General features: G+C 41.0%; 4 protein-coding genes and 1 pseudogene across 15 annotated transcripts; 2 read left to right on the top strand and 3 right to left on the bottom strand.

The window, feature by feature from the left end:
* Positions 1-932: 932 nt before the first annotated feature.
* INTS13 (integrator complex subunit 13) lies at positions 933-44,491 on the bottom strand. 9 transcript variants are annotated; one of them, XM_061582204.1, is made up of 20 exons: positions 44,361-44,491; positions 43,404-43,706; positions 42,622-42,791; positions 41,535-41,766; positions 40,435-40,509; positions 38,251-38,453; positions 36,931-37,011; positions 35,770-35,860; positions 34,932-35,060; positions 34,768-34,791; positions 23,726-23,810; positions 21,471-21,560; positions 20,732-20,821; positions 12,342-12,520; positions 8,121-8,291; positions 7,505-7,659; positions 6,994-7,224; positions 6,303-6,442; positions 3,278-3,413; positions 933-1,234 (listed from the first exon to the last, which is right to left on the bottom strand). In XM_061582204.1, the coding sequence occupies exons 4-20, from the start codon at positions 41,757-41,759 to the stop codon at positions 1,195-1,197; spliced, it is 2,145 nt and encodes a 714-aa protein (XP_061438188.1). In that variant the 5' UTR covers positions 41,760-41,766; positions 42,622-42,791; positions 43,404-43,706; positions 44,361-44,491; the 3' UTR covers positions 933-1,194. The 9 variants fall into 9 exon arrangements, with proteins under 9 accessions (XP_061438188.1, XP_061438187.1, XP_061438190.1 ...); XM_061582203.1 differs by lacking the exon at positions 42,622-42,791; XM_061582206.1 differs by lacking the exons at positions 42,622-42,791; positions 43,404-43,706.
* A 71-nt stretch (positions 44,492-44,562) lies between these two features.
* Positions 44,563-74,698, top strand: FGFR1OP2 (FGFR1 oncogene partner 2). Of its 4 annotated transcripts, none has more exons than XM_061582215.1 (6): positions 44,563-44,891; positions 50,092-50,228; positions 56,446-56,563; positions 57,927-58,069; positions 60,078-60,191; positions 62,236-62,530. In XM_061582215.1, the coding sequence occupies exons 2-6, from the start codon at positions 50,094-50,096 to the stop codon at positions 62,365-62,367; spliced, it is 642 nt and encodes a 213-aa protein (XP_061438199.1). In that variant the 5' UTR covers positions 44,563-44,891; positions 50,092-50,093; the 3' UTR covers positions 62,368-62,530. The 4 variants fall into 4 exon arrangements, with proteins under 4 accessions (XP_061438199.1, XP_061438200.1, XP_061438201.1 ...); XM_061582216.1 differs by lacking the exon at positions 62,236-62,530 and adding an exon at positions 64,077-64,551 and having other exon boundaries at positions 44,564-44,891; XM_061582217.1 differs by lacking the exon at positions 62,236-62,530 and adding an exon at positions 73,393-74,698 and having other exon boundaries at positions 44,565-44,891.
* TM7SF3 (transmembrane 7 superfamily member 3) lies at positions 67,690-97,737 on the bottom strand. Its single transcript, XM_061582212.1, has 12 exons — positions 97,377-97,737; positions 82,882-83,039; positions 80,828-80,978; positions 80,095-80,215; positions 78,640-78,811; positions 77,783-77,960; positions 76,812-76,898; positions 75,431-75,511; positions 73,431-73,583; positions 72,622-72,719; positions 71,562-71,724; positions 67,690-70,767 (listed from the first exon to the last, which is right to left on the bottom strand). The coding sequence occupies exons 1-12, from the start codon at positions 97,447-97,449 to the stop codon at positions 70,505-70,507; spliced, it is 1,698 nt and encodes a 565-aa protein (XP_061438196.1). The 5' UTR covers positions 97,450-97,737; the 3' UTR covers positions 67,690-70,504.
* A 2,502-nt stretch (positions 97,738-100,239) lies between these two features.
* On the top strand, positions 100,240-107,614 carry MED21 (mediator complex subunit 21). The gene is made up of 4 exons (XM_061582220.1): positions 100,240-100,401; positions 102,145-102,259; positions 104,497-104,597; positions 105,816-107,614. The coding sequence occupies exons 1-4, from the start codon at positions 100,360-100,362 to the stop codon at positions 105,987-105,989; spliced, it is 432 nt and encodes a 143-aa protein (XP_061438204.1). The 5' UTR covers positions 100,240-100,359; the 3' UTR covers positions 105,990-107,614.
* A 1,394-nt stretch (positions 107,615-109,008) lies between these two features.
* On the bottom strand, positions 109,009-112,604 carry LOC133363367 (uncharacterized; annotated as a pseudogene).
* Positions 112,605-113,101: the final 497 nt, after the last annotated feature.

The following is a 113,101-nucleotide window of genomic DNA, read 5'->3' as shown; positions in this document are numbered from 1 at the left end:
AGAGTTTGATAAATAATTCATACACATGTCAATCTAAGCAGCTTAATATGAGATAAGAACCGAGGAAATGCGAGTAAGAGGGTTAGATTGACATTTGGTGAAAAGGTAAACATGAGGCTTTAGTGTGCTTGTGTCAGCAGTATGACGTAAAACTATGGATTCATTCTAGCAAAGTGTTTAGGAACACTTGTTCTGTTATGCTATTTAGCTACAATGTCAGGGTGTGTATGAAAAAATGAAGCAAGACAAGAGAAACTATCAACAATCAACTGGGATACATAATATCTTTCCAAGATATTATTATTCCAGCCAGAGAGGCGCCTATGGGTGTTATTTCTCATGGGAAGAAACTGAACTTTGAGTTGTGTTTCTCTAGGGTCCAGAATTCTTTGCAACATTGGTTCTGACAGAAATGTAGGTTCTTTTAAGCCACTCTTGACATCCCTAGGCAACTTTTTGGGGTCTAAAATAAATTTATTCCTAACACACTCAATTGCCCCAACTTTAATGGGATTAAGAGCCCATTCTTGCTCAAGGACATTCCCAGTGAGTTTATTTATTACAATTATACCCTGCTTTTCTTTTCATGATTGAAACCCAAGATGGCTTACATATGATGCCCAAGCGGTCTCCCATCCAGGCACTGACCAGACCTGACCCTGCTTAGCTTCAGCAGGGAGCTGGCCTTATGTGCCTTCAGACCATAGGCTGGGACCGTTTATCACGGCTCTGTTATGGAACCGAAGACTCCTATGTCCAATAGTGGATTTGTTTATATACTGGTCTCCTAAAATACAATCTTTTAACAAGTTTTAATGTATCTAAACGACAACAGTAAACCTGAAAACAAAACCCATGTAGAAAATACTGTGTTTCTCCAATAGGCAGCAAAGCCATTTTTCAATTTATTTCAGTAAAGACCTTACAAGTAGTTGGAAATAAGTCTTGCTTTATTTAATCCTAAAGTAAAAAAGGGATTTATTTATTTATTTATTTGATTTATATCCCAACCTTCCTCCCAGTAGGAGCCCAATTTGGAGCAAATTATGTTTAGATTTTTTATTTTCATAGAAAAGTGCTAAAATTAGAATAAAATAAAACCCCAAACAAAACAACTAGACTGTACAATTTGATACAAGTACAAATCAAGCATTAAATGTTTATGCAACATGACCAAATTCTTAGTTTCTGTATTCACTGCCGGCTGGCTTTCCCATTTTCTGTTGTTTCCATTCTGAAACAAAGCAAAAAAAAAGTTTGTTCATCTTAAGAGTATTCTTGCAATTAGTTCAACATTATTTAAAGAGAATAAGGCTCCCCCCCCCTAGATTTTTCTACTTACAACCAAAGTGATTAATATATTTAATAAAGATTTATACTTCATTGTCTCCTTTGTTGTCTTTATATGACTTCAAGTCGATTACGACATATGCCGACCCTATGAATCAGCTACCTCCAATAGCATCTGTTCTAAACCACCCTGTTCAGATCTTGTAAGTTCAGGACTGTGGCTTCCTTTATGGAATCAATCCATCTCTTCTTTGGCCTTCCTCTTGTTCTACTCCCTTCTGTTTTCCCAACATTATTGTCTTGTCTAGTGAATCATGTCTTCTCATTATGTGTCCAAAGTATGATAACCTCAGTTCCATCATTTTAGCTTTTAGTGACAGTTCTGGTTTAATTTGTTCTAACACCCAATTATTTGTCTTTTTCGCAGTCCATGGTATGAGCAAAGCTCTCCTCCAACACATTTCAAAGGAGCTGATTTTTGTCTTATCCACTTTTTTCACTGTCCAACTTTCACATCCATACATAGAGATCAGGAATACCATGGTCTGACTGATCCTGACTGTAGTGCTCAGTGATACATCTGTGCATTTGAGGACCTTTTCTAGTTCTCTCATTACCCTCCCAGTCCTATCCTTCTTCTGATTTCTTGACTATTGTCTCCATTTTAGTTAATGACTGTGCCAAGATAATCCTTGACAACTTCAATGTCCTATTGTCAACTTTAAAGGTATATAAATCTTCTGTTGTCATTACTTTAGTCTTCTTGACGTTCAGCTGTAGTCCTGCTTTTATGCTTTCCTCTTTAACTTTCATTTGTTTCAAATCATTACTGGTTTCTGCTAGTAATATGGTATCGTCTGCATATCTTAAATTATTGATATTTCTCCCTCCAATTTTCATACCTTCTTCATCTTGGTCCAATCCCACTTTCCGTATGATACGTTCTGAGTTTAGATTAAACAAATAGGGTAATAAAATACACCCGTCTGACACCCTTTGCGATTGGAAACCAATCGGTTTCTCCATATTCTGTCCTTTGTCCCCTAGACTTGGAGCAAAGCTGGCACACAGGATGGGTGCGATGAAGTCCCACCAATGTCTCTGAACCTTTCATCTGTTGGCTGATACTCATGAATATGATGCTTTTACTAAGCCACTGAGCTTTAGGAATGATCAGAATTCATTTAATTTGTTTCATTAATCCATAGCAGAGGTACATGTCCAGGAGATATGAGGTTTCATTTATCAGATAAGCATTGCTCTCTGTGATCCTCCTATCACTACCTGTCAGAGTCAGCTAACAATTTAAATGTAGACCTTATTTTACCTGGAATGCTCAAAGTGGTTAACAATACCCGCCTACATAATTGGTAAAGAGAAATATCCTGAACGTCTTCCTAGAATATTGACTTCAAAAAGTTGCAGTGCATATAAATGACTTCTTTACGAGACAGAGGGAGGATGCGGCCACACCCTTTCCTTCCACATATATAAGCAAGATGCTGTGTGATTAAATCTTACAAATGTTACGCAGGCTAAACAGAAAACTAATATTCTTCTTCCACATTCAGTAGTTTCTACTGTAAGGACCAACATGTCATGGCACTGTCCCCTGCCCCCAGGGACTTGCACCATCAATTGCCCCTCAGGAAGAATCATGAAGAATTACTGTATTTCAGTTTTGCTTTTATTAATGAATCTTTTTTACTTGTAAGCTGTCCTGGAAGGATATGTATTTTGAAAAGTGGGCTATAATTGATTGTAAATTTTAATAATAAAAAAGAGAGGAAATCATTTATATAAGGCCTTAATTATCATTTTGACTGCAGAAGGACAAGATGAACTGAGGGAAAATCAATTATTTCCCCCCCTTTTGTGTTACATACTAAAATTATATTTTTGATATAATTATAAACATGATATTCAGATAACCTATTGACAAATAAGAAAAACCATGTCAAGTAGCACGCTCTTTAGCAATACAAACCCATTCTCCTCTTTAAGATGTTGATACAGTTCAGCTTTGTTGTTGACAGAGTTCAAGCGACCAGCAAATTCTTGATGTTTCCTAGAATTTGCAGTGTTAATTCTGTTGCTCCATAAAGACAGCAGAGACATTGGCCCTAGAAATAAGAATTGGAAACTCAAACAACACAAGCAACATGGATTTTAAAGATATATGAACACAGCATCTCCTCTGTGTTCTTTTTCTACCCAACTCCATCTCTACACTGGATCCAGGATAAAAAGTATCTTCATTTCTAACAGATCAGGATTTTTTTAAAGCAACCCAGATTTTCATTCAGAGACAAAATCCAAAGGTAAGCTCTATCATTACATAGGACTGGGACAATGGAGCCTCCAGACTTCCAATAGTGCACTCTGCAAGCCAACTTAAGAACAAGTTTCTCAAAAAAATTACAAAACAATGATAATGCCATTTCATAGCAGAGACACATTCTTTACAATTAAAAGTGAAACAGCTCTTATATTTTGTCCAAGGAATTGTTGCCTCTTAAGTCATATTTTGTGTAAACAAGCTTGTTTATTGCAGTTCTATCAATGTAACACCACGATCAGTAACTGGTAATAGCAATGGGCCATTGAGCTGGGGAGAGGAAATGGAGGCAGGCCCTTCCTTGTGCTGGCCAGGCCATCTACCACTACCCTAGAGCAAAAATGGGCAATCTTTTTGGTCTCAAGGGCAACACTTAGTAGGGGGGTGATGAACTATATATTCAGATGTCTGTGTAAGCACACATGTGTCGGAAAGATGTAGACAAGGGAGTTATTTTTGCTTGTCCACTCGTCTGGTCCTCAGCTGGGCAAGTTAATAATAATAATAATAATAATAATAATAATAATAATAAATAATAATAATAATAATTTAATTTATGTGTCGCCTATCTGGCCAATGGCCACTCTAGGCGACGTACAAATCAGTTGCAGTAAATGCAGCACAATAAAATACACATAAAATACAATATAACAAGGAAACTATAAATAGGAATGATAACAGTTCAGAATAATAGGCAATTAGTCCTGAAAATTAACCCTCCCCGGAAGTCCCAAAGGCCTGTCTGAAAAGCCAGGTCTTCAAGGCTTTGCGGAATACATTCAGGGAAGGGGCATGCCGAAGATCGTACGGGAGGGAGTTCCAGAGAGTGGGGGCCGCCACTGAAAATGCCCTCTCTCTAGTCCCCACCAACCTAGCTGTTTTAGTTGGTGGGACTGAGAGAAGGCCCTGCGTGGCTGATCTTGTCGGGCGGCATAATTGGTGACGCTGGAGGCGCTCCATCAGGTTAAGAGAATGGGCAGAACGGGCAAAGTAGCAGAGTGCATGCTTTAATGATTGACAATTCCAGTTAAAAAGGAACTCTGGTGGTACTGCTGGGAAACACCCCTGCATGGATCTTGGAGTAGCTCTGCCACAGAGAGAAGACAGTATTGGATTTGACAGAGTAACTGGTCTTAACTCAGTATCAGGCAGCTTTATGTATGAAGAAAGGGCACATGAGTAAGCTCTCCTTGCCTTGAACCTTTCTGCCATTCTGGGTGGAAAATAATTTGGAAAGAGGAGAGTGAAGAACAGGTGGTGTAGAGATTCTATTGTTCATGCTGCATCCTGTCTTGCCAAGATAGAAATGGCTCATAAAGCCAAAAGGGGCACAGAAGACCATGTAAGCCACAGAATTCCCTCCGCCCTGCCATGCCTCAATCTCCCCCTGCCAAGCAAGAAACCTAGGAGACAGGGAACGGGTAAGCAACTAAGGGAACAGCATTTCTTAAGGAGCCAGAATGAGCCTACAGACTGCCAGTTGCCAGACTGTATTTACAATATCTTGATATGAAGCCTGAAATTATCTTTCCAGCAACATCAGTGTTATTATTTAAACTGCGGGTGTATTTTTCTGTGCTGGTAGAAAGGGTATGTAGATTTATTTTTATTTTTTTAAAAAAACACTATTAATATGCTGAGCCTTATTAAAGTGCTGGCTTTTATGTTTAAAGCCTTATACAGCTTGGGAACCCTATACCTGAAGGACAACCTTTTCCTGATATGAAGCTGCCCAGACCTTGAGATCATCACCTGAGGCCCTTTGCTTCATCCCACCTCTGATGAAAGTCTAGAGAAGGTGACAAGAGAACAGGCCTTTTCTGTAATAGCTCCCTGTCAATGGAAGGCACTCCCCAGGAAGCCCATCTGGTGCCAACTGTCACTATTTTGGTGCCAGGCAGATGTTTGTTTTCCTTGGCATTTTGCCAGGACCACTGATTGGAAGTTTGTATTCTGACTATGTTTTTAAAATGCTCATGTATTTTTATTGTTGTATTTTTACTCTTCTTGTAAATTGCTTTGGGTCTTTTTGTTGGGGGAAGCAATATACAAATTAACCCTAAAACCTAACCTTATTATGAAGCTGGTTTTGTAACAAAGAGCTGTATAATTTAAAAGCTGCAGCTGCCTCTGTATTTTTTACTCAACAAATGTGCACAATCCATTTTCTACATTTAGTCCTGTTCTTCAGAACATGAGCCAATTTTTCTGGACTTTCTTCTTACATGGAAGCATCTCATACGTACTTGCTACATTGACCTACCTATCTACAATGACATTTAAGAAGGTTTGTAAGTCACATTCTCAAAGCAGCCTGCCACATCCTACAAGTATATTTTGGGTTCTGCGGCCCCAGATGTAGGATTCTTTCATGCAATTTTATTAAGCCACATTAGCTGTTATCTAGCAGAGTTACACAGGCTTATGTCTTCAAGTCAATGTGACTTATGTAATCATACAAGACAATTTCTATTCCTCCCCCACCCAAACAAGCATGTTCCTTAGTTATTTACACCATGAAAGTCACTCTAACCTTTATACTTTATAAAGGATTCATATGCAAGAGCACTGGTTTTCTTTAAAAATACTTAAAGTTAGGCCACACATGATAATGTGCCTCAAATCAGTTTTTAGCTTTTAAAAAAAACCTATATGGCAATTATTCTAAATCTACCTTTCGTTTTTTCTATGGTTGGGATTTCATCCACTGCAACAAGAGGCTTTTTGTTGGGTGGCTCAGGAGAATCAGGTGAATCTTTTATTACTTCTGCTTCTGCCAGTTCCTCTTTTTCACGATCTAATAAACCTTTTAACCTTCAGAGATAAAAAAAAAATTACCAATGAAATTCTAACATCAACAGTTTTGTTTTGTAAGTTGTGAGACAGTGATATTACCTAGGGAATCACAGTATGGGTCAAAAATGCTGGAGACGTGCAGGAAAGCACTAATTATTTATTAAGGTATATTGGTAAGAGATTTGAATTACAACTATGGACAGTAAATTACTACAGATCCATTACTCTTGAAAATGACTAATTACTTAATATGTATCATTTTTATTAAAGCGAAGTTAACCTTTCTTTTTTAGTTTAGCCCTTCAGTTTCAAGTGCATGTAGACACACACTCACTCACTCACTCAGCTGGGGACAGAGGTTAACACATCATGCTTGCTAGGCAAACTGCAGAATAGACATTCCTCAAACATCTATTGATTCAGGGAGTTAGCATGAACCTCAGCTAAAAGGGAAGGGGAATGCAGTCTGGGTGCTCTCCTCTGCTGACAGGGGGTTCTTGAATAACAACTCATGCCATTTGTATAAATACATAACTTAAAACAAAGTTCCATCAACAGAGAAAATTCACCTTTCTGATTCCTGCCAGGATTTTTCTGGTTCATAGTCTTTTCCTGCTTTCTCTGACTTGTCCTCTTTTTCTTCTCTTTTCCTCCCTCGTTTCTTGCGTTCCTCTTCTTCAGGTGGTTTGCTTCTGCAAGCCAGAAGACACTCCAAGACTCGTTGATGTTTATCTGAGTTGGCTATGTGCGCTCTAACAAGGGTTTCCAGTTCATTCCACATGATCCTGTACTGTTCATCTCTATGAAAGAGGCAAAATGGTTTGTTTTTGATCTGCACAAGTTCCTCAATTAAAAAAAAAGTCTAAAAAGATCTCAAGTATCTAATTTATCACCACTTCTATTTTAAGACTTCTGGCTTCTTCTTAACACCTATTCTGGGTAGACAGACCTCGGCAGAAAAGTGGAATCACTATACTAATTTGGCTTCTAACAGGAAATTATTATTATTAATATAGTACCTTTGATGTATGTAGTGCAGAAATGTAATTTGAGTTGAATCTAATGAAAAATCACCTCTACCTTTTAGGACCTTTTCCTCTTGTCCCAACTGTTGATATTGGTAGTGGATCATTTTTCCTTTCCATGTCTACTAAATTGTAAATTGTTTTCTGACAATTCAGCACATCTTCATCTGTCAATGCTTCCTTCACAATAACACTGGCCAATGGCACTACCTGCAAGATGAAAAGTGAAAACAGATGTTCTTCATTTTGGAGAAAGGCACGGCTGGCTTGCTTCTTTCTATTAAGGGGTGCGGAGATATTGCAACATTTTGCAAGTACAGTAGGGCCCCGCTTTATGGTGTTCCGCTGATGCGGCGGCTTTCGTTTTCCATTTTAAAGGGGTTTTTTACCCTTTTGCGCAGTTTTCACGTCATTTTCACGCAACGCGGCCCATTAAAGTCAATGGGGTTCCACTTTACGGCGTTTTCCGCTTTACAGCGGGGGTCCGGAACGGAACCCGCCGTATAAGCGGAGCCCTACTGTACCTTTTGTACAGATTAACATCAGGCAAACATGAAATGCACTCCCAACCACACTGACTTGAAAACAAGGCTAACTGATACCAGATTTGTCTATTTCCAATAAAAACATGGCTTAGGCCTGGGATCTAAAAATAATCCATGGTCACTTACTGCTTGCATGTTGAATATGGTAGTCTGTGAGATAATCATGGGCCAGTAGCGAGTATATTTCTCTAGTTGATCTTTTGCTCGTTCCAAAGGAATCTCAAGACTTCCATCACTCTTGTATCTGGTTTCTAGAAAAGGAGCAAGTCTGTTTTCCCTCATAAATTCACCAAAATCCTAAACGACCAAATAAGATAAAATGAGAAATCTTCCGAAGTAATATACCCTTTCATGTTATAGCTCAAATACAGCATCCCTTCTGATCATCATATTGTCAATATTACATACAAATTAATCCAGAGCTTGGAAAAGTTACTTTTTTGAACTACAACTCCCATCAGCCCCAGCCAACATGGCCACTGGATTGGGCTGATGGGAGTTGTAGTTCAAAAAAGTAACTTTTCCAAGCTCTGAATTAATCTAAATAGGTCTTCATAGCGTTCCACATAATACAATTGTTACCAACAGGGAAAGTTTATTTACACAAAGTTTTGAAACATCCACACATTAAGTTTCTAAAAGACTGGCCGTTGACTTTTAAATGAAGCCATTGCAGATCCCATATGGGTTGTTCAAGATTCAAACAATGTCTATTTAGAGCTTGAATCAGATAGCACAATTAAGCTTGATTATGGATCAAATACAATTTAGAGCTGTATTTCCAAATAGTCCCCAACCAGTTTTAAAACAAAGAATGTATTGCTTGCTCAACCCCCACAAAAATCTGTTGGTGACCACATTTCAATCCACCAATGGATTAAACGAAACTAACAAGGTTGCCTTCAAAATGCAAGCTATTCTGTTAGCCACGAAGGGAAGGAATTAATCAGTTTCACTTTTCCTTCAAATTTCCTCTACATCTAGCTTCATTTTTAGTTGCCCATTTGTAATAAACTCCACTCTGTGACAATAATAAAAGGACTCTCCCAGCCTTTGTGGCTATTAAATGATAATTCACTAATAGGCAAAAAACCTTCACAGTTTAAGAACATACCTATGTGTGTGTACTGCCTTCAAGTCGATTCTGCCTTATGGCGACCCTATGAATAGGGTTTTCATGAGGCTGAGAGGCAGTGACTGGCCCAAGGTCACCCAGTGAGCTTCATGGCTATGTGGGGATTTGAACCCTGGTCTCCCAGGTCGTAGTGCAACACCTTAACTACTACACCACACTGGCTCTCAGAACATATCTATAGCTTTCAGATATTTCTATCAAACTTTAAAAAGCAGGGAAATTGGGTAGCTATAGTGAATGTACCAGGGAAACAGGAGACCTGACCTCCTCTTTGAGAAATTGTATTGTCCTACAAATTTGTCAAAATGCAAACACAATTTGGGTTGATCTTTTATAGACCAATCCACTTCGTGTATAGCTTAGAAGAATTTGGTAACATGTGCCTCATGGTGAGTGCTGGCAACACCTGCAATCAGCCCAAATAACAGAAACAAGAAATGTGCTGTGCTGATCTTGCTTTAGCAGGAAGGAAGCAACAATATTAAAAGAGTTGATATAGGTCAGATAGTCACTTTAAATATGTTTGATTTACTTTGCAATTTTAGTGAAGTTTCCTGTAAGTTATTTTCTTTTTCTTCTATTTCTGTGAATATGTGAAGTACAGTAACACTTTGCATAATTTACACTAAAAAAACCCTCCAAAACAATTGTGGAATAATGGCACTGACTGTTCTGCAGAGTAATCTCCAGTGGACATGAGAAGTATCTCAGTTTGCACAAGATAAAACAATGGGAGGTGAAATACGTTCTAGCAAATTTCTAGGTGTGCTCTTAAGTTTTTAATTGACAATGCCCACCCTTCCTTAAGCGGAGTAGTTTGAGAATAGCAGGCTGAACACAGGCATCTTGGGCAAGCCAAGCTTGTTTTTTCCAACAGCTAGAGTCATTGCTTAAGTAGCAACATATTATAATAAATCTCATTTTACATCAAAGCTGCAGTTTCAGATTCAACTGTTAATGCATCCAAAATAGAAATAGAACATAACCTCTAGTTTGAAACACAAAAAGCTGTCTTCATCATTATATGAAACTGACCATTACAGGCTTTGAAATTAATAAAGACAAGTTTGACACAGATTGATAGGATGAATAATGAATGAAATATAATGTTCTAGGTTAGTTTCTCAGTGGAAACAGTTGTAACACAAGAAAGAAGCAAAGTAAGAACACCAACAAACACACAAAAATGTAATTCTCCAGCTTTGGAGATGGCAGGTGTTGCCACCATTCACCATATGCTCAGAAGCACATGCTACCAAATTCTTCCAAGCTACAGAGGAAGTGGATTAGACTGTGAAAGTCCAACCCAAATTGTATTTGCATGTTGACAAATTTGTAGGGCAGTACAATATCTCAGAAAGGAAGTCAGGTCTCCTGCTCCCCTGGTGCATTCACTATAGCTGCCCAATTTTGCTGCTTGTTAAACTTTGATAGAAATATGTGCTGGCTATAGATACCCTCTTAAACCACAAGAGTTTTTTGCCTATTAGTGAATTTCTCTGCTTTTTAATCCAGGAGGCAAGAAATGGGATCCCGTGCAAGTTTGATCATTTACATGCTTATTGAGTTTAATGGGATTTACTCCCTTGCAATCATGCTGAGGTTAGGTGAAACTGACCACAGGGGAGGAGAAGGGAGGGGGAGGAGAAGGGAGGGGGAGGAGAAGGGAGGGGGAGGAGAAGGGAGGGGGAGGAGAAGAGGAAGGCAGGTTTGATCATTTGCATGCTTATTGAGTTCAGTGAGATTTACTTCTATGCAATCATGCTTAAGATAGGTGAAACTGACCACATGGGGAAGGGGGTGCTCAAATGGGGAGGGGAGGAGGAGGGGAGAGGGTGTGGTGAAGAGGAACGGGAGAGGAAAGAGGGGGACAGAGGGAGAAGAAAGGCAGGTTTGATCATTTGCATGCTTATTGAGTTCAACGGGATTTACTCCTGTGTAATCATGCTCAGGAAAGGTGAAACTGACCACGGGGTAGGAGGAGAAGGGGGAGAGAAGGAGTGGAGAAGGGGAAAAGGAGAAGAGGGGGAAGGAAGGGGGAGGGGCAGAAGGGAGGGGATAGGAAGGGAGGGGATAGGAAGGGAGGGCGGGTTTGATCATTTGCAGGTTTATTGAGTTCAATGGGATTTACTCCTGTACAATCATGCATAGGATAGATGAAACTGACCAAGGGGAGGGAAAGAAGTAGCGATTGGGTTGGTGGGCACTTGGCAGAGGGAAAGCCCCTTTCCTTTCCAAAAGGAAAACATTATTAACAGTATCATTATTTTTCAAGGTTTCTCCCACCTTTTTTTCTACAGCAGACACAGGTAGTCTTCCACACAAATTTAAACCAAAGCTGTCCCTGGCTACATCTACACCCAACATTTATTCCACTTTAGACAGTCATGGCTTTCCCCAAAGAATCCTAGGAAGTGTAGTTTCTATAGGGTGCTAGGAGGTACTAGGAGACACCCCATTCCCCTCACAGAGCTACAATCATCAGAATTCTCTGGGAAGAGAGGTTTAACAGTCAGTCCCTCTTCCCAGAGGACTCTAGGAATTGTAACTCTATGAGGGGAAGAGTCTCCTTACAACTCTCAGCACCCTTTACAAACTACACTTCCCAGGATTCTTTGGGGGAAGTTATGACTGTTTAAAGTGGAATAAATGTCTGGCATGGGTGTGGCCCCTTATTAGCCAAGCCAAAGAGGTGTTAGTCTGCCTTTTACTACACTGACAATTGATTCTTACTAAGCATGTCTGCACTATCATAGACTCCAAAGTTAAATTTCTTAAATTAATTAAAAATCAGTCATTTTTAAAAGTTTGACCTTCATCTTCTGAATGAATGGGGCAAGGTCACTTATAGGATTACAGGTACTCTGTGAAAATGGCTGCTTTTTAATTAATTTCAACAAATTATGAGACCACTGGTCTCAGTCTGGGTCATTTTATTCTTGTTTTACACTCTGAACTCTGGATTATCTCTGAGTGTTTTGTGTATCACCATGAAAACTTAAGAGGATTGTTAAGCAAGTGTTTCTGAGTTCAGGACTATAAGTTCGAAAGATTTTGTTTTGAAATTAGCTTATGGGAAGCAGCAGAATGGCATGGGGGTATTTTCAATTTAACATGGTGGAATGTGAAAAATCCATGATGACTATAGTATACAGCCACTCTCTTGGCTGTATAATGAAATAAAGGAAAAAAAATACATAGAAAAACATTACTGTAATCCTGTAGTCTGTGACTCTGCCACCACATCCTTCACTAATTGAAGGAGGATCTTCCAGAATGGATCGTGAACTGCTTAACACATGCAGAAAAATCTCTCCTCCATGGCTACTAAGCATATGACTAATTACTTTAGAGCCAGACTTCCGTGGTTGTTCCAACAACACAGAACGGCCTATTGAAAGAGAAATTGCTTCATTAGTTATCTAGCATAACAATTTTACATATACTTAGTCATCCATTAGCATTTTGAAACAACATAAAAATATTTGTATGAAATGACACCTTATTCTGCTTGCACTATTAACACAGAGTTTTTTTGTCTAATTTCTGAAACTGAGCCTGATTTGTATCCTCTTGCCCCAAGAGAAGCTTGTTGATGCTGGAGACAGCAGTCCAAGAATGTCATATAGAAATGAACTCTAATTTCAAACCAACCACTAGCTCCGTTACCTCTTGAGATAGAGGTAGCCATTAAATTATGCAAACACAAATTACATCTTAAAACAAACATTTCTATTAATCACTTGCTTGAAAAGTAAAGCTTTTAAAATTGTGTCTTAAGAGGAACAAACAGTATGCCTAAATTTCAAAAAGTGGTACAACGTAATGTTCTTCAGGAGTTATGTGGCACACACCTAAGCCCTTTGGATTCCAACTTCTGTCCTTAACAGTTCCTAGCCATTTCCTTGGTATTAAAGTCAAGTTTGATGGCAAGTTTCAAAGCAGTTTACTCTTTGTCTGGAAGTTGTGAAGGAACCATTTTACTCACCAGAAAGGTATTTCTCTGAGGACAGCAGACACCGCTAAGTGGGTACTGTCTTCCTCTGCTAGTGCTTGAGGCAGGAAAGAGTTAACACTCCAAAGGACCGTCAGCACAGCCCCTCCCATGGAGTGCTAGTTTGCTGTCTGGCCAGGCTTGAAAATATAATCTGGTAACACAAATAGAAAACACTAACAACATTGAATCAACTATAACTAACATGAAACATAAACCTGCACACTGCTAGGTCAGTTCCCTGACCCTTTAATCTCCACCCATTTCCCTTATGTTCTTTATTGCCATATTGCATCCCAGGGTGGGTCTTGGCAGTGTCCTGCTGCCCCCAGAGAAACACTTTTCTGGTGAGTAAAATGATTCCTTCTCCAGTTGGCATCAGGACCCCCCAAATGGGATGTTCCAAAGCTGAACTATTGTATGGGTGGGCACATAACCCTTTACTGATTCTTCAGCACCTGCTGAAGAACTTGCCTCCCAAAGGCTGCTCCTGCAGATGTGTAAAAATCTATCTTGTAATGGTTAGTGAAAGTATTCAGGTTTGCCTAGGCTGCCCAACAAACCTCTTGTAGAGGTGCATTTGTTGAATATGCTGCAGTAGCTGCTGCTGTCATTGAATGTGCCACAATACCTGATGGCAGTGGCATGTGCAGCATGCTGTACACTAAAGCAATACACCCCTTAACCCAGCCTTTCCCAACCAGTGTGCCTCCAGATGTTGTTGGACCACAACTCCCATCTTTCCTGACCATTGGCAATGCTGGCTGAGGCTGATGGGAGTTGTGGTCCAACAACATCTGGAGGCACACTGGTTGGGAAAGGCTGCCTTAATCTATCTTGCCAGAGTGGACGATGACACCTTCTTACCCAGAGTAGTTGGGTGGTGAGAAACAAATAATGGATCTGTTTTTCTTATCGATCGTGTCCTATTATTATAGACCTTAAGTGATCTCGGCACATCTAAGGAATACCAAGAATGCTCTAGAACAGTGGTTCTTAACCTGGGGTGCATGCACCCCTGGGGGTGCGAGACTTTTTCTAGGGATGTGAGGCCCAACCAAAGATTTTGGAAAACTGTCATTATCTTAGCTAAGTTAGGTTAAAACACATATTAAAATAAAATAAAATTCAACTGTATTTTTTCAGGGGGTGCAAGAGCATATTCTGGAAATCTAAAGGGTGCTGGCAGTGGAAAAGGTTAAGAACCACTGCTCTAGAGCATGCTGTGGTGATGGGCAAATGTTGGCAAAACTAATTCCTGCTGACAGTGAAAAGCTGTATTTACTTTTGGAATAAAAGCAGAATCTGTTCGAAGTATGGTTCTGTCCCTGTGGAAAATACAGAGATGTTTTGCAACTGAAAGTGCTCCCAGTTTGGACACATGTCTAGCTGATGTTACTGCCACCAGGAATAGCACCTTGAAATATATTATTCACAGAGAGGAGGTTTTCAGTGGTTCAAAAGGCAGTTTTTGGAGAGCTGACAACACTTTGTGAAGTCCCACAGAGGAAACCAATGCTGAACAGGTGCCAATGTCAGAGATGCCCCCCTTATGAACTGTTTCAGATATTGATGAGCACCCAGTGACTCAGATGAAGACTTAGAAAGCATTGTTGCCAATGTTGATGCATCTCTTCACAAGGTGTGGGGCTTCAAACTCTGCTTCAAGCCATTGTTTAAAAAAGATAACGCCACAATTCCCGCCTTTCACACTTTCACGTGGTTGTTATTGCACCATTGCAAAAATGCAGCCCAGGTATACTGGTAGTTTCTCATTGTGGAAGGTCTTCAAGATGCCAATGTGGTGGTTACTATCTCTGCTGGCAACCCTGCTCTCAGCAGCCTTCCTTGCTCAACTTCCATGCAATTAAGCTCAACAATTGCAGATTGGGGTGCTGTAGAGGCCCCTGAAGCAGTAAATTTGAACGAAGAGGCAGAGGCCATGGGGACTTCACAGATAAATTGATTAGTTCTGAGAACCATGGCCTCTTTGGCCAATGTGGTGCAACTAGAATGATATTGACCCTCTCTAGCTTCACTTTCTTCAGCACTCGGGCCAGCAAAGGGAAAGGTGGAAAGATGTAAAGTGTTCCTGTCGGCCATTGAGAATTCAATGTGTCTACACCTTCTGCCACCAACAACGGGCACCAAGCATAGCACCTTCACAGCTGATGGAGGATGTCAGAAGTAAAAAGATCCACATCTATTTTTCCAAACTTTCTGCAGAGCTGTTCAAATACCTCCTTGTTAAGTTGCCACTCTCCCGACAACACATCCTGTTTGCTTAACCAATGCGCTTGTATGTTGTCCACCCCCCTTATGTATTCTGCTGTCAGTGAACGTAGGGACCTCTCTGCCCAGGCTAGTAATCATGATGCTTCCAGATGAAGTATCTGTGATGTTGTTCCTCCTTGATGATTTGTGAATGCTTTTGCACAATTGTCTGTCCTCAAAATCATGTGCTTGAGGTGAAAATGTGGCACAAAATGCTGCAGCGCCAATTGTGCAGCCCTTAACTCCAGTAAATTGATGCTTTGTTTTGCTTTCTAAGGAGATCACACTCCTTGTAGAAGCTCCCCTCTGCAGTGAGCGCCCCAACCACGTAGACTGGCATCTGTTGTAACAACCTCCCATGTTGGGTCCTTTAGAGGGACACCTCTGCATAAGTTGCAATCCTTTATCCACCACTGTAGAGCTGCCCTAAATTGTCCTGTTAATGGAACCTGGAAATGTCTGGAATGTGCTATCTGCAATTGGTAAGGTAACAGTGCCCACTGCAGAGGCTGAACATGAAACCTGGCCCATGGCTTAACTTGGATGGCAGATACTAGCACCTCCAAAACCTTTGCTAAGACCATGAGGTCCACCGTAGTCTTCCGCAGCAATGGTTGTACAGCCAGCTGTATCTTCTTCACTTTCTTCTGAAAGAGATATTATCTCCCATTCCATATCTATCATTGCCCCCAGATGCTGATGTTGCATTGGACTCAAATTGCTCTTTATAACATTTACCAGGAATCCATGATCCTTGAGAGCCGCTAGGGTGACATGAATGTCCTGATACACTGTCTGCATTGACTGAGACCAAATCAAAATGTCATCTAAGTATGGGTACAGATGCAGCCCCTCCTGATATAGAGGAACCATTATCTTTGTGAAGACCATTGGACCCAACACAAAGCCAAAAGGCATTGCCCTGTACTGGTAGTGTTGATTGCCATAAATGAAGCAAAGGTACTTGCAGTATGGACTAGCACATGGAGATAATCCTTGGTTACATCAATGGAGGCTAAGAAGCCTCGTGGTTGAAGTGCTTCCCTTATGGAAACCAAGGTTTCCAAGCAAAATTTTTGGTACGTTATGAACCTATTCAGGAATTTTAGGTCTAATATAGCCCTCCAAGCACCCCCTTTCTTCGGCACAATAAAGAGCAGAGAACAAACACCACAGAATTTCTGGTCCTGTTGAACTGGTTCTATGGCTGCTATCTGCAACAGATGATCTATTGCCTCCTGAACTAGTCTGTGCTTCTCTGGATCCAAAGAAATTGGTGATGGGACAAATCTGCTTGGAGGTGGGGCAGGAAACTCTATTTGATACCTGTGATGCACCACATTCTTGACCCAATGTTCGGATGTTGTTGCCTCCCACTGTTGTGCAAAACTTAGTAGGCGGCCTACGGGAGTTTGAAATAAGTCAGAATTGTCTTTGTTGTCTTCCATCCGTTGGTGTTGGCTGAACCTAGAATTTGCACTCCTGGTTGCTGTTGGTTGCGTGACTGGAATCTAGGAAGATCCAAAGCACGTTTATTGGAACGGTAATCCAGCCCTCTTCCACCAAATCTAGATGAACGAAACGGCCGGTACAGCTGATAGGGTTAAAAGGAATGCCAATTATCCCTTCTTTGGTTTGTTACTGGCACTGCCTTTTTCTTTTCCTTTGTCTCTACTAACACGTCCTTCAAAACATCCTTTTGAACCCTGGGCTTCTGCTGGGGGAAAGGGCAGGATATAAATCAAATAAATAAATAAATAAATAAACAAACAAACATCCTTGCCAAACAATTCCTTGCATGAGGTTCTGTAGCCAGCACCACACTGAAAGTAGCACCTGCCTCCCAATGGTGAAGCCACAAGATGCGCCTAGCTACAACTTCGGGTGCCATAGCCCTGGCTGCAAATTGTGTCGCATCCATTGTCACATCTGCAATAAAGGCCTCTGCTTGTGAAAGCTTCAGAATGATTTTCCTGAGTCTCTCTAGATCTTGATTTGGATTGTCCAAAACATCATCTAACCACAGTAGTGCTGCCCTTGAAAACAGATGCTGCACATGAAGCACGTATGATCAATGCTGTAGACTCATGTACTTTCTTAAGTGCCATGTCTAACGTTTGTTCTGCGAGATCCTTCAACAGAGCATCTCCATCCCTTGACAGGACATTTCTGGAAACTAAGGCAGAAATTGGGGCATCAATGGCTGGAGCTCTCAGCTGCTTCATGAACTCTGGTTCTAACAAGTTTAACATATTACCATATGACACTGATTTTTTTAGACTGAATTGGTGAATCCCATTCAGATTTCACTAACTTCTTGAGAAGTGATGGCACTTTGACCACCTTGTCATTAGGCTTTGTTTCTGGAAGTACAGTGGCTCCCCTCAAAGTGGAAGGTGCCTGCTCCATAGCTGAATTCTTTAAATCTAATGCTGCCATAGCCTTGCATAGCAAAGTCATGTAGTAAGCACTATGGAACAGTCCATAGAGGATGACTGTTCATCCACTTGTGGACCATCACTCCATTCCTCTGTATACTCCTCAGACAAACAACTGAGTCATCATGCACAAACTGTTGCACATTAGCGGTTCGCCTATCAGGCCTGTGTGCTATCAACCTCCGCACTCTACCTCTGGCCACATCATGAGGATCTGGTGAGTCATTTGCACATGTTCTCTGTAGCCCAATGGTCATCATCAGGCATATTTGCTTGATTCAAATGAGAACTGCACTGCAACATATTGGATTGTAATTGACTACAGGCATACCCCGCTTAACGTCGCTTCACTTAACGTCACCTCGCTATAACGTACATGTTCCATACGTCCCCATACCGCTTAACGTTCGCACGCTTCGCAATAACGTACACTTTATTGGCATGACGCCGCTGCCATCTAGTGGTGATTGCGTGCAGTACAAGTGAAGACAATTGCTTCACTTAACGTTTATTTTCGCTTAAAGTATACTCTCCGGTCCCATTGCAAACGTTAAAGCGGGGTATGCCTGTACACATGACGTGATTGTGGAACTTGCTGTATTTGTGCAGGAACTACTTGAAAAGACTAGCAAAAAGCAGCCAGTTCTGCTGAAATATGATCCATCGAAGCTCTTCTGATGTGATTTAATTCAGCAGGGCTTAAATGAAAAGGTTGCACCTGCTGGAGTTCCTGAATGGAGCAGGAGGTGGCAGCAAAGATCACTTTAATTGTCTGTGCTCAATCCCTATGGTGTTGCCGCTGCTTATATGTATGAGCTGAATCTGTATGCTGCTGTTTGTGATTTTGACCAGAGATGGCAGTATTACACAAAGGCACAGTGCCTAAACTGCTCTGTGGGAAGTCAAGCTGCTGTGTATTATTAAATCCAGTGAATTCTTCTTCCTTCTCATCTGAATCTGAACAAAAAAGGACTAGCGGATCTGGAGCCCTTACATCTTCAGAGAGCATGTCATTATTTGCTGCCACCCACTGCTGGCTTTGCTCTCCCATGTAAGCTGCCCTTCTGTACTCTAATGATGTCGTTGGTAAGACTGCATTCTTATTACTCTCTTTATTTTTGACAGCATGTTTCCTCCCTGAATGCTCTGCTACTGCATTGCTTGCAGGGTTATTTTTATTTATGGCGGCACTCTGCTACCACATCACTTGCAGGGTTGATAGCGCTTTGCTGCTGACTACTGGCCTCTCTGCAAGAGCGAATGGGCCATATACTGACTGTGAGGCTGTTTGCTGTTGGTCAAAATGGAAGCTACCTCTGTGCATGCTGCTGCAGCTTGTATTTTTTACTGTCATCTTGTCTGAGCAGGCTGAAGGCGCTCTTGCAAGAACTGCTCCTGCCGCTTTGTGCCATGACTTTAATTTTTAGGAGTGCTCTGTAGAGACTTTGTTGTGATCCTTAGGCATTTTGCTGAACACCTCAGCTAATTAACAGGGTAATTAATTCATAGGATTAAATATTTAAAGTAATTAATTGATCAACGGACACAACACTCAACAGTCACTCAGACACACACGGAAATTCTCTAAACCGCTCCAAAAACATTCACATACAATTAATTTACAACACTGAAGATTTTGAATTTAAATAAGGATATAAGCTAGCCAGACTGAAGAGCAAGGCCAAAATCAGTACTGCTCAAGTGAGGTAGAAAATGAACTAGCACTCCGTGGGAGGGACTGTGGTGATGGTCTGTTGGAGTGTTAACTCTTTCCTGCCTCAAGCACTAGCAGAGGAAGACAGTACCCACTTGGCAGGGGGTGTCCTGGTGCCCACTGTAGAAAATATGCCTGCATCAAAAAAAATAAGGGTTCATAGAATCATAGCATTGGAAGGGGCCTATAAGGCCATCGAGTCCAACCCCCTTCTCAACTGTATCCAACTAAATAATTGTGCGCACACAACAACTTCTGTGAGGGCAATGAAACCTCCCCTCTGTGTGCCCCCATCCATCTGTCTTGGCATTCTCCCCTTCTGGAGCAGATTTGGGGGCAGTGAAGTTCTGTTGCATTGCATTCACTATATTCATTCCATGTGCGCAGTGCTTTAGTTGGATACACAAGTGCCACTAGGTGCACAGACTTAGTTGTATAGTTCTTGAGTTCTTAATTAAATGTTTTTTTATGTTCAAATCTTCAAGACAAGCATTCCAGAGGCACTCTGACAGAAGTAAATCTTATGTGGGGGGAAGCACCACAAATTTTAGGTAAGATAACATGATTTTGCAAGCAGTAGTTACACTTCATGAATCTATGCAACTATCAAAAGTTTAAACATATGGATATGGGTGATTTAATTAGCGTACTTGGATTTGCTGAACACCTTTGAAAAAAGTTAAATAACTTCAATATAAAATGTAATGTCTTTTCAATCATCCATAACTGGATGTCTAGACATAGAAAGATTGAATACAAAGGTTCCATTTAGTCAGGGCCAGGTCAGGATGATGTGTGCACGTGGATGTGCATGTATGCCTGCATTACAGACTGAGATTTTGCCAGCCCAGTGTCCTTGAGGATAGTGGCTTCAAATGGAAGCTGAAGAAAGCACTACACAGTTGAGCAGTCAAAGGCAAGAGGTCAAGCTCTCACTATTCATACCAGTCATGGGCAATCCAGAACTTCAAACTGTCTGCCAAGTACAGGGACTAATGTTGCACACCCATATTTCCTTCTGCATTTGAAATAGGTTCTTAGGCTTGAGTGCACACCATCCTAGAAAGCTCACTAGATGAGGTCCCATGCTCAGACTATGTGTCTCCTAGTTCAAGCCTGACTCTGGAACAATTAAAATACAATAATATTTTCATCTGAGTTGATAGCCAGAAAATATTTTACCATTAAGAAGAAAATTAGTGAGGCAAGAAGAAGGTCGACTATTTACATCTACAGGTGATATTCTGAATGCTCCAGTGCAATAATGCAGTTCTGAAGGGAAAAAGGGGATAGGGAAAGATATTTTAGTTTGATTACAACACAGAAAAAATACCAATTTCATAATACACACAAAAAATAAAATCCACAAATGAAAAAGATTATTAACCACTCTGCAAAACAAGCAATACCTGTATTGGTGTTAAAGTAAGCTGAATAGAAGCACACATCAACAATGATAACTGCATGCACACACAAAGATTTCATCTGTTCCATAGTCAATATAAGCCTCCAAGTGTTTATCGTTAATTTCTGAACATTCTTGAACATTAATTGGAGATGATGCACACTAATCAGATAATAAACAAAATTCTCTATTCATTCTATCTGTTTTCATGTAACACATTCTCCATTTAACCTCCAATAGCCACAATATATATTTAATAATCTTAAATGATTTTGAAGCTCTGAGGATAATTTATTTTTAATGAAGAGCTCACACACATTACAGAAGGAGCTTAAAGTCATGAAAGAAAGATTAGATTGTAATATTTGAAACAAATGCATGCTGCATAGGTCTCCTGGCTGTCCACAATGTATGTTCAACAAATACCAATAATATGGATGAAAAAGAAAAAGGAACAGCAATACTGTTAGCACTATGCAGCTCATGGACATCTTTGAGAGAAAAAGGTGCACCTACCAACACTGTTTGTTCTTGGTGTACACCATTTTAAAGTTACAGTTTCTTTAAATGTGCCCTCTTTGCTACTACCACCCATATGATTATCACCTGCAAAACAAAATTAGAGATAAACATACGTACGTAACACAAAGAGTAATAAAAATCAATATACAAATGCTTATGAATATTATAATAAATTATTTTGCCTATCACCAACAAAAATTATTACTATGTACAATTTAGGGATTAATTTTTTAAGACACTCTTCCAATCCATTAGAGTCCTACTTGGCCATCTTCAAGTCAATACTCTGCTTCTAAATGCTGAGTGGTATTCGATCTACTCAGAGTAAATCAACTGAAGTTAATACAGATGACTAACTTGGGTACATTAATTTCAATTGGTCTACTCAGAGTAGGACTTAGCTGAATATAACCCTATATCTCAACAAGATTCTTTTGCTCTCAAATATATTATTTTCAGTTAAAGTATTCACCCCACACTTTCCTCAGCATTTAAGTTACATCCTCTCTCACATTTTAAAATACCCTTCCAAATCTTCTTTATCTGTAATGATGTACGTAACAGAAATTACCTTAATTATGCTGCTGTCTTCCATTGTTATGTATCAATGCTGAATTGATACAGTTGGGACCAGAGGAGCCTCTTCTCAATGGTTTTGCCTAGGCTTTGGAAATCCCTCCCAAGGGAGGCTTACCCTACTTCCTCTTTAATAGTCTTTTGTAAGCACTTTTAATTGACTTTTTAGAAAGTCATTTTGAGGTGTACATGGCTGTTTTACTGAACTGGTTTTCACTGTCTCTGGATTTTGAATAATTTATACTGTCACTACATTGTATTATTTCCTGTTGCTGTTTGAGGGTTAAACTACTTCATGCCGTTAACCACCTTGAACCCTGAGCAAAGGTGAGATATAAACAGTTTAAATAAATAAATAAGTCTATAAAGGAAGTGTCCCACCAAGAAACATTCTGCACTGAATTGTTAGCAGTAGTCCTTCCCTTAACCCCTGCATCTCTATTTTGACATGTTAATAAAATAATTTAGAACTACTCATTGTTCAGCACAATGTCATCTAAGATATCTCTAAAATACTGTGAAAGCAAATATTCTGTGATTAAAGGAGTAGAATGAAAACAAACAGCCAGGATTTGTGCTTCTAAAGATGGGACAGTTTTGCCTATTTGTGTTTCTTGGACTGTAAATTATAGACACATAAAATGTTTTACAAGCCAGAACTGGTGCTCTCCTAACCTCTAAAAGAGTGTCAGAGTCCTTGATAGCTCTTCCCTTACACATCTGCCTGGACTTTAAGATCATTAGGGAGATGCCCTTTTCATGGTGCCACAGTTCTCCAAGATACACGTGGTGAGAACTTCATGGAGTTCTTATGTTAGGTAAAAACATGGCTATTCATCCAAGCATTTGACTGAAGTGGTGTCCCTCACTTGGCTGATGCAGTCATATTTTTCAGTATATTGTCTGTTTTTCCATTAAGCTGCATTCAAATTAAATATTGTTTTATTATATTGTTTCTCACTCTGGGATTATGTGAACAACGAAGAGCAGGTTATAAATAATTTAAGCAAGCACACACACATAATCAACTTGAATATTTAATACAGAGGAGTGCATCATGATTTCAACTTCCAAAGTTTTTTTAATATTTATTTTATTATTTTATTTATTACATTTATATCCTGCCCTTCCTCCCAGTAGGAGCCCAGGGCAGCATGGAGAAGATCCCCATAATCCACTAACAGGTTTTTAATTTACACAGCAAGAAATGTATACTCAGGCTCTCTTAATAGTTAAGCAATAACTAATCTATGTTAAGTATTCTCCAAGTTTGCGTTCGAGCATAAAACATAAGTGCCTTGCTGAATTAAGACTGAGGTCCATCTTGCTGGGATTCATGAAAAAATGCTGGACAACCAGCAAGTGCCAAGGCAGGGATCGCCAATATGATGCTTGCCCATCTACATTACCATTTACATCCTACCAAAGAAGCCACTCCCAAGAGCTGGGAACAGTCTGGGACAACATGAGATATGGTGCTTGGGGCTACAGCTGAACATAGGAAACTAGAGGATGCTTTCTGCTTGTGCAAGAAGCTCTGTGGAGCTCAGACAGTAGATTTTTTTTAAAAAAAAATTAAGCAATTCCCAAAAATGCAAACTATCTTTAAAATCCACAGTTGGAACAATGTTACATCGAAAATGCAACAGTTCTATATTATTTGCCCTACTTACCACTTTTTAAAAAGTCTACATGTGCTTCCTTATGATGAAGAAGCTCCACATCATAATTGGCAGATGTATTGGCATGCTGTTCTTCCTTTTAAAGAAAAATATAATAAAAATAAACAAATCATTTGAAAAAAATCAGAGGCTTTTTTTTAAACCCAGTACATGGATAATTTTACATTTTGCCTTTCAATACAAAATTGCAAAAGGAAAAAGAATACTCTTAGATCTGAAAACATTAACAAGCTGGAATTCTGGGGAAATCTGCTTACTGACTTCTTGAAAGATTTAGCAGCTTATAATCATATACAGTACAATCCTATGCATGCTTACTCTAAAGTAAATGGACCATTGGTCTCACCTGAAGGGTGATTTTCATAGGAGGACTGCCATCAAGCGGGTTATAGCTCCACCTATCGTCCGAACGCAAGAATGTTTTTGAAGTCAAGACTAGGGGCGTCAGGCCCCTCCCACTCTCCAGTTCAATCGCGAGTCCAAAGAGAGATATCTAAAAATGCAGGAGAAAAGGCCAACGGGCCTACCAGCAAAGACATAACACAATAGCAATAATCATAATAATATGACTCTAACGTAGCGATATAACATTAATAGCAGTCTTGACTTCACTAGTAAATCTAATATAATAACGTAACAGGAATATATGAAAAAAAACCCCAAAATATCTAGGTATCCTCTAACTGGGAGGGTCGTGATGGCAGTCCTCCTATGAAAATCACCCTTCAGGTGAGACCAATGGTCCATTTTCCATAGGAGGACTGCCATCAAGCGGGATGTACCAAAGCAGCCCATAAAAGGGAGGGACCACCCACATCCTAATCATCATTAAGAACCTGTTGCAACACTCGTCTGCCAAAAGAGGCATCGGCAGAGGCATAACGATCTATTTTGTAATGCCTTATAAACGAGTGTGGGGTAGACCAAACAGCAGCTCTGCAAATATCAGCAACAAGAGCGTTGGTAGCAAAAGCAGCCGTAGTGGCCGCTGACCTAGTGGAATGAGCTGTTATACTAGCTGGGACTGGAAGCTTAAGGGACTCATAGGCTAAGGTAATACATGCACGCAACCAGCAGGATAAGGTGGAATTAGCTACTTTATGCCCCATAGAACGTGGATGAAAGGATACAAACAAAGACTCAGTTTGTCGTATATCCTGGGTCCTAGACAGGTAGGTCTTGAGAGCCCTCCGAACATCCAATGAATGCCAAGCCTTCTCTAGAGGATGGGTAGGATTCGGACAAAATGAAGGAAGAACAATGTCCTGGTTGCAATGGAAAACTGCATTGACCTTGGGACGGAAGGAAGGATCAGTCTTCAGCACAACAAAGTCCTTGTGAAAGACACAGAGATGGTGGGCAGAAGACAATGTGCCCAGTTCCGAAACTTGTCTTGCAGAGGTGATCGCGATCAGGAACAGGACCTTGAATGACAACAGACGTAAAGGCACAGTCCTAAGGGGCTCGAACGGAGGGCGTTGTAAAGCCTGAAGGACCTTCAACAAACTCCATGAGGGAAAACGGTGGAATACAGCCGGTGAGTGTAGCGCGGTTCCCTTCAGAAAACGTTTGATGAACGGGTGCGAGGCAATAGGAGCACCAGCGGAGGACACTGAGAGAATGGACAACAAAGTGGACGCATGTCTACATAAGGTGTTGGGTCTAAGTCCCATCAAGAGGCCCCTATGAAGGAATTGCAGCACCTGTTGTATTGTGGCCTGGGAAGGATCGAGGTGCTGGGACTGACACCACCTGGAGAATGCCACCCAAGTATGTTGATATATACGGGTGGTGGATGGTCTTCTTGAGGCCAAGATAATGTCAATAACAGCGTCAGACAGGCCAGCAGACCTTAAATGTCCCCGTTCAAAAGCCACGCTGTTAGCTTGAGCCAATTGGGATCCTGATGCAATATTGGGCCCTGGAATAAGAGGTCTGGCCTGACCGGGAGTGTCCAAGGGTCCGTCACTGACATGGCAAGGGGATCCGAGAACCACGGTCGACGGGGCCAATATGGAGCTATCAGAACCAGTTTGGCCCTCTCGCGTCGCGCCTTTCTCAAGGTTCTGGCTAACAGTGGTATTGGAGGGAAGGCGTACAATAGGCCATCCGGCCACGGTAGCGACAGGGCATCCACCGCTTCCACTGTCTTGTCCAGGTATCGAGCGAAGTACCTGGGTAGCTGGCAATTGCGACTGGAGGCAAATAGATCGACTGAGAAGACGCCGAACCGACACTGGAGAAGATGGAAAATGGTCGGATGAAGTTTCCATTCTCCCGGAAAGACCTGTTGTCTGCTGAGCCAGTCTGCTGTCACATTCCAAATTCCTCTGAGATGTTCTGCTTTTAAGGATTGCAGATGTTGCTCTGCCCAGTCGAGTATGAGGGAAGCTAGGTTCTGCAGAGGACGGGACCTGGTCCCCCCTTGTCTGTTTAAGTGAGATTTGGCACACGTGTTGTCCGTTCGAATGAGAACATGGTCCAAGTGGAACAGAGACTGAAAATGGAGCAGAGCTAAGTAGACAGTGTGACGCCCTTCCCCGGCTCTCCCTGTCAGGTTCCTACCTGCTTGTGGCTACTACCTTTCACTAGGCACCACCAGGGACTCCACCAGTCCGGACTGTCCTTTTTATGGTTTCTCTCTCCGCTCTAGCACAGATCTCACTAGATCCCTCTGCTAGGCAGCACCACCAGTCACATCCTATAACCAATGTTCCCAGAGACTTTGCCTGAGCCTCTCTCTATCTGGTTACTTTTGTGACTCCGTGCTTATGCTGTTCCCAACCCCTTTGTATCTGTCCTGTCCTGTTTTATTGGATGAATTTCAGTTGGTACAGCTCGAGGATGTGGACAAGGTGCTTGGACAGGTGCGGGCGACCACTTCTGCTCTGGATCCTTGCCCCTCGTGGCTAATAAAAGCTAGCAGAAATGGAACAGCCGGCTGGGCCAAGGAGGTGATTAATGCCTCTTTACGAGAGGGAGTGGTCCCACTCTGCCTAAAGCAGGCGGTGGTGAGACCGCTCCTAAAAAAACCCTCCTTGGACCCCGACAATTTTGACAACTATAGACCGGTAGCAAATGTTCCTTTTCTGGGCAAGGTCCTAGAGCGTGTGGTCGCTCGCCAGCTCCAGGCTCTTTTGGATGAAACTGATTATCTGGATCCATTTCAATCGGGCTTTCGGCTGGGGTTTGGTACAGAAACGGCCTTGGTCGCCCTGTATGATGACCTCTGTCGGGAGAAGGACAGAGGGAGTGTAACTCTGTTGGTTCTCCTTGATCTCTCAGTGGCTTTTGATACCATCGACCATGGTATCCTTCTGGGGCGACTTGCAGATTTGGGAGTTGGAGGCACTGCTTGGCAGTGGCTGTGCTCCTACCTCAAGAACCGTCTCCAGAAGGTGGTGCTTGGGGAGCATTACTCGAGGCCCTGGGTACTCCAATATGGGGTCCCGCAGGGCTCAGTTCTGTCCCCCATGCTCTTTAATATCTATATAAAGCCGCTGGGCGAGGACATTAGGAGTTTTGGAGTGCGTTTTCAGCAATATGCTGATGATACGCAGCTCTATTTCTCCTTTTCATCTTCTTCAGGTGAGGCTGTTAATGTACTAAACCGCTGCCTGGTCGCGATAATGGTCTGGATGAGAGCTAATAAACTGAGACTCAATCCTGACAAGACTGAGATGCTGTTGGTGGGGGGGCCCTCTGCCCAGATGGTTGATGTCCGACCTACCCTAGATGGGGTTACACTCCCCCTAAAGAAGCAGGTCCGTAGTTTGGGGGTCTTATTAGATCCGCTCCTGTCTCTGGAGGCTCAGGTAGCCTCGGTGGCACGGAATGCATTCTACCAGCTTCGGCTGGTAGCCCAACTATGACCCTATCTGGACAGGGAGAACCTTGCCTCAGTTATCCATGCTCTGGTAACCTCTAGATCGGACTACTGTAATGCACTCTACATAGGGTTACCTTTGAAGACGGTTCGGAAACTTCAGCTGGTGCAGAATACTGCGGCCAGAGTTCTCACTCGGACTAAAAGATCTGATCATATAACACCTGTCCTGGCCCAACTGCACTGGCTACCAATATGTTTCCGGGCCAGATTCAAAGTGTTGGTTCTTACCTATAAAGCCCTTAACGGCACCAGACCGCAATACCTGATGGAACGCCTCTCCCACTATGAACCTACCCGTTCGCTGCGCTCGACGTCGAAGGCCCTTCTCCGGGTTCCAACTCACAAGGAGGCCCGGAGAGCAATAACGAGATCTAGGGCCTTCTCGGTGGTGGCCCCCAAATTATGGAATGCCCTCCCTGACGAGATACGCCTGGCGCCTTCTTTGATATCTTTTCGGCGCCAGGTAAAGACCTACGTCTTTGCCCAGGCATTTTAATTCAAGTTTTAATTTTATTTTATAGTTAATTAATTGTAATTTCTATTAATTTTGTCTTAATCTGTTTTTAATTGTGTTTTTATACTTATATGTTGTAATCTACATTCGCTGGCTTTTAAATGTGGTTTTATTCTGTTGTACACCGCCCTGAGAGCCTGTTGCTAAAGGGCGGTTTAAAAGTGCAATAAATAATAATAATAATAATAATATATAGATAACTCATATAACTCTGGGTTGCGCTGGATACTTGTAATGTTATTATTCTTCTCTTCACCGCTGCCACCATTCGTTACTGTTTCCCTTCAGCCTTGGTAATTACCTTGCCCTCCCTTCTGGTCTGTGAAAACCCCAGCCAAGGATCAGGCCTTCGGTAAACCAAAATAGTATTTATTAAATATCAGAAATAACAAGATTAGTTTTATAATGGTACATAAGCATATGGTTTCATCTATTCCTGTGATACTTGTCTTATTATTAACTAGAACTCCAATTCCCTCTTTCTCCACACTCTCCTAACATCCACCACCAAACACCTTCTTCCTCTCACATCCACTAACTAACACCCACCACTAACATCCACCTACTAACATCCACCCAGATTCAACTGTCATTCTTCCATTTATACTCCCAGCCATTCAAACGCTCAGCCAATCATCCAGTATTCTACTGCTCATCTACTCCCCCCTCCTCTTTCACTCCACTTACCATATATCTTCTATACAAACAGCACTTACCATATTTACATTAATACAGGAACATCACAGACAGCCTTCAGTTCCAGCCAATTGATGCTCTGAGTCTGCTCTGATGTGGTCCAAACCCCCTGAACGAACTGGGAGTTGCAGTGGACTCCCCAGCCGAGGAGACTGGCATCTGTGGTGATAACAGTCCTGCGGGGTTCTCTGAACGGAGTGCCCTGGGTGAGATGTTGGACCCTCGTCCACCAACGGAATGAAAGACGCAGTGCGGGGCTCAAGGGAATTGCTTGATGATTTGACCTGGCAATGTCCTGCTGAAACGGCAACAAAGCCCACTGGAGTTGGCGAGTATGAGCTCGAGCCCATGGCACAATATGGATGGTGGACACCAACATTCCGAGAGCCCTGGCTAGAAGCATGACGTCTGCGGTTGCGTGGTGCATCAGAGACCATGAGATGTCTGTGATAGCAGTTATGCGGTCTGGAGACAGGAACACCGTCGCCTGCAGGGTGTCCAACATCACCCCTAGATGTTGTAGGTGTTGGGTTGGTTGGAGATGGCTTTTGTCGAAATTGACTAGCCAGCCGTAGGCCTGCAAGACATGGAGTGTGAGCGTTAGATGGCGATGAGCCAGCTCCCTGGAACTCGCCCGTATTAAAAGATCGTCGAAGTAGGAGTAGATATGGATCCCTTGAAGCCGGAGGTAAGCCACTAGTATGAGTTGCACCTTGGTAAATACTCTCGGAGCAGATAAGAGGCCGAACGGCATCGCTCGATATTGAAAATGCTGGGGGCTGAAAGCAAACCGAAGGAATTTTCTGTGGGCTATGCAAATAGGCACATGGAGATACGCTTCCTTTAGGTCGATAGAAGCCAGGAAATCTCCTTCATGAAGGCTTTCTGTAATGGAGTGTCCATTTTGAACCTGCGATACTTTACGAAACGGTTGATGAACTTGAGGTCCAACACCGCCCTCCATGACAGTTCTCGTTTGGGCACAGCAAATAGGAGGGAGTACAACCCCTTCTGACCTCTCTGTTGTAGGGACTGGCTCTATCGCCGCTGTGTCCAAGAGGTGATGTATGGCTCTCTGCATGATGCAGTGCCTGGCTGGTGCCCTGGGACAAGGGGAGGGATGAAATCTGTCCGGAGGGATTGCCGAAAACTCTACTGCATAGCCATAACAAAAAAGATCTCTGATCCAGATGACCTGAGTCAGACGCAGCCAATGGTCTCCAAACAGAAGCAGTCTGCCCCCAACCGGTATCGCGTCAGTACTGTCTGTGCTGGCGAGACCCTCCCCTATATGAGGACGCTGAGGTACCTCTGAGCCCCTGGTACTGACCTCTGCCTGGGAAACGTCTGTTCCAGACTCCCCTGGAGGGACGGAAATCATAGGTTCGGAAATCGCGGCCTCGTCCCCCGGGCCGCATTCCTCGAAAGGGCTGGGTCGTGCGGTATGAGGTGAAACCTCTGAAAGGCCTGCGATCAACGTTCCTGACAGTGGCCAAGACAGGCTTTCGAGCATCCTTGGGGTCAACAAGCACTGCCTTTAGGGCTTCCTCGCCGAAGAGTAATGAGCTGGAATAAGGTGCCCTTGATAAATTAACTCTGGCTGTAGAGTCCGCTTGCCAGTGACGAAGCCAGAGGGTCCACCGAGCGACTACCTGAGCTGCCATAGCTTGTGCTTCCAGCTGATTTGTGTCGAAGGTGGCATCAGCCACAAACGCCGCTGTCTTGCGCAATTTCATCAGTGACCTCCTCAGAGAGACAGGATCAGGATTAGGATCATCTAAGAGGTCATCCAACCACATCATTGCTGCCCTGGAAAAGATGGAAGCTGATGCAGAGGCTCGCATGGAGAAAGCGGTGGCCTCATGGTTCTTGCGTAAGGCAAAGTCCAACCTCCGCTCAGTGGCGTCCTTTAAATGTGAATCTCCTTCCCTCGGCAAAAGGGATATAGAGACTAGACTGGAGATCGGCTCATCTATGCCAGGGACGGCCGGTCTGCTTGTAAAGTCCGGAGCCAAAAAGTAAAGTCTGTCCACAAGGGCGTTAAAACGGCATGTTTGTAATGGATGAGACCATTTGTCCTTGGCCAGCTTAGCAATAGGATCTGGCACAGGAAGGTAGTGCTCTGCTGGTGTGGGGGATTTCAAGACCCTGGCCCCTTTAATAGCGGGAGTGGCAGCTGCAGGTTGTGTAGATTGGAGACCAAGGGTGTTCAATACTCTGCGAGCAAGGGGCTGATAATCTAAGGCATCAAACAGGCGATAAGATGTATCCTCCTCCTGTTCCGACTGATCACTCCATTCGACTCCTTCGGCTTGAGTAGCAAATGGTGGATCCTCCCCACAAGAAGCGTCATCAACAAACCTGCCCCTGGCAATGTCAAAAGGATTCGGAGAGCAGGAGGGATCTGTCTCATTGCGCACATGGTGGTCCACACTCCGCTGAGGAACGGCGGGGGCTGGTGACTGTGGCTGTGTTTGAGTGTAGAACGCCAGCATGTCTTGTAGTTGTGATATGAACTCATGAGACAGCTGCGGCCCCAGTGTGTTAGATGGTAGTGCTTGGAGAGGCAACGGTATGTGCAGTTCAGCAGGTTGGGAAGATGAATGAGCCCTAGGTGGTAATATGGGAGGATGGTGGCTGGCTGCTGGCTGGTCAGGAAACCCTGCAAAGTCCTCCTCGGAGGATGCAGTCGGAGAATGAAAGAGATTTGTTAACTGTTCCTGGCCTGCCTCCTCAGAAACCGGAACAGAGACGTAGTGTGCCCGCTTGGTTGTGCTGTGGCTGGACAGATGTTTAGTTTTGGCAACCGCTTTGGTGTGCTTGTGCTTGGCTGGCTTAGATTGTTTAGGCTTGGTTGCCTGAGATGTCGCTGGCTGTTCCGCCATGATATATTTTCAAGGGGGTTCAGTACACGGCCACGGATGGGGCAGAATGTACAGACCCAAATATGCTCAGTACACGGCCACGGATGGGGCAGAATGCACCGGCTCAGATGACTAAGTATACGCCCACAGATGGGGGAGAATATACAGTTCCAGACAGCCTTAGTACATGGCCACGGATGGGGCAGAATGTACAATGTCAAACAGCTTTGGTACACGGCCACAGATGGGGCAGACTGTACGGTTCCAAATAGGCTGAATACACAAAACAGCTACAATATTCAGCCTCAGTCAGCAGCTTGTGGTGGAGAACCTGTAGCAGGACTATAAATTCTACCCTGCAGCACAAAACAGCTTCAATATTCAGCCTCAGTCAGCAGCTGGTGGTGAAGAACCTGTAGCAGGATTATAGATTCCACCCTGCAGCACACACACAGAAAAACTGATAGAAAAGGCCTTGAACAAAATCCCTTACTATAGAAAGGGCTAAACAGAAAGGGCGGGAAAAAAGGGGGAGGAACAAAATGGCGCTCGTAAAAAAGAGCGGGAATTTTAGCCAATCAGAAAGACGCAGGGCAATGAAGAAGCAATGGCGGTCACAAAAGAGCACCAGCAAGCTCAAAAATGGGGACCGCCGGAAAAACGGTCGCAGGGGAGCGGCCTGAAATACGCCCTATAGCCGCAGGGCTGAGAGATGTAATCACGGCTTGAAGGGCCAGCCAGTTAAATCACTGCCGAAAGCAGAACTGCGAGAGAATTCCCTGCAGCCGCTGGAACAGTCGCAGCAAGTGGGGGGGGAGCCAACGGCAAAGTGAACTGTGAAAGGAAGGAGCCGCAGCCGCAGGCTCCGTAGGCAGTCGCGGTGAGATTTAAAATGCCGCAGAACGAGCCGGGGGAGGCTGGACAGACCAACGTATAAAGGGACTCTAAAGGTAAAAAGAGCTGCAGCCGCAGGCTCTGTAGAGCTGCCGCAAAAAAACAGGCAGCGAGTTGGAACAGAATGGGGAAAAACAGTGGCACAGAGCAGGGAGCTGCAGCCGCAAGCTCCTGGATTAAGGCTGCGTCCGCTGCCTAAGGGAGGGAGAACCGCAGCCGCGGTCTCCCAGTAATCACCGTTCAGCTAGAAAACAGTATGGAAAAAAGCGGCGGCACAGAACAGGGAGCTGCAGCTGCAAGCTCCTGGATTAAGGCTGCGTCCACTGCCTGATGAAGGGAGAACAGCAGCCACAGTCTCCCAGTAAATAGGTAGGGACTGATGGAAGAAATAGGCAAAAAGACAAACAAAGAACAGTCAGTCAGTCCCACAGACTCTAAAGTAAAAGACAGAGGGAAGGGAAATAACGGGAATACACACACAAAACCTCCACACCCTGTCACACAAATACACAGAAACTTATCTAAGCTATATACTCCAACTTGCATGGACGAAGGCAAGAATGAACTGGAGAGTGGGAGGGGCCTGACGCCCCTAGTCTTGACTTCAAAAACATTCTTGCCTTCGGACGATAGGTGGAGCTATAACCCGCTTGATGGCAGTCCTCCTATGGAAAATCCCACTGTGTTCAATGGGACTTACTCCCTATAAGCATACATGCTTGCAGCCTTCAACACACTGAGATTACTTTTTCAAAAATTACAATAAATGTACAAAAGCAAACACCAAATTAAGAAGTGAATTCTTTGTTCTACTTGTTTCTATACATAAAATTAAAGGCGTTTGCAATATAAAAACAGATCCAGCACCCACTTCCATCCACAGATACTGTAAGTTATCCAATAGGGACGTTTTTTCATTCCTAAGCAACAAATAGTAATTATGATTATAACGCCACCATCAGCAACTGCAGCCATTTTTCATTTTATGGGAATTTCTTCTTTCACTTCAGGTTAACAAGAGAAACCACATATAGTCTTATCTGGCTTCCACAGCTGGACTAGCAGCTACTGTGGTTCAAACTGCATGCATAAGGGTAAAAAGCAAAAGGAAACAGCATCTTTAAATAGCAGAGGCAGACTAGCAAACACCACATATGGCAGATTAGCAAAATAATTCACTGTAGGACTTAGTTTGAATAATACAAAGGGAACCCAACATATATACTATTACTAGAAACAACAGAAGGCGAGAAGAAAGAGCATACCAGCAGCACACAGGTCAGTAAGTTGCAAACAAGGTATCTGCAAACATAAAAAGTTGTATGCAATGGTCCACTGAACTTTAATAAGAATGGCCAGAGCACATAATTAAAATGGCCAGAGCACATCATTCACAAAAAAATCAACTGCTGTTTTAGCCTACACAATCCAGGCAGTACAATTAATATTCAGCAAAAACAAAAACCACTGGCTATTAGTGTTAACATTTTTCCTTTTGTGCATTCTTTTTCTTTTTACCAATACAAATTATTAAAAATTATCTTCTTTCATAATAGTGCCCAATTACAATATATAATTGAAACTTAAGGCTAATGAGTGATTGGTTTCTCCAATGGCCATTGCAGGGACAATGAAGGCCAATAATAAATGGAAAAAACCCACTGAGGCTGCAATCCTAAACATGCTTACTAGGGAGTAAGCCCCAAAGTACAGAAGGAGATGTACTTCTGAGTAAACATGCATAGGATTACCCAAAGTATTAGAAGGGAGAGCGTCAAGCTTCTACAGGTAAAAAGCCACATTTTTTAATATCTCATCAAAATTGCTTTCCTGTTTCTACTCTTCTTCCTGAAATAGCATCAAATCAATTAGAAAAATATTTTTTTACCCACTGCTTTCTTCTACTTGTTACAAACACCTTTACGTTGGGAGGGCATGGAAATGACACGGAGGAATGAAAGGCTCACTATGCCACTAAAATGCACAAGGGGCAGAGATTTCTAACACATGTATAAAAACAAAAGAATCACAGACAAAGTAGTTTGAAGCAAAGTAGGCTACAATTACATAAAATAAAGGAAAACAAATACTACTTTCATTATTGAATGAATTGTTAAAAAGCCAATATGGCCATTTGTTCTGTGATCCTTTTTTCTCCTTCATAAAATTTACTAACCTGGTCACAGACACTGAATGTGGGCTAATAAAAAACAGAAAAAATATGATATGGAGAGAAAAAAACAAATGTAAAAATATCATTAAATAAATATTAAAACCATTAAATAAATTTAAAAGAAAAGGTGCAGTTACTTCAGCACTAAACTGTCAACACAACCTTACCTTCATAGGGATGTTAGTTATAGTGGTTGACGCCAGGTCAAAATGCTGCTGTACTAAAACATTCAGTCTGGTGGCCAGATGCCGTCCAGCCCGAACACTATGTACTTCGCTGGTTAAGACAGGAGAGAGCTTTTTAAAAAAAGACAAATACACACATACACACACAGAATACTCAGTAACAGCAATTATAGTACGGCAGCATATAAAAGAGCAAGAACATCTAGATAAGCATTTAAAGTTTTGTACCTAGCTAACAACTGATCTATTAGACGTACAATATTATCTTCCTGTATATTTTTCCGAACGTCATGCTACCCATGAATGCTTCTAAGCTTAGAGGAGAGCCAGGTCGCGATGGCAATGGTGGTGGCAGTGGGAGGGGAAGGGGGGAGCGCTGGTGACAGTAGGCGGAGTTGGCAAGCGAAGTGAGCAGGGGCGGAACTCCTAGTATTCACAAACAAATATTGGACAATATTGTCTTTTATGGAATATACTCTCTGTAACCATATCCTCTTCCAGGACTCATTCACTCAGACACACCCCATTTATTCAAGAGTTCTCAAGGTCATACAGGTGGAGGACAATTAGACACTTTAGCCCATGGAGGTTCTCTGATAGATAGCATAAAAGCATGGAATTAAATCTAATTAAGTCTGGATTATCTGGAACCCAGCTTTACATAATACTACAGCTACTGTAATTTCTCTTCTTCTACTGCAGCAACTATGCTTTCCTAACAGTAAATATTTATCTATCATGCGTCTGGGATAAATGCTGAGATAAATTTCAAAACACAAAATATGCACACATAAAGCTATACAGTATTTAACAGCCTTACCTCTTTTTTAAGATGATCTGACACTAGGCTTTCCTCACCAACAGGATAAGTGTGAATTAAAACCAACTCACATTTCTGGATCTGCATAAGACTAAAGAACCCAAACATCCTGTTACAAAGCAGTATCAATTGCAAAGCACTTAGTATCCAGGAACTTCAAGGTCAGGCTTTCTTTTGCTGTACACATAACTCCCAATTTAAATGTTAAATATTTCTAACTTACAGTTAGGTGATGGCAATGATAATGCCAAATCTAACATCTGTATGTGACATTTGTGACCCACAAGTGTTTATACTGAAATGACAAGAACTACTGAATAATTATTATGGCCTGGCCCATTTTTCTTATATGAACTTAAAAAGTGGCTCAAAACACATCCACAGAAAGGGGTGGCATGATTTCATGCAATAAACTCTGTTGTTTCTGATGTAACCTTTCCATTAAGTCAAGGGGATGTGGTTTTATGAGGTTAAGGAATTCTAACAGACGTATCCCAAGTCTGATGCAGCCTTTTAACACAGAAGGATCATTATTAAATATTAGACATCTTTGGGGCTTTGTTTGTTCAGTTACTCTCAGATATATTTATGCTACTGCTATATACAGCTGATATCTAGAGTCTCCAATTAGAAGGAATATTCCACATGTTTATACACAAACTGTCCCACTTTTCCTCACTAGGGAATACCAAAACATAGCATTTGACTATCATAGCTCACAACACATGGGGAACGTATTAGGAATAGAGTAAGGTCGCTCCCCCAAACACTTGCTAAATATAACGAAAATTAGGTTTCAATAAAAGCAAACTCCAAGTAAGCGGTTCTCATCATTCTACCATCTATGAACAAAGCAAAGCTGTCTTATACCATCAGACCACTAGATTACCTAATTCAGTATTATCTACACTGACTGATAGTGGCTCTCCAGAGCTTCAGACAGAAATCTCTCTTAGGCCTACCTGGAGATGCAAGGGATTGAACTAGGAACTTTTGCATGCAACGCATGTGCTCTACCACTGAGTCACATCCCTGCAGTTGACAAAAAAGTCTCACAAAAGTTCCAACAACATCCATTTTAAACCACAAACAGATTTCACAAAATGACGTATTCAAACAGAAGGCATAAGTAGTCACAGTGCTACTGAGCTGCACACTTACTGATCAGAATTAGCTGCTAACTTGTTATGCTCATGTATAGTTTCTTGGACAAATTCCTCAAGCATTCGTACATGGCTGTCACTGGAATGAGGGAAAAACACTTATCTTAGAAAAATGTAGTGAAAATCAACATAAAATGAGAAAACAAATAATTCCCTTATGACAACTGATATTTACAATCATTATACTGTAATATCTTTATTCTAACAACTAAAATTATATACCATAAGATTGTATCTGCTATATCCTATATTTCAAGAAATAAATGTTTTAAAAACCTCAGGTCTGTATTATAGAATCATAGAACAGTAGAGTTGGAAGGGGCCTATAACGCTATTGAGTCCAATCACTGGCTAAACACAAATCCAGCTGCCTTCTGAATGCCTCCAGTGTTGGAGAGCCCACCACCTTCCTAGGTAATTGATTCCATTGTCATACCACTTTAACAATTAGGATGTTTTTCCTGATGTTCAGTCAAAATCTGGTTTCCTTTAACTTGAGCCCGATATTCCATGTCCTGTACTCTGGAATGACCAAAAGGAGATCCTCGCTCTCCTGTGTGACAACCTTTCAAGCATTTGATGTGTCCTCTTACCAAAGTTAAATATGTCCAGTTCTTTTAGTCTCTCCTCATAGGGCTCTGTTTCCAGCCCCCTGATTATCCTTGTTGCCCGAACCCGTTCCAGTTTGCCTGCATCCTTCTTAAAGTACAATGTCCAAAACTGGATGCAGTACTTAAGATGAGGCCTAGAGTGCAGGACACAGAATAATGGGCTCAAATTACCAGAAGCCAGATATTGGTTGATCAAGAAAACCTTCCTGTCAGAGTGGTAAGACAATGGAACAAATTACCTAGGGAGGTGGTGGGCTCATCAAAACTGGAGGTATTCAAGAGGCAGCTGGACAGCCACCTATCAGGTATGTTTTAATTTGGATGTTTGTGTTGAACAGCGGGTTAGACTCAATGTCCTTATAGGCCTCTTCCAACTCTGCTATTCTATGATTCCATAAGGAACTATATATTCCACTGTAGTTTAGTTTGAAGAATGGAAGAGCATTTCCCCACTTATGAGGACAGGTATGACAGAAGCAGGCAGCATTTGCCCATTCACCCTGTTCATGCTGCTTGCCACACTTTGTAGTTGTCTCTACCCACCTCTGTAGCAATGCAAATTGCCATGGATAGACTCCGAATATGGGTTAATTTGCCAGCCGTATTTCACCAATTTACTCTATTCGTGTATATGAAGGCTTACACGCAAAACAGAATGTTTTGCCAAGTTATAACATTGGTACATTAATATCACAGGTGACACAAACCTCTTTGCATTAGTAATACAGATTATTCGTCCTCTATTTCCAACACTGTCAGCATTCTCCATTAATAAGGTTCGGGCCTCATGTTGGTATTCAGTAATTTTGCAGAGGGCTTCTACTGCTGCAACTAAGCCATGAAGTATACTGCAGCATTCAGGGTCCGCACGAGGATTGGGAGGTCCAACAGCTGCTAAAGCTGCCATTAACTAATTAATAGAAAAAGATGTTTTGTTGTTAAGTCACAATCTTAGTTCCTACAGCTAAAGAGTTATTCATACACAAAAGCATACTGGCAGGGAAAGTTAGAGGTTTTCCACTATACCATATTGCTACAAAATATTCAGGACTATAATATTCTCAAAAATAAATGCAAATTCTACTTTACAATTTTCTCACAGTACTGATATAAACGAACTCATACCAACAATAGCCCTTATATTGTAAAACTATTTCCTCTTTATATGTATACAAGCATGCTAGATCATTCCTCTTGTTACAAGAGCCATAGCTCAATGACAGAGCATCTGCTTTGCATGTAGAAAGTCCCAGGCAATTGCTGGCATCTCCAGGAAGGGCTGGGAGAGAACTCTGTTTGAAACATCTAGAGAGTCACTACCAGTCAGTGTAGACAATACTGAACTAGAGGGACCTATGATTTTTCTTGGTATCAGGCAGCTTCCAAAGTTCCCAACACTGCAATCCTAATCATGGCTACTCAGAAGTAAGTTCTATTGAATTAAATGAGGCTTACTCCTAGGTAAGCGGCATTAGGATTATAGCCTTAGCCAATAACAATGAAAAAAATAATGAAGCAAAGTCCTGACAATCTTAATACCAATAGATTCCTGTTAAAACTGTACTCAGTTAATTGCAGATAAACCATGACTGATGTATAAATAACCCTTTAAACAGCTACCTAGCTCATTTGTCTGCAGCATTAGCTTCAGTCACCTTCCTATTCGACATCTATTCCTTTTCCCATTACCAAATAAAAGGCAAAATTGATTTTCCAATGACAGATTATTCCTAGACTTTGTTGATGAAGCTTTTTTTCCAGACCTAGTAACATGTGGAGGTATGTGTGAGGAAGACTTGCTTTCAGTCCCATAGATAAGCCAAACTGGCTGCAGCCAAAGGTTCTCTTCCTCCATTAGAGGAGGACTCCTTTAATTGGAGAAAGAGAACCGTTTGACCCAAACCTTTGTTATTTTTTAATATTACAGATGCATAATTCTGAACAGGGCTGGGATGTTAGAATATTGACTGGTCAAATATTATCAAGTAAGAAGCCAATTGACTGCTTACTATTTGACCATGCTCATCTACAGTTAATATTATATGAAGTCATGAAAACTACTTTTTTTTGTTGTATCATGGTGCAATTTGATAACAAAGGCAGAAGAAAGTAACTGTCAGTATTTTCCCAGTGTGTTGACCAATTCCTTTTTTGACCAGACAATATCCAATTGTGAAGCAGCATAATGGAATAAATTCATAGTGCAGATTTATGCACCTGCTAAAAGATCAACTGGATTTACACAATCTTCCACAAAACTAGACAAAATACAGATAACTTTTTGTGCCAGATGCAACAGAGAACAAATACAAGAAAGGGCAGAGTTGGGACACAACCACTAGGGCGTAGTATGAGATTACCTCAAAATCTCTGCTCTCAAGTATAGTGTTAATTTTGTTGGGTGGGAGAGAACCTCTCTTTTTCAAATGGGTCAGCATGAACCACTAATGCAAAAAATGGCTGGCACCTGCACTGAATGCCAAATGATTATGCTGTTACTGTAGGCCACTTGCAGATTAATTAAAATTCAACCACATTATCTGCAGTAGCCTCACAGTGAGGCCTTAAAACCCCCCACCAAATACATCCTGGCTGACAAAGCTCATTCTATCTCAGTACTGGATTAAATAAAATTAACTGAAAGAGGAAGTGAGTAAGACTTGATGTTGTCTCAATATCCCCAAAAGACGCAGAATAGGGTAAAGAAAAAGTTTTCATCCGTGTAGGCACTTCCCACATTTTTAATATAATGCCTCCCCAAAATGGACTATTTGTTCACAAATGTTTGCATGAAGTATTTCACTAAAAACTATGTCAATACTGGGAAATCATATCCCTCCACTCTTAGGAAGAAAGGACAGCTTTATAAATTGTCAAGTTCTTAATTGTACCTCCTGCAAATTTTGATCTTCTTGGTTCCAAGAATTTAAGACATTTGCTCCAGAATCACTTACAATGAAGTTCACCTGAAAGTTTACAGAACATAGTAAACATCACGTTTTTATGTCTTGATACTGTAACAACTCTGATAAATATTTTCATAATGTTGCACAAAAATTTTGGCCGAAGGACCCGTGCCATTTCTTCAAGTAATATGCCAATAAGAACTACTTATATGAATGTGACTCATATCAGCAGACAGCTGAAGCTCTGAAGGCTTATGCACTGGAAAATAACAGCATGAAATCCCATCAATCACAATAGGTAATTTGAACTTGCCTGTACTAAGAGCTGTATGACTGTACGCCATAAAGAACTAATTGTCCTACTTTAAAATATTGAACTGGCAAAGCTAAAGTAATAAAATTGTTGCAAAAAATCTACAAGGAGAAATGTATTGCCTTTTTTAATACACTAAACCCTGTATTTATACAGCCAAGCACTACAGTGAAAAGAAAAGTTAGTAACTTTAGCATAGCTGTGCTAATGTTTTTATGATGGCTTTATCCTAATCTTGGTTTTAATGTACGAAATCAATGTTAGTAATCTGAACTATTTTTATTGTGTTTTATGTATTTTTTTGTCAAGCGATTTTCCGTTCGTTTTATCAACAGCTGGATATATATGTTTAAATAAGCAAATAAATAAATGGAAGAGACTTATTAAGGAGAAAGCCTCATTGACCATAGTGGGACAAGTAAACATGCTGAGGATTGTGCTATGAATTGCATGTCCATAGTTATTTAAGGTTCAAACTAATGGGATGTCTTATTAAGTGTACAGAAAAATGCAACAGCAAGTAGCAAATCTTGACTCTTACCTTTGAGGGGAAAAAATATATTCAAGTATTTTAGAGAACTGTGTTAAACAAAATACTGACATCAAATAACCAACAAATTGGGCAACTGTGTAAGGTGACCAGATTGTGGTTGCACAGAAGCACTAAACTGCAATCATAACAACTAGAAAATACGCAAGTGTAAACATATCTTATCATTGCCCTATTAGTGTAGAACATCCTAAATACAAAACATAATTAACAGTCACTTACTAGTTTTTTAAAGGGAAATATATCAAACATTATTCTACAGTATTCCATGGATGATTCCACTGAACAGGTCCAAAGTGATCTTGATATAGGTGCAAGAGGTATGATTCCTTGGGTCCGATTCTTCATTAACATATCAAACTCAACATGTTGTCTGCAGGATTCTGCCATATAAGGGCAGTGATCCACCACAAAAACTGTTTTGTGCGACTCTGAAAAAAGTTTCATTTTTATTCTACAAACAAATAATGACAGAATTAGTTAAACACTATGGAAATCCCAGCACAATCATATACATATCTATGAGAAGTAATTCCAATTGAGTTCAATGGGACTTCCATTGAAGTAAGAGGATTGCAGCCTCATGGCTACCCTATCTGTGAAAACATTTATTTTGATGTGCTTTTGAGTTGTACGCATTGGCAATCCTTTCCTGCTTCCTCTGATGTATGGCTCAGTCTCTACTTTGGAAAAAAAAGCAAAGACAGTGGTCCAGTTCACACAGCACAATAAATAATAATATCTTATTATTAAGCACTGGGTTAAGCTGCTTTACTCCTCCTCACTTACACTGGGGAGAAACAAACCACGACCAGAGTTTAGTTTTACACTTGAATCAGGGATTGTGGTTTGTTTCACTCCAACAAATCATGATCAGTAAGCCAAGAACAAACCCTGGAATATGAGGCATTCTTTCAAATGACATCCAATTAATGTTTCCAAGTCAGTAATGCTTGTTTAAAAACAAACACAAATCTCACTACTTACAAGGACTGAAAAGGTATTTAAGAAGGTTTCTGTGAGATTATGAATCTACAAACAATGCCTTACAGTAAGAACTTTATTGCATTAAAGGGCAGATACAGAACTAAGTGTTGGATTCTCAAATACTTAGCTCAGAATATTTAAATTAAGCTTTGTTCAGTACTATTGCATTTTTATTCTTGGCTTTGTTAACACTTCATAATCTTGCTTTTTCAAGTCCCAACTCTTGTCAAGTTAAATTATGGGATAAGTATACTCTTATGCATCATTAATAATTATGCACAATTATTCTTCTGGAGGTCTGATCAGCAGATTTCAAACTTACTAAAATACGCCAATCTGTGTGAAGCCAGTTTTTGAAGATGTTAAAACCAAGCCTGGCTGATAATTGTAATTCTCTCTCAATCCCCCACCAAAAAGACAAAAACTGTCTGTATAAATATGTTTGTTTGTAGCTCACACATCCATTTGCCCAAAATTATGAAAAGACCCCAGCTGAAGAGGAAAAAAAGAGATTAAGTTAAGAATTAGGACTCTTGGATCTTAAAATTCCAGACAATTCCCTTCTGCGCAGTGGTTTCTGGGACAGTCCCTCTCCCTGAATTGGGAAAGATTTCTTGTTCCTTGACATGTCTTATAGCTAGGAAATGCATGAGCTTGTGCTTTTGCAGACCTTGCAAGTACTTGACTTTCTGTCTCTTAGGCCTATATAAAAGCAATGGTGGTGGTGGTGGGATTGTTGCACTCATTTCTGTAAAATTCTGGAAAGGCTAATCAGTAGAACAAGGAGGAAAACATCACAGTGCTTGTTTTGTGGCTCAATAAAACCAACTTAAACGACAAGACTGTTTATTTCATGACCGCCTTAGTAAAAGAAATAATTCTGTCCAGTAGTCTGTAGTGAGAGTCTCTTGCTTATTATATTGGGAGGACGGGCTGTTCTATGGAACTACCTTGGGGCTACAGAGGTGTGGGTTAGATTTTCGATTCTAACGTGGCTCTATGAAACTAGAAAAAAGTATGCGGAACGGAAAGTTATAGGGGAGGAAAATTAGGGTTCTATAAGGGGGCAGTGTTTAGTTCTGTGGTACGCAGAGCGTTTCTTACTGTAGCCCGTTTCTTCTCTTAGGAAGCAGTTTCTGATATCAGTCGTACTTCCAGTACCCCAAACCTGACTGCAGTGAGAAGGAAGGTTACTGCACTGAGGTAGCAGATAAAACGGCAGGGGTATCAGCAGTCTCCATTTTCTTCAAGCGGCCCTTGAACTCGTCTCTCCACTACAGACCAAACTGAGAGCACAGGCCAACCGCTATTCTAACTCATCCGGCTCTTGCCTTTTTCACGACAGTCGGCAAGCAACTTCTTCATAATACCGCGAGAACCTGGGAACAGCTTCCAGGTCTCTGGTAGCTGTAGAGATAAAACATTAGAGTGATAATCCGATTACTGGGAACCGGAGTTTCCTGGTTCCTTTCGATGCGCCAGAGCTGCCGTAGAAAACAATGGAGAAGTGCGGGACCAACAGTAGCTATGCTTGGGCACTGGTATGTTAACACACACACGGTAACAGCAAAGAGTCAGGTTCATACCCTAATTCAGGAAAAGCCTGTCTGAGTTTAAGTATGAGTTGCCCTGCCGTTACAAATAAGTCAGTTCCTTATCCCTGTATTGCAGGTGAAGAGGGCTGTGGCTTAGAAATTTGGGCTGAGGCTGGTTTGGGTTTGCAGCTCAACATCTTCAAGCTGCAGATCAATCTCTGTCCCCTCACAGCCGATATCCAGGCGCAGTTTGAGAACTCAAAAAATTGCTAAATAAGGCCCGAATTCGAAATAGTGTCAATACCCTTGTTAACTTCAGGGGTTGGGACACACACGCACTCCTATTACATGATCATAGGGTGCGATGCTAAAATTCTGAATGTCTCCGGGTTTTTGTGTGGGCATCTATCACTTCAGCCGCAAAGGACCACAAAATCCGATTCAGTCAACTCAAACGTTCGTCTCTAAGTACATGTCTAAGTGTGTATGTGTAAAATATCTCCTCCCTTGAGAAGAATAAACTTACATTCTCGCGATATTTTGGCGCAGAACTTTATTAGTTGAAGAAATGGAAGGGAATCCCCCCTTCTCTTCCGGGAAGTCTGAAGTGGGAGGATCTAGAGGTGTAAGCCTCGTGATGTTCGACGCTGGTCACTTCCGCCCTTCTCCCCTTTCACACACACACACACACACACACACACACCCACACCCACCCACCCAGCTACTACAGGCAAGCTGAGGTAATGTTCGGGTGTTTGAAACTCGTCTCGCGATGTTCAAAGAGCAAGCAACATACGGAAGACGGAAAACTCGAAGTCTCGCGATAACACATTGTGCGACACATATCTTTTTGCCGGCTGATAGTGCGGTTTGTGCGCTCGTGACGGTCTTATTCTTACCTACCTCACAGTCCCCTCATGGGGTCGCTCGGCCGGCTGGCGTCTCCATCTCCTTTCCCTCGAGCCGTCGCCATTTAAGAAAGCGACGTAGCAGACGGAAGGCGAAGCGGGGTAACGGGGGTCTCTCCACATCCCCCCCCATTTCTGGGCGCTGACTGGTGAGGAATGAGTTGTAACCATCATTGAGTGTGTGTGTATGTATATATGAGGGGAGCGAGGGGCTGCTGCGTTGTGATTGGCTCATGGGGAGACACGAGAGGGAGCGCGCGGTGCGCAGGACGGCGAGCGAGGAGATTCCATCCCCTCCCCCCGTGGAACGCGCGTCACTGTCATTTTCTCAGCCTTCAACTTAAACGGCTCTTTTGTAGCCAGAACGTGACAGGCGTTTTTCAGCCTGCTTACTCTTCTCGTTGAGGGCGCGAGATTTCTGGAATGTGACAGTTGACGTGAAGGGAGGAGGAGAACTGACTCAGGAGAAATATGTCAGGAGGCTCCTCTTTCCTGGACTGATGGACATTCATGGTGGAACTCTTTCATCATCAACTCCAAGATCATATGTGGCCCTAACAAGGCAGTCAGCTGTTGCCACAATAGGTGGGCAGGCCACTTTTCTGCTAGATCTGATGGTACCAGAGAACTAAGAATGTTGGAGAGTGGACATGCTGATTTGGAGGCACGCAACGCCTGTGTTCACTATTGGTGCAGTTTCATACAGCAACACCAGGAAGCAGACAAAATTTGTGCTTGTATGGGGGCAAGGATTGACATGTATGTGTCAATATGTGTTACTCATTTTGTGAGTGAATGCTTGAATTATAGATGCACATCTAAAAATTTCAAAGTAATAAAAATAATACACCTAAAAATACAAACTAGCATAGTAAACTTAAAAACAACAAACCAAAACAGAAACAGCCAACTCAATTGAGCTATGCTAGTCGGGCGGTATAGAAATTCAACAAATAAATAAATAAATAAATTGATTTTACTGTTTTAACTGCTCCAAGTTAAAGAATGCTTGCATTAGCAGTTTTTTAATGCAGTCTCAAGGCAGGGCTCCTCAGGGAGGACATTCCAAATCTGAGGAGCCACCACAGAAAGTGGTTTCTCTCCAGTCACGTAACTACTGCATTTCAGACACCAGTGGCATTTAGAACAAGATCTCAGTGGCTTTGCAGATTGATATGGGATGGTCTACGGACACATTTTTTAAAAAGAAATGAGATCAAATTTGTTGCCAATGTTGAATAACCTTTTCCTTGTGTGTTAGCTTTTTGGTCTTAGGACCCATTTTTATCTAACCTTTTCTCTAAGGAGCTGAGAATGGCATACATCTGTTGCTGGGAATCTTTAGCCCTCAAGATGGGCTCCTGCTGGGAGGAAGGGCAGGATATAAATCAAATAATAAATAAGATGTTGCTGAACTGCAACCCCCATCAACCCTGACATTAGCCATGCTTACTGGGGCTGATGGGAATTGTAGTTTAGCAACATCTGGCAGGCTAAAGGTTCCCCACAAGTGCACTGCACCATGCTGGTTTCACTGGTAATACTATTTAACAGTTATTTAAAGCTGGTTATTTAAGCTGTTACTTAAATTTAACAGTGTGATGTTCCATCAGGGATGGAAGTGCTGCCCAGAGAGTTTATGTTATGCTGTGCTGGTAGTTAGTAAAAATAGTCCTCCATTACTTTGCTGTGATAAGGATTTGTAACTGGAAATTGATGGCTCTTGTTTGTATGTTGAGAAACTGAGGAAAACTGAATTGCACTCTATTTATGTTGTTGATGGAATAGTTGGGTACTCAGACACATTGCTCATGAATCTGAAGAGAAGGGTGGCTCTGGGGTTTCTGTCCATTTGGCTTTCTCTTATCTGAGTGCTGTGAGGTTTCATGTAGGATTTTTTCCTCTTTTTTAATTTATCTTTCCCCACATTTAATAATATTTATATCCTGCTCTGCTACTAAAAGTATCCAGAGTGGTACACAGCATGATCATAACATAATACCATATAATCAATAAAAAATGCAAATACAGCTAACAACCAACGACTGAAAGCAATAATTAACATAATACTGTACAACCAACACTTAATAACAAAAACCAAGACTTTACAGCATTGAGAGTAAAATATGTTTCACATTAAAACTGGCAGCAATAAAACTAGATGTTACATTTTGAATGTAACAACTTTTTCAGTGTGTGAATAATTCCACTTGTGTGGGCTGTTGTCTGTCATGTAGATCATGTTACCAAGAGATGTGTCAGAGGAAGTGTACAATTAAAAAGAGGATAATTGTGGAGTAAGTTGTTGACTTCTCATTTGTATGGCATCTTGTAGTACTATCAAGGTAGGAATGGATTGTGACTGTAACTGAATTTCTAATGTGTTTTTCCAGTGTTGGCATTGGTTGAAGGGGTGCAGTGACTGCAGTCTACATAAGGCTATTGTAAAATAGGAATTTATGTAAATAGATCTGCAGTGATATTTTTGTTAAAGATTCTGGTTCATGAAATCACCATACAGCTTTTGTTTCTTTGCACACTTACTTTAAGACCCAATTCATGTGCTTTGTTTTTATGGATACAGTAGGGCCCCACTCATATGGCGGGTTACTTTCCGGACCCCCGCTGTAAAGCAAAAACCGCTGTAAAGCGGAACCCATTGAATAGAATGGCACGCGATGCCTGAAAACTGCCGTAAAAGCGGAACAAGTGCTGTATGAGTGGGGCTTTAGTCTAATTGAGACCGCTGTATTAGCGAATCGCTGTAAAGCTAATCATTGTAAAGCGGGGCCCTACTGTAGTAGATACTATGACTTGCATAATATGAATTGGATCTTAAAACAAAAACATTGACTAGAAACATTTGTATTGCATTGTTCCACATTCTGGAGAGTGACTATTCCTCGTATTTCAGAGTTAGTGTTTGAAGGATGCTTCCTTGGAACTATTTACATACTGAACATCCAGTGTGACTCTGTGGAATAAGTGTTTTGGGAAACTTTGACTAAAATTCTAGCTTAGCAAAGGACTTGCATGAGTGGTTTTGATGTATGGATCACTTCAAATGTGAGGTAATCTCAAGTATGATGACTTTGGGAATATGAAGAGTGACTGCTATCTACAAGGAAATGCCGATTCACACATAAAGAGTCTCAACACAAGATCAACCATATTATGATTCTGGCAGTAGCCCTCCACACTCCCCCATTTATTTGACTTCCTATATGAATAACGCTTATGGTCTCAAGGTGTTTTCACAAATGAAATTTAAACTAAGGCAGTCCTATGTACAATTCCTTTAGAAGAAGTGCATTTGATCATACTTGATCATACTTCAGAGTAAATACCAGGTTGTACTGGGATGCCAATGGATGCAGAGTAGAAAAGAACTCCATTCTAAATTGAATATATGTTCTAATCAATGTAACTTTTAAAATTGGATGGGATATGTCAAAACCTATTTTTTTATATTCTGCTTGTTTCCCATATGAGCTCAGAACAGCTAACAACAATAATAAAATATAAAAATGTAAGACGTAAACACAGTAAAACAATTGATAAAATTGACAATTAAAACACAATGCAGTGGACAACAAAACTATTAGGCTCCAGTTCAGTAATGCACAACAGGTCATCATTTAATGATGTTTTATTGTTCACTAATAACATCACCAGATGAAAGGGTAGGTCACGATGGACTTGTTGGATGAGGGACGGTCTCAGATGGCAACACCTGTCTGTTGCCCCTGCTGCTTTATATGGTTTAAATTGACCCATGTATCATATCTCCCCATATCCATGACCCTGCTAATGTTAGTACCCTGAGGCTTCCACCCTCTATCTCTTAGCTACATATTCCATTAAACTGGCCAACAGCCAAAACTTAGAAATCCCAAAAGACAGCCTACAATAATATTACTTGATATAAAGTGTGAAGTACAATACAGATGAGAAAGCAATATGGTAATCATATATCATTGCTATAAAATTTACTCTTCCTGTTAAAGTGCTAAGTACAGATATAATAAACAGCACTCTTCACTATAAATATAAAGTGTGTATAAGCTGCATTTAAAGTCTAGAAGTCTCCATGACATATCAGCACATTTAAATGTGTCACTTGTGAAATCTGTTCAGTCATGGGACCCATTCTGTAAGATGGCATTAAGGATCACTCTAACAACATTATATGGAAGATCAATTAAGTCAAGATTTAGATCAGTACATAGCAAGGCTGCAGTCGTAAGCATGTTGTTGTTATGTGTCTTCAAGTCAATTACGACTTATGGCAACCCTATGAATCAGCAACCTCCAATAGCATCTGTCGTGAACCACCCTGTTCAGATCTTGTAAGTTTAGGTCTGTGGTTTCCTTTAAGGAATCAATCCATCTCTTCTTTGCCCTTCCCCTTTTTCTACTCCCTTCTGTTTTCCCCAGCATTATTGCTTCTAGTGAGTTATGTCTTCTCATTATGTGTCCAAAGTATGATAACCTCAGTTTCATCATTTTATCTTCAAGTGATAGTTCTGGTTTAATTTGTTCTAACACCCAATTATTTGTCTTTTTCACAGTCCATGGTATGCGCAAAGCTCTCCTCCAACACCACATTTCAAATGAGTTGATTTTTCTCCTATCCACTTTTTTCACTGTCCAACATTCACATCTATACATAGAGATTGGGAATACCATGGTCTGAATGATCCTGACTTTAGTGTTCAGTGATACATTTTTGCATTTGAGGACCTTTTCTAGTTCTCTCATAGCTGCCCTCCCAAGTCCTAGCCTTCTTTTGATTTCTTGACTATTGTTTCCATTTTGGTTAATGCCTGTGCCAAGGTATTGAAAATCCTTGACAAGTTCCCTAATGAAATAAATGGGATTTTATTTTATATTAAGGTGTTATTGTAAAACTGCTATATAAATTATAAAAATGGACAACAATAATATGTGGCTTTTTTAGGAGGATGAGGAATCATATGCCTTAATTCTGAACAGTTTTTACTTATCATTCTGCAAGGTGATATGTTGAAAATGCTGCATGATGATTTATAGCTAAACAGTTTGTTGCCAGCTCCCTCATTATTACTGGCTTCTAGCCTGATGGTGAACCCTACTTTCCCCCCTCTGCATATTGATTTTCCAGAAACAATGGAACTTGAGCTGTACAAGAAATACATGTATTGTATACTTAGAATTGGGGGACTCCATGCATATTAAAATGCATTCTCAGTTGAGGAAGATACTACTTTTGAATGTTTCAGAAAATAGGAACGCACACTCCATACATCTTGGGAGTAATGGAATGGTATTTGTTATATAACAAAACCTTTTCCTATTTATTTATTTAAGAAATGAGTTGCACAATTGAGAAGGCCCTAGCTGATGCAAAAGCACTAGTGGAGCAGCTGAGAGAACATGATAACGCAGCAGAAGCTCTGATTGAACAAACTACAGCTCTCAACAAACGAGTGGAAGCAATGAAGCAGGTTTGTGGTCTCCTTTTAATTGTTCTTATTCAGAAACTGACTACTAAAATGTGGTCATTTAAGGTCATTTGCAATGGACTAGGGTAGCCTTTCCCAACTAGTGGGCCACCAGATGTTGTTGGACCACAATTCCCATCTTTCCTGACCATTGGCAATGCTGGCTGAGGCTGATGGGAGTTGTGGTCCAACAACATCTGGTGGCCCACTAGTTGGGAAAGGCTGGACTAGGGAGTAAAATGCATCATACAGCCAGTTAATTGTTTAATAAGGCATATGAACTAGTAAATGCTGTCTGTATATTGCGTGTGTGTGTATAGGAGAGAGGGCTTCAGCTTTTTGCATCAAGAATCTTTAAATTTGAAACCAGTTAAAGTTGTGTAGTGCTGTATAATCTTGTAAAACCTTGTGCATTTGCACCTGGGGTTTCTTGTGCATTAATTGTTCAGCTCTGATTAGATTTTCCTTGTATTGTTTAGAAGTGAAATCCTAGCTTTCTGGTTGTCACTAGGACATTTAACTGGTTTATTTCTAAAGGAATTTCTGTACCATATGTGTTTTTAAAGCTTCAATAGTCTTTTATCTGCTGGGACTTGCATACAAACACTCTCCCTAGTGAGTGCTTTCCCTTAGTGTGCTTATTTTTTAATTTAAACAAAAATAAAAATATTTATACTCTGTCTTTCCATCCATGAAGCTCATAAACTGGCTATAACAATATTAAAACTAGAATTAAAACATACTTAAAACAGCAGTGTAAAAGTGGTATAAAAAGGAATAGCAATATACAGCACAACATGGGCATAGAAATAACCAGTAACCTCTTGTCTGCAAAGTCATCTGAAACAGTAGCATTGTAACCTGCCACCTAAACCACATTAATGAAGGAGCCCAGTGAGTCTTCTTTGGAAGGGATTGTCATGGAGAGAAACCTTTATACCTACTGTGCTCATTTTGCATACATTCAAGTTGTAATTAAATTATCACAGACTGTATCTCCTTTTGCATTGCATTTCCATCCTACACCCATGTGTATGTATATCAGCCAACTGAAAACAGCAGTTCATAAATCTAATGAAGTAGATTTTAGTCCATGAAAACTTATGCCATAATAAATGTTAGTCTTTAAGGTGCCCCAAGACTTAGTGTTGCAGCAGAACCAACAAATACAGCTATCCCTCTCATCTACCATGTATCAGATGTTGGGGGCACTTTGCATATCACTCCTCTTAATCTGGTTTTGTGGGTACCTGGAAAAGGACAATGCTACAACAGCATTTATACTTGTTCAAGCTAGTCGGTATCCTATTCATAGTTGGCACCCTGTGGTTTATAACGTTATGGCATTTTCTGAACAGCATTCAGGATGTTCCTTTGCAGTGTCATTTCACCTAACCCTCCCCTTTATCTTATGGCGGATGGGTCTATAAGAGTGTATCGTTAAATTAGTGTGTTGTATACTTGGCAGATGCATGCATGTCTGCACTCTGTTCCTTGGTACATATTTCTGAGTTATTGGTCATGGTATATTATCCTAGTGGTATAGAGAGGCTGTTCCTTTTAACATAAATAGGATTGAGCTTGGTACAGCCTTGTAAATAAATCCACAAAATACCCACACAAACTTCTCCTAATTACTTGTGGCAAGCTGACACACTAATAAAAAAGGCAAGTCTCTTCCAATATATTATTAATTAATTAATTAAATTTATATCCTGGGCCTGCTCCCTAAAGGAGTCCAGGGCTGCAAAAAGAATTACAAAAAGAATCCCTCCCTGTTTACTTGGAGGTGATTCTTACCACAGGTGACCAGGTCAGTAACTTTTTATAAGCCTGCTTAGTGTTACAGTTATCCTGCTCTGTCCTTCTTCTCCCCCATATGCTTTAACCCCATCTGATTTTTGCTAGGTTTTCTGCTAGGTTACTTGATACAGTTGTACTATCTTCATATGTTATGCTGCTACAATCTTACATGTTCTGCTACACTCCTGCAGCACCCTGATATTGTATTGATGTGACTGCCCTTGCACCCAATTCTGTTCATTGTTTAATGTGCACAGCAAACCATAGGGTTGGCCTCTCAGGCTGTAATTAGTAAGCCATTTTATTCCTTTAGACCAGTAGAACTACCTAAAGATTTAAATACTTCATTCATTTTACATTTTGGATGAGTATGATGTACAAAGGGGGTTCTGATACTCATTTTTTATAAAAATGCATTGATTTTTGAAAATAGCCTTTTGATTAAAAAAAGGAACACGAGATAACAATATTGGTTGGGATACAAATATGTACTTTGCATATATCCATATTCAGTGGGACTTCTAATTAATTTTTTTAAAACAGCAGGCCCCCATGCCAAATTTGCAATCTGCTTTTCAAATTCTTCTCAGTTTGTAAAGCTGTATTCTGGCAGTATGGTCTGCTATTTCAGAAACAAAGGACCCAAGGCTGGAGCCAGGCATGACTGGGTCCTTGGGCACTAGCCTGGCCTGGGCCCACAGTACCCATCTGCACCTACCTCTCCTGCTGCTGTAAATGCCCTAAGGGGCTGATGCCCCTGCCACCATCTTGGTTGATGGCATGCAGGATCACGGAATGGGAGCGCTACCCACCCACCTTAAGGAGGGGCCCTCAGCCAGGGCCTGACCTGCCCACCCTCTAGCTCCGGCCCTGAGAGGACCAAAGTCCTCTTGAACACATGAGATTAGTGTTGGCTTACTAGGCCGTACTACCAATGTGTTTTTTCATCAAGTCTGAAATGTTTCAAGATGTATGGGAATGGAGCTGTGTTATCAGCTATGCCTGGCCTGAGAGAGCAGACATCCAAGGCCAGACAGGTTGTCATGGTAACGGGAGATAACAGCTGGGAAAGTTGTAACAGCCTGCTGCTGGTTCCTTCTTCTGCTGTCTGTGTCTTGTCTCTGAACTGAGAGCTTCTCCATGAAGGGGGGGAGAAACTCTACTTGTATCTATTCTCTTATGCCTTTGGCCGTAATGTCTTAGTAAAGACTCTTAAAACTTTCTCAAGCCTCTGTGAAGTTTCTTGCTCAACTTAACTCCAAAGTAACGTGTTGTTTCACGCAACAACGCTCACACATCAACAGGGTTATGGGCCCAGATCCACAGCGCGTTACACAGGAGTAAGTGGCTGGTCTGAACGGCAGACGGAGATCCAGAGGGCAGCTTGATTGATTGTGCCAGACAGAGGTGAGCAGAGATGGCTGCTGTAAACATGTCTGGAGGCTTGCCGATGGAACGACTTACGGAAAAGAATTATGGCAGTTGGAAGCCAAGGATGCGTGCTTTCCTAATAAAAGAGGATTTATGGGAAGCTATTGAAGGTACACCCCCTGCACCCCTTACAGCGGCCTGGACATGGAATGATGAGAGGGCGCAGGCTTTTATTACTCTGGCTCTATCAGACTCTCAACTACTACACGTGAGAGATGTTACAAACGCCAAACAGATGTGGGACGTGTTGGAGGCCCTTCATGTGCAACAGACCGCGGGATCTAGATTGTGTTTGGCACGGAAGCTGTACCAGATGCGCTTCACAGGTGAGTGCGAAATGAGTGAGCATCTCACGGAATTCAGGCGCTTGTTTGCTGAGTTACAGGATCGTGGAGTCGAACACTCTGAACTTCAGAAGACCTATTTGATCCTGGCTTCACTCGATGGGAGTTGGAATAATTTTGTTATGGGAATTGAAGCCATGCCCGATGGGGGGCTCAATGTTGCATTTATTGAGGAAAAGCTGAGCCAGGAATGGCAGCGGAGACAAGAGGCGAAGAAAAGTGCCGTGCCGAAGGAGGCAGTCGGAAGCAAGCAGGATTACAAGCAGGAGCAGCAGCGGCTAAAGGCTTGTTATGTCTGCGGAGCTCGTGGGCATCTCCAAAGAGACTGTGCAGTCAAGCGAAACTCCAGGGACGGAGGCTGGAAGACGCATAGCGGCAGTGTGAACTTTGTTTGTAAACAGAAGTCTCAAGATTTAGGACCTGTTGACTGGATTCTTGACAGTGGTGCGAGCCATATATTAATTACAGACAGGAGTTTGTTTTATTCGTCTACAGATGAGCAGGACTTTGTTCAACTAGCGGATGGATCGCGGAAAAATGTGGAGGCTCGAGGACTGGTGAGATTTGATAAGCTTGGAATACTGTCAGATTGTTTGTTTGTACCAGAACTGTCTCATAACATGTTGTCTGTGAGAAAACTGACCAGTTGTGGGTTTTCAGTGTTGTTTGACAGAGACAAATGTTATGTAATGAGGGGAGATCAAGTGTGCTTGCAGGGAAGCCTGAATGATTCCCAGTTTGCAATAAAGAGCAGTCAAGCAGGGTGTGCTGTGTTAAACGCTGAGGCACAGACACATCAAGGCTGCGTCCATGAATGGCATCAGAGGCTGGGGCATGCAAACTTTGACACGATAAAGAAAACCCCGATGCATAGTGAAAACATGCGTTTGAAAGATTGTGGACAGTTAGTGATGGATTGTGATGCGTGCCATAAAGCAAAAATGACAATTGCACCCATAAACCGGGAGGCTGAAAGGACCACATCAGCTCCCTATGAACTCATTCATGTTGATTTATCAGGGCCAATAAACACTTCACGAGGAGGTGCTAAGTTTTTTATGGTAGTGGTAGATGATTTTTCGAGATACACTCATCTTTATTTGCTCAAGCATAAAAGTGAAGCTGAGCAGAAGCTGAAACTGTTCATTAAGAGAATCGAAACTCAACATGGCACCATGGTGGGGGCTATGCGCTCAGACCAGGGAGGGGAATTCACGAGCAAAGCATTGAGTGACTTCCTTGAGAGTAAGGGAATAAACCAGAATTTCACAGCTCCGTTTAGCCCATTTTCCAACGCAACTGCTGAGAGAAAAAACAGGGTGCTTCAGGAAGCAATGAGAGCCATGTTAATGGATTCCAGTTTAGGGAATTCTTTCTGGGGAGAGGCAATCATGTATGCGCATTACATTCACAACAGGGTGTTACACAGTGCACTTGGAATGTCACCTTATGAGAAACTCACTGGGAGAAAGCCGAAAGTGCAACACATTCAGAAATTTGGAGCTAGATGCCGGGTCCACATTCCACAGGGAAAAAGAAGGGGCAAACTTGCACCCAGAGCACAACAGGGATTTGTTCTGGGGTTTCAGAATGCATATTTCAGAGTTTGGTTACCAGAAACACAGCAATTAATTCTGAGCAGAAGCATTAAAGTCTCAGAAAAGCCTTGGGATCAAAGGCAAACAGTCATTCTCACAGGGTCAGCTGACACACAAGCACAAACACAAGCACAAACATTAAATGAACTCATTTGTGGGAAACGAAGATCAAAGAAATGCAAGGCTGAGGAAATGGAATGTCCTGCGCAGGCTGTACCAAGCACCAGCTCAAATGGGGGGGCTGGGAGAGCAGAAGCTCTAGTGCCTTTGAGACGTTCTGAGAGATCTAACATTGGAAAACCACCAGAAAGATTTATGGTGGGATTAATAACCAGTCCAGGGATGCACAAAGAGGTTGAGATGGATCCTGAGACACTGTATCTGACTTGTGTTCAACCGAAGTTTAATAAAGTTTAAGCAGTACTGAAATGTAAACTGAATCTGTATGATGCAATGTATTGTAGAAATGTACTACTGTTATTGTTATTGTTGTAATGGATTTACAGACATGATGAAAGGGGGGAATGTTGGCTTACTAGGCCGTACTACCAATGTGTTTTTCATCAAGTCTGAAATGTTTCAAGATGTATGGGAATGGAGCTGTGTTATCAGCTATGCCTGGCCTGAGAGAGCAGACATCCAAGGCCAGACAGGTTGTCATGGTAACGGGAGATAACAGCTGGGAAAGTTGTAACAGCCTGCTGCTGGTTCCTTCTTCTGCTGTCTGTGTCTTGTCTCTGAACTGAGAGCTTCTCCATGAAGGGGGGGAGAAACTCTACTTGTATCTATTCTCTTATGCCTTTGGCCGTAATGTCTTAGTAAAGACTCTTAAAACTTTCTCAAGCCTCTGTGAAGTTTCTTGCTCAACTTAACTCCAAAGTAACGTGTTGTTTCACGCAACAACGCTCACACATCAACAATTAGTTGTGAATTTCTTGGATTCTGGTTGTTGTTGCAATCAAGTTCAACTTTGCTTTTAAATAGCAGAAATCTGATACCCTGTCTGCTATTCTCTATCTTTATAACATACGTACTTACTTTCAGTACCAAGAAGAAATTCAAGAACTTAATGAAGTAGCACGACATAGGCCCCGCTCTTCACTGGCATTAGGTATTCAGCAGGAAAACAGGCAGATCAGGGAACTACAACAAGAAAATAAAGGTGAGTAAAAATTCAATCTAAAAAGAATATCATTCTGCACCATTTTCATAGTTTATAATATTGAAGATCCAGTAATTGAGTATATTCAATAATTATATTCAATAACTGAATAATAAAAATGTTTCATTAATACAGACAGTCATTATGTACTAAAATACTATTACTCCATCTCTGATGTGCAGATGCACTGTTAAGCCAGAGTGAAACATTAGGTGGATGCTGCTTCCAAAGTAAATGGGATGAGAGTCTGATTGGACTGAATGTTCTAAGGAAACGTGCCAAGATGTTTGGATAGCTAGAGACTAGTGTAAAGAGGCTTGCTACCAAGTTAAAAGTAGGCAGGAATGCGGTGGTTGGGAGAGGGGTGAGCAGGTAATGTAATATGAGACACTATGCAGAAAGGATGGGTAAAAACACTTTTTCATGTGCTTATGTTCATATGCATTAATATTAATATCTGGGTATTTCTGTTATTTATATAAGTGGTGGCAAAAAATAAATTCAATTGAACCTTTTAAAAATTGTCAAATGCAAGATAATTTTAAACTTTGAAAACGTACTAATAAAAGGATTCTTTTTTTCCCTACTTCTGGGCGACAATATTGATGTAAGTCCTATTCGATTGAATAGAAACTCCTTCCATGTATGGGTTTTAGGAACTGGGGGTGATATAGGTTGTGATGGAATGTGTTCTACTGTAGCCAAATAATTTTTATTTTAATAGAGATTTTTAAAAAAGAAAGGGAAAAACAAAAAAGGTTAAAACATTTATGTGGTTTTTATGATTCGATTAAAGAATTTGCCATTTAGAACAAAAGAGCCACTTCTGTGACTGGTGTACCAACACATGCCTGCTTATCTTTTTATTGTAGTGCTAGGCATTTTCAATTCACAGTATCAGAAAATTGGGTTCATTTCATACATCTATCCTCCAATCTATCCTCCATTCTTTAGCAACTATAGTGAAATGGATGATTTTCTTGTAGTATAACCAGTTTGAGGATTATCGTTTATGGCTTGTATCCAACATTAGGTCTACTCTGAATGTAATTTAGTTGGATACAACCCAATTTATATGTAAATAGGGTTTCCTGTGTACATCTTGAGAGCCAGTGTGGTGTAGTGGTTTGAGTGTTGGACTACGACCTGAGAGACCAGGGTTCAAATCCCCACACAGCCATGAAGCTCACTGGGTGACCTTGGGCCAGTCACTGCCTCTCAGAGGAAGGCTATGGTAAACAACCTCTGAATACCATTTACCATGAAAACACTATTCATAGGGTCGCCGTAAGTTGGGATCGACTTGAAGGCAGTTCATTTCATTTTTGTGTACGTGTTAAATGTGTTGAATTTACTTTGACAGAATTACGCACTTCTCTTGAAGAACATCAGTCTGCCTTGGAGCTAATAATGAGCAAATACAGAGAGCAGATGTTTAGATTGCTCATGGCCAGTAAAAAAGATGACCCAGGTATAATAATGAAGTTAAAGGAGCAGCATACTAAGGTAGTATACCTTTGAAAATTCTGTAAGCCTCTGTAGTATAATGTTTTATTTAATTACCTTCTGCTTTATACTACATACTGTAGTTTTACCTTCAGGTTTTACTTTTTTTACTCTAAGACTTGGAACTACATGATGGGCCAAGTTTCATTTTTAGATCCTGACCCCTCTTCTATTGCAGAGTGGCATTGGGAGAGGTCAATTTGCGAAGAAGTGGTGGGTAGCAAGAAGAGAACTTAATTCTTTCCTCACTCAGTACTTTCCCTTGTAACTCCTGATTTCCCCTAGCTATGATCTTGAGATCTGTATGTGTTTGTACTATACACAGCTAAACAAGTCTAATTACATATCATGAATATGTTTAGAGACAAAATATTGAAGACACTAAAATAACAATCCATTGTCTACTTCAGGTTAACTCCCCAAAGAGCTAAATGGAAACTTTTCAGTCCTTCTAGAAGCTGAAGCATCCTGCTTCGTTGAGTAGAAAAAATACTACTGAAAACTGTTTGCAGGCAAATCCAGTAGTCTTTTGGTTGCAAGCATAACACAGAAACCCAATGCAGAAACCTTTTTAGAAAAAATAGTATGTTTTAGCACATAACAATGTTCAAGGTGCTGAATTAACCTAAGCCTGCAAAGATGTATTAAGCTGTATTTTGTGGCATTTGTATGGTGCTTTTTCCTTTGCTGCAATATTAAAAAGCATGACATAACCACTCTGTTGTGCATTAAATGTATAACTTCATCCTCTGTGACCAAAGAACTGGATTGTTTTCCTGAGGGTTGATATCTCAAGAGGCCTAAGCAGTTGTTTACTGAAGCTAATTTAACAGATTTGTTTCTGCAGTTTGAATGCTTTGTATACAGTTCTTCCTAAATTAATATGCCATATTATTGCTAGGTAAGATGGATCAGTTCTCAAAAAACGGGTTGCAACTCCTGTGCTCACATGCATGCTATCATGAGCCACAGGCGCTGCCAGGCATGGGTTGGCAGGCTGTGGGCGGATTGGGGAGGGGAGGCTGAGACACTGGAAGAGAGGCTGGTGATGGTGGGGGAAGTCCTCTCCTTTTCCAGAACACAGCAGAGGCATTAGTTTTAACACTCTGTTCCCTTCCTGTGGGGTCTGGGGTGGGTGCCAACCCACAGGCTGAGGTGGATGAACAGGATTTGGAAGGGGAGGCAGGCTCAGCCTTGTCTCCCAGGACCAGGCAGTGCCTCCAAAGAAGGGAACAGACTTGCCCACCTAGATGTAGTGTGTGCCTGCAAGCTCAACGTTCCCACAAGGCAAGGGAATCTTGCTACTGAGTACACAATGTCTTGATTTTAAAAGGTTAGCAGGTGGGGATGGGAATTCATTGGAACAACTCTTGGCCTCTTGCAGTCTTGAACTTCTTCTTCCCCTGAGTTTGGACTCTTGAACCTTGGCTCCTGCTCCTAGCCTAAGCTAGTCCCACTATCCTATCCCATAATAAGAGTTTGGGACTGCAATAACTCTTTGCCTGCTACTGAGTCTGTACTTTGCTTCAATAAAGTTTTCTTCCTTACTTCCAGTCAAGAGCTTCTGTCGTGTTTCGGGCAGGAGCCAATACACACACTACATTGTCATTGATGCCACCATGACTGTTGTACATAGGAGAAGTATAGTATAGGATTATACCATCATGGAAAAGTCAGTTGTTGGGAATGCATGTTCTCCTGAAGGCAACTCTAAATCAACAGCACTGAATTGGAGCAGCAGCTATTGGATCTGCATTATAATATAAAGAGATCTTGTGGTTTTGAAATAGGGAAAAGACATGATTGGAAAAAACAATCTTTAGTAATATCACTGTTATTCAAAAGGTAACAATAGTTAATTATGTTGGAAAGATCTGTAGGATTTTTTATTCCATATTTTCCTGAATAATAAGCTTTTCTTATTTACCAAATACACACATAATACTTAGTTGGCATTTTAAATTTGAAAAGTTACTAGCTGTTTTTATTTTTACTCTTTTTTGTTTAGGAGCTACAAGAACATGTGGACCAAATCACAGAAATGGCAGCAGTTATGCGAAAGGCTATTGAGATGGATGAACAGCAGGGTTGCAAAGAACAGGAACGTATTTTTCAGCTTGAGGTAAATTTTAAAGTCTGTGGAAATTCAAAAAGCGAGTAAGATGCTTTTAAACAGCTAAATTCAAAGCATTAGTAAGTGAAAGAAAAAATTTAAAGCACTAATAAATGATAATAAAGCAGTTCTGCCATGTGTCATGCTAGACTTTGGAAAGCATTTTAATATCAAAAGGCTTAAGGATTCCTTTTGTATTTTGAAAGACATCAGTCGCTTAGTGGAAGGCAAATATTTTACATAAGTAATCTTAAGGTACACTCTTAATTACATTCTTAGTTGTTACACTTAATGAAGTAAATAGACTCCCTTTATTATGTAAAAATCACATTTAGCACCTTGATCCTAAGGTTTGGTTTTAGTTGCAGTGGCACAAGCAATGGTTTGTGCTGCTGTAGCTAATTTTTTTGGTCCTGTGACTGGAAGATGGGAAACCGCTGGCTGTTTCCAGTGGCATATTCTAGGAAACAACTTAATGGGCAGCCAATTCAGACCTACTGGGAAATTATAGTTCCCTGTATGTGCCTCAGGCTCATTCCTTTCCTTCTCCTTCTCATAGCTGTGTGAGGAGATCAGAAGCTCTCTCTTTTAAAGTAATCAGAGTTCCTTGTTACCAAAGTTTGGATGTAACTATGGCTTCTTTAAAATGTGCTTTGTTGGAACAAGTCAGGATCAAATAATGGTTTCATATTCTGGCGTATTCCAATAAACCACATGTTAAAGAAGCCATAGTTACCCTAGTTTGGATGTAATGAAGAATTGTAATTAATTTAAAAGCAGAAGCTTCTAATTTTTTTTTCTTGTAACTGCACTTCAACAGGGGAGAGAAAGGAGGATGCATTAGCCCAAGGCACAAGAAACTATGTTTTCTCATCTTTGAAACCTTAAAATTAAATTTCTTACTCATATTTTCCCAATGGTTCAAGCAATGAAGGAAAAGCGCTAGTTTGTCTGCTGATGCCTGCCACTGAAAATATTTTCCAAGCTTGAGTCCTTTTGAAATTTAGCCATGATCTCTGTATAGGCTCAGAGGCATTTTTTCTTTATAATTTCACAAGTTACAGAGTGGAGAGAGAAGTTCACCCATGTGGCTTCATTGGGATTGGCAAAGACAAAAGCTCTCTGGAGAGAGTTGCAGGACACAGCTGACTTCCTCTAAATGAGAGGTGCATCACCCCAAATCCTGCTGAGCTGAGGAATTAGGAATTTTTACTCCTGGACTTGCTATCAAATTATTTCAAGCAACTTGCCACTTAAACTAAATGATACAGCATTAAAAACAAAAGTTCAAGCTTTAAAGTTGGGATACCAGCCAACCTGACTATTTATTACTTGGCCATGGTCAAATACCAATTATAACAATGCCTTGTGTAAGCTTGATTTTTCTTTTTTTCACTTTTACATACTGCGTTTCTGCCAATGTACTCAAGGCAGTTTACAGTTTCAAAAATTAGATAATACCTTTCCCATCCTTTGGATCCCCAGATGTTGCTGGACTACAACTCCCATCAGCCACAGCCAGCATGTGCAATGGACAGGAATTACAGGAACTGGAGTCCAGTAACATCTAGGGACCCAAAGGTTGGAAAAGACTGTAATAGACACTAGAGAGGGAAACATAGGAAGACAAGAAAAACACAGATATCATGCCAGCTGTAGTAGGTCCTAGCTGAGCTGCTCTCTCCTTTTCTTCTAATGAAGCCAGGTGGAAAGTTCTTTTTACATGTCACTTAAACAGTGTTTATAATTGCTTTTATCTCCAGCTTGATCCAATTTACTTTTAGTTTAAGCATTGTAAGTATTTATACTCTTATAAGCTAATAAATGTAATAGAAAAATTGTTTACATCAAAGAATATTCCTGTTGAAAGTATATTCTGGAGTAGAGTTTGAGACAGCTTAGGGATGAGACTTTACCTGTGTTTGTAAAAAATACTTCCTTTTAAGTGCTTGAAATAACATATTCCCTCCATAATTTCTTTGTATTTCTTGCAAATATTATTTCATGCTTTGCCATGCTACATTTAGAAGCACTGTTTCCTTGATTACAGCAGGAAAACAAAGGACTGAGGGAGATCCTGCAAATAACTAGAGAATCATTCCTGAATCTCAGAGATGATGCATCAGAAAGTACATCTCTGTCAGCGTTAGTAACAAACAGCGACTTGAGTCTCAGGAAGAGTTGAAGATCCTGTGGAAACTTTGGCCACTGCACATAATATCATCAAATATCAGGGTACACTTGTTTTCCAAGTGCAGCCTTGACAAGTTAATGCATCCTAATTCAGATGACAATTTTATACTTTTTATACCATGTACAGTACATTAAAAGCAATTTATTTAAAATCATTATTAGTCTCCAATCTTAATTAATACCAGAAACATAATTTCTATAGGAAACTGGCTAATGTCACTGGAAGTTTTTAAATAGCACCATGCAGAACAGCTGAAAAACTAGACACAGATATTCAGAAGGTTCAAACTACTGGTCATACAGGGTGCATACAAATGTACAAAAAACCCAGAGAAGTTCCTGCCCTCTAGGGCACATTCAGATTATCAATTTGCATACATACTTATTCCCTTCATGGAATGAACTTGAGTGAAATCGGTTGGCTTGAGCAGTACTGATTGGCTAACACCTATAGTCAGTGTGGGCCCCAAGTCAAGTTACATTTTACAGATGGGTTGTATTTTTTTTTTAAAAGGTACAAAAGAAATGTTAATGCATTAACTTTTTTTAAAGGTACAATTCATGTGTAAAATATAACCTATCCGATGGGAAGAGAGGAAGTTGGGTTTGTCTTGTAGAAATCACTGGAGTAATTGTCCATATCCATAAACATTGGTCACTAATGGTTAAAAGCAGAAGGCTGGCTTTTTAGATTTAATTAAATTAGAGATAGCCAGCATCAAACCTACTTGTAAACAAGTGAGTAACGGAATGAACTTCAGGTTGTGAATCCACTATTTTGTAACTTCTATAACATGTGCATTTTTCAAAGACATGTAGGAAGTGCATAAGAATTTTTCATAGTATTTTTCTAGATCAAGAATAATTTTACTCAGCTCCTTAATGTGAAGCACGTCATTTTGTCCCACCGTAAATAAAGCACTGAAGCTTGGATCCAATTAACTGTCTACAGTGTTTGTGTGTGCTCCCACTTCCCACTGAAGCTCTATATACCTTCTGAGGAGTCTCCAAAATGGTGTACATAGGGCTGCTGTCCAGGTTGTGGAGAGAATACCTTTTATTGGTGCCTTCCAGTGGTGCATGAGAAACTTGGGATCCAAGCCTAAATATAGGAGCCACTCATCTTTTAAAATGCATTCAGGTTTCAGTAAGAGGGTTTTTTTTTAAAAAAAAACAAGGCACCTGGAACATCTATTTCTGTATTTTGGAATTGATAAATTTGCTCTGATTTGCTCAAATTCCATGACCATTTGCCACTCATCAACAAATATTAAACATTTGATAAGAAATTCCATTCTTCAAGAAGACGAGCTTCAGTTCTTCTGAAGTATGCTCTTCTAGCAACCATCTACTGGACAAATGGAAATTCTTTAATTGCAGGAATGTACATTAAAAATTGAACAGTTTAAGGTGGGATACGTCTTTGAGACAGTACAGTCTAGAACTAAATCTGATTGGATAACATAAAAACATCTAAAATAGAACAGTTAATTGTGGTAGGCGCTAAAAAGAACCTTAAAGTAACTGAAAAATGAACATCATTTATTATTACTTTAGTGCTTATGGTGTACTACACAGTGGAAAGAAACTTGTTTACAATTTATGCTTAGAAATTTTATAATCTGACTTTTCCAAACAAACTCTTGGTCAAAGAAATATTAGCCTAAGCACAAACTTTTTGTATAACTTTTTTTTCTCCAGGTGGACAAGAGTGGAATTTCTGGAAGCTTTACTTATCCTCTGTAAATTCTAAAATATTTTTGTAAATAGGAATTTAACAAACACTTATTTTCATTATATTTGGAATGTAAAGTGCTAACTACCCTCCTTGCATTTGGTATAGGGCTGTTAAAAGGCAATCTTTTCCAGAAATCTTATTTTGTAAATGTGAAAATATCCAGGCTTGTAGAATGGATGTAGCTGTTGACTCACCAGTAATTCTTTATGGAAAAAGATAATTGAGTAATGATTTGTAAAGGTAAATTAGTGTGATTGTCTAGTTCAAATCTTTGACTGTCTTGAGTATCATTCTACTTGCCCAAAGCAGCATAATTAAGACTTTGATCAACTTTCCTTCAGTGTGGCATGAGTTTTCCATTCTCATTATATTTGTAATGCATCTGCTTGGAATGACCTTGAAAGACATACTGTAGAGTAAACTTATTTTTGCCAGTAAACTGCAGATGTTTCAACCATTCAAGTTTGTCAAATGCAATGCGAAGTGCCTGTTCTGGTATGGCCGGAATGGAGAACATGTGATCCTCCAGATCTTGCTAGACTACAAATCCTATCATCCCAGACCTGTGCCTATACTGCCCCCACAGTCGTGCCCCAAAGGAATCTGAGCAGGAGCACAGTTGGAGCAGGAAGTGGGGCAAGAAGCTACCTCTGGTTCAGCCCCTGTGCTTGTGCCAGGGGTGGGGAAGAGCATGCAGAGGTTATATAATAAAACCTCAGGGTGCATCCTATTTCTTCTTCTTCACAGGCTATGCCACCCAGCCGTCCTTCTGGTATACAGTATGAGATAAACTGGTCACCTTAGGTGGGGCCATGTAGGGTTTTTTTCTCTCTCTCCTGTAACTGGTCTGCAAAGCTTTTTTGTCTATTCCATGCTGCAGTACTGTGAGGTGCAGTTAGTGGTGGGAGCCTGATAATTAGGTTGATTGGTTTAATTCAGTCAATTGGCAGGTGTCGGAGGGGAAGGGAAGAGGTACTAAAGGAGAGTACTCTGAGGTACTTTTCAGGTGAATGATTCCAGAGTCCTGCTCACACAGCTCTGGGACCCATTGGACAGGGTATGAGCCACTTTTCAGATTAACCTGTATCACTTGCTTTGAGTTGTACAGCTGAAAGGGTGTGGGAATTGGGAAGGTCTCCCTCCTCACTTGAAGGGGTGTGGCAAGGGGAAACAGCAGGAATTAAAGTCACCTTTTCACCCCTGCAGGGTAGGCCCACCCAATCAAGGCAGACTTAGGACCCTGATAGAGGGTTTAAGATTTCCTACACATTTTCCCCCCATGCAGTTGAGAAGTTCTTATAGTTGTAGTTAATAATGTGGCCCTAGTTTATCTCATATCTTGTGTCTGCCTCTTTATTTTCCTGTCTCCTGTTCTGGCTGGGGCTGATGAGGAAGTTGTTGCCTTCCAACTCCCATCCCCATGGTATAGCAGGAGCCTTAGTGACTTAACTACCAAATTCGCAGTTTGTTAAACACAGCATTGGTCTTGCAGACACAAGTGGAAGCATTTCCTGTTGGTTTTCACTTCTACAAACTGCAGTTAGAAATGAGCTTGCAAGAAAAATGTAAGGATCACTATGAAATGCAAGTGTTATAAGAGAAGTCTGATTAAGAGTTGGTGTGCTGGACAGTGTGTACATTGTGCTAGAACTACACTTCCATACCAAAAACAAAATCTGTATGAACTGTGCCTACCTGCACAAAGTTTTAGTTTGTATAATTCTACTTTTCCTAGTCAGGCTCTAGCAGTGATCTTGGGTGGTGAAGCTTTTCCCCACAGCACTGTGGTATGAGACTAGAGCAGGCATCTCTACTCATTTTAAAATTATAAACTTTTTTTTTTTTAATAAGAAACTATTCTTAGATGAATTCTGCACCCAAACTACAGGAGGGACAGGAAAAGCATACTAGTAGTGGTGTTTCTCTGTAACAGTACATACGAGTCCAACAAGCCAGAAATCCCCAAAGGGGCAGACTCATGGTGGGTAGCAATACCAGGCCCCAATAATAATTTAGTACTGGAGATATATTATTGCTTCTAAGTCCAAAATGCTCAGACTAGTCTTGAGATGGAGAATAAAATCGGGGAGACAGCTATAGGAAGAAAAGCAATAGGCAACTGTAGTTACCCTCATATATAGATAAATGTGTGTTCAAGTTATGACTAGTACAATTTCTAGGTATCTTAAATCAAGGAGGAACCTCAGACATGGGGACCCAATGTGGCCCTCCAGGCCTCTCCTCAGCCATATCCCTACGCACTTCTGGCACTGTGATAATGCGCTCACTTGCTTTGAAGAATGCAGGGGAGTTTTAGAGGGTGTAGAAACCTCTGTCTTCAGCATAGCTGGAATGTAGCCTGTTCTATAGTTACATCCAGTTTTTGCCTCCAGCCCTGCTTGCACTTCATGAAAAGTTGCCCACAAAGGAATGTGGTCCTCAGGCTGAAAAAGGTTTGCTACCCTTGCCCTAAGTAACTGTACCCTAGAACAGTTGGTTATGGCACTGACTAGAAGGAAGGCAACCCTGGATTCAATCTTAAATGGTTCCTGGGACCTGGTACAAGATGTAAGTGTTGTACCAACTGAGAACAGTGGACCACAGTGCTGCCATATCCTCTATATATGTATTAAGTGGAATGTAATTTGAGTGGTTAAAGTGCACACTAACCAGCCATAGTAGACATGCACCAGGCCTCATGGAGAATTGTGCACACAACCCTCCTACGAATGGAATTCTGCACATTTCCCAAGGCCTGTTGGGAATTATGTATATTCACTGGGAAATGTGCACATCTCAAATGAATTCTGCACATTGTCTAGTCAGTATATATAGCCTCTAAGGGAAAAAATCCTATTCTATCTCTTGTTCAAAGTGTATCATGTACAGCCCCTGGGCTGTGTCCTGTGTCCAAACGTGGATTGTACTTTGTACAAAAATCTATTTCGCCTTTTTCGTGAGCAGCTTTCACTTCTGCCACAGGGAAGATTTAAACATGGCTCCCATGGTAAACCCAGCATTTTTCCAATCCAGTCAATCCCCAAGACCTTCTAGGTGACACATGGGAAAGAAATAAAACAAAACTCCAGTTGTCCCCCCCACCCCCGCAGCCTTTAAGTGGTCCCCTAAAGACTTTTTTTTCCTGCTTGGCTGTGTATGGACTTCATATACTTGTTCAATATTTTTAACATTTTTATTGTAAAGCTGCTTTTGGAAGGATTGAGCTAGAAATAAGAGAAAGTACTAACAGTAACCATGAAAAGATGCATGATATGAAACAGATTTAGGCCCATCAGTTACTACTACAATGGCAGCAAAATTCATTTGTACTTCTGTGATCCTAATATGTAGGAGGTTTCCATACAGAGACCAATAATTGCAGTAGTAATGTTTGCTGCAGTTACATATTCATTTACTTTGCAAAAAAGAAGTGTGTTTTCCATGCCTTCATTTGGACAAACACAGATCGGCTACCCTCTCTTCTAGATAAAAGCACAACACCTGACAGAATGAACTCAAATTCATTGATCAGTCCCTAAACAGTAATAACACTCGGGGAGCTCATATAAACAGCACTTCAGTTTCAAGCACATCTTTATTGTAAAAAGGAATAGAAAATGAGTTGTTATATTTTTGCAGTGTAAATCATGGCAGTTATAAAAAAAGTAATCATGGTCAGTTGTTTTATACCAAAGTCTGACCCAAGCAGCCAATACAAAACCATTATCCTCAGTACTAAAAAGGTGGCCAGATAACCAATATGAAGCTGCTCTTGGCATTTTTACACCTTTCACTTTTCAACATTAAAATGAAATTGATCTCTGTATAGCTGCCAAGAACTATGGACTTTTCCATCTTTTATCAACTCTATTGCTTTCAATCCAATTGTTAGCCTTTGGTCCATTTGACATGTCAAAGGCTTACAGCTCTTCAAACAGCTTTACAGCTCAGGGTGAAATCCAACACTGCACAAGCAGACCTCACCTTCCCCTTCTTCCCCCTGCAACCCCCAAATCTAAAATCCCCCAGAACAGATTTTGAGGGTGTATGAGGGACTATGGGGGGGAGGGAGGAGAAGATGAAGTCCTGTTGCACAAGCAGGAGTCCATTATGTTCCTATACAGACATTGAATATAACCCACAGCTTTTGCTTAATCATTTGAGCCAGTACGGGAGCTGCTGGGATGAAACCTGGAGATCCACATTGTGGGTGGGATCCAATGCTAGTCCTACTCACTATAGACCCATTTAAGTTATTAGACATTATTAACTTAGGTTCATTAACTTATGGGACTGCTCTGAGTAGGACTTAGTTGAATACAACCCAGTATCTTTAAATTCCTTAATACACACAAGGCAACAGCAGAAGCATCTACCCTGTATCCCTTATCCAGCACATCTGGAGTCTTGTTATATTAGGCAGGGAAGAGGTGAACATCAGGGCCAAGAGAGGAATGGATTGCATTATGTCCTCTGCACTGAGGACTAAACAGTTGCAGTGGTTTCCACCACTTAGGCCTGAGATACAACTTAAGCATAATGTTTATAAAATCAGGCAAGTTCAGATGCACACCCTGTGAGCGACTCTCTCATTTAAAGGTGTCTTAACACAGCAGCTTTCCTGGTCTGAGAGCACAGTCATTGCATTTTGTGCCAACAAGCCTACTCACCCCATCATTACTACTAAAATTTACAAAATTACACACAAATGACACAAACAGCAACTCCAGAAAACATCAATATGGAACACAACAGATCCTTGTTATACATTCAGGTTGTATTTGAACAGAAAGGGGAGACAATAGGAGAAAGTAGTCTTCTGTCCTAACACCACGTGTGTGCATGAGAAAGAAAATGTAAATTATATACCTAGTGCCAGGTTCTGTAGTGATGGGCCCCCTGCACCTTGAATAGTTGTGTAAATCTGCAGGCACAGCTTTCACAACCACAGCAATAAAAGAGTGCAGTGGCACAAGTGGTTTGGACTGTCAATTACAAGGAACAGGTTTTTCAATATGGTATTTGTACTTTGCTACTAATTGCATTATTTGTATTTGCATTACTCTAAGCTAAGAGGTCATGTTGGAATGGGCCAACTCATAAGCTAAGGAGGCAACATCCAGCTGTGCAACATTTTATTAGGCTGGTACAGAACATCTCCCCTGCCCAAGCAGGGGCCAGCCTGTATATGAGCTGCCAAGCTAAGAGTAGGTGGCATGATAATATGTAAGCAGAAGAGGAACTTGAAATGTTTCTGTCCCCTCCACTCTGAACTAAGTGTCTCATATGCAGCCTTGGGAAACACCATCACTCCTGCTCTGAGCCTCTCAGTGACATATTGGCGGAGGGTGATTTGACACCCCTAAGCAGCTTGCCTGAGGAAGCTGACCACCCTGGGTTTCTATTGCGTTTTCTGAACAACAGTGCCCCAAATGCCTACAAACCAGTTTTAACTTTTTGTTTCAAAGGCAACAAGGACAGAGGGAAAACTTTTCAGTGACAATTAGTGTTGTGGCCAAGAGCAGTCCAATATAAAAAGGGACTTTAAAAAGCTGATATCAAGACTCGTCACAAGAACCAGCACCAAGGCTACTCATTATGTATTCCACCATTGTTCCTAATTAAAAGGGACCTTCAATTTCAGAATGCATTGAGAGACTATCTTTTGTTATAGCCTTAGCCACCACACTCACTAAAACCAGATTAACAGCCTGCTAGAGAACTGGGTCCTAAACTTAAAAATGTTTTTCTTCTCTTGGGCTTCAGAATCAAAATTACTAGATTTCCCCAACACAGAAAGTGAATGCAAGTTAACTGTTAAACAATTAAAAGCATTTTAGTACCGCCTGACATCTTAAAGTTATTGACTAGCAGTGATAGTGCAAGTTTAGAATAAACAGTTTTAATAGTGCCAAGGCCAGCAAAAGGCTGTTCTTCCATTGCAGCAAATCTCCAACTATTTTCTCCCATGCTTTGTGCAACTGAAACATATGCTAAAAGGGAGGCATTTCACACTGTGGTTGAAAAAATGAACTAGGCATGTGCTTGAAGTGTCCATTTCCCACCTCTCAGGGTTTTGAAGCTCTGATGTTCCACACCTGACCATTAATTCTCTCCCCCATCCTACCTATCCACCCCCATATATTCACATTTTGCACATATGTACACTCCATCCTTGAGTCTGTTGGTAGTTCATAACAAGTGCCTACATGCTACAGCGCAGAAAGCAGGTCATCAAGCAGGGCTTCTTTTAGTAGACTAGTGTTGATCTTCCTCCAGTCCATTCTTATTTCAGATGAGCAAGGTGAGGTAAGAGAGGAAGTTCTCAGTATCCCTGGGTGCTTGCTGGCTCCTGAAAATCCATGCTTGCATTTCTGAACTGCATCTCAGTTTATAAAAGCAGTGGTGTTCTTTCTCCTGCTGGCTGCTCTTTTTGGAAGAAGTCCTTGACCTGAGATAGCTTGCTATGGATCCTCTCTTTCAGGGGAGGTACATGATGGCTAGGATCTAGGATGTTAGTTATCCTGCGCTCTCTTTCAAGTCTCCATATCCGATAGGGGTGTGGGGGGAAAGGTGCTTCATGTTTTTCTCGGCGCAGCTGTACCGTGATTCCTCCAATTGCTAGCATTGCCCATACTGCCAAGAGGATGATGTCTACAAGATGAAGAAACTATTCAATTGGTAGTCCTGATCAAGTAAGATCTTTTCCTTCTTTTTCAGTAAGCCAGTAAAGACCTCATTTGCTCACTTAACCTAGCGTTCCTTCACAGTTTCTGACATCTATGGATGCATGCACACCATACATTTTAAGCACATTAGTTCCCCCAAAGAACCCTGAGAACTGTAGTTGAAGAGTGCTGGGAATTGTAGCTCTGCAAGGCATAAACAGTTCCCAGGATTCTCGAGGGGAAAATAATGCACTTTTAATGAATGGTACGTATGCAGCCTACATCTCCCATACTAACCCATCTCCTTTTTGAAATGCATCTTCACATCTAGTTTTTCCCAAAGACCTTGAAACTGCTACCCCCCACCCCACCCCCTTGATCCTTAACAGAGTAACAAGAGTGACTTGAGGTGTTCCTTAGAAGTGGCAAAAGGAGGTATGTTATGCTTCTGGTCTTGTCTGAAGAGGCAAGGTGTCGATTGTCCAATTCCAGGCAGGGCAAAACACATGCATCTCTTCCCTTTCCCTTCAGCCAAGACCCAGAACCTTGGGAAATGTCAGCAACATCATTCACCACTATTTGGAACATCCAATGCAGCTCTAAGTTAAGTGTACTTGCAATTGTATTCATAAGGCACAACTCCTTTCTGTTCCCTACTTCCATTCATCTAACTTGAGCTTGCAAACATTTTAGACAAGTTCTCTCCAAGGTTCTCAAGAGCAAGCCTCCAATCGAGGAAATATATAGCCTTTCCCATCACTCATCTGAAGACACACTCACCATTACGCTGAAAGGGCACCCCGGTGTAAGTGCTTCTGAAGTCTTCATTTAGAATCCTCCGAAGCAGGTCTATACCAATATAGGACAGACTTGTGTACAAGTAACATGCTGTAGCCAAGACTATTGTGTAAGATCCTATTATGCCACATGTCAAGATGTTCAGCTGAAGAGAGAGATCAGATCGTGAATGCCTTTGAAATTCGGCCAGCCACAATCTATACAGGCAGAGTTTTGTAAAGCACCATCTGGACAGCCACAAATTCCTTATCCCTGAATTAGTGTTTTTTTTTAAAAAGCATCAAGTGAAAACTATTTAACTTGCATTGCAACTCATGGAGGTGTACAGAATAAAATATTAATTGCTAAAAATGCATTTAAGCAGAGGCAAAAATGTAGCCAGACTTAGCCAGTGTGTTTCACCAAGGATAGTGTTATGTATATAAACTGCTCTTCTACCAGAAGTTATACAATACAGGCATACCCCACTTTAACGTTCGCAATGGGACCAGAGAGTATACTTTAAGCGAAAATAAACTTTAAGTGAAGCAATTGTCTTCACTTGTACTGCACGCAATCACCACTAGATGGCAGCGGCGTCATGCCAATAAAGTACGTTATTGCGAAGCGCGCAAACATTAAGCGGGGCGTGGGGACGTATGGAGCATGTACATTATAGCGAGGCGACGTTAAGTGAAGCGACGTTAAGTGGGGTATGCCTGTATAGGAGTGAACAATTACAATAATATGCAGTCAAACACAAAACAAAGCCGGTCTCTGGGAATTGAGAGAGTTAGAAGAAAACATAATGGAACAGGATTTCATATATTGAAAGTTTGCTGAAACAACACTGCTTGCCTCTTACAGCTAAAAAAAGGAAGTATCCTGACAGATCTCCCTGGTTATCTCATATATACATAACATATTACGAATGAGAGTGAGGAAGCAAACTTTGGTTTTTCACAACTGTAAGGTGACAAGTTCAATTGCAGCATTCTGTCTGTCCTCACTCCAAAATGTACAAGAACTGAAGGTGAAACAATTTCACTAAAATGGTACTTACAACTCTAGGGCATCCAACAAAAACTATTGGGACTATCATGGCAATGCAACAGAAGGTCACCCAGAACACAGCATCATCCTGGAAAACTTTATAGTTTCCTGTGACAATATAGGATTCATAACATGAGTTAAAGACAATTCTAATCTAGTCTCTTAACAGTGTTCAAAACCAAACAGGGAGGTTTCTTGCAGTAGACTCATTTAATGCATCTGAAGGCCAATATCCACAGCCCAATTATTCTAGAGAAGTAACTGCATTTAAAGGGACGGCTGAGGAGCAAACTAATTGTGGAGTGTTGGCTATATACTTTCTTCCAAGTGGATGCTTGATAAAGCATTTGCTGAAGTGTGTCTGCATTCTCTACATTACATAACTTACCCAAGATTTGTAGCATTTACAAAAATCATGTATAAAATGTGAGCATTCACATAAATTTGTATGCAAGTCAATTGTAAGAAATACAGAATATTTTAGAGTGCAGTTTATTTTTATATAGCAGTTCTATCTATATGATATTAGTATATAAGATCATTTTCATGTAAGCCATCTTGGGAAGATTTTGCCCTAAAAGATAACATATAAATTTTTGAAATACATAGAAATCAAATAGACAACACTCTCCATTTTAATGCTACAATACTTTTGCTCTCAACAGGGCAACTGGTAGTGCCCTTCTCTTGAGACCTATATTACTGGAAATCAAAAGACAGTAAGAGTATTCCAAACACAAAGCTTCATAAAGTAACAAAGGATATTCACATTTCTGTGCAGACTCAAGAAATCACAGGAATCACAAGTATGTGACATACCTAATGGAGTGAAGAAAATCGTAGATGTGACAAGGAAGCCCAGCACTAGCCCCACAATCAACATACAGAGGATCACAAAGCCAAATCGCCACCAGTAAGCTACCAAGAGGAGCCCTCCAATAACTCCAGCTATTGCTGCAAGACCAAGATTGACTGGGATAACCGGGGGGGGGGGAAGAGAGAGAGAGAGAGAGAGAAGGAGAAAAACAGGAAAAATTGGGTTCATTTCTCCAACATTGTCCACTCTTGTGAAATTGCACTTTAGTATTTCAATCTGGTGTTTAAAAATTCCATACCAATACATTCCCAGAAAGGTAGCCACATTAGTCTGTTGCAGCAAACAAAGATTGTTGCAGAACTTTGCAAAAACTAACACATTAATTATTGGTACAAGGCAGCTTCTTATGTTCCAAGTCAGACCATTGGTTCATCTAGCTCAGTACTGTCTACAATGACTGGCAGCAGCTCTCTGGGGTGTCAGGCAGGAGTCTCTCTCAGCCCTACCGGGAGATGCCAGGCTCTGAACCTGGGATCTTCTGCATACCACTGAGCTATGTCCCTTCCCCAAATTGTGGCATATGTTTTATGGTCTAGCTCTTTAAGGTGCTGCAAGACTTTGTTCTGCTAATCAAGATGACTTTTGCTGCAAGTTGAACTCATCCACCCTGGTTTTCTAAAAATGAAACAAAAGGATTGCTGATTAACCAATACTGGCTGGACCCCATACTGTCCAAGTAACATTCTGAATAACCAGAACAGCGCAGGACCAATTATGGGGAATCGGCACCTACAATGCATTGGAAATTATGAATGAATTGTGTTAGGGTAGCAGATACACTACTCTGGCTAGAGATTGACCATTCTTTATAATGGTAGTGTCAAAATCCTCTTTGAAATCTTTTATATCCAATTGAAAATTTCAGGTGAATCCCATCATTGTCTAGGAAAATGCATCTTCTTTTTTTTCCTGTACTAATGAGAAAACTACAAGTAGTTATGGAATAAATGAAATGAAAATGGACTGCCTTCAAGTTGATCCCGACTTATGGCTACCCTATGAATAGGGATTTCATGGTAAGCGGTATTCAGAGGGGGTTTACCATTGCCTCCCTTTGAGGCTAGTCCTCCCCACCTGGCTAGGGCCTGCTCAGCTTGCCACAGGAGCACAAGCCAGCCCCTTCCTTGTCCGCAACTGCCAGCTGGGGGGCAACTGGGCTCCTTGGAATAAATAGCTAGAACTAAATGTTACACTCTGTACCAATAAAGCAGAATTCTCCTACTAAAATATGCAAATTAAGTACAGTTGTACATTTCTGCCTAGTTTATTCTGCAGTATTTACTTTCCAGAATTTATTTTTGTTTTGCTTGTCATGACAAAGGACAGAGTTATGCAGGACAGTGAATCATCAGCAAAGCAGCCATCTAAGTAACTTTGATTTCACACATATCTTTCAGACATATCTTCGCAACAAGAAGGGTGAGAAACTTGTTATTTTTAAAGCAAGAGCCAAGATATTCAGGAAAAAAGTTCTGCACATGCCATGCTTTTTCTGTGGTGCTGTGGGGCTGAAGGGCATATGCACAGCCCCTGTTTGTGGCTCATGGACTCAGTCCTAGAATTTCAAACATTAACTGAAAGAAATGATGAGAAATCACAGGATACAATGTGAACTTTGCTTTCTTGTATCACATATGCTAGCAGCATCTTGTGCAAAAACAAAAAAGGCCATCTTTTAATGCCTCCTTAAATCTTAGCCACATTACAATTTGGACACAGAGCTCAAGCAAGGAGTCTGTTCTCGACCTTTCGGTACTACCAGAGAAGTGTTCCTTTGTCAGTGTTTCGTAATTCAGGAATGAAGCGCAAGTGTTAGTCATACCAGAAAGTTACACAGTACCAAGCTGGCCAGCTATTATTATCAAGAGCACCTATGTTCTAATACTGGTCTCCAAACAAACATTTCCAGGGTCTAAAGAAATCCATACTTGTCTCTGCTTACCATCGTAACCGAGAGTAGATGTTCTAGTAATGGTTATGAAGAAAAAGAACGCCATGAAGATGAAGCCCATAAAGAATAAATCTAAAGGGGGGAAAGTTAAAAATATTTATTACAATCAGCATTTCCTGGGGTGGGTATGTTGGGATGCAATTTCAAATAGTAAGATAATCCATTTGCTTTTGAAAAGAGCTCTGACAAGGTCACCATCCCACAACCTGGACAAGTAATCTTAACAGCAATGGCATCTATTTACTTCCATAGGGAAAATGTTAGAATTCAAGAAACTAATAAAACCCACTGCTATGTTCTTGAATGAGCCTGTGAACAGGATGCCTCTTTTCAGGGTCACATTTTGAGTCAATGAAACTAGCAGTAGCCATAATGCAACACTGATTTATTCCTGTAACTACAGGATTTCAGTGCTTTTTCCAATGCACCAATTCCCCTCAACATTGGTTTGTAACTGAACATGCAATCATTCCTGATGCAGGGACACCATAATTTAAGTATGCTTCCAGTTTTAATTTAGGGGACAAACTAAAACTGTTCATATTTTGAGGCATAGCGTTCTAAAGTTTTTTAATGGAGCTCATCAATTAAGCTAACCCATAGGATCAGAATTACACTGGTTGCCTGTACGCTTTCAAGCCAAATTCAAAGTGCTAGTTTTGACCTATAAAGGAATGCCTCTCCCGATATTCATTCATTTCATTCACTGGCAATCACTCGTGGCCAAGTAAGGTTGTCTTCCAAGATAAGGTCTTTAACAGTGGGTCCATAAGTGACTGTGGAGGCCAATTCTGGATCCACACAGCCTCCCACAGTGAGGAGATAGATTTCCAGATGGAAGATGGTTGCGATGAGGATTTGTTTGATGTGCCTTCCGCTTAGCTCGTTTGTCCCATTTGCCCTGTATTTGTGCTGTCCCGATATAAACCTACCCAGACCTTTAGATCTTTTTCTGAGGCCCTTCTCCGGGTCCCTTCTTTGAAGGAGGCTTGCAGGATGGTGACAAGGGATAGGGCCTTTTCAGTTGTGGCTCCGCATCTGTGGAATATGCTCCCCAGTGAGGTCTACCTCGCGCCTTCACTGACAGATTTTCAGTGCCAAATAAAAACATACATTTTCCCCAGGCATGGGATAGACTGAGATAACGTTGTTTGTTATTAGTATGTTGCCAAAGTCTCCTGTGGCTGTATGGGGGGTGGGTTACTGTTTTGTTTTTATAGTATGATATATTTGTTTGTGTTGTTAACATTATTGTCAGTTCCCTGGAGACCTTCGGGGTACAAGCGACTAATAAATCTAAATAATAACAGGGCAAATTCAACTGCATTGGGAACCAAGTCACTGTTAGACACACACTCTCCCTAACCCATACCTGTTTTCCAGAATCTGTGTCCAAGAAAACAGATGAAGAGGCCAAGGACAGCAAGTGCAGTGAAAAATATTTTAGTGGAGAGTCTTTCTATAGAAGGAAAGAATAGAGCATTTCAAGAAAAGCCATAAAACAGAGGTCCACAATGCAACTTTCCCCTAAGGAAGGATTTAAGAAGCAACTTCAGCCTACAATGATCTATGCATAGAACAATTTTAATAGGCTTTTCTCCATGATATGGAGGCCATGTCAAGTCATCCTTCTACCATTATCAAATTGTTTGAACAAAGTTAGAGGCCCACCACCAATGAACACTACACACCCTTCTGATCCCTGCAAATTAAAAAAACAGTATTGTAACTACATTAGCATCCTTCCTCCAGAATTCCCAGCTGCTACTTCCTAAAATAAATTTCTTTATAATAACAATAACAATAAAAACCTAATTGTTCCATTCAACATAGGCAATCAATTCCTATTTTCACTACCCACAGGTTTCCTTTCTTCTCCCTAAACTGTAGACACCTCTTGAAGGAAGAGATTTTATGACACACAGTCTAGGGTCCATTACCATATAAACTAGGCCATATTATGCCATATGCTGGATCACTGTTCAAGAAACAGTTTACATTTCTATTCCAGTCATTTCCATCTTCAGCCAATCACCCCCAGGTTAACCAATGGGCAAGTGGTTATTTACAAGCTTGAACTACGGTGTTGGACCATCCTGTATGTCCCTCCCCACTGCCAATTCTAATTTTACTGAAACAGCACAACACAGAAGCAGTAACCATGCCAATTCCGTAGTCTAAGAACCAAGCCTTTTTGGACTCCCAACTCTATGACCCAGAATCTCATTTCAGGAGGAGTTCAAAGTGGCATCACCCCTTCTCCCAATGACCTGCAAAACATAAATATCTTCTTGACCACCATGTCCCCTTATGTATATGACATTGCACATTCAGCTGACTTACTGAGAGAGGAGCAGTTATCCACCAAGGCTGAGAGGCTACATGCATATGTATGAACAGGCACATATGCAGCTGAGGTGTTCCATAGTGGATCCTCCACTATCACATTGTAGATCACTCCTTGTCCAGGGAGCGAGGCAAAGCGCAAGTCAGTTTTGTCTTGGCTTGTTAAAGTCATCATCTGTGGGAATCAAAGAAAAAGGGGTTATACGCACAACCCTCTACCTGCCTTTTTCCACACCTCAAGTTTAAAAAGTAAGTGTACTGCCTTCAAGTCAATTCTGACTTATGGAGACCCTATGAATAGGGTTTTCATGAGGCTGAGAGGCAGTGACTGGCCCAAGGTCACCCAGTGAGTTTCATGGCTGTGTGGGGATTCAAACCCTGGTCTCCCAGGTTGTAGTCCAACACCTTAACCACTACGCCACACTGGCTCTCCCTCAAGTTTTAGGTCCAAGCATTAGGTTGCCTCTCAGCACACTGAATTGTTGAAATATTCAACTGAATTATTCAGCTAAGTCCTACTCACAGTAGAGCCATTAAAATGAATGGACCTAAGTTAGTCATGTCTATTAACTTCAATGGGTCTACTCTGAGCTGGACTAGCACTCACTACCACAGAGAGTAACCCACGTTTTGACAGAAGAGTCTCCTAAGATGACTAACAAGACATACTGATGCCATACAGTAAACACAAAACTATCTAATGCAAGAAGTGTAGACTCCCACTGAAGCAAGTCACCTTGAACACAAGCTACGAAAGATTTCAAGAAATCTTCAATGGAAACTGACTGAAAGAGTTTCATACTGCAGGATGCCAAAAGCACTATTAACTCATACTTCAAAACAGTACAACTTACTTTAACGCCATGAGCTCTGATATTTTGCACCTCAGACATCTTTCTCATGTGGCTCACAAATGATGCTTCAGACAAGTCATTCTCCGGTAAGAAATACTGATAGATGTCATAAGTCAATCTCCACCTGGAGTCCCAACTAGCCACAGAATCACACAAAGGTGGGCTTGTCCCCCTGGAAGATTGCAGGGAGAATATCTGAATTACTCAGCTGGTTTTCACACTTTGCTTCAATGCAGAGTTTGTAATACCAGTTACTGTTTCCCTCCTATACACTGTAGAACTATATATCTTATTGTTGCCCACAATCACAGACATAAAGCCAAACTCAAATAAGACACAGTAAATTAATTGGGAAATAATGACTTAATAAATGTTAAATTGGGCCTTCTCTCTTCCTATCTGTTCCAAATATTTATTTATTTATTTTTAAAACTTATATACCGCCCGACTAGCAATAGCTCTCTGGGCGGTGAACATAAATACAATAAAATATAGGAAAATACAAAAGCATCACAATCTAAAATCAAATTTCACGATCTAAAAACTGCATAACTAAGATCAAATTACAAACATTACCATCATTAACAAAAAATTAAAATGCCTCGGAGAAGAGAAAGGTTTTAACTTGGCACCGAAAGGATGATAGGGTCGGCGCCAAGCGCACCTCCTCAGGGAGACTATTCTATAGTTCGGGGGCCACCACTGAGAAGGCCCTTGATCTTGTCACCACCCTCCGGGCCTCCCTATGGGTCGGGACCCGGACCCATTATTAACAATGTCTTCAACTAGTGGGTTGCTACTAAGCCTCCCCTGGATTGCAGAGCTACGACCGCTGCCATTTTTCTTTAAAAAGCCTTGACTGCTAAATACAAATTTTAATTTTGGGATGTGTGAATATTTCTACAAGCTTATTTAACAGAATTTATAAGCCACTTAATTGTCCATAGCCTTCAAGCTGTTTACATAGAATATAATAGAATATTACATAGAATATAAAATGTCATTAAAAATATTGGTAAAATTGAACCTTAAAAGCAAATTTATAAAAATCTAAGTAAAATCAACAGTAGTTAAAACTATACATAATTAAATAACATTACATGTTAAAACTGCATGTCTGAACCTTATTCAAATTGCTCCATGGTTTAAAGGCAGAAGCAGAAAAGGTTAAACATTTTTGCAAGTGTGAGGGTTAAAAGGTTACATCCCCCCCCATGACAACAGCAACTATATGACTGAAGGATAAGAATAATCGTACACTACATACTGCCTATCCTTTGGATAAACATGGCTACTCTGAAAACACCATAATTTCCTCCTCTTCTTTCAGAATGTAAAAAGCAAATTTGTCTGATGATTCTGACAAAGGTTCACCTAAAACAACTTTGTTCAGATGTGTACAGATCTATTAACCCATATAGCCCTCATATAACAGCAAGGCCCAGCTACACATACCTCATGCATCCTAGATTCGCTGGGGCAAACTTAATACGTGTCTCAGCCATGTTATATTCTAAATAAATATTGGGGTCGATGTCCAAGTCAAATTCCAGATTGCAGCCTCCAGGGATTGGATCTAGACAGACGGGCCAAAAGGAGTGCAACATATTTAACCGCTTGTTAAAACAAGGAGCTACCTTATGTTCACTGATTCTGTTAACAGGCTCCAATGGCATGCAGCGTTGTTATTCAGCCAGTAAAATCAAACTGAGAACCAGCCTAATGCACGCACGCACGCACACACACACCCCGTTTTGCATTACAGATGTGCCAAGCCATGGCTCCTTCAAAATTGAAGGCTAAAACATACTTTGAAGTGGGCTGAGAAAGTGATTCTGACAGAGAGTCCCAAGCCTAAGTGAAACAAGGTAGAAAGTGTAGCGCCCTGCAAGTCTGCAGGAGGTTTTTGGAAAGCTGAAGGTGGTGGAACAGCTAGCCACAAGCCAGGAAATTTAGCAGTTCAGAAAGAGGGGTAAAGGAACGCAGCTCAGAAGAATTTTTACATGGGATGAATAAGGAATAAGACTGATGACTTCTTGCATCTCAGCTTGATTTCCCAAATCTTCACTCTATTGTAGGTAAGCTAGAAGGTGCTAAATGTATAATAATATTTTATGTGCAATATACAGGATAAACTTATGGAATACTATGGATCATTTCAACTGACGGCAGGAACAATAAGAGTTACCTCTTTCAGCATAAGGGAAAGAAACTGCTGTGCTCAACAGATGATTAGTATCCACAGCTTGCAAGTACCAGGTACACACAGTCTGTTGAGGTTGAAGGATAGAAACCAGCCCTTTGTCTTCTCCAGTTCCTGAGTTGTTGGTGGAAGGCTTCTGAAAACAGACAAGATTAATGTGTACCTCCAAAAATGGCAACATGATAAATTTATTTTTGTGCATGCTCATTCGTATGTATATGGTTTCTGGAGTAGGGTCTGCCTATCCATTTTAAGAACAATTACTAAATTGAAATAGCGACTGCATTTTCTACACACACCTAGACAAACAAGGATGTTGGGATTTCTGCAAACACAGCTTCAGGGAAATTTTGGGACTGAAGTTGGAAGCCTGTTTGTATGCCTGAATTCCAAGCTTTGCCTTTATGATTTCCTGGATAGAACATTTGTTGGCATTGAGAGCAAGTTTTATTGTAAAGGTGGGGTTGGTAAGAACCATTTTTAATTTAACATACAGGGTGTGCACTATAATGTCATCTTTTGATGAAAAGGTATAGTCAAAAGTCAAACAACCTTAATTAGAGTTGAAGAGTTTTCCTCATGGTGCAGAACAGGGGTGGCTCACTAACTCTTTTTAGCCTGAGGGTCAGCTATTTCCCCAAAGGCCACATGCCAGTGGTAGGTGTGGCCAACGCATAGGCATGCACACACCACACACAACACACTCTCGCTCACACACATAACTCTCTCCAACCCTCCCAAGGCAGGATGAGAGTTCTTACAAAGCCATCCCTACCCCAGCATTGGAGCAGCGGTGGGGAGAACATTGCCTTTTACTCTTCAACTCTAAAGTACAGGTTGAAGAACTTAAAACCAAGATCAAGAGATAAAAAAATCCCCCTTCCTTGTTCCTTAGACATTGCTCTCTAAGGAACAGGGCAGAGGGTTTTTCCAAATCTCCTGATTTCTACCAGACATCAGGAGAAAAAGCTCCAGGGGCTTGTGGGCCACTTCCTGCAGCCTGCCAGGCGAGGTGCAGTTTCCATGCTAGCCACCCCTGGTAAAGTGGGAGGAGGGGGTGCGGACAATGTGGCAGTTTCTGCTAGAAAGACTGTCCTAGCCAGAGAGCAGGACATCTTTCCTTCCCTGTAGTTCCTACTCTCTACCCCTCTATTGTCTCCCTCTCTCTTCAATCTTCTTTTCAAACCACCATAGACCCTAGATGAAGTTCCAAGTCTTCCTGTTAGCAAGTTAAGCCTTCAAGTTATTCATGTTAGCTTCATTTACACCGACTGTAAAACTTTGGAGGAGATGGCAATCTGTCCAAGGCATCCAAAGCGAACATTTCAAACCAAGGCAGACTGCAATTCTGGAAGAGCCAACCATGAAGGAGATGGGGTACCATGCTCTCAGGAGATGGTCTAAAGACTTTTGTTACAGCAAGGTTTCATCTGCCTGGATGGGAGACCATCTGTGAACCATAACTTATACCACATTGAGCTGAAAGAAAGGAAATGTATATGTGTAATGAACAAGTAAGTGGAATCAGAAAAGTTATTGCATTCCAGGAGCGCTTCTTTTGTTTTCTTCCTTCCTTCCAGTACTGTTCATACACATTTTTCTTCCCAGCTTAAGTGAAACAATGGGTTCATACATGCCTATATCCACTGTCTCTACTCCTCTTCTCCAAGACAGAAAGTCACATGTGACCCAACAGTATACTGAGTTCATGTATGCCTGGGATCCCCCTGAACCTGCTATCTAGTCTCAGTCCACATAATGCGTCCATTATTTCAGTTTATACAGGGACATTTCAGATACAAGTGAGCCATGTATTAGACCAGGTTATACATTAGTTTCCAACCAAAGAAGGCAGAGCTGGGGAAATGTGTTAATCCAAGGCTTACACCCCTCATGCCAAGGGGGGAAATGTCCGTATCATGCAGAGGGCTTGCATTATTGCAAATCAGCTACAAAGTTGTACAATGGCGATTTATTTTGTAGAGTGGCTAAAACCCTGCAAGGGCTAGACTAATGTTAAGAAGCAAATTTTGGGGTACCTTATCAAAGGAAATAGTCACATTCTTGTGGTGGGTATGGAACTGAAAGATAACAACAGTTACATTGCTGGCAATGTTCCTCAACACCGCTTCAGCTGGACTGGTTTCATTCAGCAAGACGTTCTTAAATTTTCCCAAAGAAAGCTCAAAGAGAAGGCCTGCATTGAAAAGGGGAGAAGCACATAGTTCAGGTCAGTTGCCTTGAGTAGATGAAGAAACATTGCTGATTGGCTGCTGGCATGGGGGAAGCACGCTTTGGTACAACTTGTTTTACATAGAATTAGAATGGTGGTCAAATTGATTGGTCACATACTGTCAAGTACTCCTCGAAATCAAGAATGCCTTTGTTTAAATGGCTGCGCCTCTTTTCTGTTGGGTCATCCTGACTACTGGCTCCTCAGCTCTCTGCAGAAGTCTAGATCACAACACTGTTCTCTTGAAAGTCTAACAGGCCAGACTTCTGGGGGCCAGTGAGCCTGCTAGTTCCAGCTTCTTCATTCTAAAATAAGCCACAGGGCCCCATCTACACTATACATTTAAAGCAGCATCATACCAGTTTAAACAGCCATGGCTTCTCTTAAAGAATCTTGGAGCTGTAGTTTGTGAAGGGTGCTGCAAGTTGTCAGGAGACCCCTATTCCCCTCACAGAACTACAAGTCCCAGAGTTCTCTGGGAAGAAAGATTGACTGTTAAACCATTCCGGGAATTGTGGGCAGCCGTAACTGTTTAGAATACTATGATACTGCTTTAAATGTATGGTGCAGATGGGGCCTGAGCTGACACTGAGCACAACTCTAACAGGAACAAAGCCAGGTTAGACCCAAGCCCATAATTCCATTCCCCACAGCAGACAACCAGACATCTTGGGACATTCATTAAGCAGGACATGAATATGCCCGTTTCTTCCAAGCAGCTGGTGCTCCAAGATACACTGTTTCCAGTAAAAGGAAACACCACAGACAAGCATGGTCAATAGCAATTGATAGACCCATCCTTCATTGCTACATCTCATGGCAGTAAATTCCATGTGTTAATGCATTACGTGATGTATTTCCTTTCAAATACTTAAGCATGTTGCCAATCAGCCCAGAGTTCTAGGATAAAAATTTCATTTCCCCATTCTTAAATTGTATAAGTTCTATCATGCCCTCCACAATAGTTTACAAATAACCGCCACACACTTCTCAACTTTCTGAATATTGAAAGTGTTCCAAACCATGTTCTCCAGCTACTAATTAACGCTCTAAAGGACCGCTTGCTTTCAATAGTGGTTCTCCCATTAGACCAGAGATAGCAAATGTAGTGCCCTCCAGATGCTATTGGACTACAACTCCCATCATCCTTGACCATTGGCCATATTCACTGGAGTTGATGGCAGCAAGAGTCCAATGTCTACCTCTGCATTAGACATTTGTTACTGATGGTAAATGTCTCTTCTCAGCCCCACTCCTGTCTGACCTTTCAGCCCTTGTCCTAAAAGAAATAGTTGCACAGCTCTACAACATACTACAAAAATCCATTACAAAAATGGATTTTTAAAAAAGATAAATTTATTGGGACATTACAGTTCACATTTTTCCCAACAAAACAATTGTTTGATGTACTAGCATTTTTGTAATTATGACTTTAAGGCAAAATATTTGCATTCATTAGATTAAAGCCTTACTTCTTTCTAGTGAGTGTGCAAGCACACATACAGACACACAATTATGCACACGTATACTATTGGCCCAATTCATCACAAGCAGAGTTACTTAGGTCTATGAACCTCATTTGGTGCACAGTATTCCACAAGCTACACAAACCAACTGCACAGCCTGCATAAATACTTCACTTGTCCACAAAGAAGATACAAAAGCATGGGATGTGCAAAGACTGTAGTGTCCACACCTTGAAAAAAGCAGAGAATCTTGCACTAGATTGCTCTTTTCCCAAGTTCTGCTTTTCACACTTCCTGCTTCATACCAACTGTGTGCAACAAGTAGTACAGGAAGCTCTGCTGTGGGCTTGTTCTGCAGCTCTTATGTGGAACTAGACCACCACAACTTACACCCCACTAAAGTCAAACAGTCCCTAGTCAAGTATCAGGGCTTGTCTTCCTCCTATACCCCTCTACCTCCTATATCACAGGTGGCAAAACAAATAACAGGATGTTCTCCATCCAGTGAAAACAATTTTTGCACAACCACGTTATAATAGTGTCTTATTCTTTTAAAAATGTATACACCATAATAGACTCAAGGCAGGTTCACAAATGCATAAATAAAAAACAGTCCAAATTACAATAAAGACAATTTCATACACTAAAACCAAGAGCAGGTTAAAACAGAGCTTCTCTTCCTCCTCACCCCCCACCAATGTATCCATGTTCTTGAACACTGTGAACTTTAACATTTGAGGCGTTCGAAGTTCTTCCTGAGAAGAACAAAAGCAGGCCTTAGCTTCAAAGGGTTCTATTGCCTCAAGGTGATGTTCTGTGAACAATCACAAGAGCAATCTTCTACCAATCTCTTGCCAAAGAAGAATATATGCAGAAGAGAATACATTAATCATTATTGTCCCAACATGCGCATCACAGGCACATGACAAAGTATTCAAATATGGGTCAAGGAATACAGAGAAATGCAAAATTTGCATGCAGGGGATGTGTGCTGCTTTGGTGCCTTGTGACAATGATAATTGCTCCTTCTCAAGCAATAATTTCATTTCATTTTTCCACACCCCTCCTTAGAGCAACAAGGATAAACGAAGTCTTATTTCTCTGCCATAGTCTCTGTGGCTCTTAATTTCCTAACTTAGTGCATTCATTGTCTGTTGTCATGGCTCAGCAAGCCAAAGGGCTGTGTATTTTGCACAAGGTAAGATGCATGTGGCTACTAATCACCTTCTCCCACCCCCTACTTTGACTGACCTTTGATACTCCATCTACAGACCGCAACTTCACAAATGTATATTCCTCCTTTTCATATTGGAAATGGCTACCCATAATCCATGTAATGAGCACATCTGAGACGTGTAGTGATCAGGGATAGGACTTTTTCTGTAGACTTTGAAATTTACTCCTTAGGTAAATCCGTCTTCCCCCTTCCTTTTTTTTTCTTTAAGGTGACATGGGAAAATAATTATTTAGACATGCCTTTCAGAATATTCCTTTTATTTGCATTAACTGATATTTGATTGATAGTGTGTGTTTTTCATTTGGAAGCAATTCTGGTACTTTTTAAGTGGAACAGTGGGATGTAAATATTTTAAAGGATGTTTTCCCCAGCCCTACTGTTCACCTGTAGCACACTATGCAAGTCCAAAGTAGCACTGGACCACAATAAGCCTTAAAACTACCCATAAAAAGAATTTAAATCAATGGCAGCACATTAGCTGGTGTAGTATAGTGAGTAAAGATGGAAGCTGTGACCCAGAAATTCTTGGCTCAAATCTCAACTCACAAGGTGGCCTTACAGCAGGGTAACCCATCCTTTGCCTAACTTCACTCAGGTGCAAAGGAAGAAGGGAAGGGAGACAGGGGTTTTTTACACACACACAGACACACACACAGACGGGGGGGGGGAGAGAGAGAATGCTTCAGATAGAAAGCTCTAAACCCACTTTTGGCTCCAGTCCTAGCAAGCATCAGTATCCCTCCCCCACACAACAGCTGCAGGGGAATGTAGCCCTTGACAAGAAAAAAAGTTAGCCCACCATGTCAGACCCTGATGAATAATACTGGCATCTTACAGGCTGAGAATATTTATGTGCAGCATTTTTTAATGTTCTGAAGAGCTATATACAAGAGCAATGTGTTCTTATCTACTTTCAAACAGAGATGTTTCAAAAATTATTTCTAGGTTCAATATTAGGTCCCCCCAAAACAAACAGTTCTAAAGTGCTGCTTTTTAAATATGTGGCATACAGAGATTCATGCAATCCTAACAATCAAGAGATTCAACTTTTAAAAACAACTAAAAACTCAAGCATCCAGGTTATACAAGTTAATAGCAACTGTTGTTGATAGCTCAGAACCATAGCAAAGAAATACTGATTTGTTTTTAAAGAAGTTGGTTTAGGGACAGAGAACATGGATAATTTTCTCAATTTTTAAAATCAGCATGACATTTTTATGTAAATTAGCTGTTCTCTGAAAACCAGCACAGCCTCCAAGCCCAACCAAGGACATTTCCTGTGTACAAGAGCCTTCAAAAAGACACACAACAAGGAAGTTGCTGTGACTCCAGATCACGCTTGCCAATTCTTATAAACTAAGGAAAGCTGATAAAGTCAGTGAATATACAAGTGCCTTTGACCTCAGTTAGCAGTCATCAGAATCACACTGCTCGGAAATGGTTCAAGTATTGTTAAAAACAGAATAAAGCTAAACAGAAAGTGGCTTGCACTTCTGTTTTCCACCCTCCTCTCTAACATGCAAACCAGTTGTCAGAATCAAACTGTTATTGAAGACAGCCAACAGGGAAGGAAAAGCAAATCATAATGAAGAGCTGGAATAGGCACCTCACTACACCGCATGATGAAAACGAGGATGCTTCTTATTTCCACAGTGAAAAAATATACAAAGTTTTTATAATAATATACCATACATAATACAACCTAAGTAAATGCAAACAAATAAAACAAGGGTAGGGGACCACTTCTGACCACAGTGACGTATCTAGAACTTGCCAACCTTCTGTGGGCCACTTTGGCAGGTGGGTGGGGCTACCAACCTGTCAATCACTACATCCTATGTCTGATGATTGAAACGTCAAGCTGTGGCTACAATGGAAGAGTCTTCCTTTGCAGCTACAGCTTGAATTATTTTTGAACTTTTCCATGCCCAATGTCATATTTATTTATTTATTTAATTAATTTAATTTATATACCGCCCGAAGCCCAAGGGCTCTCTGGGCGGTGTACATAACAATAAAACAATCAAAAAATATATAAATACAATAATACAATGGAATCAAACCAAACAGACGTAAACAAAAATCAAAGCAGCAACAAAATACATCAATAAATATTAATAGTACACATTAAAATGCCTGGGAATATAAAAAGGTTTTCACCTGGCGCCGAAAAGATAGCAGCGTCGGCGCCAGGCGCACCTCATCAGGGAGACCATTCCACAGTTCGGGGGCCACAACCGAAAAGGCCCTATTTCTAGTCACCACCCTCCGAGCTTCTCGATGGGATGGTACTCGGAGGAGGGCCTTAGATGTTGAGCGTAGTGTACGGGTAGGTTCATATTGGGAGAGGCGTTCCACCAGGTATTGCGGTCCCATGCCGTGTAAGGCTTTATAGGTCAAAACCAGCACCTTGAATTTAGCCCGGAAACAAATAGGAAGCCAGTGCAGACGAGCCAGAACAGGTGTTATATGAGCGGACCTTCTGGTCCGCGTCAACAATCTGGCCGCTGCATTCTGGACTAACTGTAGTTTCCGAACTGTCTTCAAGGGCAGCCCAACGTAGAGCGCATTGCAGTAGTCCAATCTAGAAGTTACCAGAGCATGAACGACTGAGGCGAGGTCGTCACTGTCCAGATAGGGATGTAGCTGGGCTACCAATCGAAGATGGTAAAAAGCATTCCGTGCCACTGAGGCTACCTGAGCTTCAAGAGACAGGGAAGGGTCAAAAAGAACTCCCAAGCTACGAACCTGTTCTTTCAAGGGGAGTGTAACCCCATCCAGAACAGGGTGAACATCCACCATCTGGGCAGAGAAGGCACTCACTAACCGCGTCTCGGTCTTGTCTGGATTAAGCTTCAGTCTGTTAGCTCCCATCCAGTCCATTATCGTGGCCAGGCAACGCTTTAGTATGTTAACAGCCTCACCTGAGGAAGATGAAAAGGAGAAATAAAGTTGCGTGTCATCAGCGTACTGGTGACAACGCACTCCAAAACTCCTGATGACCGCACCCAGCGGCTTCATATAGATGTTAAAAAGCATGGGGGACAGTACCGATCCCTGTGGGACTCCACAATGGAGAGTCCAGGGTGTCGAGCAGTGTTCCCCAAGCACTATCTTCTGTTGACGACCCACCAAGTAGGAGCGGAGCCACTGCCAAGCAGTACCTCCAACTCCCAACTCCGTGAGCCTTCCCAGAAGGATACCATGGTCGATGGTATCGAAAGCAGCTGAGAGATCAAGGAGAATCAACAGGGTCACACTGCCCCTGTCCCTCTCCCTGCAAAGGTCATCATACAGGGCGACCAAGGCTGTTTCGGTACCAAACCCAGGCCTAAAACCGGATTGAAACGGATCGAGATAATCAGTGTCATCCAAGAGCCCCTGGAACAGGGAACGGGGCTAGGATTTGCCTCTAATCAGGCCAAAAGTTCCACACCACAAGTAAAGTCTTGGGGTTAAGTCACATACATAGTATCTTCAGTGTTTGCAGATGCAATCTGCTGTATATATATATTTGAATCTGTTACATTTTTTGCAAATGCCTTTGGCCATAAGCATTAACAAGTTTCCTTGACCGGAGTGAAGTCTTGCAACAACTAAATCGGATGAACACATTGTACCAAAATTATTTCAAGACAGCATGCTAAACTTAAAACAGTTAATCTTTAATAAGAAGGTAAAAAGGTAAAGGTAAAGGTGTTCCCACACTTATAGTGTGAGTCGTTTCCGACTCTTAGAGTGATGTCTTACCATCACTTAAATCAATGACAAAATGGAGTAAGGCTGAATGGTTACCATAAACTCTTGTCATTCCAATATTTAATAAAAAGGCTCAACTTTTCAATAAATATCTCACTTTGCTGTCTCCCTTCTATAATTTAACATATTTGTAAGATTAATTTAGTAAGTCATATCCCAGACTCTCAAACACCAGTTGGCTTGGGAGGGTGGGTTTATCTTTTTTCCCTTTGTGGCTCAATAGTCTGTCATGCTGCGGTTACAGAGTTACTGTACCCTCTGATAATACTGTGCCTTTTACAAATCCTAATAAGATGATTAGTGGGGTCCACTGGTAAATAAAAACCTATTTTTAAAAAAGTTTATTTCATTATGATTGAAACCTAGTACCATTTAATCCAGGGACATGACCAAGAATATGAGAAATAGTGGCTCTATTAGAGTTACACTTCAACACTTATCCTCCATCTCCACATGGACTAAGGCCATGTGGAGTCAAATATCACTCACACGTCAGTATATAGAAATTATATTTTACAGTTGCACACAAGGTAAACCTCACTGAGCAGACTTCCACAGTCAACCCCATGCCTCCTGCAGTATTATCTCTGTTAAGTCTTTTTCCCCCATTTTGAACAATACAAATTACTTGAGAAATCCCAAGTTTACCACCAGCCTGTAAATTTGACTCAGAACTTTAGTTTAAGTTATTAAACACGGAAATTTCAAACTCTGTGCACTCTTAGTGAATCATATTAAACTATTAACTTTGTAATTATATGTTTAACTTGGAAATAGTGAAATACGCAAACATCTTTATTTTGTTTCTTCCACTATTTCACTGTAACACTTTAAGCCACTAACACCAACAGCTGTAATGTCAAGAACAGCTCACATGATGTTAATCACTCATAACACAGTAGACTATATAGACCAAAGATATATTTGTATAGAACCACTGGTAATAGTTCCTCTTGCTGCAGTGGATATTAATGCACATTCAAATCATAAAACAATAATAAAGAATGAGCCAAAAAGGTAACACATAGGAATCCCCCCACCCCGCCCCCATGTTGAAGCAGGAGATCTGGGTCACAGAGTTACATCCATTTGTTAAATGGAAGCAAAAGAATACCACTGAAACATAATAGATCACATAATGGTCATGCAATACCAGTATTTACATTCCCCCTTTCTGCCCAACAACAGTACAATCTAAAAAGGTCAATCATACACAAAAAGTCCTTTGTGTACACCTGCCACCAGCAGTGGCCATGAGGGAAAATAGTCAACATCCCAGACATATGCTACCTATCACAAGCCTAGCTAGTGCCAGACATTTTTATCTCTAGGGCTTCTCCTTACCCAGACAGCTGGACAGTCTGGGTCTCACAACTCTCCCCAATTGCAGCGGGCAACTGATGACATAACTTGGGGTGACAATCTTCTTCTCAGCCCTTAGAGGTTAAGGTTTAAACATTACACAGAAACCATGAAGGAAACCCAGAAGTGTACTATGTTATGTCAAGACCCTATACCAGGGATGGGGCATCTGTGGCCCTCCAGATGTCACTGGATCAGTAGTTCCCAAACCTGTGGACCTCTTAATTATTTTTCTGCCTCTTATAGCAATTGTAATGCACTGTGTATGATTTTCATTGGTCTTTTTCTTGCTTCTTTTATTTCTCATATTGTATTTTACTGTATTACAATTTGAATTACATAAAATACAATATTAAATACAATAAAAGGAATAAATGAAGCATTAAAAGTACAATTAAAAATCAGAATGACTGTTAATGTACTACACCTGCTGTTCTTCACACAGACAGACCACAGACAATCTGAATGAACCTCGTGAACCACTGATGGTCCATGGATCACAGTTTTGGAACCCCTATGCTAGACCACAACTCCCATCATCCCTGACCATCGGCCATACAGGCTGAAGTTGATGGGAGTTGTGGTTTAATAACTTCTGGAGGGCCACAGGCTTCCCACCCTCTGCAATGAAGTTGTTGGGCTTTGTTTTGTTTTTTAACATGAAAATCTCATTTTTGTAGTCACGTGTACAGCAAAACCACAGATCTGCTCTCATGCCCAATCTGGAAATGCAATCCAACAGTTTGCCTCTAAACCATGGAATGAAACCCACTTCAAACCATGCTCTCAATCCCAGCTTTGGAAGCATCTATGATTAGCAGTAACCACAGTCTGTCTGAACTGGATGCAATGGCAAGCTACAGTCATCTCAAACCATGGAAGGGAGGAGTAAGAAGCTGATGGAGCCTAAGGAAAGGGAGGAGCATGGAAGTCTCAGGGTCACCAAAGCATGGTTTGGTAATGATTCCATGATACCTGAATTGTATCTCCATCATACCTTGTTTCCTCAGGTACCTGCTCTTCAAGCCAAAGCAGACAAGGCTGGCTTTGCTCCGCTCCATCTCATGAACAGCCTCCTTAGGACAACTCTTTCCTTCTCTTTTCCCCAGAGCTCATAGGTGTGATGTTACTACCAAGTTCCTTCCTCCTAGTCTCATTCTCCACTTACTCTTCCTACAGATTCCTCTTTCTCACTTCAACGCCAGTTCTATATCTTTCCTTAGGCTCTTACCACTAGGTTCCCTGTCCCTAGCTTATGTCTTGGAACCATGACAAAAATATAAAACCAACAACATTCTCTTCATTCACAAGAACCAGACTGCAAACATTTTTACTCCCCTTTACTCCCTGAACAACTGAACATTAAATGCTACCAGACCAGCTATATTATCAGTGTCAGAGAGTATTACACTGTCATAAGCACAACACAAATAAGGTGCAGTCTAGTTTATTTGTTTCCGCTACAAGCGGAAACAAAACAGTAAGAATAACTAAAGATAAACCTATCACCCAATAAGCAGCCAGAAGTACATGCAAAGCAAAGTAAGGAGCATGCAACAGTAATCCAGCTTTGGCAACAATGGCATTCAGTGGGAAGCATCTCAGTTACAGTCCACAACGTTCAAATCAAAATGTTTTTCCTGTTTTACAGCACTCAGGGCAAAGGTAAATACAGAACAAACAATCTCATTTTACCACTGGCAAACAGACCTTCTGTTTTTCATGGAATAGATCTCAAAGAAACCAAATTAAATACCCTTTCTAAGCATCCCTATGCATCATAATACAGTGAAAACATGCACTGAGGAACAACTTCCACACAAATACAATGATAATTAAGGCACGTTGCAGAATATAATATAGATGGGGGAATTGAACTCCCACCAATATTTGAGCAGGCAGGGTGAAGAAAGAAAAGGTTACCACAGCCAATGCGCCATTTCCACAAGAAAGAAGCCTGACCTACATGACTGGGTACCAAGTACCAAATATCAGTGTGGTGTGGTGGTTAGGGTGTTGGACTATGACCTGGGAAACCAGGGTGCAAAACCCCACTCAACCATAAAGCCTACTGAGTGACCATGGGCTAGCCACTGCCTCTCAGCCGAATCTAACTCACAGGGTTGTTGTGATGATAAAATGGGGAGGGGAGAACCTTGTACACCACCTTGAGCTCCTTGAAGGAAAGGTGGGATATGAATGAATGAAATCTTTTGTTTCTGTATTACATCACTATCCAAAGCTGCAGGAGATTCTGGTGCAAAGCAAGTACTTGTGCAAGCAAGACAGTTTCCTCTAGCAGCTGAATAGCACACTAACAAGTATACACAAGATCAATCCAGAAAGAAATTGGCAATCCAAAACCCCATTGCAATAAATAGGCTTCACTCAGAGTCAAGTAAACAGACAAGTACATAATTACTCTTAAGATCCATTGCTTCCTATGAACCAGAGACATACCTTACTGATTTTGGATGGTGCTCATTATGTTTGGTACACAAGATATCCTCTGTAGCTAACATAACAAGAGATACCATTGAATTTTATTTCGGTTGACTATGTACCCATTGTGCTGTCCAAATCAAGTGCACTTTTGTTAATAAGACTATTTTGTTCCCGTATTCTGGCTCACTGCTGCCAGTTGCATCAATAGATGTTCCCTCATTTTCAGTATTGTGGGTTTTCCAGAAAATTTTGAATTGGATTTTTTTGGGAAATCAGGCTAATTTGCATCAGAAATTTTTCATTTTGAACCAAGCATTTTTCTGATGCCCGGCCTAGAGCGAGTGTGGGGAAACTTTGGCCCTCCAGGTGTTGCTGAACTGCAACTTCCATCATCCCCAGCCATTGTGAATACTAGTTCCACAACAGCTGGAGGCCCAAACATTCCCCACATCTACCCTAGAAAGCAATTTAATTTAGCATGCCTATTTTACTTGTACTTAGTAACATTTTGACAATCAAACTTGCCTAATATTATTTGCAACTAGCAGTCATTCATTAACACTAATGAACTGGGAAATTTCACAGGAGGATATAAAGCACTGGATAATTTTCTAAAAATGCTTTTGTTGTTGGAAAGTTTCCATGGAAAAAATTCTGTCTCACATCACTGTTCATTTTACACAATACTAATGGGAGACCTGGGCCAAGTAGGACTTTTTACCAACCTCCTGACCTAACACCCTTCAAACTTCCCTACAGCAATACACATGAAAACAGTAATAAATGATTGCAGTCAACCAAAATGAGCCTTAGTATTTTCCTTTTAGCTTCAGTTTCTTTGTTTAAAACACAAATATATGTTTACTAGTGGTGTGAAGTCTCAAATACAGAGATAATTTAGTGTACTAGTATATTGGCTTATTATTAGGAAATCAGATGACATGGCTTTTTTAAAAAATGAAAGATAACTAGAAGCTCTGTAGCTCAGAGGGACAGGGCACATGCTTGAGTTACAAAGTCGAAGAGTCAAAAGTCCAGTTCTAACTACATATCTGGGTCTAGGAGAGAAATATTTAGCATCTATTTTACTCAACCATATATTGTCAGTGTAACAAAGAAGGCAGGAATAGGAATTTAGTACATAACTACACTCTCAAAACCGAAACTGGGTCTCCCAGAAAACTATGCTTTTGCTTGTTAATAGGGATAAAAAGCTAGCTTAAGTATGCGTACCCAATTCACATGATGGGGACCAATAAAATATCTTAAGATGTCCTATAAACAGGAATTGCGACAGAATCAGAGAAGCTTATTCTAAGATGAAATTTCTATTCTCTGTTGCAGTTAATAGAATTTTGAAATCACTGACCCCAAGTAGTTACACCAGGAAGGGCAGTTTTTTCTAACTTAGAGTTGTCTTGATGTTTATGTCTCGCTTTTTCCAAATTATTCAATGCAGTCTCTTCCCTGATCTAGGATGAGCAAAAGCAGCAAGGCATTTTATGCTACTAACTTAACTTTGGGCAGGCAGATACACCTGAGAATTGTGTTCTGCAATCAAAAGCTCAGTTTCCAGCCATATGTTTTACAATATCACTATACTAAAGCAATAACATTCTTCATGTTATTAACGCTCTCTGCATATAATATTAAATTATTCTTATGTGGCACTTATTAAAGTGTATGTAACACTGCATCAAGAACTCTTGCAGGTCTGACTGGTTTTGTCAAAAACTAGTCTGAGCATTTAAATTAAATTATAACTCAAGGAGCCATTTGCTACTGTTCCTTCTACATTATCCACAGGAAATAGCTTAGCTTTTGCTTCAGCGATAAAATATATGGTTGTTCATCAGCTGAGAAAATCAGCTTGGCGCTCCCAAGACACATGACTCAAACTATGAAATCACATGACAAGTTCCTTTGAGACCTACAATTCTCATGACTGCTTTGCTTCCTTTAGGAGACACCATATGTGGGAAAGTAGCTACAGCTTATTCTTCCATTTCAATTTCAAATTCAACACAAGATTTCCTGTCTGGTCCAGGCAATAGCCCAGCCCTAACTTTCATGTTGCATGTCAGGAATGGGGAACCTCAAAGCCAGGGGCCAAATGCAACCCTAGACAGAGCTATGTGGCCCTCAGGACTCTGTCTCAGCCACACACCCTCTCCTCATCAACTCTATTTCATACCTTCCCTGAGTGTTTTTGCTTGGTTGGAAGGGGTCCTTAAACTCCGATAAACGACCTGCTAACTTGCCTGGATGGAGGATAGAGAAGGGTGCACCAATGTGTAGAAGCTAGCCTACAGTACAAAGATAAAATTTATATTAATTGTTCTGCCCCCTTTTGCCCCTGAAGCTACCCGTCACTAGCATATGGTCTTTCAAGGATTGCCTAGGAGGACATGCAGCCCTTGGGCCAAGAAAGATTTGCCACTCTAGCTTATGACAAAGTTTCCAGGAATCCCCATAGGGCTTCTTTGCACATAATGTGTTAAGGTTTACACCTGTTGTGTTTGAATTGAAACCCCCAGTGCCAGTGTTGTGTTTAAATTGAAACCCCAGTGTTAATAAAACTATAATTCACTGGTCTTACCTAAACCAGCTTAGGCTTCATGAGAAATAGAACCAAAGTGGCATTTATCTGACTTTCGGTATAAAACGTAGATTTATTTCCTTGTGACCTGACCCTTACCGACGTTCCAGTGGCTCATATAATAAAAGCCGGATTACGCTGGAGACTCCCCTACTATGCATTTCATATCGTATATATGCTTATGGCTTTGCTTATTGCTGTCAAAATGTTTCACACAGAAATGTCTGTGTTTAAAGACTGCTTTATTGTCCCTCATAGCTCTCGAGTTGTATCCCTCCCTTTTGATATGCAAGACATAATGATACCATGTCTGTGTTTGAGTTAGAGGGCGCCCGGTTGCAACTGAACCTCCTCTTCCCATACGCCTTTGTCCGTTCCTGCATAGTGCTTATCTCAAGGACATGTGAAATATGTAGACAAGTTGACAGTGCAATGTTTCCACTTTGTTCTTCTCCTGTACCCCTTTTGTTTCTCACATATGTCCTAAAGCTATGGCAGTTAGCAATTGTTTCTTTATGTTTTATGACGTGAACATGATACTGTAAACTTCGGGGTAAGCCTATATAAACCCCCATCTATCAATAAACGCGGTTCCCATGCTCACCTGCTTTGGCTTGTAAGTATTGGGTCCCCTTTGCAAAGGCTTTGTTTTGTGTTGTTTGATCTCTGATAGTGGGTTCATTTATTACTCAGCTCCGCACTCTCCCGGGGTGTAATAAGTAAGCTGGGGTAACAGGACAGCTTGCGTGTTGGGTTTGGATCTAACACACCTTAGGATTTTTTTAAGCATACACACAAATATTTAAGTGTGACAAACACGCATGAGAGAAAGCATCAAACAGGCACATATATTAAAGAGCCAGGATCGGCCACAGCTCTTTGAGAGGACCCCTAGTGGCAAACTCAAGTTTGCTGTTGCATAATATGCAAAACAGCATTCAATAAAGATTGGATAGACAGAGCAGCCCTCCTTGTACCCATTGAAAATACCCCCTTTCTTCAGTTGAATTAAGAAAATGATCAAAATCAATATAGTTTTTCTACTGAATTCTGAAAACCCAATCCATACAAGACCTCACATCAATCTAAGGCCTTTTCAGCCTGCTTTGAGGAATTATTTACGTTTGTTAGCGATTTGGGGGAAACGGACAAGCCACAGGCTTCCACCCTAAAATCTCCTTGAAATAAAACAGTTTTAAGCCACGCACATTCCAGTCACTATTTAGAAGGTCCCAAACTGAACTAACTTCGGCCACAGAACAGGCACCCAAAGACTATTTCCAAATGCAAAGCCAAACCATTTACAGTACAATCCTTAATAGTAAATTCAATGGAACTCATATCCAGGTTAAGCGTATATAGGATTAAAGCATTAATCTACTCATAAATTAAAGGAGGGGGCAGAGGAGGAAGATCTGCCTTTGTGTCCTTACCTGCAGTGGAGCTTTCTGAAGCTTCGCATCTGTAAACGAGCCCCCAAATCAGCAACAAACCAGAGGGCCACATTATGCCGATAGACAAATGTCGGTCTCTTTACCACGTAAATGGAGCGGGAGAACAAATAAGGGATAGCATACACACATGCAAAAAATGACTCGGCAGCGCAAGCAGGCTCTAACCCGGGCAACAACCACAGTGCCTCATTGCTAATCAAAGACCCGCTGCATTTGTTCCGACGCCTGACACGCACAACCTCTTTTCCTTAGAGTCGAAGCTCCCACGCGCCTCCATTTCTAAACGCGCAGGCAACTCAACAACCCAGCAGGCAGGCCCTCACTTCCGCGAATTAACCCTTTTTTCGCACTGCTCCAACAGCTGGTATAGCACAGTGGGGAGGAGGAGCCTGGCTGGGAGTCCAGAGTCTGTGAGTTCAAATCCCCACTCGTGTCTCCTGGGTGTCAAGGGCCAGCTAAAGATCATCCTCACAGTGAGTGGCTCAGGGGTTATGTGCCCTGCCATCTGTGCAGCTGTGGGCAAGCCACATAGTCCCAAGGAGCCCAGTGGTCCCCCAGCTGGCAGTTGCGGACAAGGAAGGGGCTGGCTTGTGCAGCTGTGGCAAGCTGAGCAGGCCCTAGTCAGCTGCGGAGGACTAGCCTCAGAGGGAGGCAATGGTAAATCCCTATTCTTAGGGTATCCATAAGTCGGGATCCACTTGAAGGCAGTCCATTTCTATTTTCATTTTTGCACTGCTCAACGCTACAACATTTTTCTCTGAGTTGAAGGGGGCTTGTAGCCCAATTCTGTGCACTTTTGTTTGGAAATAACGTCCCATAGAATTCAATAGGGCAAATGCGTTCGTAGGTTAGCAGCTTTTATTCTCAAAAGATTACAGTTTTTGCTTGCTTTCATCTATCACTGATGTGGATTCCACCTCACCCATAAATATTAAATGACTGAAAATACAACCCCTTGTTTATATTTAGATTTGTCTGTTCAAAGTTGGCTAAAGGGTGTTGAGGAGTAACTAGTCTTTAAGTGATTTGGAGCACTACGATTGAAAAGTAAACTGGCTGACATTTGAAATGGACTTCCGAGTGAATGTGCTTGGAACCGTAGGAGTGTACTAGATTAGACAAGATAGTAAGTGCTTTTCCCAAGGTACAGTTATAATTAAAAAGGGGAGAGACTGGCTTAGACGCGAAGGACTGATCTATGTGTTCATGTGATGCAAAAAAGACTGAACGTTACTAATTAAATTTGCCATGTCTCTTTGCTCAGAAATAAACTCCACTGAGGTGAATGAAATTTACTCCATGGTGATAGCTCCATCCTCCACATGTTCCTCAGAAGTAAATTCAGAGGCCAGTGGTGCTTACTACTACATAGGTAGAGAAAATTTTCTGCCAGGAATTTTGTATGTGTGCGCTTTTAACAGTTGCATGACTAGCAAAAATTCAACAGGTGAAGCATTCTCAATCATTGCACACATAACTGGGGAAGCTGTACTTGTTGAATTCCCCCCAATCATGCTGCAGCATGTTGTTAGGGAGAGAAGTATCAACTCTGCTGAGGGTGACAGCGTCATTTTTGCAGCATTTTGTAGTAAATTTCCACAGATTTCAATGGAACTTCTTCCCAAGAAATTGTGAGCATAGGAAGCTGCCTTATGCTAATGTTTGTAAGTTGCTTTGAGTTTATTTTTGAAAAAAGTGACTAATAATAATAAGTCAGACCATTGGTCCATCTGGTTCAGTGGTCAACACTGACCAGCATAGCTCTCCAGGGTTTCAGGCAGGAGTCTTTCTCAGCGCTACCTGGAGATGCCAGGTATTGAACCTGGGACTTTCTGTAAGTAAAGCATGTGCTCTAATTCTCAGCTATGTTGAGCAGCCCTGTCCCATGCACATTTATCCAGAATAAATGCCGCCAATTTCCAAGTGAGCATGCAAAGGCTAAATGCCTAGCTGTTCCATTTATTTATTTATTATTTATTTAGTTTCATTTATAGACCGCCCATAACCAATGGCTCCCTGGGCGGTGTACAACATATAAAAGTACATCTGTTTATTCCTGTACACTGTCAATCAGAGGGGTAGCCAGGTTATTCTAGAGTAGGAGTGTGGAACCTTTGGCTCGCCAGATGTTGCTGGACTACACCTCGCATGACCATTGGCCATGCTGGCTGAGGCTGATGGGAGAGTTGTAGTCCAGCAACATCTAGAGAGCCAGTTGTTCATCATCCCTGCTCCATTGCAGCCAACACAACAAAGGAGTATTGTGGCATCTTAAAGCCTAACATATGTATTATGGCATAAGCTTGTCTGAGGATCAGAGCACTAAGGAATGTCAAAGGAAGACTGCATCTTGAAGCCACAGAATTACAAGTTATCAAGAACAACAGAGTCTAACCTTAAAGACTAACAAACTTATTAAGAGGCCCAGTTCTATCATCTATGACTTAAATTGGAATAATAACCTTTTAATCACACTGCTTGTGTTACGTAGCTTACCAATGCCAGGATATTTGTGTCTGGTGAGTAAACCCCCACTGCTTTGTAAATAATCACTGCTAATAACGTAAGTGTCACTGTCTCAAATTACTGCATTTCATTTTCCTCTGATCTCACTTTTACAACGCCGCCGCCATGTGTATGCGTAGCAGCAACTCTTATACCATATTTGTGAGTCTTGTACTACAAGCCTCTTTCTTCTTATAGAAAAGGGAGAGAAGCAATATCTCCTCCTGTCCAACAGGGGACGTACGACGAAACATTTCTCCCCATCATAGAGATAGGCAACAACGCTGTTTGCGCGTTTAAGACCGGAAAAGAAACGTCCTGAAGTGTTGCCTAGTAATCTCATCTTCCGCTTCTTTTCACAATCAGGCTATAACAACGGCTTCTATTGGCTGCTCTTCCTGAGTATATCGTCCTATGACCTGCTAGGAGGAAGTGCTCCCTTAGGAACTGGTGTGCCATGGCGGACCGTCTAACACAGTTGCAAGATGCGGTGAATTCTGTGAGTCAGCGAGGTTTTTTGGTTTTTTGGCAGTACCTGGGATTTAGGACGCGCGCCTGTATATACACCAGACTGCGTGTCTTGCATTTATTATCCTAGTCTCGCCCTTTTTTCACCCTGACCCATTAAATTGGAGGAGAGAGATAGGAAGGGTAGTTGCCCAGAAACGGCTGTGCGGGTTGTAGAGGACACTATCCTAAAAGTTTTCCTCTTACCCCACTTCAACCTTTTGTTTTCGGTACACGAAGAATTGCCCTGCTGGATAAGACTAAAAGTCCGTCTAGGCCAATATCCTGTTTTTAAAAGGGTCCAGCAAGACACTAGTAGAAGCTTATGAGCAAGATACGATGCTGATGGTCATACATAGGAAGCACTCTTATACTGAGTCAGACCAGTGCTGTATCTAGCACTACCTAATGATAAATTTATTTTTGTTTTCTGCCTCTGAATAATAATAATAACAGTAACAGTAAATTTATTTTTATTGTCCGCTTCTCATCTGGAGTGTGAGTTCCGAGGTGGATTACACAAGTTAAAAATACACAAATGTACATAAAAACCAAACACAAATTTAAAAATACAAAGCATACTAAAAAAAACAACAACCCTACACTGCCTGGCAGTGGCTCTCCAGGGCTTGAGGCAGGAGTCTCTCCCAGCCCTACCTGGAGATGCCAGATATTGAACCTGGGACCTTTTGCATATGAGACAGATGCTCTACCACTGATCTACAGCCTTTCCTGATACCTGTGGTTTGACCCCAGTATCTGGTTTAGAGATAATATCCTGCCTTTGAACATGGAAGTTCTATTGAGAGTGCAGCTCTGTTTATGTCTACTCAGAAGTGAGCTCAATGGACTCTAATGGCACTCTTCCATATAAATGTGTATAGATTTGCAACTTTCATTTTTGTTGTGCCTTAATTTTAATGTGTTTAGGCAGGCGATTCTTACATTAACTTGCATTGGGCGGTTTTGAGGAGCTTTGGTAAAATAATGGAGTATTTCTCTCCCTCCCATTTTCACTCTGTGACTTTAGATCATGGACTCTTCACTATGCACGATTCAGGGGACTATTCAACTGTAGATCTCTATGCCGGTTGCCTCTACTTGTGCTGTTATCTTTCTCTAGTTCTACCACTGTTTATTCCCTCTCTTTTCCATATTTTGAATTAGAACCTGCTTTAAAAGTATTGGTGTATTCCCATATGACAAACATTTGCAAAATGTGGTTTTGCTTTTTAGCATCAATGTACAAGCAGATCAACGGTAGGCATTATCTAACTTTAAACTTAGCCATCATGATATCCAAAGAAACTGATGCATTGCCTGCTGTTCCTATGTGTGGTTGCATTGCATTAGGATTTTTTATGTGTATAGAAAAGCTACATGTATGAAACAGCTGAAGTATAACGGTCTTTGCCAGATTCTTAAAAAGTGTTTTCCTCTTAGTTAAACAGCTTTACTCTCAAGTGGCAGGGCATAAGTATGCTGTGATATGAATTTGTAAGCTGATAATTTTTTAAAAAGTTATTTAAAAGTATTTCTAAACCACTTAATATTTAAGTAGTATACAAGAGTGCCAACATAAAAACAGTAAAAGAGTATCACAAAAACAGAAATGTAGTTAACAACGGGATCCAAACTTATGGGTCAGGGAAAGCCTGGGCAAAATGATATGTCTTCACAAGATGTCTGAATTAAGTGATGGATGGTGCTTCATGTATTTTGTATTTATCTATAGCTTGCAGATCAATTTTGTAATGCAATTGGAGTATTGCAGCAGTGTGCCACACCCGCGTCCTTCAGCAATATTCAAACTGCAATAAACAAAGATCAACCTGCTAATCCTACAGAAGGCAAGTAAACTTCATTATTCCCTGTAATACTTTTTTTGGGAGAGAAGAGTAATATAATGCACTGTGATATAAAATGGGAATCTGTCTTTTTGTTTGAACTGTCCTTTAATTGTAATGAATAAGTCATTATGGATCATGTAAGTTTCTTCCTCAACAGCATATTAATAACAAGTTATTGAAGATTATTTGTAGGACAGACAAATGCGTAAGAGATAGCTAATATTTGCCTGAGATTCATTTTCTGAGATGAATTCCTCTTAGTAAGCTTACTAAATAAACCTACCAGACATATCCATACCATCAGAAGTTTGCCTGCTTCTGTAAGGAGGGAATCCTTTGGCTGCAAGTTGGGCAGCCTGAAGGCCATAGAATGTAAGGATATGCCGCTTTTCTGACTCAGTGATGCAGGATACTGTATGCTACTCTTTTATTCCTATAACTGAATTGCTCAGACATGTTTCTTGTAGCAAGCTAAATATATGAAATTATGGTATTCATATATTCTGTCTTGCATAGTAAAACCTTTCAGAACCAGAAATGTAATTATATGTGTAAGGTGATAGTATTTTCTGAATACTATAACATATATATTGTATGTACTCACCATTCAGCCTTATTAACCATTTTGGAACAACATCAAGTTTCTCTTAAACTCCAGTCCTAAGTGTGTTTACTCCCAGGTAAGGGTGCAAAGGACTGCATCCTTATAGCATAATCCTATAAATGTATACTCAGAAGTAAATCCCATTCAGATCAATGGGCTTATTCCTAGGTAGGTATAGGTTTGCACCCCTAACGTCTGTAATGTAAAGTTATCGTACTCCTACCTTACCTTCCTTTGCATCTTCAAAAGACAGTAATATTGTCCCCTAAAGTTCTGTGTTTTTAAGTACATGTGCAAGAACAGAATCTTACTAATCAATATTTTTGAAGCTGATTTTATGAAATGTTCCTAGTTCTATCTTTACTGTTCAGCAGCTGGTGCTTTTCTTTTTTTTCCTAATAGAAAATAGGTGTGTATATATATAAAATAGTACCTGTTGGGGTATTGTGGAAAATTCACTTCACTGAGATGTTTTGCTGATCAGAAAAAGAATGCTTGTTTGCCTTACAGTGGCTTACTTTCGTTCAGATGGCATAAAAACTATCACAAGTAAAGCCTCTTACCACTTTAATGGAGGCTGGTTTTGTATTAGGCTGTGGGGAAAAATGTGTTTGTAGTTGGCTAAGAGCCTTTCATTACTGCAGCTTGGTACAGTATTTCTTGAATCCGCTAATTTCAAATATGTCTTTCAAAAAGCTTCTGGCTACCCTTAAGTCAGCCAATTTCTGAGGTTTTGTCACATCAAAAGCATTTGTATCTACTTGTGGAAAGTGGAATTTGTGTGTGTAGGGCTAGCGGTAAACGTTTAGGATCCACTCTTATGTTTGAAGAGTTCCTCAATTTGCGTTGCTGTTGGGAAAGACTGCAAATATTGTTGCTGATGACTGACAGCTAACTTCAATCCTACTAAACCAGTCTATTAATAGTCATTCAACCTAATTTTATGCTTGTTTTCTTAGAAGTCTCATTGTGGGTTTAGTCCCTAGTAAATGTGTTTAGGATTGCAGCCTAAATATCCTGGGGAGTAAGCAACACTGAACACAGTGACAGTTGTTAAGTAAGCATGCAAAAGATTGTGCTGTGAAACTTATACACTCATCACAGTGCTCACAGTTCATGTTATTTCCTCTACATTAATGGACCACTCAACATAATATAACCTATCCTGTGGAGGATTTGCCATAGCAGGAAACACTTCCACTTGTGCAAGCTGCTTCTCACTGATCCCTCTTCATCCTAATTAAGCCTGTCTCCCACTGAAAACCTTCTCTGGAGGGTTGGGGCATACTCTGTAATGGAATGGAATATGGAATGGAAGGCAGCAGTAGGTAGGGAGATTGCCGAAAATCAGGTAGCCCTGCCTTGCATCACCAGAAGTGCTTTCTATGTAGGCAAAGCCACCACTAGTTACAACCTGAATACTTTAGTTTTTGTACTCAATCTCCATATGGTATATTGCCAATCTTTACAACAGTTGTATTTATTTCTTGTTGTGTCTGTCTTCTGAGAATACCTGTCATATTAAATATTCTTGTGCATCTTGAGAATTCAGTTCTTTATAAAACGACTGGAACAAACAACTTGCTTTTCTGCAATTGTGGTAAAGATAATGCAAATTTTATTGCTTTTCCAGAATATGCCCAACTGTTTGCTGCATTGATTGCAAGAACTGCTAAGGATATTGATGTTTTAATAGATTCCTTACCCAGTGAAGAATCGACAGCCACATTACAGGTAAAAATGAAATTTAAACTGATTTGTGTACTACTGGATACTAAGAAAAAGAAACAATCAAGACTGGCACAGAGATGTACACTGTAGCGTCTAACCCTGAATGTTCTACCTAAGGGATGTGGAAACCTGTGGCCCTCCACATGTTTCTGGTCTACAGCTCTCATCTCTGACTGGGGCGTATGGGAGTTGGAATACAACATCTGGAGCACCACAAGTTTACCACCCTTTATGAAAATGTCAAACAGCATGGGGGTCAACGTAGAACCCTGTAGGGCACCATAGGCAAACAGCCAAAGATTTGAACAGGTGCCTCCCAGAATCTGGAACCGCCCTTCCAGGAAGGATTTGTGGTTCCCAGCCCAGCCACATGGTCCAGAAGTGTACCATGGGTAATAGTATCAAAATCTCTGCAGATCCAGCAGCAACGCCAGCTCCTGATCCACCAGAGAAACCAAGGTTGTTTCTATTCCAGCCTACAACCAGATGAAAATTGATCAGATTGCTCATATGCTGTAGCATCTTGCCCAAGAATGGGATATTGAAGACTGGCCTTGTTGCTGCTGTGCCATTAAAATCCCTACTGTACCTCCCTTAAATACTGTACTTGACAACCTTGAAAGTATTAGCTGTGACTTTTTAGTTTGTAAATGTTTTAATTTTTTTATTCTATTTTAATTGTATTTTGCTTCTTGATTGTTTGGCATCCTGGGCTCCTTTGATAGGAAGGGCATGACAGAAATGTATGAAATTAAATCAGTGGTCTAGTTGTGGGTATTTGAAGGGGTGACAGAATATAGGAAGCTGCTTTATACCAAGTAAGATCATTGGTCCATCTGTCAACACTGACTGGCAGTGGTTCTCCAGGCTTCCCGGCATGTTTTTCCCCCTCAGCCCTAGCTGGAGATGCCGGGGATTGAACTCAGGCCCTTTTGCATGCAAAGCATGTGCTCTGCCACTACAAGCTCTCCCTAAGACATTAAGAGCATTATCTGCCATAAATGAAACTATTTAATGTACAGAGTACTTGAAAACATTTCAGTCTGTTACTGAAATACGTAATAACATGCAGTATTACAGAGTGTTATAAGACACCAGATATTCACAGGCTAAAAGTAAGAGGGAGTTGGGTATAATTCTTTTCCCCCTCTAAGAGTAAATCCATTTCAATGTTAGACTACTCAACAAACGTACTGTTAACATTTATTTCCAAATGTATAGGCTGCCAGTTTGCATCGCTTGGAGGAAGAGAATCATGAGGCAGCTGCACGTCTTGAAGAGGTGGTTTATCGTGGGGATATGCTCTTGGAAAAGATACAGAGTGCTTTAGCTGACATTGCTCAATCCCAACTGAAGACAAGAAGTGGCAGTCATAGTCAGCCTTCTCCAGATTAACAGCAGCAGGTGTCTGGACTCAACCACAAAATTTGAACTTCTGGAAAACATGGGGTGGGGAAAAGGAAGGAGGTTGGTTTATTAAAAAAAACCAAGTTGTACATCACCGTTGAGCCTTAATCCTTTGGAAACATTTACAGTGTTGTGCTTCTGGGAAAAACAAACTTCAGTCTTTTTTGTATGATATTGTTCTAGTGAGAAGCAATCCAAAATTGAGAGTTGTCAGAACTTATTTTCAATACGTTCTTTATGCTCAAGCCCTGTGCTTCGATTGTAAGTAGATTCAGACTGTCTGATTTCATTCACTAAGCAACTTTGTGTAGTCACAGTTAATAAGGTGTTCCAGGCAAGGCATGCATGTGTAATTGACACATGTGACAGTGTACAAATGTGTTCCATAGAAGTGCTGCTCTGTGTATGTAAGGTCACATGTAAATGGTTGCTAAGTGGCCTTTAACCTGCTGCTTGTGTGGATTCTTTCGGTATTGACTAGGAAAATAAGCTTGATTAGGGTGGAAAGAACTTGGATGTTTTGCGGGGGAGATCCTAAGTACTATCTGGAGGTGGAAGAGCAGAGCAAACAAAAAAATGATAGCTTGGTGGCATCTGCCCTTGGGAATGGATACATGCTCCCTTTTGATCCTGTACATCAGTTGGGAACTTGTGGCTTTCCAGATGTTGAAAAGATGTTGTTGGCCTCCCAGCTCTCATCAGCCCTAGCTAGCCTGGCCAATGGTCAGGGATGACTGGAGTTGTAATCCCACAACATTTCAAGGGTCACAGGCTCCTCACTCCTGCGGTACACACAGTTGTGGGCATGATGGGATTATTTGCTTTGGGATGGAGAGGAACGAGCAAAGATATGGAAGAATCAGAACCTGTTCCATTGAGAAACAGCTCTGGCTAAATCAATGGATTCTAATGAAGGTGAGCTGTCACCTTTAAAGAAGAAGCTCTGTTGGAAGCTTAGTCCCGGTAGTATCTGAAGTTTGGGCTTAGACAATTTGAGCAAATGATGCATAGATGAACTTGTAACTCGCCAACACTTTTTAGTACCAGTTTAATATATTAAACAAGTGTGCGGACAAATAATCTTTCACTTAAATTTGTGTTTGCTTATATATACTCTTCCCGTTTCTTTTGCTTGTGGTGTATGAATATTAGAAATCAGCTGAATCAACCCTGGTGATTGCTGATCACTGGTGGATCGCATCGCCCTGATCTTTGTGATTAGAAATCACACCTACTTTTAATTTACCTCATCTCAAACAGTGCAGCAACTCATCTCAAATAGTCAAATAATGAGGGGGACCCTCATTTGCTGATAACAAAAAGCTTTGCCTAGGCTTTATATGCATGCAACTAACATTTTGTTGAGCCATCAAAATATACTTTTTGTGCCTGATTTAGTAGTACTGATTTCCAGAGAAGAAATGGTGAAGATTCTTTAGCATTTAAAAGGGCTGCTTGAAGAAAATGTGGATGTTCCTTCTCGACAATTGGTTCCTGCCTCATCCCATTCATGCTGGTAATAGAAAATGAAGAATGAAATCAAGGTTCAGTATTTGTGCTAGAATCTGCTACATCTATAACACCATTTTACTAAATGATGTCTACAGATTGTATGAATACTCATTGCGGTAGCTTCACAATTTTAAGTGCAGAAACATAAATTGGAAAAAAATCACTTTCAAATCTACAATGGTCAGCAAATGTTAATCCTATTTCACTAGAAAATTACAGTGCCTTGCAAGAGTAATCAGACCACTGACCAATGCTCTCATATTACTGAATTACAAATGGTATGTTGTAATTTCATTCTGTATGAAATGTTATTTTGAAACACTGAAATTCAAAATCAAATATTGTACGGTGACTGAAACATGTTGCTTGCAGAAGTATACAACCCCTGTGCTGTGGAAGCTCCCAGTTTGCACAGATGAAAGAAATTGCCCTATCGAGGACACAGTCACCTTACCATTGGCCTCCACCTGTGAACCATTAAAGTTGCTGTCACATTGTCAGGATAAAAACCCCACTGTTGAAGGAACATTGGTCAGGCTGTGGACCTGAAGGAAAATGAAGACCAAAGAGCATTCTACAGAAGTGAGACATAATGTAATACAAATCCATACATTAGGAAAAGGGTACAAACTAATATCCAAGTGTTTGGATATCCCAGTGAGCACAACTGGATCAATAATCAGGAAGTGGAAGCTGCATCACACCACCCAGGCACTGCCAAGAAAAGGCCGTCTCTTAAAACTCAGTCCTTGAATGAGGAGACTTCTGAGAACCACAGAGTTACCAACAAGTTTTGCTACCTTGAGGTCACACTTGGTATGACAGGGAAGATCATTTTTTAGATTGCCAGCTGTCTTTTCTTTAAGATGAGCATGGGAATTGAAGTTTGGCCTTCAAAACTAAGCTCACATTTCCCTTTCAAGATCAACATGCACATGCATGATTTTGCTCTCATAAAGTGACTGATATTTGATTAGGTTAAAAGGAACTCAAGTTCATGCCAGTGTAAGAACCCCATGTACACTGCCTTTATTGAATTCCATGACAGCACAAAGGCAGGATATCATTGTAAGAGAATACTCTTACAAGCGCTGGATGGATTATTCCTCTGGCCTAGTGAAATGGTCACTGTGGTATCTGAACTGATATTTTCAGAGAGTGGAAAGAAGCCATAGAGCAACCAGGTGATGACTTGAGATTGTCATTACTTTCTCATCTTCCTGGCAATTGTAGGATATAAAGTACCCCCCAATCAAGCAAATAGAAAGATCCATTGTCTAAATAAATACAATTTTGCTGAGGTGGAATTAGGACCTATCCTTATCCTATCCAATTGGTTCTGTCTCTTGTAAAGTGAGAGGCAAAGTATGCTTTTACACAAGTTAGATTTTGCAAACACTTCTCATTATACTACTAAAGTGAGAATTCCTTAGTTCAGTGGGGTGAGAGCCGGAGGTTTTGCCTCTGGAATCCTAATATACACTCACCAATCTGTCTATTCATTGATTTCAGCTAGCCATCTTCTGATCTCCTGCACGAAATCTGGATCCACCTCAAAGTTAAATCTCTCTGCCTAAAAAATAAAATGTATAATGCCACTTTTTATCTTGATAAAGTAGGCAATGACTAGTGCAAGCTTTGCAAGTATGTCAAAAATAGCTGTGAAGCTTCTTCTGGGGACAGCTTTTCCCTGCTGTGATAAGAGCATCTGCACAGGCATTTCCTTCTCCAAATGTTTCAGGATCTGCATATTTCTCCAGAGTTTCCAAACAGAAATCATGGAAGTTCAACAACAACAATGAATTTGGATTTAATTTTGCTTAATATTTGACATTATATGAGGCCTTGAGTGTTTAAAACACTTCAGATACATACTTAATATTCCTTACAACAAAGTTATCCCTGTATCGTAAGCGGAGGGAAGGGTGGTTTGCTTATGGACGCATAATGTTATTTATGGATGAAGTAGCACTGAATATAAGAAGGCCTCATCCAGTAGGGCTCAAAGGCCTGTCTACTTCAACCTCTTGTTTCCCACAGTGACCAACCAGTTGCCTATGGGATGTTCCTGACGGAGAAAATGTGCGAGCCCAAGGATTGCTGCCACTTTCTTGTAATGCTAAATTATGGTTTCACTAGCATTACATCTGGATAAAGGCAAAGTGAAAAATAGATACATGGTAATCTTACCTGCCCTGATATGGGAATATTGTATCTCATCAATGTAGCAAAGTGCTCACAGTTAGCACTTGTGGGGTCATACTTCAAGACCTTGTCCACCATGTGCTCTGCTCTTTTTACCACAAGACCTTGAGGCAATGGAGAATGGTCTTTATCATACTTGTTGTTCACAGCAACAGCCAGTACTAGTTGTACATCCTTTACTTGTTCCTTTCGGACTTTGAACCTCAGTGGATTATGATCAACAGCTGAAAATACAAGTTGACAAATCTTTGGCTTATAAAGGGATTCCATAGGGATTCCATTTCACATGATGCTCTGAAGCCTAAATGTTGTCAGTTCCGACAAAAAAAGAGAGAGTCCCATGCCATGTTTTTGAACTGATCTATAACTTCATAGCATCATCTACGACCTTCAGTGAATTATTACAGTATAATTCCTATTTTTGCATGAAAAAAATGCAGACTCTGCTGCTAGCTGTGAGACTTGTCAAAGTCAGATTTGTTTTAAAGAAAGACCAAGCTGCCAATAGGATTTTAGTCCATTTGATTACTTCTCTTAGGTAGCTTTCCACAACTTGATTCCCTCCAGATTTTTCAGACCACAACCTCCATCATCCCTGGCTATTGGCTGTGGTGTTTGGGGCCCATGGGAGTTGTAGTTCAAAAACATCTGAAGGCACCGGGTTGAAGAAGTTGCTTTAAGGCTTCATGACTGTATGCACACGTCTCTGTCACTCTTTAGCTGGCCATCTGAAATGAACAACATTTCCATCGCCCACATAGATGCCCCAATGCTGGAAAAATGGCATCTGAAACTGAATCAAATCCCCAGGCTTCGGTACATCTTTATTCTGAAATACATCAGCCACATCCTTCACTATACCCCGTATTCCATCCTGTATCACAATATGAAAGCGAAAATAATGGTTAACATAGTGAAAAGATAACAAAACTGTTGTGTTTACCACACTTGAGAGGGAATCCTGATGATGACTGAACCTAATTCCTAGGAATTAAGCCTTTCCATTAATAAAGGCTTAAGTGGCACATAGACAGCGGCTGACTGCAATTAGTATCCAAGAAAACCCAGATGGAATTTATCAGTGTCTTTCTGCTAGTGCCTATATTTGCATTGTCTTAGAAGATGGATGCTGTCATCTCCTCCTGTATTTTCTAAAATTACCCTCTAGTGTATATCAGAGTCTGCTGCTCAGTTTGCATCAGGAGAGCTAACATACCATGAAGAAGACTTCAGGATCCAAGAGCTAGTTTAGATTGCACAAGGGTTTTTGTACATCTAGTGGAATTGTGATCTTGTTCTGAACAAGAGATACGCACACCTCATTTCATCTCACAAACTGCTTTAGGAAATCCTCTCGGGTGTGGGAAACTTCAGTTTGAGAAGCAGAAAGGAAAGTAGTGAAGTCCAGCTGGACTTTACCACCACCCCTGCCTTCAGCTCATCTATCAATTGCCCTGTGGCAAGGATGTCAGGAGAAAGAGAGGCAGGTGTATAAGATATCAGGGCCTGCTCTAGCAGGGGTGTCCGTCCCTCCCTAGCATCACATGGCCTTCTACCACCAACTGCCTTGCAGGAAGGCTCATGATGATTTAAAAACAAACATATCTTCTTAATGTGATTTGTAAGCCACCTTGGAAGGATCCTGGAAGGTGGGATATGAATAAATGTAATAAATAAACAAGCTCAAGATCCCCTTGGGCACACATAACTAGTTGGGTGGTTCTTTGGATCAAGCCATTGGCTTTCCAATTGTGGAGACTTTTATATCCCAAGAGTGGTAGCCTCCCAACACCAGACACACTGACCAGGACGAGGTGGGGCAGGGTATGATGGTGTTGAGGTCAGAGGTGCATGGGTGCACTGGTGGGAGCACCGGATCGGTTCCTGCTCTGTTCTGGTAAGCAGCAGCAATGCCTGTGTTTGGAGGGTGGCTCTGTAGCACTGCCCCACCATGCTGGCCACTCCTATGACATCATGTGTCTATCTCCCATTCTGATATAATCTACGTCTGGGGTCCTGATCTTTGCAAAGCCATTTAGACCACAGCTTGCCCTGAGGTATAGCCAGAAGAAATATGAGTCTGGAGTATGTTACTCACCGCAGCCTTGAAAAAAATGTCCATCTCTAGTTTTCTTCTTTGTAAATCTTTCTTGCTGCAGTTTGAAGTCCTTTTATTCTTTCTCTTTACTTTCAATGAAAATGAACAAGAAATTTGAAGTTTTTCAAAAGCTGAAACAGAGCAAAGATCCCTCTAGTCCAGCATCTGGTTTCTGACAATAGCCAGGATTCACTATATTTCTATATATTTTAATACGAAGATGCAAGTTAGTGAACATGTCAGCAGTTCCCTGAGCTGCATAATTTTGTTAGAAAATCAACATTTTCACATTTGAGTTCTTAAATAATTCGTTAAGATGGAGTGATGCGGATTCTGTCTGCCATTCCTTTTAAGTAGCTGAGACACGTAGACAGTAGTGATAACAGATGTTTTCTTAGACTGGGCATGTGCAAGGTCGCATGCCTCACGAGAATATGTAGAGGGTGTGGCTAGTTACAAGACAAAGAAACAGTGTTGCCAGAATCTGATTGGTTAAGACTGTTGCTAAGGCTATGATGTATGAAGAGCTATATGTGTGTATGTCAGCCATTTTAGTTAGTTGAACCTGTACTCTCCTCCTGCAAAGCGCTTTGCTGAATAAAATAAACCTTAAACCAAGCTTTGGCTTCATCATTGAGTCTCCTCCAAAAAGAACCCAGTCGTAATTCCATGACAGGAGGTAGGGAACTTCTGGCCCATGGGCCAAACTTGGCCCGCCAAGGGTTCAAATATGGCCCATAAGGCCATTTTCCACAAACTACGCCCGTCTGCTCCATACGTGATGTCATCTTTAACATCAGGTGCAGTAGCGGTAGAGACTCGGCAGCCAATGCACACTCGGGAGCATGACAGAATCCTCCCGAGTGTGCATTGGCAAGTGAAATGGAGACTATTGTCCCTCACTGTGACATCAACCACCTGTCAAATTTGGCCCGCAAGGCTAGGATCTGAAAAGCATCTGACCCACGGAGCCCAAGAGGTTTTCCACCCCTGCCTTGCATGAAGACATGGTGATGTTATTTATAGTTCATCACTGAGCACTAGAACTTCATCTCTTCTCTTCTCTAGTTGACTTAGTTTTTTAGATGCCCTCCAAAAAAATGGCTCAAGTGTGGATATTTGTCCAATGTCCTCCATAGTGAAGACCAATGCACAGAAACTCTTTAGCTTCTCTGTAATCTCCGTATCTTCTTTAAGTAATCCTTTCACATCTTTGTTATCTAATGGACCAACCACTTCCCTTGTTGCCTTCCTGCTTGTATTTAAAATAAATTGCTTATTGCTA

Source organism: Rhineura floridana, chromosome 8, assembly GCF_030035675.1.
Source record: "Rhineura floridana isolate rRhiFlo1 chromosome 8, rRhiFlo1.hap2, whole genome shotgun sequence".
NCBI lineage: Eukaryota > Metazoa > Chordata > Lepidosauria > Squamata > Rhineuridae > Rhineura > Rhineura floridana.
This window is presented reverse-complemented; position numbering and strand designations above follow the sequence as displayed.

Excerpts from the sequence above, each read along its gene's own strand:
- INTS13 (XM_061582204.1), bottom strand. The coding sequence starts at position 41,759 with ATGAAACTTTTTTCAGAGTCGCACAAAACAGTTTTTGTGGTGGATCAC. Across the intron at positions 35,061-35,769 it reads CAGATCATCTTAAAAAAGAG|CTCTCTCCTGTCTTAACCAG; the intron begins GTAAGGCTGTTA and ends TTTTTTAAAAAG. Across the intron at positions 21,561-23,725 it reads TGTAGACTTTTTAAAAAGTG|GTGATAATCATATGGGTGGT; the intron begins GTAAGTAGGGCA and ends TTTGTTTTGCAG.
- FGFR1OP2 (XM_061582213.1), top strand. The coding sequence starts at position 50,094 with ATGAGTTGCACAATTGAGAAGGCCCTAGCTGATGCAAAAGCACTAGTG. Across the intron at positions 50,229-56,445 it reads GAGTGGAAGCAATGAAGCAG|TACCAAGAAGAAATTCAAGA; the intron begins GTTTGTGGTCTC and ends ACTTACTTTCAG. Across the intron at positions 56,564-57,926 it reads ACTACAACAAGAAAATAAAG|AATTACGCACTTCTCTTGAA; the intron begins GTGAGTAAAAAT and ends TTACTTTGACAG.
- TM7SF3 (XM_061582212.1), bottom strand. The coding sequence starts at position 97,449 with ATGTGGCCCTCTGGTTTGTTGCTGATTTGGGGGCTCGTTTACAGATGC. Across the intron at positions 80,216-80,827 it reads TTTCCCTTATGCTGAAAGAG|ATCCAATCCCTGGAGGCTGC; the intron begins GTAACTCTTATT and ends CCGTCTGTCTAG. Across the intron at positions 73,584-75,430 it reads ATCTACTCTCGGTTACGATG|TCAATCTTGGTCTTGCAGCA; the intron begins GTAAGCAGAGAC and ends CGGTTATCCCAG.
- MED21 (XM_061582220.1), top strand. The coding sequence starts at position 100,360 with ATGGCGGACCGTCTAACACAGTTGCAAGATGCGGTGAATTCT. Across the intron at positions 100,402-102,144 it reads TGCAAGATGCGGTGAATTCT|CTTGCAGATCAATTTTGTAA; the intron begins GTGAGTCAGCGA and ends ATTTATCTATAG. Across the intron at positions 102,260-104,496 it reads ACCTGCTAATCCTACAGAAG|AATATGCCCAACTGTTTGCT; the intron begins GCAAGTAAACTT and ends TTGCTTTTCCAG.